The sequence below is a fragment of the Thermobia domestica genome, chromosome 8, assembly GCF_964235325.1.
Source record: "Thermobia domestica chromosome 8, izTheDome1.hap1.1, whole genome shotgun sequence".
Lineage (NCBI taxonomy): Eukaryota > Metazoa > Arthropoda > Insecta > Zygentoma > Lepismatidae > Thermobia > Thermobia domestica.
In genome coordinates, this window is record NC_137461.1 from 116,676,214 (window position 1) to 116,798,247 (window position 122,034).

The 122,034-nt window shown below is 35.7% G+C and overlaps 1 protein-coding gene across 4 annotated transcripts; it reads right to left on the bottom strand.

Annotated features, from left to right (window-relative positions):
- Positions 1-1,883: 1,883 nt before the first annotated feature.
- LIMK1 (LIM domain kinase 1) lies at positions 1,884-95,225 on the bottom strand. Of its 4 annotated transcripts, none has more exons than XM_081768909.1 (14): positions 95,121-95,225; positions 79,429-79,537; positions 66,881-66,995; positions 63,969-64,099; positions 63,407-63,598; positions 58,827-58,919; positions 51,919-52,051; positions 50,103-50,317; positions 43,997-44,228; positions 36,273-36,530; positions 24,545-24,769; positions 18,914-19,068; positions 10,278-10,384; positions 1,884-4,251 (listed from the first exon to the last, which is right to left on the bottom strand). In XM_081768909.1, the coding sequence occupies exons 1-14, from the start codon at positions 95,143-95,145 to the stop codon at positions 4,070-4,072; spliced, it is 2,172 nt and encodes a 723-aa protein (XP_081625035.1). In that variant the 5' UTR covers positions 95,146-95,225; the 3' UTR covers positions 1,884-4,069. The 4 variants fall into 4 exon arrangements, with proteins under 4 accessions (XP_081625035.1, XP_081625036.1, XP_081625037.1 ...); XM_081768910.1 differs by having other exon boundaries at positions 79,429-79,534; positions 95,121-95,169; XM_081768911.1 differs by lacking the exon at positions 95,121-95,225 and adding an exon at positions 94,075-94,989.
- Positions 95,226-122,034: the final 26,809 nt, after the last annotated feature.

Here is a 122,034-nt window from a genome sequence, read left to right on the forward strand (position 1 = left end):
GTTAATAATTTCCAATTTTTTTCTACTTTTGTTCGTTGATTTGCAACGGGTCGACCTATAATCGAATAAATGCGATGGTGTAAATATAAATTAAGTGGACACTTCTACAGGGTGTCTCAGAAGTAGTGACTGACTTGTTAGGTGCGGTAGTTAGGCTGTATGATTGATGATGATATTTCTTTGTTTCTTGTTTTGTTTGTGTGGTGGTGTAATGGTGTTTTTCCTTTTTTTTCAGTTGGCAACACTTCAAGATGGCGGCTCACTTGACGCTTGAGAAACGCGTCCAATGCGTTCGCCTATTTTCTGACACACAACGTTAAGGAACTCCAACGACGAATGAAGGAGCTGTACGGGACATTTGAAGGATAAGGTATATGCAAGGCCATAAACAGTGTTGCGGAACTGACGGCGCAAATCATCGAGGAATTCAACATCATTCCCGTTCAGATGTGCCGAGATGCGTGCAGAAAGTGTGTCTCCGGATGCAGGCATACATCGATGTTAATGGCCGCCAGATGGACCTCCAAATGGAGAATACGGATTAGAAACTTTAAAGCACTTGAATTTCACAACATTTCTCTGTACCTACAATTTTGTTTCATGCCATTCTTGTTTATAATAAAAATGTACTGATCACTCAAAAGATGAGTCACTACTTCTGGTACACCCTGTATTCTTTTTCTTCCTAATTTCATATCATAGTACATTGTTGTAAATACAAAGGAGTTTTCTTTAAATATGACCATAAAAAACATACACAAAATAAAAAGGTAAAACGAACGATACTTAGAAATATTAAATTACATAAGCTGTTTACTTTATTACCATGCATTAATTATAGCATTCAGTATATCACAAACGTGAAATCTATACTGGTATTATTATTCATTTACCTTTTTTGTTTCTGAAACATTTCTTCCAGTTTTTTAAACGAAAGAATAATATCGATTTCACATTAAGAAATCGAAATCCTACGTGAGGATCTGAAGTTATAACTTTCGTTTTCGATTTTGCTCGTCTATACTTATTACCTGCGGCATACAAACATGGAATAAAAAGTTTAAGTGTTAACCCAAAACATTCTCTTCAGCTTGCTAATACTGTGCAATCGCTACTTGGACCAAATACATGACAAAATGTTAATGGTTACTGTTATTTACGCAACATTTTAAAACGTAATTCGAACAAATAATACAACCCTTTCGAAATAAAGTCTACGCTATAGGCAAATCCGAAACACTCTCACATCACAGTGACCTATGCTGTGTAATCACAATGCATTTTAAGAACAGAGTTCTGTCAGGTATGTTTTACCCTTTCAGACAGGGTCGAGAAAGTGACGCACACAGGTATGCCACTTTCTTAACTCTGTGTTGTGTGAATACTAATTAAAATATCAGAATGATTTTCCTATGCCAAATATGGTTGGACCATAGTTTATCCTGAGGGTACCTTTTTTCCTGATTGTCGAACTTCCCACTCAAATTTGAGACCAAAGTCAAAAATTCAAGAATTTTCGAAATTAGATTTAAAAAAAAAAGTTTTTTCAGTATAACTTCCTTCGTTTTAGAGAGATTTACTTAGAACTTGTCAGAACCTCATATGGATATCCATTTTTTAGACGAATTTGAACTAACAATCAGTGTTGCCAACTAGGGAAATTACAATTTTCCTGTTTTTCGGTCAAAAATTCGAAATTTACGTTTATAAATCCGTACCTATACGTACGAACACAAGTCAACTTACATCAGTCCTTACCGAACAAAAGCAAGTACAGATCGTTACAATAGGGTAATAGGGGGAGCACAAAAAATTTAAATTTAGATCCTAAACTTTTTTTTTTTTTTTTTTTTTTTACTTTTCTATTTATCATAATCTACTCGTTTTTACAAGCTTCGTTTCTTAGATATCGACATGATACTTGTAGGGTATATTAGTGGTGTACCAAAGTTTATTTTAATATAGTTTGCGTCTGTATGGTAGTAGTGTTTCCAGCCAAAGAAAATTTTAATTTCCTATTTTAGGGAAAAAATTCGGAAAATATCCCATTTTCCCCCTTTATAATTTCCCTTTTATTTGTTACATTCAAACAACGTACCACCACCCTTCCTCTGTGGCCTATACAACGCACCACAGAAAGCTTCACTTAGATAATTAGGCGAAGTACAGTTGAGGTTTACAGTAGATTTTGTTTTCTAAGTGGAAAAAGATAACTGAGATTTTTTTTTAGGTAGAATACGAAATTTTTTTAATGACATGCTTTGGTTATTAGATGTCGTCATGATACTTCTAGGATACATCAGTGAGGTACCCAAGTTTATTTTAAGATAGTTTGTGTCTGTCTGGTAGCAGTGTTTCCAGCCACAGAAAATTTTAATTCCTGATTTTACGTAATAAAAAAAATCGGAAAATATCCCACTTTTCCCTCTATGAGCTACATTGGAACAAACGCACCAGTATCTGAAAGCCTCGTCATTGATCAACACAACGCTTTATAGAAAGTTTCATTACGATAATTAGGGAAGCTGCAGCACCTGCATAACTGTTGATTTTTGCTTCTGAAGTGGAAAAAGTATCTAAATTTCATGTGTACGAGATATTTTTTTTCTTTCAGTCTGTATGACAGCCAAAGACTTTACATATTCACTGGGCGCTGTCGACACACCAAAGAATTTTTTGAGGTGACTTGGATCCATGTAGCAACAGTGGTGTTAGCTCCAAAAAATCTTAAAATTTGGTAAGGGAATTTTTTTTGTGAATTTTCATCCTACATTTCCTTCCGGTTGGCAACACTGCAATCAAACGTAAGCCATAAAATTGTCATATCTTTCTTCTAAAGAACAAAGTCTTAACCATATCAATCGAGTAGTCTTTCAGTTATAATTTATTAACTGAAAATCTACGGAAACGACAAAAATGACCCTGTCTCGAGAGGGTTAAGGAAATGCATTACACGTAATAGTAGTTTAGTTTGCATATATTATTCGAAGTTTAACTTCGCTTTTCAGAATGTGAACGTACTCCTTCTAAAACTCAATTATATGAAATAAATCAGTGTTACACACTTGTACAAATCAAAATAAAACAAACATAATTATAAAACGCAAAATATTTTCTTGGACTCAACATATATATACGATGCAATTTAATTATGCAGGAAATACATATATAAAACATTTATTTACATAAGAAAAAACTAAATATTCACACTTCAACAAAACACAAAGTTTAAACTATTACCTACTCAATTAACTCATCACATATATACTTATACGTACTTGAACACATTCAGAGAGACAACAAAACGGACTAGGAATGTGGCAATGTCATATTATGCTTATATTCAACCAAAAATAAACATATTTCTTATTCGTTTTCTTTAAATTTAAAGCCAAAAATACTTTAAACAACAACAATTAATTCTCATCTAAGAAAAACGACTGCAGTTTGAATCAATAGCGCATATATTGAATTAGCGGATTTTTATACAAAACACTTTTTTTTTTTTCAGCTTATCAAGGTGCTCACGATATTAAGAAAAAGAAAAAATCCATACAGCACTTTTATTTACAGGTACACCACATGTGACAATGCAACTTTATTTAATATTTTTATTCTCAATATCTCGAAAGAATTCGACTTTTGTACATTAACATAGTTTACATGTCAACAATTGAGCTCTACTGCATAGAGCTATTACAAATACACATTATCTGTTCTAATCTTAATGTTTAAGCACCATTATAGTAAAGACTTTTACAGATCAATTTGTACAGCGATAATACAGTTTATTTAAGTAGGACCACCTTCTGTTCTATAATTAAAACTATGTTACTAAGTGTTTTATTTTTTAAGAAAATCGCAGTCTTATCATTTATTAATAATACTATATATTTATATAGTTAAAATTCTTAGTCTAGATATATACACAAACGCACACATACCTGCAAAATTCAAACACGCACGCATCCAATCTATTTCATTCACGCATCCCGATCACTTCTCATTCAGGAGATTTGCTATACCCTATATTATAGACAATACCTACATTAGAAAGCAAGAGAAACGATCACAGCGCGGTACTTTCAACTGTCAACGACGAGTGCACAGGAGATTCTACACTCGACTTCGCTGGATTACCGTCTCCTGCATCCTGAGACCCTTCTTTGATCGGATGCAATGGTGGTGGCTGGCGAACGTCAGGAGTTAAAGCTTCGGGAGTTGTTGATTCAGAGGAACTTGGACTTCGACCTACAACATTCAACGATTCGCTGATTACATTATATGATTTACACTCGTACATAACCAACATTATTTCTCGTCCAAATAATCACTGACTGAAAAAGAATTTGATCCCTGGGCTAAATAAATAAATCTAACAACTTAATGTTTCAACAATTCTTGTATTGGGGGAAATAAATTCAGCAATTGTTTGGACTTTTCTGGTCCTAGACAATGTTTTACTCATCTCTCGCTGCATAATGTATTCAATGATTTAGAATTATTTTCTGTTTTCGCTATTCTATAGACACACTGCCTTCTAATTCATATTCTATAAGTAATAAGTGAAAGAGACATGTAGTAACAAATATTTGTAAAGTATTTTGCGTAAATACATTTTACTTTCTTACCTATGTATATAAGAACACTCTGTGTACCTCTTCTAATGCAAATGAATAGCACACAATGATTGTCTTTGACGGTTGTCGAACAACACGAGTATCAGTATTTGCGATTCTAGGAAGATGTCAGTATACGTTTGTTGTGCAACTGATTGGGGGTACAGCGTAAATGGGGTTGCGAAATGCTTAGTGTTCGTTTCGTAGAACTGCCGCTCGTGTGGATCGTGACTTGCCAGCGGTCCATCGAAGGTCAAATGCTATAGCAGCCAAGCTCCCGTAACGCATATAGGACAGATAATTTTTCGGACAGTTCAAACTGACAGGACGGATAATGCCAGGACAACACCATGTCACCCCACGAACACCAAACAATAAACTGTTGAAGAAAGGCCTACAAACCAGCGTTCTTTCAGTACGATTGCCCCTGACGCCTGCTTAACGCCGCGAACTTCTTAGGTAGTATTAATGGACTATAGTGGTACGGTAAATGAAAAGTTGTAGTAGTATTCACCAATGAACAACTTCTGTCTCAAATAGTGTTGTGAAGGTGTGGAAAAAAACCGAAAGTTTGAGAAAAATTAAAATTTTCGAATATCTTACTATATTATGCTTTTAAAATGGAAACTATTTTACAGTTACTAGTGCAAGAGTTAAAATAATTGAGTACTTATGTTTCTTGTATTAGAATAGGGAAATTTTGTGACAACAAATATATGTGCACCACTCATCAAACACTTTAAAGTTAGCACCGTGATAGAATGGAGATATGACTACAAAATTAAAATATAAGCCTAGTTAGCTTAATTAATATAGACGCACTAAAATTATCTTAAACAATCTTATGAAGTTTCCGGGAATTCGGGGATGACAGGGAAGTGTTAAAATTACGGGACCAGAATCATTTTAGTTAATATGTCAAATCAAACATATATTTTTTAGAGATATCTTCCTTGCGCTACGTAAAAATTCCAGAAATTTTGAACCCATTAGAAAAATAATTTGTTCAGAAATATTGGCGAAAACCGGAAAATATAATTTAAAAATTATTTCTTCGCCTGATGCTAGAATCTTTCTATTTCAACTGTGCCCTTGCTGACGCTGCTGTCGATATGTGTTTTCCCATATCTCCCTCGAAAGAGGAGAGACAAGTTACTCTGGCCGAGATTCTTCAATAGTTGGATGCGGATAGTTTTTTTTTTTTTGACCAAAGGGAAGGTTCCCTCCGTAAGGGGTCGGCGTGGCTGAAGCCGAAGAATTTTTTTTTTTGAGGGCGTACTTGAAATAGAAAGGCTCCAATCTTACTTACAGTAACATATCTGCAGCATATATTCAATCTATTTCGCTAACAGGAAAAATACTTAAAGCAACATGTTTTCATTTTACTTTTTAATTTTCTGATTTCTGGTAAAATCCCTCTTCATTATTTGTATATTTTTCGGCAAGAATGACTACTGTGTCACACATTCGTAACATTCTCTATCTTGTTCTTTGTTTTTTACTGGGCACTGCAGGACCCAATCTTGCAGCAAGACAATGCTCGTTATCATACAACCAACACAATCCAGCGTGTTTTGCTTGAAATACGTCTTCTATCCTGGCTTGCTAGGGTTTTGGGCTTAAGCACAGGATATAATGGGACTGTAACTCGGTGACGGATCCAGAAGGAAGGTGCAGCGGGCGCGCCCCCCTTGTATTATAACTCTTTTTGTATTATTTGAATAAGCCGAGTCGACAACAGCATTTCTTCTGTCAATATATTTGGTACTACACACTATTTAATATCCCCAAATGTTGCAACGGGTAATATTTTGCGCCTCTCCGCCCCTTCTATCCTTTGGAACAAGAATAAGTGGTACTAAGTTCTCGAGGTCGAAAGTCTAACTTGTGCAAAATATTGTTGAAAGATGTTTATCTGTAATGATGCACCCCATCATTCCCGGCAACAAACTAAATGAACCTTCCCAGACTGACTGGGCTACTTACATTTAAATAAGCGGAACGTCGCACTACCGAAGGACCGAACTGTATAGTGAATTGTATATCATTCACAAAATTGCTGATAAATGACTAGCTTGTTTTGTTGGCATGGTAACGATAGAAATATTACAGTTAAAGATTGAAACACGTTCAAAGTTAGTAATAATGAAAGTACCAGAAATTTCTTTGTATAACAATCCACATAATAATAGGATACTCAGCGGTAAACCTACATTTTTGTCACTCCGAATTTCGTATCACAGACATGAATGACGATCACGAGAAGTAGCTCATTTCATAGTTTCTTCTTAAAAATAAAAATCTTACATAAGCTGTAGAACAAAGTAATAACACAGTGAGTTGTGAAAACAAACAAGCAATTTTCTTCAGTTACTTTCTTTCAAATTGGGTGGCGCCGCTCCTGTTTCAGCAGAGACACATAGGTGAACACCCTCACATTAAACTACTGATGATGTACATTGTTATAGCGGGCGATCCTCGCTCTCACTAATTTCAACCTCTAAACTATGGAAGTCTCTAATCTCCGACAAAACACACACAACGTTCTATAAAGATATGAATATGTACTCAGTATAAAAATCTGAGTATGTGTAAATATTCAGGAATATATGCTACATAAAATTAGGGAGAACGCACTGTCTCATTATTGGCCCATTTCAACTGAAAACATTCTCAAAGAAAGAAAAAAAAGACGATTTTTTTTTTAAAGTTAGAATTTTCATTTAAATTTTTGGGGGATTGGGGTAGAGTTCTGATATTTGAATGACTGACTGGAAGAGTGGAGATTATGTGAAAACCACAAAAAACACAACACATTGTGTTAAAATCAAGGAATATTTACGAAAGTTACCATCGAATATATAATGTTTTTAAACCTTGGGGGAAGGGAGAGAGACAGAGAGAGGATGTTATACTTTCTTGTTCTCGACTGATTTTAAATCAAAGTAATGGGAATGATTATGAAGCCTCAAAAAGTATACGTCATATTCCATGAAAATATTTTTACGAAGGATATCACGAATCATACTTTTTTTTTTTTTTAAATCTGCGTAGGGGGAGGATATAATCCATATCATATTAAGAGGCCAAATTCACTGCCCATTCTTGACCAGAATTCAGACTTTCATCTTTGCAGACTTTAACCCTAAGATGTTGAGATATTCTCAATCCATAAAGAAATAGGGTTATTTCTGCAAGTGGAAGGAAGGTACACCAATTTCCATAAAAATAGGGTAAGTTTTACGAGTCTTATCGTGAAACAGAAGGATGAAAACAAATGTCCATCGAGTTTGAATAATAGAAACTTTGCTACACTCAAAGGCCCAACAAATGAATTTATTATTATGTAGAAATATTAAATTTTGGGGATGCTGGAACTTGAAAGTTGATATCCCAAGTTGAGCATAAAGAGAAATATGACACGCCCAGACACCATGTATGTAAAGAAGGGAATATCTAAAATATCCCTAATTTATTTCCAGATTTACATTCTCCACTCAAGAAAGTTCTATGTCCGCCCCTGCGGTAACTGACAAAACGGCCAGCTATGCCACACCAATGGGAAAGCACATCCCAGACAACATCTCCACGGCCGACTAATTGCCCATCAGTTAGCTATATGATGTTGGGATGGCTATACGTGCTATTAAGGTAAGTACTGAATGCTTTCTGAACATCTTGTTTAACATGTTTGGGATGTTTTATGGACTCTTATGTTAGGAATACTACCATCTCACTCATCATCTCGCGTACCAATTTTGCGTCAGAATCGTGATGCTGTTTTTAAATGCGTTCCCACCAGTGTAATTTACGACTAAATTCCTTTTACGTTAATATTCATATTCGATGGCACTACAGCGTGTAACTATCAAAAGTGGCTTTTAATTAGGTTAACATCTAAGTGTGATCAATAAATATGATTTCCTTCAAATAATAACTATTCTGCTCACACGACAACGAAACCAAATCTTGAGTGTGATACTCAATTCAAGTTCTGAAATGAAATGAAATTTTGAGTTTTACGTCCCACGGTTATGCCGGTTACGCTAAAGGAGACGGTAATAATGAGTAATGAATGAAATGGTGGAATGAAGAAAGTGGGAGGAAACGGGAGAACCCCGAGGAAACACACGCACACGGTGTTTGTCCACCACAAAGTTCACTTGGCGGGAGCAGGGTTTGAACCCGAGACCCCTAGCACCAGAGGTGAACGCTCTACCACTGAGCCACCGCGGCCCCCCTCAATTCAAGTTCTGTAATACATGACCGGATAATTTTGATAAAGGCCGTCTCATTTATGAGAACCGATCCATAATTAATGATACGGTGATATCGATAATGATACGATATTTAGAAACAAAACTTCATATACGAGTTAGAAACAGAAAATTCATGAGTGTTTAAAGTAACCTCCTGTAGCTAAATGCCATTTTGAAGGCGAAATTTTAATACGCGAAAAGATTTTTTTTCAAATCCGTTCGTTTTCTGAAGTATAAAAATTCTTTTTAAAGTTAAAAAAGTAACCAGCACATTGCGAAAACAGATGAACACGATAAATGTTCAAGAACTTCTGGCGCTCCGTTTGAAAGATCAAATCCACCACCGCTGTAAGGAAAAACACTGTCATAATGTAGTTAAGAATTCTTTCCAATGCCTTGAAAACTTTCAGACAATGCTGTGCGTAACATAATGCCACGACAGACTTCTATCCCTCAAGAACTTCTATGGAACAGCGTACACAGTTTGATTACATTTCTCTTTGTACTGGTTGCAGTTGGATTATCTTCAAACATTTATTTCCTTGATTTGTTGGCATATCATGAAACGCGTATAATTTTAGACATGATATGATAATAGTTACCATCACGTAATTAAACGAGTTTGATCGATTCATTGTCCTTTCTATCACCAAAAATACACAAGATGGAGCATACTGCTCGAAGTGGGATTTAAATCATTACTTGCAATTTTACATCAGGTTTTGTGGCTTCAACGTAATAGAATCAGTCACCCTACGTGTTACTCACTCGGACATAGAGACGCCACTTAAAGAGAAGAGTTAAATTATTTATCTGACGCTTAGTATTTTCTCTCCCACTAGTTTCTGTATAACCCATATTTTTCTTTTCTTTTTCTTTCTTTTTTTTAAAATACATGTTTTATGAAGGATTCTATGCATTATCACGAATGCAATGCCAAACATAGCCCTGGTGCATCGATTGTGGTATTCTCATTTTGCTAACACAGGTCTAGTTTTCTATTATTACTAACCAAGTAGCGCTTTCTGGATGTTGTTCGTTGTGTAACAAATTACGTCTGCAGTCAAGTTCTCTAAACTAACAGAAAGTAGTCAGCTACGGTTGCACACATTTTCCTTCAGATAAACTGACTGTAAAATCATAAAAATCATTGCAATAGTTCTCCGATTTTAGCAAAGTTTACGAATCACTGGAATACTTTTCAAAATAAGTCTAAATAAGGAGTATCTCTCACTTGATATATCTACCAGAAGTAATTTTCCCTTAAACTACCGGAATTAGTATACAAGGATTAAAAACTGTAAGTACTGCCTCTTTCAACTATCATTCAAACTGCTGAAAGAATAGTTGCGTAGAAACTATGAGCTTGTAGAATTTATATTTAAAAAATCACACTCACCTGAATAATTGTAAATGTCATATTCGAGATCATATGGCAAGGGAGCTCCCACTCCGAGATGTAATGACAATCCTTCCAACCATACTTCCATCACTTCAAAAGGAGGCCTTATGAAAAATAAAATAAAATAAAATAAATGAGAGACAAAAATCAGATATAGACTTAACAGACTTGCCGATTATTAAAAGCAATGTACAATTTAAATTCCAAAATTCCTTGGCTTTGAAAATATTGTCTTAGAAGCCCATCAACTGCTTATTCCCTCTTCAAAGATGTGTGTCCTATTCTAGACATTTTTTTCTGTGTACGTGGTCCCGGGTTCGTTTCTTATTTGTTGACAATATACTTGCCTCAAATACAAACCCGAATATTGGTCTGGATTCCACTTTAAGCACTGGGTCTCATCTCATTCGGCTTTTTGGGCTGCGGAAAATTCCAACAACCCTGTCGCCGATAGGCGTCGTCCCTCATACGTGACGGGCTTGCATGGCCATAAATGCCTAAAGCCCTTTTTTTTTTTTTTTTTTTGCAATGTGAGTCATGTTCATAAGAATCAACTACCCAGTCGGAAACAGTCATAAAAGAAAGACCCTTATATATCTGCGAACTTGGAATGTGAGGCCGTGTGTTCTACAAAAAACTGGATAGGTGAGTACTAAAATTTCGACATACGTGATGATATATATATCTTTGCAACTGATTATAAGTTGTATAAGTTGAACGAAACTAATTATCTAAGACATCCAAGTTTGTGTTTTAATGTTATATAACTGAAAGAGTTTCATTTAACTTCTATAACATTCTCAATAATTGAAAGAGTTTCATTTAACTTCTATACCATTCTCAGACGAGTTTTTTAAAATGTTCATTAACAGTGAAACTGCCAACACAGATTACTAATGTGTATGTATATCTTTTATTAGCATATTTTTTTAATATGTTTCTGGGTGATGGTAGTAGAAGAGAATATTATTAGCTTCAATTATCCGTAGAAATGAAATCTTTCAGTTTAACGTCCAACGATTATGCCCTTTGGGCTAAGGGAGACGATGACTAAAGCAAAAAAATTATGCTGGAAGAATTGATGGAATGAGAATGTTGGAGGAAGCGGGAGTACCTGAGAAAACCTACGGGCACAACGATGCCCACCACAAACTGGGCCAGGAATCAAACCAGGGACCCCACGCACCAAAGGTAAGCGCTCTATCACTGAGTCACCACGGCCCCCTGCAGCAGTTAAGTAAACCGCTAATGGGAACGGTATATCATGGCCCTTTTCCACGTAAAGTTGACGTATGACAGGATTGCGAAACATTGTCAAGACTAGGGATGACCAAAATTTTCCGGAATCCGGATTCCGGAATTTTTTTATCCGGAATCGGAAAATTTACTTTCCGGAATTCGGAAAAAATCCGGAATTCAGAAAAATTCCGGATTTCGGAAAAATTCCGGAATTCAGAAAAAATCCGGAATTCGGAAAAATTCCGGATTTCGGAAAAATTTTGGAATTCAGATAAATTCCGACATTCGGAAAAATCCGGAATTTAGAAAAAATTCGGAATTTTTCCGTTTTTACTTTCCGGATTCCGGAAAGTAAAAATTCTGGAATTGGCCATCCCTAGCTAGTAGCTGTTAAAAGAGAAACACAATAATGAATATATATACTGTATTAGTTTCTTGTAGTTGGATATGTCTTTATCACTTACGTAGACAATTGCTACTGCAGTTATTTACTGCTTTATGAGGAAGGTCATATTTTCACACACAAAAAAGTCGCCGGTATGTCTCAAACATTATCGCGTTCCCACCTGCAGCTGCTCCAAAGCACTGCAAACTACTTTTTAACCAGGCGAAAGGCAGTGAAGAAAAAGAAATCTCAACAAATATTCTAATAACATTCGCTTATTGTCAACATACCTACAGTGAGCGCAGAAAGTGTTCGTACACCGTGCATACTTTATATTGAAAACAGCTAGCATGAGAACGGGAGGTAGAAAATATATATATATAACCAGAATTAAGACTACACATTCATACATTTTATTTCTATATATTTGGTCTAGGAATTAATTCGTGCGGTTGGTACGCACACATTGAAGCTGTAGTACAAACACAAAATACATAAATACCTTAAGAAAAATATTGTCCATCGCTAGCCACCACTTTCGCCCATCTGTCAGGCAATGTACGGATTCCGTGGCGAAAGAAGTCCTCATTCTTGGAAGCGATCCAGTCAGAGACCCATGTTTCGATATTTTCTGAAGAAGTAAACCGCTGTCCAATCAAATCGTTGTTCATGCAATCGAACAAGTAGTAGTCCGAAGGAGCAACGTCTGGTGAATACGGCGGGTGGGGTAAAACTTCCCATCCGACATTTTCTAAATAGGTTTTGACCGGTTTTGCGACATGTGGGCGAGCGTTATCATGTTGAACGATAAGTTTATCATGTCTGTTCTCCCATTCTGGTCGTGTTCTGGCCAAAGCTTGCTTCAAACGCATTAATTGTCGTCGATAACGTTCTCCATTCATAGTTTCACCCGGTTGCAGCAGCTCATAGTACACCACACCTTTCATATCCCACCATATGCACAGCATAACCTTTGCACAGTGAATATCTCGTTTTGGTTGTGATGGACCTGGTTCACCTGGTTTCACCCAGGCCTTTTTTCGTTTAGGGTTCTCGTAATGGATCCACTTCTCATCACCCGTAATAATTCGATGCAGAAACCCCTTTCTGCTCTGTCGTTGAAGCAGCAATTCGCAAATGGTTTTTCGTCTTTCAACGGCTCTGTCTTTCAATTCATGTGGAACCCAATGTGACATCTTTTGAATCATTCCCATGGCTTTCAAGCGTTTGGAGACTGTTGTTTGATCAACGCCTAATGCTGCTGCAAGTTGTTCCTGCGTTTGACACGAATCCTGCTCGAGCAATGCTGTCAATTCTTCGTCTTGAAATTTTTTTGGCTGTCCAGCTCGCTCTTGGTCTGCCAAGCCGAAATCACCACTTCTAAACCGTGCAAACCACTTCTGACACGTTCGCTCAGCTAGAGCATGGTCACCATACACTTCCACCAAAATACGATGACTTTGACTTTCAGTCGCACTTTTCTGCATGTTAAAGTAATGCAGCAGGACACCCCGCAAAAACACTTTATCAGGCACAAATTGCGCCATGTTCACTTAACTACAAACTGGTGTTGTTGACGCTTTAATCCACTGCCCTATACTACGAACGATACGCGATGACAGGGGTTTGCAACACATGTGTTGATACACGGAACTGTGGGACGCTCCGTTCGTTGCGCCATCTCTTGTCCACCCGCACGAATTAATTCCTAGACCAAATAGAAGAGAAAGGCCAAACAAACACAATCACTGTTTTGTTCAGAAGAAAAGAGAGAATTCCTTTTTTGTAAACGCAAAAAGTCACCGTACACTTATGATTGAATTAATGCTTATAAAGTATATTACGTTATTTACTATTTTGTGGGATTACCCTGTGCGTTAATGATTGTCTGTAGTCTTTGTGGCATTGATTTCACCAGTAGTAATTCGTAGTTCTGTAGCTTCGGGACTGATTATGTCCCATTCTTCTTGAATAGCTTTTCTCAGGCCTTCTTTAGTAGAGAAGCTGTGCCTTCTGATTCTTGTCTCCAGAACAGACCATAGATGTTCTATGGGGTTCATGTCTGGGGATTGGGGAGGTGTGCGAAGCTGTTTCAAGGTATTATAGAGTAGCCACAATCGAGTATTTTCCGCTGTATGTTTGGAGTTGTTGCCTTGCTGAACAATAAATTGTTTTCTGCGCACTAGTATGGAGATTTTCCTTTAATATGTTAATATACACTTTGTGGATCATCACTCCATCAATAAAGTGGAGACGACCCACTCTTGAGGCACTCATACAACCCCAGACGAGCACGGACCCTCCTCCGTGTCTTACTTTAGGGACGAGATTTTGAGGATTCATCTCTGTATTCACCTTGCGTCATACCATACGCCTCCCATTGGATTCGATAAGATTAAATTTACTTTCGTCCGAAAATATGACCCTATTCCAGAACGAAGCCTGATCCCTTATCTTTATACTCTTTTTCAAACTTTAGTCTCTTTATACGATTTGTCTTGTTCACCCAGAACATTTTCCTGGCTATCCAACCATGATACCCTGCAAATATTCCGCGCTGTACCGGCTGATACTTTAACACCGCGTGTTTCCAGATCCGTTGCCAATTGCACAGCACTACTTTTCGGAACCTTTTTTTCTTTCCCTAATAATGTAACGTTTATCTTGTTCACTCAACACTCTTGGTCTTCCAGGTTTTTTTTTTTTTTTTTTTTTTTTTTCGCACAGTGATAGAAACATACATCGCAATTATTGTTTGTACTGTTGAACGAGGCCTGTCTGCAAGGTTTGCTATCTTTCTCAAAGATTTACCTTTCTTATGCAATTTAATAATTACTTTTCTTGTCTCCTCATTTGTTTCTGTTCGGTTGCTTCCCATTTTGACAGCCCATCGTTCAGTTTTTTCACTCCTATTCACAACTAAACTCATTCTGTTATTCGTCATGCTATACAGAGGTGTATACTCAGGTGAATACTAGTGAACCCCAGTTGTGGTATCTTTGTTTCGTATTCGTACGTCAGGTGTACGATCAGTTTTTGCGTCTACTCTATACACTTTCTACGGAATTTATTTACTTTCTGACCATTAAACTTGTCTTTGTGGTTCTTTATTAATATATTCATAAAGCTTAGTTTTCATTATTCATATTGTGTGTGTTATTACACTTCTTAAATTTTCTGTTTCTTTTTCGCAGGCATTCTCGTTTCAATAGCATAGGTGTACGAACACTTTCTGCGCTCACTGTATGTACAGTAAATACAAATTTATAATTTTTGACTTTACGAAGTATACAATGTAATTGTTCAATAATTAACATAAGCAGGCACTCATTAATTTATATTAATATAATAATTAATAAAACTAATAAGCGGGTGATTGATGACTCAGTGGTAGAATTTTCATCTATGGTATTCTAACCCAGGACATGTGGGTTTTCGATAGCTAATTCGAAAATTTTTCCGGTGGTAGGCCTACTCTTGGTTCCCTTTCTTATATTTGCTCCATCATCACTCATTAACGAATTTAGTTTATCAAAACTCTATAGCCATATATTCATTCTGTCCGTCAGTGAAACAAACAGTCTCAAGAATTATCTGATGGATTACCATCAATTTTGGCCACGATGTACAGAGTCAATAGTTAAGAATCGAGTTCCCTGATGAATGTAATATTCAAACCGGAAGCGGTACAAATCAACCATTTCCGGTTTTAACGTTAATCATTATATAGTAAATACGGTAATAGATAGCGAGAAGCGGTTTCCAGTAATCGACATATATAATATTCATGTAGATAGAATGTTACCCAATTTGTGCATCTGCTGAAAATAATGAGCTTAGGTATTTAGAGAGCGTTTTCCGCTTTAGAAAATGTGTGCTTGGTAAAGAATGTAGAGAATTAGCTGAGTCAGGCACGTAGCTAGAATATGGTAATAGGAAGGGGGGGTCTGTCACGAAATACTGTGGTTATTTACCAGGGGCTCAATCATTCTAAACTATTTTATTTGCAACATATATTGGTTCGTTTAGCCAAGATTTCTAATGGAGGGATGATATGAAATACTGTGGTTACACACCAGAGGCTCGATCAATCTAAATATTTTACTGACAACATACCCATATTGATTGGTTAGGACAATAAAATGAGGATATATTAGTAAGTATTTTAATAAGAAGCTATGAAGAAATCTCAAGTAAAAAAATATAAAAAAGTATTGAAAAAGATATAGTCTTCCGAGGTCATTCGAACGGTGTCGAGAATTTTGCGTCTGGGAAATTTGCACCCCACCTCAAGAACAGGGAAAATTGCGCCTGCGATGTACCTCCACCAGGAAGTTTAAGCCCTGCGAAATAAAAGAACCTATTGGAGCTTACGCATTTGCTCGGAGGGGCTGACATTACAGCATAAACAATCCTCCCCCCACAACCATGCCATTTGTGATTTATTTTCATTGTGGCTATATAAGGGGAGAATAAACTTCAATATAAGCCAAAAGAACACAACGGATCAACGTAATCACTGCTTCTTCCAGAGATGATTTTGGGGGAACACTGGCCTCCCCAGAGCTCTCAGAGTGCCCCCTCGGAGGAGACCAAAATAATACGTCTATAATATAATAATAAATAGAATAGTACCAGCAGTGACCCCCTCCGGAATACTAAGTGTGCCCCCCGGAACATTTTTTCTGAAAGAACGACTGAACGCAATTGTGTGTTTGAAGTGTAATTCCAGCAAGTAAACACACTGTACATAGTTTTCTTGATAATATTACTGAACTGATTTTACATTCACTTTACATTTTCTTTTCTATATTTTGTGTCCTAAAAAGCCAAACAACTCGCAAGGATTGTGAACAGAGATATCTGGGTAGAGCCAAACAGCCTTTTGTAGATTAAATTATACTCTTTGATTATATTAATAAATAATTATATATCAGTCATTTATACTTTTATTGTAAATTTTGTCGTATAATGAAAAATTGTATTTGTATGGATTGCCCTTTAGTGAACTAAAATTGTATTTTTTTCATTTGTTCGGAATATTATAACGGATGGAGTAACTCACGGAGACGATGAGAGGCAAGCCTAGTTCAAGTGTGAGTGGAAGTTACTTTACACAATACAAAAATAAGTTGAATTGTAGGGCGCTAACATCCCAGTGCAAATATGTAGCCGGCGCATTTTCCCCTCTTTTTGCGGTAGGGCGCAAACATCCCAGTGCAAATAAATTGCGAGCGCATTTTTTCCTATTTTTGTGGTAGGGCGCAAATTTCCCGGGCGCAAAATTCTCGCATTCAAGGAAAATATAATGTCCGTGAAGTTGACAAGCCACTTATGTCAGACTCCAATTTCGACTTTAAACGTCGCTAGTGCTATGTTAGTGTTCGATAGTGAAGCAAATCGTTAGTACTCCACAGATAACGTGTGCTTTTTAAATAATGGATATGTCTTCTAACTGCATGCCAACACGCCCACTTCTAAGAATCATCTCAAAAATGAGGTTAACCGTTAGAGCAAGTAAGTGCTCATTAGTGCCATTAACATTAGCGTTAATGCCTCCATCGTACGGCCCTTTGAGTAATAGTAACACAACGCTCTTTGCTAGAGTATCAATGCGTCCCTATATTCTCGCGAACATTCTGACATGCCCAAGTTAGTTACTTTTTTTTTTTTTTTTTTGCAACTATTGTTTATCTGTTATTGTTTATTGTTTATTGCTAGTCTGCAGAGTAGTCCTTACATTAATATGCCATTGTCCTTGATAATCATTGCGTATTTACAAGCAGTTTGTTATTACTGTCAGAAGATATCAAAAAACAACAGATAAAATCTACTACTTAACGGTTCATATTTTTCTTTTACAGTACATAAACGATTAATAATAATAATAATAATAATAATAATAATAATAATAATAATAATAATAATAATAATAATAAGACTATTCCAGCATAAAAGTTATCAATTGCATCACACTGGCAACAAGCGACGCATATTTTAACTTCATAAAAATTCGTTTCTCACGATTTTCTGGAAAACTACGTATATCTTCATTCTGTCAAGTTGTTTATCTCAGTGTGATATATGTATTACCTCTGGACAATATCACAGTAAAACAAAAATTAAATATTAGGAGTGCATCGTACTTTTGGACTACATCTCATTAACCATGGGAAGATTGAGTAGTGTATACTTTAGGATGTAAGTTTCAGCTTAACTTGCATCATACATTCTTAGGATTACAAAAAGGAAATTTGTTCGTTTGCATTTGAACAAAATTCTTAGGATTACAAAAAGAAAAAATAATTTTTCCGAATTCCGGAATTTTTCTGAATTCCGGATTTTTTCCGAAATCCGGATTTTTTTCCGAAATCCGGAATTTTTTCCGAAATCCGGAATTTTTCCGAAATCCGGAATTTTTCTGAATTCCGGAATTTTTCCGAAATCCGGAATTTTTCCGAATTCCGGAATTTTCCGACTTTACTTTCCGGATTCCGGAAAGTAAAAATTCCGGAATTGGCCATCCCTAGCCAAGACAATACTTTGACCATGCTAGAGCTTGGAATTTGAAACGAAAAATAGCATTACGTTGTCATTTGATCTTTCATTGGGACCATTGCAATGTGATTTAACACAAATATTTATTGAGATAAATATTAATGTCTCACAAAATTTACGTCTTTATTTGCGTTCTAACAGAAAGAAAGAAAAGCTGACTCAGAATTACCAAACTAGTTGAGATTAGTGTAAATTAGTTATAATTCTCAGAATAATTTACTTAGTATTAAATATTTCATTTCTATTTGCATGGAGTAATTTAACGATATAGTAACGATTTCCCTCGTTTAAATTTCTTTAGATTTGTGTAGTTGTCCGACATTAAAATTTCGAGCTGTGCAAGGATTCAGGTTTCCTCTGTCCGTTCTAACGTCTATCATCGTACACAAATCAGGCAATGGAAAGGAAAGTGTAATAAAAAAGAAAGGAAGAAAATACTTGTTGTACATACCTCTTATCTGGATTTAAGTCACAGCACAGAAAGGCGATTTTATAAAACGGTTCAGGACAATTGGCACAAAATTTTTCTTTAAAAATGTGCTGATTGAGCCCAAAGTCAGACGATCTGGGGAGATAGTCAGGATCTGCATGAACCCTTCCAATGATCTGAAAACAAAATATTAGAGATAACAGAACACGCAACTGACGCATCCTGTTGAATTAAGACAATGAACTGTGGGGTATATCAAACCACCTGTGAATGTGGTATTTATATATTGATATGACAATCTATCGTCCATTTACCTATACACGTATATAGATGTAAAGATTTCACATATCACTACATATGAATATCGTATTGTCAGAATGAAAAATCCACGGTTGAATTTAGACAAAAGCAATTTAGAAAACAACGCTTACGCTGACAAAAAATATAAAGCTGAATGCTGCAAAAATGGCGTTAAACCGGGTCTGTGACGAATGTGACTAGGCGGAAACAAAAACGTTCTCCGAACACCGAACATTCAGCAGCAGCTAATACGAAGCCCGTGTGTACTTAAGTCTCTGAAACTGAAATCATACCGATTAATATGTCCAGGAACTGAAGGTGCCGGCCACAGGTAAACGGGTTGCGTACTATAATTGGTTACTAACGATTTATTGCGGACAGATGTTTGGACCCTCTGCTGTACTTTACTGTATGTCCGATCAAGCGTGGTTCCATTTATCGGTTTACGTGAATGCCCAATATACGACACTGATCTCTTGAGAATCTACACATTCTGCACGAAATCCTTCTCAATGACAAAAACATTGGTGTTTAGTGCGAGGTTTCTGGGACACTTGTAGTCGGTCATGTATTCTTCGAAACAACAGTGAATAGTAAAATTTATCGCGCCTTCTTGCAACAGGTTCATGATGAACTGACACCACAAGGAAGGCTATACTCCTACTTCCAACAAGGTGGAGCAACATATCACACTTTGAATTCCCGGCATTGGACTGTTCATGCACTGTTTACCAACGAGCACATAATAAACACGAGATTGTGCCCCCCTTGTTCCTCCGGATTTGTCCTCCTGTAATTTTTAACTCTGGGGATGCTTAACGCAGAAAGTGTGTACAAATAATCCACATGCTCTGTGGCCTGCAGCAAAACACTACCCACACCATCTGCAGCATTATCCGTGAAACAGCTACACGCGATATTAGCCAAATCGCGAGACGACGTGCGCAGAATTGTCTCGATGTTAACGAGGGTCACTTACAGCATTTCTTAACACGCAGGAAATGTTTAGATTTTCCTACTCTTTTGGCCGGTATTATCATGTCAGGCTATTTTTATGTGGGTCACCTTGAGGAGAGAGAGAAAAATGGCTAATTCACTAAACAGAATCTTCTGCTTACTAAAAACTTACTAAAACGAATTACGCAGAAAAATTCTAATACGAATCGTTCATTTCTACAATATTTAGGAACAAAACTCATGAGCAGTCTTAATGCCAAAACTACTATTTTACATTACAGAAATGATTTTATTTCGAAAGCTTTTCCTTCACTTTTGCTTAAATTACGAATTAGTCAATACTTTGAATGTATATAGTTAGTGATCTACTCGGTTAGACTTTATTTTCAAAGAACACAAAATCGTGACTCGAACAATTGAGTCATTTTCTTAGCAAATGCTACTGGCAACCATCACTCATTAGTATAATAATAGTACAATATTTATATGCCTATTATGCTACATATTTATATACAATCGGCTCAAAAGACGAATAAACGTATTCCGGTTACGATTATTCATATTTTATGGGTACGTTAACTAATTAGAAAAGATTTTTCATTCCAAAAGAAAACCACTATCTCGAAGTTGAAGAAATGCTTATTTAAATATATTAAATTCATTATGAAGTTATCTGCATGGACAACTATCTTCTGTACCGTGATTATATGACACATAATCTTACAGTTTAACTGGGATTTGAAACACATATGTACTCACTGAAGATGAAATCCGGAACCACGCGTACTGTTGCCCGTGTTCTAGCCATTAAGTTATAGAGAGCCTTGACACAGCAAAATTGTATCAGACGGATACATTTTTGAGCCGATTGCACAATGATTAGGAGAAGCAATAAACCTGTTTTACTGAAAATCACACAGCTCTGCTTACATGACGCAATCCGATACGAGAAATATTTATTCAAATTTTCCAGTTTTGTCTTTCTCCAAAAATATTTGACAGAAAATGAGCTGCAAATTAGAGAACATGAACGTATATATAAGATGAAAAGGGCATTTTTTAACACATAACAATGATTAATATATGTTCCTTTCGAATCTTGTCCTTAAATTATCTATTTTAATCTTCAGATGTTAAATAATATTTGCATGACACGTTATTTTCAGTGGTTACATTCCATATTATTTTCCTCACACATTTTATTTCGTTTCATGAAAAATATCTTAGTCGTGTGAAAGTCATATAGGATATATCGGATAAAATCATACTGATATATAAAAAGACTACTTCCTCAATTCTGAAACCATTTAGCCAGTTTAGGAAGAAACCATAAGCATGCAAGGAGTTTCAATATATGTAATTCGTTGATTATTGAAAAGAAAAAAGAAAGAAAAAAAACTCATTTCAATCACAAATAATTTCTCAGACTATATTAAACAACTGGTACTTCGATGTTTTTCTTGTGGACCTTCACTTTCCTGTACTTTTCATGGACTGTACCATAAGTCTATATGATCTGAGTAAGTGAGCATTAACTTCAACAATGTTAGAATGCAATGGCTCATCGAATGAACGGACTGGGTAGTGTAGTGGTTAACCAATCGACACAGAAAATTGGAGTTTAAGTGTTCAATTCGCCGTCCAGTCGTGTATTTTATCACTGTATATCAAGTATATTCTAGTGATTAGTTACATTAAACTAGTCACTATTCAGGATCATTAAGTAGTTTCCTTGAATATAAACGTGAGTACAGAATTTTGTATCTGGATAAACTTGTGCTACAGCCTCCCCGCTGCACATAGGGCCAAAGTATCGAGTTACGACACCAAAAATAAAAAAGTTGATTTTATTGGATATCCTGCTCAGAAATCCTCATGAGACGACTACGCCTATATGCCTATATGCGAAATATGATTAAATTTTATTGTCTTATTGCCGAGAACGATTATTAGCTGCAACTGCAATATTTGTGTTTGTGCTTCGTCATATTCTGATTTCACATTGTGAACCGTTTCCTTTTTTTTTTTTTTTATCTTAGAGGCAATTGGTCGGCACTACCTTGTCGATGATGCAGTCATGTTCTTCCAAAATATTGTTGTCTTCTTACAATTAGATTGACACACGTACAATGGCACAATGGTACATAAAAGTATGTTGGAATCAACGTATTAGGAATTATTTGCGAAAGTTTGTTTATATATCCTGTGGCCACCGCCATCTAGGCCCCATTTATAATAAATATCGATAGTATCACAGTCCTCCGAAATGTTCTGCAGTATCACATCACTCTGTACTTGTACTAAACGCAGTGTAGTATGATTGAGCTCATCTTGCAGTGGGACCACAGCCTCGTTTTTAGTTACCGTAATATTTGCAGGATAACACTTCTTTGTCTCTGCTAGCACATGATATGAGGGATAAATATCAGTTCCTCTTTCTTTTGCTCCAAGTCTAATCCTTTTATAATCTTCCTTTGCCAAGCTAAGATCCACTAGAAGGCCTAAAGCTTCGTCAGGGCTGCACGGTCATGTAGTAGCAGATGATGTATCATGGATCGCTTTCATATTTTTCAATCTCTTAGTCGGAGACTGGATCGCTAATTTCACAATTTCGGCTGCAGTACTCTTGCCAGATTTCACCAAACTTGATTCTACATACAAACACAGCTTTTCGGAACTGGTATTCTTTACAATTTCCTTTATTTTATTTATTTATTTATTTATTTATTTTTTACTTTGTTGCGAACTCTCTTCGAACAGTTTTCTTGATCTTCCTCTTTTCATTTGCTCCGAAAGCCGTGATGTTGTTGAGGGACGCTGTGATGGTTGTAACACCGGAAGTGTTACGTCTTGATCAAGTCACTCCATATGCTTATTTCCCACTCGTACATGTAATTACATGCCCGCCAAAACCTTTGACACAAATACTTTCACTACAGTTTTCAGTTTATTTCCACGTTGTTCAGCAAGTTCACTGATACCACACTTGTTTAATGTATACTGTAATAATTGTTTATTACATTTTAATGAAGAACTATTGTAAAAATGCTCTTTAAATAACACTATAAAGAGTTTTCTTCTCTTAGTTTTCATGTTCTTCACAGATCGTTGCCACAACTGTGTGTAAACAATACGCTCCAATCAGGAAAGGGGGAAAAGGGGGAACGTGTGTATTCCTGTTCTATGTTTGATATAAGATATATTGTCGAATTGTCCAAGAATAGTCGCGGTACTCTTTGGAACTTTTTTTATAACTCTATGTATAGTAAATATTTCTTCCTTGTTTCGACACCGCATTAGTCCATCATACTACCTGCACTGTATTTACACTAAGCTCACTTGTTAGGTTCACAGTCATTTCAGATGTACACTATATATATATCTAACTCTTCAATATTCGTATTGAAATCTTGTTACTGTCACTTGGGGAAATTTTAGCACGAGCTGTTTCTCCGTCAGCAACTCAGGCACAACTAACTGCGGCTGGCCGTTCGAAATAAACTCCAACTTTGCGCACATACGCTGGCTACTGTGTTGCGTTCACAAAACAAATTCTTACGGTACATCATGGACTGATATATAGGGACTATTTTGAAGGAATTTCTGATTAGTTTCATCACAATATTTTTTTCTATTTTTGGCGCCGTAATTTCGTTTTTCGGCCTTATGTGCGCTGGTCCTAGCGGCCATGTCTTTGATTCAAGTGATCCCGGTTTCGATTTCCGATGGAAGAGCATAGAAATTTCAATGTATTACAGTGGCTCGGATTCCACCCTGAACTGCAGGCCCACGTGCCATGTAACACTGGTGGTAAAAAGGGACTAAACTTCAAGAAACACATTGATATTAAGAGGGGAAAGTTCATGATGCAAAATGCGATATTGAAATTTTAGGGAAAAGTCAAGGGAGAATGTTGAAATACATGAACTAGTGCATAAAAAGTAAGTAATTTATACTACAGCAAAACTTAAAAGATCGTACCTGTGGGGAGGGGGAAAACAGAGGATAGATTCACAGTGTAAGTTTAAAAGTAAGCAATGTTTTCTCGGAACACGTCAAACTAAAATAGAGTAATGCTTTAGAAACAATAGAGGGATGGGCACCTCTGTTTACAAGATATATGCAAAATGTATTGGGGGTATACAAGTGTTATAATGCAACAGGGTTTTATTCATCTGCTTTGCACGTTAGCACTTTTCATTCACCTTCTTTAACTTAAAACCAATATTCATCCATTTAATACTGTTCCACAGAAAACAATACTTTCATGCTAATGAAATTAACAAACTGAAATAGAAATACTTGTAAATACTTCACAATTTTAACAGATAATATATGTCAGAAAATATGAGCAATTACCAGATCAAATATTCAATATTCACATCGATATCTTACCTCGCACAGAACAATGCCAAATGAAAATATGTCCACTTTCTCGTCATATTTCTTTCCTTTCATCATTTCTGGAGCCATCCAATATGGATTGCCAACAACAGTATACCTCTTCTTCCTCTCACATTTCTTTGTACCTCGTTTTCCGTACCGTCTTCGATCAGCACTGATGTTATTTTGAGATATGATCCGTGCCAAACCGAAGTCTGCTACCACAACTGTTCTATCCTGAATAACATTTTAAATAGTGTAAACATTAAAAAAAGGAGTGGCTTGCAATTTATTTTATGTATATCAGATTCTAGTTTATTATACTTAGACAATAAACGAAACAACTTGCGTTTTAATGAAATAATACTGAAAACATAATCGCTAAACTGGAAAGAACTCGACCACCCAACTTCCACCTGCCGGGCGGATGATTAATCATTAAGCTATCATTACCAATATCAGTTTTATATGTATTGATACTTTGTTCTTCGAGCAGACTAATCAGTTGTCTACCTGAAATCCAGTTCGGTAAATATTTTGATAGGAAACGTAATAATGTGCATTACATTGGATGAGCCAAGAAATTTACATACAAATGGTGATCCACATTTTTTTTACCTAACAAGTGAGATCCTACTAACACAGCAAGAGAAAAAAAAAATAGTTTTACGTCCCACGGTTATGCCGGCTAGGCTAAAGGAGACAGTGATAATGAGCAATGAATAAAATGGTGGAATGAATAAAGTGGGAGGAAACAGGAGAATGCCGAGAAAACCCACGAACATGATGTTTGTTTTCCACAAAGTTTACTTAGCGCGAGCTGGAATCGAACCAGGGACCCCAAGCATTAAAGGTGAACGCTCTACCACTGAGTCACCACTGCCCTACTGCAAGAGCAGGCTAACATCCTTTGGTAAGGAGCTGTACCACTCCGCGACACCATGCAGACATTGAATGCTACGCACAAAACACAGTAATCCACGATATCGTGACTCACATGGTAGAAGATGCGTGTAAGTGTGCAAGAATGACCAGAATTGTGCTCCTAGCATTCTATTCTCTGGCAAAGCAAACTTCTCCGTTAACACCACAGTTAATAGACGACACATAAGTAATGTCAATCCACACGGGACAGCAAAATGATCGGTGCACGAAATGTTACGGTGTAGTACGAGATCTGGGATGACAGCTTTGGCGATCCTTTCTTCATTGATGGCGATCCTTTTTTCAAAGAAAATTTAAGTACGCATGTGCTGAAGAACCATATCTTCCCATCAATCCTGAACGAGAATGGGATCTTTTCTGCTTCTTTTAGAGTGTCTCCTCACCACGGCATACAGGCAGACAAACTGTTTCCTGGATTGGCTGACGTGGCTACCAGTCATTAAATGTGATTTGAAGGAAATAAATACAGATGCTTAGTACCACATATTCGGAGATGCGTTGTCACGAGTTCGCTGTGAATACGGAAATACCACGCATAACGTTGCCTGGCATTGTAGGAGTCACTTAGCAAACATATCTTGTAATCTGACATTTTGTATTGAAACTTTTGCCTCATCCTGCAAATAGTGTTTTATTTGTTTGTTGTTGTATAGACTGTACATGTAACACATTCGACCAAAACGGGTATAAACTGAAAAGCGAGATATAAGGTTTAAAGGGAGAAAAGTTGACGATTTTCAAAATAATGACCAAGCTGATATAAATACAAAGTGACTGACAATACGTAACATGTATTTTTAGTAAGTAAAGAGGCAAAGTTCCGAATATAAACTAAAACGCAATGTAAACTCCTTGTTGTTGTTTCTTTTTCACCAAAAATGAGCTTATCTAGATTCTATCAATCATCTTATGTAGAACATCATTCCATAATATTCAATGAAATAAAAAAGGAAATACAAGCTACGACTGCTTTACTAAATTTATACTTACCATCATTTTACCTAAGTAGGTTTATTTATGATTTGAAGCGTAAAAAAGTCCCTTCAGACAATCATGGAACAGCAGTTGTATCTGTATGATTTTTTATTTAGGAAAATGTATAATTACTATGTAATGATTGTGATGCCTTACAATACAGTTTATATATAAAGTGAAAAGTGAAGTGCGAGTCTGGATGTAGAATTTAGAGATAGATTGTGGAAATAAGTTGTATTCGTTGGTTATAATAGGATAGTTGTGGAAATACTACAGTTCTAGACGATAATCGTAGAAGCAGAAATCAAGAGGTGTAAGGAAACAAGCTCCGGTAGAATAATAGGTTCATCATGGTATTCCATCGTTCCTACGATCTTTCAATGAAAACTCTTCAGGTAACGTTATTTGGAGGATTTTTTGGGAAATTATTTTTAAATTCCAAAGATTAATTCGCAAACGAATACGAAAATATTGCAGCACATACGCACAAACACATTAGTGGGGACTCTACGAGAAGTCTAACCAATGGAATTAAAATTTTATCACTCAAATTAAGAAAGCAAATACATAAGAGAGAGCAAATATTATTACCTGTGTGGTGCGTCTTGAGGTATTTTTCAATATTTCACAACACCTCACTGTTCGTTTATTCATGTAATTGTAATATCACTTCTTGAACAGTTTCTTAATTCATTTCTTTTCTCTTGGTTCGCGAAAAGGATAACTTCAGGACTTACGGTTGAAATTTAATAGATCTGTTTGCTTTTTTCTTTTCCCACCTCTTATAACTATTAACTACGTAATTTATGATGAATATCAGGTGTCTGTCATCTTCCTACTTTGAGACAATAATTTTCCATTAACACTGTACTAGATGGATGTTCTGTGAAGTCTATTGACTCGAATGTTGTGGAAACAACTAACGATCATGCTGCTAGTAGAAAGTGCCCACATTTGGATATATTTCTAATTAAGCTTTTCATACTAATTTGAGAATGCTGAATCCAATGGAACTATTTTCAAATAAGTCCATGAAGCCATGACAAAAAAAAAAAAAAAAAAAAAAAAAAAAATCACTTTATTACAGGGCTCATAGTGGTCTGGTCTCTTGTAAATAGTTGAAAAGTGACCAAAAGCACACGAAAAAGTGGCCAAAAAGTGACCAAAAGCACACGAAAAAGTGACCAAAATCTCATCATGCCCCTTTTTTCCTTTGTCAATTTCTCCATCACCTCTCTCTTTGTTTGACGTTTTGTTTAATCTTTTCTTCTTCTTTTTGAGCTTCCTCCTTTCTTAGGTTTTCTAAGTATGCTTTGTAGTTACGGTGAGCAGACTTAGCAGATGTAAGAAGCTTCTGAGTAAGTGGAACCAGTTCTGGCCTATTTCCGAATTTCTTCATACCAGACATTATATTTAAGTTAGCATTGAGAGTTTTCAAAGCCATGAAATATTCAAATTCATCACCTACTCTTAAGAACATACAAGATGCATATCACAAGACGAACATGATTAACCACACAAACACACACACACAACGTTGAGCGGAGCGTTAACTATTACGAGAGAAAACTAAAAGACTATTATGATAGAAGAAAGAATAGACACAGAAAAGTTCTCAACCCCACCTTGAGAGCTTAAGCATCCACCAACCATCCACTGTGCTTTAGAAAGAATAAAAGTTGAAGTGAGAATAACGCTGACTTCTTCACATGTGGCAGCAAGTACTGAAGCTTTCAGAAGAGTAATGGGTAACAAGTTTCTGCCTCTTTCCATTTATTTTTATATTTTTCTTAAAAAAATTGCCAATGCAAAACATAAATCACGCGAAAAAGTCACTTTACCTCCCAAAAAAGTAACTTTGACAAATTTTAAAAAAAAAGTAACTTTTAGTGACAAACTTGAAAAAAAAAAGTAACTTTCAGTTAAAAAAAAAAAAAAAAAAAAAAAAAAAGTGGCTCGTTATGAGCCCTGATATTGTGATCCTGAGAAGAAGTCACAATGGGCACAACCACCAGTCACTAACCGTTTGGCTACAGGGCCACTTTCTTGAAAACAGGGCCGCTCTTCTAAGGTTCCGCACTTTTCAATATTAATTGTGTTTTCCTACTACAACTTCTAAGTTTCTGATAATATACGTGCAAGTTTATAACCTACTTTCTTTTATGTTATTTTGTAATGCTCGTACTACTTTCTAGCAAGTTCGTACCATATTTTATATGTTGTTAGAAACAGTTATCATGGAAATAAAATTAATAAAGTAGAAATGAGATTAAATCTTAATACTCCACGGTTACGCCCTTTAGGTTAAAGGAGATTAAGTATTAATGGAACTCAATGCTCATGAATGACCTGGTCAAATGAAAGTGTAGGAGGAAAGAGCCATGACAAAACCTACAGAGATGATACTGTCTACTACAAACTAACATAACCTGGGATCAAAATAGGAACCTACGCAAGATATTACATACAGCAGTAAAACCTTAAAGAATATTATACACTACTAAAGCAGGTACAGAAATGAAATTAAATCTGAGTTTAACGTCCTATGTTTATGCCTGTTAGGCTAAGGAAGATGATAACTATAGCAAGTGAATGATGATAGAATTGGTGGAATGAGAATGTAGTAGGAAACAGGAATACCCCGAGAAAACCCACGAGCACAATGTTGTCTACCACAAACTTATTTAGCCAGAAATCGAACCAGGGATCCTACGCACTGGATAAGCACTCTACCACTGAGCCATCGTGCCCTCTTTTTTTTTTTTTTTTTTCGCTAGAATGTCTCATTAATAAGAAGGGGACGAAAGGAAAAATTAACGGACAAGAAGCAGCTATGGAGCGTCCAGTTTGGTGTATTATTGGAATGTAATCACGTGAGTGACAGTAAGTGGTAATGATCCCGTGGGAAATCCCGAATATGTAATTACCTCGAGTGGCTACGAAAGCAGCTGTTTGGCTGATCGTACAAATGATGAATGTCCATCTGGATAGTGTGACCTACGCTCCCTGTAGATCAGCTAAGTGCAACAAACCGTCCGAGCTCACTGAACCCTTTCATCCAGTCCGTTATTGAAAATGAAACTTCTTACGTAATCTCTATAACTGAACTGAAAATGTTACCAACCCTCGATCGCGCAGTGAGAAACTTATCTGTCTCGACTTGGTATTGCTAAGAAAATACAACAGAAGCCAACGTTCCTTTCACCCCTCTCAATCGGCTTTGTGCTTCAAACCTCGTCATAAGTAAAACTCAAGAACCGAATTCAGAGATCAAGGGGCCTTTTGCTTGCGGTTGGTTATTTTACTTATGTTTGTAAGCGTCTCTGCTTATTGTTGATTGTTACTCCCTTTTGTGATATCATGTAAAGTAGCGTGTAGTGTGGTATCATGTCGCTTTATTAGGCCCTCCTTAATAATGTTACTGTCACATAATAGCAAGTAAATTGCACACCGAAAGTCGCGTGCTTCAACAAAAATAGGTCCGATGGTTACTTTTTCGTTAATGAGAAAGGTAAGCCACTTTGTCTTATTGTCAGAAAAGTTTAACAGTAACGGAGGAGTAAGAAATTTAAGACATTAAACTTCAAAACACACTAATTTTGATGGCTTATGAGAACAGTTTCGCAAAGACAAAATTAAAAAACCGAAGAAAAACTTGTGTGACCACTAAATACTTCCTATAAACCAAAACGGTTATGTAAATGAAATTGTCAAGACTAGTTTCATTGTAAATATATCATTATTATTATTATTATTATTATTATTATTATTATTATTAAAAAAAAAAAAAAAACACTATAGGTTTTATTCTGACGGTGACTTTGTGAACGAGTGTCTAGTGATGGTTACAGATGCGATCCAGTTCCTTTAAACTAATCATTTTGTCACGCTCGACAATTGGTAAGCACATGGGAGACAATACTGTATCACACATGAAGGAAATTACCAATGAATTCAAAGCATTCTCAATAGTTTGGATGAAAGCTGTGACGTGTGGATAAAGACTTTAATTGTAGAGAAGAATACCCACCTTGAAATCTATGAAAGGTTACTACGAATATCTTCCAGAAAGTGAAACATGTCTTTGACAATTTCCGGCTGAAATGGAAAAACTGTCTGGAACATAGACTAATGGTGCTCCGATGGTTGAACTAAATCTAGTGGATGTAAAGAGAATAACGAAAGAATTATTCGGCAGAAAAACTGATATCAATAACTTGTCTTTTCTCTTGCAACAAGATAACCTTTGTGCCAAACACTAAAACTTGCCCACGCCATGAATATAGTGGTGTCTTGTGTCAACTATAAAGTCAAACGGTCTCAATCGCCGCCAATTTAAAGCATTTGTAGACGAACAGGCATTCCATTAAATCCTCTCGAACATTCTATTAGCAAGAATGATCCCATGCGTAGATGAAATTATTAGAGATTATCAGTGCGGATTTAGACGAAATTGATCATCTATCAACCAAATACCACTCAACAAATACTCGAAAAGAAGTGGGAATGCAATACCCCAGTGCATCAATTACTTATTGATTTTAGAAAGGCTTACAACTCGGTTTGGAAAGAAACATTGTACAACATTCTTACAGAATCTGGAATACGGAAAAGATAATTAGATTAATTACGGTATGTTTAAATGAATCCCAAAGTAAAGTCCGGGTAGGAAAACTTCAAGCTTTCACGTCGAGAATGGCCTGAAACAAGTAAATGCGTTGTAGTCATTATTATTCAACTTTGCCCTGGAATATGCTATAAGGAAAATTAAATATAGCAACCATGGCCTAGAGTTGAATGGTATTAACTAGGTTATGGCGTATGCTGATGATGTAAATTTAGCAGGGCATGATAGGAGAGCAATAGAAGAAATGCAGAGGTCTTATTAAACGCTTGCAGGGACATAAGTTTAGAAGTAAATGCAGGGAAAACTAAATACATTGAAGTTCGTCGGAATCGTAATACGGCAATTATGGATCAGTTAAAATATCAAATAATACTTTTGATAAATGGATACTTTCAAATATTTAGGATCAATATTAACAGATGAAAACCATATTCACGAAGAAATTAAATGTCGACTAAAAGCATGGAATTCGTATTACTAGTTTGTTCAAAATCTCTTGTCATCGCGAGTTCTGTCGACAAATTTCAAGCTTAAAATATATAAAACGATAATCATGCCTGTTGTTCTGTATGGTTGCGAAACATGATTGCTTACTCTGAGGGAAGAACGTAGACTGAAAGTATTTGGGAACAAGGTTCTGAGGCGAATATTCGGGAAGAATGGGAATAGGGAATGGCGGAAACTTCATAACGAGGAGCTATATTATACCGTTTACCAAACACTGTTAGGGTCATCAAATCTAGGAGGCTTAGGTGGGCAGATCATGCAGCCAAGATGGAAGAAAGTAAGAACGCTTTCAAAGTCTTAACTAGAAGTCCAATCGGAAAACTATCATTAGGAAGATCTAGGCGCAGATGGGAAGACAATATTAAGATGGATCTAGCAGAAATAGGAAAACAAAGTAGAAACTGGATCCATTTGGCTAAGGATAGAAGTTAGTGTAGAGCTTTAGTGAACGCGGTATTGAACCTTTGCGTTCCATAGGTCATACAGTTAGTTAGTAGACGAACAGGAAACGGAGGAAGAAGATCTCATCTAAAATATAAAGTTCGGTGATTAAGCAACGGCAAGATGCTGTATTATTTTCGTAATTTGACAAATGAGATGCCACTTTTCATGGGCATGAAAGAAATATCTGTGGCACAGTTAGGGAATAAAAAATGACTGTGACCTTAGTGTTCCTCGTGGATATTACTTGTCACTTAAATTATCTTAATTCACACTTAAACGATCTCAATTCAAAGCTGCAAACACAAGGTCAGTTGGCTCATGAATTTCACAGACATGTAAAATCCTTTCAAAGGAAACTCAATCTGTGGGAAAATCATATAAGAAATATAAATACTTGTCACTTTCCAACCGTGTTGCAGCGGATTAAATTATTCTGTAACTTGGCTTTTTACGAAGAATCATTGACAGATTTGCTTTGAGAATTTAATGACAGATTTAGTCACTTCAGTAAAGAGGAATTAATTTCAGTATTTTTTCATCGACACTCAGCATTGATGTGAACAGTGCTCCTGACAATTTGCAAATGGAACTTAATGAATTTCAGGAGGACGTAGCTATGCAGGAAATATTTAAGGGCACCTGCCTACAAAATTTTTATGCGAAATATTTTCCATGCAAAAAGTACGAGGCGCATAAAATAAAGCCGCTATCTTTTTAAAAGCAAGAAAACGATAGAAGAAATTTATTGTGAATGATATACAAGTACCCATCTTGGCTATTTTTCGACGTAGTCACTATGAACCTCCAGACATTTCAGGTAGCAATGAAATGAAAATGAAATCTTTAAGTTTAACGTCCCACATTTCAGGTAGCGTGGCACAAGTTTCCGTATACCCTCTGTATAAAAATCTGCCGCCTGAGAGTGCAGCCAGTCCAGAACTTATGTCTTGAGCATATCACTGTCGTTGAAACTTCGATGGAAGCTAAATTTTTCAGGTGATGAAAAAGAAAGAGACATCTGGGGACAAGGTCGGGGCTGTAAAGGGCATAACAGTTCCCATCGAAATCTTTGAATTGTCCCGATAGTACGAGAAGTTGGTGTAAGCGGGCGTTGTCATGGATCAGAAGAATTCCAGAACGTAGCATTCTTCTCCGCCAATTTTGGATGGCACGTCGCTGATTATTCAGTTATTAGCAATACATATCCGCTTGTAATTATTCATCCTGGTTCCAAATAATCCATAAGAATAACATCATCCTTTTGGTCGCAAAACGCAGTTACCATGATTTTGTGCACTGATTTTTTTTTTTTTTTTTTTTTTTTTATTATTAAGGAGAACCACAGTGTTGCCATTGCATTGCCTGTTGCTTCGAATCCCTAGTGGGGTACGATATTCGGGTTTCATCCCCTGTCACTATTTGAGAAAATAAGTCATCTCAATCCTCACCCGGCAGGACTAAAAATTACGTGCTGCTGTCAATCTTTGCTCTTTATGAGCGTCTATCAGTATTTTTGGCATAGGCCACCTCACACACAGTTTGAGTTAACCCAGCTCATTAGTCACAATTCCACGCACTGTATTCGCCTATACTTCTGGAAACTCTAGCAAGTTCAGTTATTGTGAATTGGCGACTGGATCGCATTTTCTTGTTAACGTGTTTCACCAAATCGTCCGTCTATCTACCAGGCGTGTTATCTTGAATATTTGAACACATTTTCCGAAACTATCTGCACATTGCCTGACCTTTCCTTCACCCATTACTGTCAGTTTGTAAATAGTCAACGATTCCCGACAGATTTCAGTTCATTCTGTTCTTTGGCGTTCAAAAATCGTACTGACAGTTCTCCCTTCACATTTGATGGGATTTTGTATTACGGCAGCCATTTCACCTTATTGCTACTAGCACGTACGCAACTCTACTCGGATGATTTTATCTCTGTTGCAAACAAACAATATTTCGGCATGCTCCTGAACATGCTCAACTTGACTAGTGTTGCGAACCTCACTTTCTTTCCTTTTTTTCTTTCTTTCTTTTTATGCGCCTCGTACCCTAACTTGCCTACTTTCAAGATGAGGATGATAGCATTATTTGACAGCACGTGTCTACGAGAACAGCTCTTTCCTCGCATAAAACGGATTAAATCCGAAAAAGAAGGCAGTATAACTGATGTACATCTTGAAACCAGTTCGAATACTCAGTATACCGTCGACCATTGAGAGACTGGTTCAGAACATGAAGGGCATGTTTCCCCACAAGAATGGTAAGGAAATAGATTTGTCTGCTTTTCTTTGGTTAGTAAATATTTTCGTTACCGTTATACGTTTTTGTTTTCATATAACGTTATAGTACGACGAACTAGCTTTCCCATTGAATATAGCTATTCAATAATTGTGAAAACGTTAAACATTGTCTCGTACTGCCCTTGGAGATAAGTCTCATGTGGTTGACCACTCCTTGTTCCCACTTGAATATACCTGCTGTATATCTTAGCGTAGCCAGACAAAATGTGCTGCCGGAGCATAGTTGGCGGTCAAGTGTCATTCTACATGTTCTTCGTAAGGCTTAAGATCCGGAGACACAGCAGGTCAGGCAGAAGGTATGTATCGAATAGTACATGCTGGGTTACCTTGGAGATATGGAGACATGTGTCACTTGCTGGAAGATGGGTTTTTGTAATACGTCCTTATCGGAAGACAGACAATTATGTGCATCTGAATGAAGATCACAGACGAGCGGGATCCTACCTAAGTGCTCTTTACACCAAAATGGGTTCTGTATGATCACTGGAGCACACACTGGGTTTTCCCACTCACCAGTAGGTGTACAGACAAACACAGGCGGTCAAGTTCCGAGACAAAAATGATTAATCGTTGAATACCTCTGTCTTCTATTCACCTCACCTGTACGGCTTTTCAATATTACCGAAGTTGTTCTCGGCGATAAGCAAGTGTCATTATGCGCTCACACGGGAACAGGGGAAGATCATTCTATATAGATGTTCTTCAATGTGTTGCGGGGCTATAAAAACCCTCATCGTAACATCACACGTCGTGACTACGCGAATGACAATTCTGAACAGTGAGTATTTGGTCTCCTACAGAGCTAACTGCACAATAGGTTCGCTCACGTCGTTTCGGCGTTGAAGACACAGTACTGTGATTCAAACGCAACTACATTCGTCGTGTTGTTCGACAACCTTTAAACTACAATCAGCTTGCCCCTACGGTAAGCTGGGACCTTTACACTAAAAATCAGCACATTGCTTAGACATATTCTGTGCTCCGAATTTCGTTCGAATCAGACGATATTTTAAAGTGCAACTTCATTCTCATCCGAAGATAGGCGGGCCGCAGAAGGTAACGCCTTCTCTGGGGCCATGAGCATTCATTTATTGGTAGTTTCATTGGGAGATGGATATCACGATTTATTTATTTATTGATATATTTATCTGGTTAGGCATACAGAAGAAGGTAACCAGAGCACGATATATAATGTATTTGATGAAATGAAGTGCAGGTAACAAAACACTAGGATATATATGATGTTAGTTGCGAAGATGGTGTTAATCTTCTGCTCTGGGGCTACTCATAGCGGGTTTAGACACTTGGAACCCTGTTAATTCTAAAACAAAGGAGTGCATGCATGAAATTATGTGCAATGGATGAATGGATGGTGACGACGACAGAGGTTACAGTGAGCTATGGTCAGACAATAAATAGAAATACATTAAAGAGCATTTCGTTACTAAAGAAGTTTGTTTAGATTGTTTTGTTATTCTTTTGTATGGGCTCAACTTCGTAAAATAATTATGGTGATTTTTTAATTTTTATTTGATAGTATAAGTACTTTGGAATGACGTATTTGACGAATCTTGTACAAGAAGTTAAAGTGTGCCCCAGCCTACTAAACATATTGATAAAACAGGCTAGAAAATCGCAGATAACTTAACAATCATAAATTCAAAATGGAGCAATCCAAAGAGAATTTCTGCTATACTTCTTTTCTAAAATGGCAGAAACTCTACTCCTTTACACTACAGCATATATGAACAAAAGTAAAAGTAAGATCTTTTAACTTGTCAACAAACTTCGTTTTATATCTCATTCTACTTTTGTTTGTTGCAATTGTTGTCTTAGTCTACTCTGCCTGTTAAGTCACTTCTGAAAATGTATCTATACACTTCAAACTTTGTTTCACTAATTCTTAACTACACCACTTACAGAAAATATATACACTTACCTCCCTAACCAAACAATTATGAGAATTCAGATCTCTGTGAATGATGTTCATAGAATGCAAATACGCCATTCCGGAAGCGATATCCTTCGCGAAATTAACCCTATGCGCATATGGTAAAGGTTCAGTCAGGTCATGGATGAGATCCTTGAGAGTGCCCCCTGAGATATATTCTGTGACCAGGTGAAGTTTTTTATCTTTATACAGTACTCCAATAAAGCGTAAAACATTATTGTGATGTAAGCTTCTTAGCACAGCCACCTGAAAATAAATACAGAACGAACTGTTATTTTAGTACTGTTGCGATTACCTCATCAGTTAATAGTACGCTTTCCACAAAATTAGTTTTTACTAATTATTTTCAGATCTTTCATAATTTTAACCGTTTGCTGCTCTTCGTCGAGTGGAACTTTACATTTAATTTTGATAATTCCAGTCTCATGTAGAGTCACGATGACGTGTCTTTATTGCAACAACATATAAGAACTGGACCCTATACAAAACTGAAAAAATGAAATTAAATCTTTAAGTTTAACGTCCCACGGTTATGCCGGTTAGGCTAAAGGAGACGGTGATTATGAAAGATGAGTGAAATGGTGGAATGAAGAAAGTGGGAGGAAACGGGAGAACCCCGAGAAAACCCACGGTGTTTGTCCACCATAAAGTCCACACCTATACAAAACTGAACATCAAACGCTGTACTTTAGCAAATTCAGATCTGTTCACATAAATTCGGAAAAACTGAAAAGGACCGCAAAGGATTTTAAGCAGTTATTTAAACCAACTTACAACAGCTTACCAACAAGCTATACAGTTTACCAACAAGACAGTGTCAAGAAACTTTGTTTTATATCTAATTCTACATTTCATTTTTAGAAGAAATCTTTCAAAATATTTTCTCTATCAAAAGAATCTAATTTATGAAGCTTACAAAAGTAAGTAAATATAAGAAATACTGGACTCACCTTTGTATCGCTGTTTTCCTTGTCTATGTATTAAGTAACATCTGTATTTATGTATTATGGATCGTTATTTATGAACTACTGTTTTCTTCAACTTGTTATTCGACAGACACAAATAAGACTAAGAATTGATCAACAGTGATGTTATTGAGTATTTTTTATGATATTGTGGGGTCTAAATTTTCTTTATAAAAACATATAACCTAAAGAATTTGACTTAACAGGTTTTCAGCGAAACACAATGAATCGATCACCAATAAGATCACCGTAAGTATTGAAATGTTGATATTTTCAATGCATAGACAAGAAAACATAGCGGTATAAAGGTGAATCTAGTATTTCTTCTATATATACCTTATAACTTCGATTAGTAATTGTAAGTAAATATAACTTTACGTAAATGAATTGTTAAAGAGACAAGTGAAAGACTTATTTCGTTCACTGCGACTGTACGAGTTTTCCTGTATGGTTCCTTGGTCACCAGTTACGTTACTCACAAGAAGATCGAGTCACTTCATAAACACACTTTGTACTTTTGGTATAAGAGTTCTAAAACTGAAAAATACTTCTTGATAAACTAGGTGTTTATGTAGAAAAAATCGGCGTTCACTTTATAAAAGAATTGCAGATTTAACGATTCTTCTATATACAGGGCTGCCAGGGATTTTTCAAATCAATTTTCCCTGACAATTCCAGGTTTTCCAGGCAAGATTTATTATTTTCCAGACATAATTCCTTCCTCGAAGGAATGGAAAACTCTCCACAATATTCATCTACTGCACTCAATTCACTTTTTTTTTTTCTTTTTGTAAATACACAATTTACATCTTTGATATCTCTCTTTCATTATAATAAAATTAAAGTATTATACTTATGACTGCAGTCTACATAAATAATTTCTGATATGGAACTTCACACTAAACAAATTACTACTGCATGTTTCTTTAGTTTCCTGTTCCATGTTCCAAGTTTTGCATTCAATGGAAGTCTCTAATGAAAGTTCTGCTTCCTTTTTTTCTAAAATGGTAATCTTATCCGTTATGCGCTTATTTTCCTTTTCCTTTAATTCGTTTGCAATAGTTTTCGTCCTTTTCCTTTGCATGGCTTCTTCATAACGTGCATATGATCCACGTACATACTGAAGTTTTTTTTTTTTTTTTTCTATATAAATACCAAGGGGATCTCCAGCATATTGTACAGTATCATGAACAACGCTTAAACACATAAAAGATTCTTCATGCATATATTCCACCTGTAGGTCATTGTTAACAGAAATCCTTCTCAACGGAAGTATTTCAATGACAAGGACAAGTAACATTATAATTATGTCCCACAAATTAACGAATTCACAATTATCAAATAGACTGCAATAAAAGACATTTAGCCTATCTGTGTTTACATTAAATGATTCGAATTCCTTCTTCTTTTTTATTGCTGAAACACATAATTTGGAAAATTGATGTTTTACTTTCTCAGCTTTGGCAGCTACGACTATATTTTTGCTATGGAGTTACTCAAGAACATATTACAGATTCCCTTCGCTTACATTTTGGTTAGTACAAATTTTACTTAGAATCAGACATGACAAGTTTCGCACTATTTTGTGTTTAAATGGGCATTTTTCAATATATACTTGTTTTAAATTAATGTCATCAGTACACGAAATACCCTGACATTTCCAGGTTTTCCAGGATTTCCCTGACACAAATCAATTTCTCTGACATTTCCAGGTTTTTCAGGTTTGTCAGGTCACTGGCAAGCCTGATATACATTAGAAGTAACGTGTTTTTACGTAAGTTTAAATAAGTAGCAGTGTCACGTGTACACCAGGTGAAGGAATTTATTTTTTATGGAGTGATATTTTCTCAATTATTATTGAAACCGGAAGTGATAGTATATTTATACCATTTTCGGTTTCAATAGACGGAGTGGAGATGGAATATGCTTTCGGGACGCGTAAATGATTAAAGAAAGCCGCTTCATATTACCTATTAGTTTTTATTCTATGGCGATCAATGTTAAAACCAGAAGTGGTTGATTTCTACTAGTTACGATTTTAATCGAGCGTTAGAAGGAAAAATAGTCCTATTCTTAGAACACTAAATCAACTAAAAAAAAAAAAAAAGCTTCTTGTTAGCTATATGGTATCGTTTTCGTTCTCTGTAGATCAATATTGAAACCAAAGTTGTACTGCATTTCAACCACTTCCGGTTTTAGTACAGCATCAAGGATGGATACGTGATGTATTCTACAGACTTTTAATTGACTGCAGAAAACAGCACCTCTCTATTACCATTTTTGCTCTAAGCGATCAACGTTAAAACCGGAAATGGTTAATTTCTACCACTTCCAGTTTCAGTAGCAGGACCAGAAACAAGTTCGATTCCTAACTTATGACTTTCTACGTTCTGGTCAAAGTTGATAATAACTGCTCAAGTAGTTCTCGAGCTTTTTTTCCGGACAATCGGACGTAAATATATAAAGGAGTTTTGGTAAACCGAACTCCTTAAAGAACTATTATATTCAGGGCATCAAACCCCTATACGTTACAGTGCAAAAATAGTTTATGTACGTGCTGTAAGTATTTAACACATTGATGCGCCCAACGTAATATTTTTTAAAAATACGTTACTTCGTATTAATACACCAATTTATGTCAAGTGAAAAATTTCAACTGATGTTGAAGCACACACCATGTGAAGATCTTGTCGTATATGATTTAAGCTTCTGTGGTCCTTGAAAATTGCTACTCGCTAAATGAATTCTAAATAATGAAAATTATTTAAGCTTACTACAAGGCTAGTACAATTTTTATCTTGGCAATTGTATTTCATACATTCTATTAGTAAATACTTAAAACATTCTTATGTTGTAATCGTATTTCTTTTGTTCGTTCCAGGTCAAGCTGTAAACTGAAGACAATTTGGGAATCATCAAATCCTGATCAAATATTTAAATTTTGTATTTTTATTCCTGAAATGTGTACGGATATACAAGTAGCTACGGAAATAAAAAATATGTAAAATTGTTGCATGTAGCTTGATTTTGGAAATAATCAATTAAAATTCATTGAGATTTTTTTATGATGTTCTCCCATCATTGTCTATACAAACTTTAAGTTTCAAGTTGGATTCTTTGATTTGATATAATAAAACGACTCAAAAACATTTCTTTCAATAAAGGCTGAAGATTTGAGCAAAACATTTACTCCTTTAATCTTGTAGTTAGTTGAGTTGGTGTGTTTTGATAAACTTGAAACTGCTGTAGCTTCATTCTTGTCGTGAAGTTAAATTTAACAAAGGTTATTGCGTCACAAAGACTTTTGGTGTTCACCGTTACATAAAATGCAGACTAATTCTTTTAGGCACACATAAAATACAGATTAATTTTTTTAGGCGCAATTCTTTTATATCTATGCTTATTAAAACGTTTATAATACAATCACTTGGTCTCAAATCGCTACACATTTTTTTTAACGGTCCTTGCTGTTCACATCTACTAACAAGGAACGGACATGAACGTGTCATCCGGACATCCGAATCAAACCTACTCCATTCGATAAACATAAGAAAGGTATGTTCATGCACAAAAAAATTAGGTGCCGTGGACAACGGAGTAAGTCCTTGAGGTTCATTAAACCTGTTAGTATAAAGAAAATCGTAGACTCGTAGTGAAACAGCTATTGCATCAACACTGTTCATTGTTTATAGTTCATTCTCTTCAGCATGAAACAAGCTTTCCAGAGGTGCTGGGGCCCATAACATAGCTTGAAAAGAAAAAAACTGGAAGAATGTCGAGAAAATTCCCTTCCATCAACTTTGGCCCCCTCTGTAGTGACTCCAGGTAAAAACACACAATCCAAATGTATGTCGAAAAATACTATAGGGGATAAGAAATGTGTGTACCAAGTTTTGTTTTCATAGACGGAATAGGTATGTGGAGAAAGGTTGTAAACCAATACACCCTCTACATACAAAACCGAACCTATGACCTGACTTATAAGGAGAAAATAATATAAAAAATATAAATCCTGATATCATGATTTGTACCACGTTCTCTGTAGAATGAAGCAAGCGTTTTAAACAGCAACTGTGCTACAGCTGTATTGGGATAAACTCACATTATCCACCAACACCCCCATTTATGACCTTTTGTTCTCTCTTCCGTTCTTACTGTGTCAAACTATATCTTTTCCCTTGTTTTACGGATATACCTCCTATCCGTATACTTCATAGTATTTTTTCAAGGCATAATTTGTGTTCTAGTGTGCGGCTTACCAGGGAGGATGAGGGGAAATTCCCCTCTAAAGAGTTGAATGGCTTGCGTAAGTTTTGAACTTCTTTATGTTAAATTTCTTGGATGCGCATTTTATTCCCCTTTAAAGTGTCCTTTACTAAGCACACTGACTCCTACCGGTTCCGGTGTCGCTTAAGACGCACAACTTCACAATGGAGCTATTTTGGAAGACATTTTTGCAACTTATCCCCAATTCCCCTCTCCACATATCACGGAACAATATGCCTGGTAACTGTTGAAGCGCTTGCTTCATTTTACACAGAATGTGGTACAATTCTTGACATCAGGATAAATAGTACTGTGTTTATCTTTTATATATATATATTACATTCTCTCTATAGGTCAGATCAAAGGTTCGGTTTTATATGTACAGAGCGTATTGGTATACAACCTTTCCCAACATACCTATTCCGTTTATCAAAACAGAACTTGGTACACACGTTTCTTATCCTCTATAGTACTTTTCGACATACATTTGGATTGTGTGCTTTCACCCGGTACCCCTCCAGAGGTCAAAATTGAAAGGAGAAATTTTTGGAGGGAAATTTCCCGAATTCTCCCAATTCTCCCTGTTCAGGTACGTTATGGGACCTCTGGAAAGCTTGTTTCATGATGAAGAGAATAAATTATAAACCATGACTTTCCAATGAACAGTGTTGATGCAATAGCTATTTCACTGTTAGTCTACGATTTTCTTTACTAACAGGATTAATGGGCCTCAGTGACTTACTCCGTTGTCCATGGCGCCTAATTTTTTGTGCATGAACATATCTATCTTATGTTTACCGAATGGACTAGGTTTGATTCGGATGTTCGGATGACACGTTCATGTCCGTTCCTTGTAAGTAAACTACTACACTTGAAATTCTTACAACTGAATCTGTATTTGATTTATTAAACAATGTCGCAAAACAAATACTAAAGAGAAATAAAGCACACTCGTTAAATTCTACGAAGTTTATACACTCCTCAGGAATAGCTTTTTTTTCTTTTTCTTTTGTTGTTGTTGTTGTTGCTGGTGGTGGTGGTGATGAAGACATAAAATAAGAAAAGTGCAATTGATACACAAGAGAAATACAACAAATAAAACCAGGGCCACACTTCAGAAACAAGGGAAAAAACATGCAGTTTTTATATTAATATTTTTTTCTCTTTGCAAGTGCTGTCTGTCTTTTTTACGGAGTGACTTTTTGAAATAATAATAATAATAATATTGGAAAAAAGAAAATACGGCATAATCTAAATATTTTTAGGTATCACGTCAAAAATTACTAAGCTTCGTCTCGCCCTCGGGAATTTATTAGTAATTTCACTAATTTGTAATTATAATCCTAGAACATGATTAAAATGTTTCAATTTTTCGATTCTCTTTTGAAGCCTTGGTTATGTACAATAAAACAATAAAAATTGAAGAAAAGTATAAACTAAAATAAACTAAGAGGGATATCTCTCTATCATAGGTGTTTTGGTATTTAATTAATATTCTAGTAAGTATCTGTACTAACTCGAAGAGAAAAAATATGTTGCCTGGCAACGAAAATAATCGCAATATAATACTTTTATTTACTTCTGATGCAATACAACTCTTCATTCCACTGATTCCGTTTTAATATCTTACTCCGATTTTACCGTAATTCTTCGACTTAATCTTTTAAGAAATACACAATTCGACTTAATAGCGAAAACCACTTTAATGATTTTTTTTTTTTTTTAAATATGTGGCATCTATACTCATGTTAAATGAAATTTTCTTTAACTAAATATAAGGAATGGGAACGTAAGTTGTCCAAGTAGTGAATCATACAATTGTGACAATCTTAGAACAAAGCTATTAGTCACAGTGAGCTGGGCTCAAGATTTGTAGAATTCCTACAGACTCAATACCAACCACGTACATTAATTCCAGCATCTTTATGAAAATTAAATGAAATTAAATATTTCAGTTTTAAATCCCACAGTTTATGCCGTATAGGCTAAAGGAGACGATGATGAGAAATGAATAAATGAAGGAAGTGAGAGGAAACGGTAGAAAAAAAACACGCACATAACGTTTGTCCCACCATACAACCCACTTGGAGCGCTAGCATAGGCCGAGAGAGACGGTTGATTAAGGCAAGTTAATGATGATGCAATACTCGGTGGAATGATAATGTGGGAGGAAACGGGAATACTCCGTGAAAACACACGGACACGATATTGTCTTCCACAAACTTACTTGTCCGGGGATTGAACCAGAAACCCCACGCACCAGAAGTAAGCGCTCTACCGCTGAGCCGCCATGGCCCCGCAAACACTCAAGAAACTATACTTACTAATTTCAACTGAATTCTTAGCTTTTGGTGCAGCAATTAGTAAACATCACAATGAAATTGTTTGTGCTTAGAGAGAGGGAGATTATACAATTTTAAATAATTTCCTGCTGAACGTGACAAAATTTTTCACAATAAATGATAGATGTATTAGACTTACCTCTTTCAAAAAGTTCTTTTGAGCTTCTTCGTCCACACGATACAACTCTTTCAAAACCATCACCTCACTTGTATCACGATGCGTCACTTTATACACTTGACCGAAAAACCCTTTTCCCAAAAGTTCACCCTTCACGAGATCTGAAGCTCGGAATATCCGCTGGTTCTTTGGCTCAACACGGAAAGACCTTGTACGGGATAAATCACACACATCCTTGTTACTTAGAGGGGACCTAAAACAAAAATTCCATTATATAATGTTATTACATAAATATATGTCAATGTGCAGATGTTATAAGCACAAGCACATGTCATTTCTTATTAAAATATCTAGTAAGTCTTTTGATTATATTTCCATATGGTGCTCAACCCTCAAACTTTGGAACAAATACATTTTTCTGTTTTCTCTCGCTGTTGACTAGAATAATGGCGGATGAAATGAAATGAAATCTTCGAGTTTTACGTCCCATGGTTATGCCGGTGAGGCTAAAGGAGACGGTGATGATGAGTGATGAATGAAATGGTGGAATGAAGAAAGTGGGAGGAAACGGGAGAACCCCGAGGAAACAAACGCACACGGTGTTTGTCCACCACAAAGTTCACTTGGCGGGGGCTGGGATCGAACCCGGACTCCCAAGCACCAGAGGTGAACGCTCTACCACTGAGCCACCGCGGCCCCAATAATGGCGGATGTTAATAAAATCATGAAGTGATACTGCACCATCGTTCTCTTCAACATAGTACCATTTTGGTTTCGTTTTAATCCTCTACTTTTTTGATATATTGGGTAGACATGAGATATATTAGCAGGTTATTGGATTCATGATTAGAAACTAACTATATATATATATATTGTATTACAGTAAAATATGTTAACGTGGCTACCTGTCTTTCTTGATTTCTTTCCAATGGAACCTACATTTTCCCATAAGACATACATCACTCAATATTCTATAAGTTGACTACCATTGTATCTTGGAACTTGCATTGAAGCAATGTTATTCCTATGCTGTAATGTTAAATTCACCTCTGTACGTTGAACACCTACGTAATCTTTATTTCTTAGAAACCCGTTCAGAACATATTTTGCTGTTGTGTTTCGCGAGGTCAGTAAACTGAAGGGGGAGGATTAAAAAATGTCAATTGAAAGTAACTTCTTCAAAAATACTGCAAGTGGCTCCTTTATTGCTTTTATGACTATGTCGGCAAATATAGCAATCAATTAGTGCCGTTAGGGTTTCTAATTTATATTCTTTACTGCAAGACCACTTACTTTAGGGTTTTTTTTTTTTTTTTTTTTTCATCTTTTAATCTTTCTTTCCTTTGGGGAACCTGCAGCAAATTTACAGCAGATGACGGTAAGATACATGGTGCAAAGTGTTACAAAGAAAGATATATGAGAGAATAGAACAAGTCTTTTTGTTTGTTGCTTGCTGGTTTACAGTTATTTTTCAGATGCACAATCGGACGATTTTGGTGTTTCACTGCTAAGAGTGGAAAGCAAGGGTGCTGCGGGTGCTGAGAGGTGGATGATTTTGATTATTTCCTGACCGTGGAGTGTGAATGATGAACTAAGATAGATACTTATTTCACAGGATATTTTCATATTCCAGAAATAAATTTAACCGTTATTTATAAAATACGAACTAATATTTAGCTACTAATTAGTAGCTCCAATCTACGATAGTTTTTGTTTCAATAATTATTTATTTTCTGTAAGTTGGCCACTAAGCAATTGAAACAATGGTGGCCAAAATAGGCAGGTTTCACTGCTATCTTCTATTAAACGAAAGAGAAGTATTTGTTTCTGTAGCGGTTTTATCTATAAACCACTCAAACAGTGACAGGTTTATTTATGTATGTATGTTGTATTATTATTATATTATATTCTTGTTTATAATATGCACTCCTTGTTTATTTGTTGAAGTTTAGCAACCTTTTTCAACACCGGCACTATCGCCGTAAGATGGAATCCGAACCACTATAATGCGTTCAATGCTCTCCCACCGGAAAAATATACACTCCTGGTTTTAGGGATTATTATTGGTAGTACAGTATTATTATTCCGTCCGTTTTGACGGAAAACAAAAGTGTAAATTGTGTTTGAAGCTCGAATTAAAAGTATAATCAGTAATATTAAGTGTGTAATATATTTTAACCAGCAACATAATTTCAATTTTGCTAGGCGCGTGGGAGCAAGACACTCCGATATAAGCGGAGTTTTACGTTTTTCATTGATATCGTTACCCTATTGATCAAAATGTGTATCAACCTCAAACTCAGCAGAGGGAATAACTGCCCCTCATAGAGCCTCAAATGCCGCCCCTGATTTCAAGATTTTGCAATTACTGATTTCTATATACAACTTTCACAATGTCAACTAAAGTAAACTTCTTTCTAAATCTATCCATATCAACGGAAGTCTGTAAGCTGTATGATAAAAACACGTAACACGTAAAAATATACTTTTCAATTTAACGAAAATACCAGGAGTTCGAAACACGTCAGATGACAACCGTCAGGCGATGACTGCATCCCGGGCTGTTGGTAGCACTGTGTTGAAGCAAACTCAGTACTACGTGAGGAGTACTCGAACGATAATGTGCAGTGAACTGAAGACATTGATAGTATAAAATGGACACCTGTCTGATTTCCAAAGATGGGCATACGCTCAGTTATGTGATGCGATCGTGACAGAAGTGGCAAATGTGTTGGGTGTGTTACGAGGAACATTGCCCAAGATGATTACAACCTACAAAACTCACGGCGAAACCACATCGGTGAAGAGTGCTCGGAAGAAAACCCTCAATGACAGGTCCTGCCGAGCATTAAAGCGGATTACCACTCAGAATCGTCGTGCGACTACGGTGTAAGTAACGGAAAAACTCAAGCATCACCTCTCACAGCCTGTATCGAAATAATCCGTCACGAGTTACATGACATGGGCATATGGGATCAGGTTGCACTGAAGAAACAGCTAAGAGACCAGAACACTTTAACACGATGCCAATGGTACAGTAAACAAGAAACACGGACCTGTGATGACTGGAAACTGATAGGGTAGAATGAGTACTTCGTATTCCTATTGGAACTAAGATAAATGAGATCATTTATCTTACTTCAAATCATGGGCCGTGTTTATGTGTAGCGGACGCCCAAAGTGTATGATCCATAGTATTTCCGTCCAGCCAAGAAAAGTGCTGGCGAACTTATAATATTGTGGGCCGCAATATCTTGATTTCAGTGGGTCCCGTGCTGATGCTTACTGATCGCGTCACTGCCAGTGATTATGTTGCCATTTTAGGGAAACATGTACACTCTACGGTGCAGACGTTTTCGGGCAATAATGCCACATTCCGGGATGATAATGGGCTCATTCTCACAGCTAGAGCTTTTGCGGTATAGTCTGAGGAACTTCGGATGAAGTTGGACACCACTCCTGGCCCGCTGACTCCCCAGACGTCAATATAATTGAACACATGTGGTTCGTTTCGAAAACACGAATCCGACGCAGAATCTCGCCTCCATTTTCTGTTACGGAACTGAGTGATGCAACACACGTGAAATGGGATAATATTTCACTTACTACCACTTACGACCTCTATGACTCCAATTCACTTGCATCCGAGCTGTTCTGAGGGTGAAAGGTAGTCCAATGCCATATTGATCCGGCATGTTGTTCTTTTCTCAGATGTTTCTATTAAATTTGTGAGTATCTGTATATATATTGATGGGAAGAATGATGAAAGTTACAAAATATTCACAGAGTACATTCTATTATATTTTCATTTCTGACTTTCCACTGTCATATTTTTTTTTCAATTCAGTCAAATAGAAATATGGCAAATATAGACAGATAAATAAATAGTCACACACAGAGAGAAATATAGTAAACATTGTTATGAATGCTTTCAGTGAATGCTTTTGTATATACATGAAGGAAAACAATTCGGTGTGTAAGAGATACAGAGAAAGGTGTGTGTCAAGGGAGAGGAAAAGTAACAAATCTATAAAACTTAAAAAACAACTTCATTGCATTTTCTCTGTGGTCAATCATTGCACAATCCATAAATTAAAACATATTTACAAAATTGCACTAACCAAGTTTTTTTTTTTTTTTTTTCTGAGAGTTATTTGCGTTTAATGTCATGCTTTTATACTTAAATCATTCCTTTTAAATAAATGAAGTACCATTAAAGGGATGTTACTAACATGTTTGCTCATTTACCTAACTCTTACTTCCACTGATGCTGTCAAAATCACATTATTCACTTTACTCACAGTAGATATCACATATCGAATTCGTGTTATTATTCAGATCAAAATACTTTGTTGTCGCGAATTCTGTCGAGAAATTTGAAGATTATATAAAATGATAATCATGCCTGTTGTCCTATATGGCTGCGAAACATGGTTGCTTACTTTTGTGAGAGCTCTTGTGAACGCGGCATTAAATTTCCGGGTTCCGAAGGCCAGAGAGAGAGAGAGAGAAAGAGAGAGATACAATATACCTTTCTAATATGATAACATGTTCTATAAAGTTACAACTGATAGAAAATTGTGCTGTATTTATTACTTACTTTATCGGAGAAGTTATTGTGATGAACAAGCAGAAAATAATTTATTATCAATATCTTTAAAAAATCATGACGGTATCAAGCCAAACAAATTAATGTTTAATATGAAATATACTTTCAATGGTAATTTACGAATAAAAATTTGTTGGCTTGGTATAGACTTCAAAATGTTTTAAAGATAATAAAAATGAATTATTTTCCTGCTTTTCAGAATTTTTTAAAGTTAGTTTATTTATATATATTTATTTATTTTAAGTTTTTCTTCTACTTTTTAGTGTTTTTTTTAAGTATGTTATTTTTCTTTTAAGTTTGTTTAATATTTCCACTTTTTTATTATCCCAGTAGTTATCCCAAAGTTATATACGCAGAATATTTATTAAGGTAAGTGTCTAAACCAAAGATAGGACAACGTGTGTTCGAAGTTGGAGACCCAGCGGGAGCCCGTCATTCGCACTCCACATTAAGTGTTGGTCCATGTCTCATACAGACTCGGGGCTGAAAGAAACGCTAAATTCCAATATAACCAGAGGTAGGGCCCTAACTTCCTATAAAGTAGGCCAGCCTACGAAACATACACACTTTTTTAAGGTATCTATTGAAAAGATATGAACGATTTTACATTATTTTTAAATGGCAGGAAACTACATTGCAGCAACGTATGAAGAACAACATCATAAGGATTTTATGATACAATTTCACTTCCACGAAATGGTGGAATGTAGAAAGTGGGAGGAAACGGGAGAATTCCGAGAAAAGTCATGCACACAGTGTTAGTTCAGATATCAGATATTGTAACAAACAAAGAAGTGGGCGCTCGTAACCCAACTGAACATGTTCAAACGCTCGACGAAGATGATTATTAATTAGATTCCCTGTTTTCCCGTAAATGAAAAATATAAACTAGCTACTAAACAAAAGGAGGAGTAAAGCACATTTTTTTAAAGCTCTCACTAACTTGTAAATAGAAGATTCTACCCTGAAGAAGACTGCAAAAATCTAGGTACATACTATATTATTCGCATACGTCTTTATCGTTTACACAAGTAAAGGGCGAAAGACAAACACGCTGAATTCTAGTCTCGGTTGAATGAACAGGTGAAGTGCTACACACTAAATTTTACAGAAATGCAATTTTAACTTCTTATGACTACTCTCCATGGAACTATGATTAAAATGTCAACTTCTGTCATTTTACTCACAAATCAACTGTACAATTTATTTAACCTCTCCCATATTGCCTACACTTATTCTGCGAGTCTTTGAAAGAAGGGCAAAACGATGTTTAACCAACATTTTCTCATTGGCTTCATTCTTGTTTGTCACTTGTGTTTCACATCTTTTTTCACACACACTGAAATAATAAATGAATAAGCAAACCTCAAGCCTGCAAATAATATATATAACATACACATTCATTTTAATTGACAAATGATTTGAAGTTAATTTCATTTTAATAAACAACAGATGTCAGACAACTTCAATAATTTCCTTCCGTATAAAAATACGAAAGGTAAACTATGGAAACCTTACCCTTCGAGGAGACGTGAAGTCGAAGAGGAACGTTCCTTGCTGCCTTTTCCCCTTCTAAGTTGCCGACTTCTCGACCCACTGACATATCCTTCGTCTCTTCGTTTAAACAGCCTCTCTCGATCCTGAGTCTTTGGAGTGCTAATTAAAGGCACTGAAGGATACGGGAAACTCGGCCTTCTTCTCGACAGAGCATCAGGGTCATGCTCAATAGTTAACTACGGAAAAAGAGAGATGAAACAATTTAATAAATATGTTAATTTGATTTTCTTCTTCACACATGGTTATATATAATACTGTTTCCTACATTTAATATATGTTGTCTTAGTTTGAATACATTTCAAGCTCGATTTCCATTCGCTTGCTTCGAATATTATCGAACATACGAAATTACTAATTTTCACTGCTAGTCCCATGTAATTATATTAAAGATACATCCAACCGATAAGGAAACATATTCAATGAAAAAGCTACAAATAGTTACATTGTTTCTTTCCGTTATTTCAGCATTTTAAGAAATAGAAAAAAAATCTATCCTTAATCAGTGAAACAAATCTGTGCAAATAATACGCCGTTTCAGATTCTGACACCTGCACGAGTTTAGACGAGTGTGAAAACTCATGAGAGACATCATGTACATAGAAAGTTTTAAGATTTTTCATTTTGTCTCAATTTGATCAAGTAAGACTTCGATGTTCTTATGAAGAGTATCAAAGAAAACTTTAAAATTCTTCATTGGGTCTTAATTTAATCAAATAAAACTCCGCTATTCTTGTGAAGACTATAATAGAAGACTCTAAAATTCCTCATTGAGTCTGAATTTGATCAAAGAAAAATCCGGTATTCTTGTGAAGACTATGGCAGAAGACTAAAATTCTTCATTGAGTCTCAATTTGGTCAACTAAGATTCCGACATTCTTGTGAAGAGTTCCATAGAAAGTTTCATTGAGTCCCAATTCGATCAAACAAGACTCCGTTATCCTTAAAGATTAAAGATTACTTTAAATCATATTTCTTCTGGAGCCTAGTTCACTGTTCCAGTTTTTATTTGATTCTCACTGACTCGCTATACGGTACAATATCATTTGTCAAGAGCGTACATCTTGGAGCTGATATTTATTATTATTATTATTATTATTATTATTATTATTATTATTATTATTATTATTATTATTATTATTATTATAGCAAAATGGAATAAGCCTATATATTCGTTATTGAGATTTCTTCAAGTCTCAAGGCTCCACGACTATGCTCCTAGGTTAAATGACATGATCATAATGACAATAAATTAGAATGAATACAAGTTTCACATATATACAGGTTTCAATCAATAGTTTATGTGTACCAGCAAAGTTATTAAACAGATCTAACAGTACACTACTCGGGTACTACTGCATCTGTACAGATTTTTTTTTTTTTTTTTTTTTTTACTTTCTTTTTTCTTAAACACTACAGTGTGTAATAAATGTTCAATAATCACCCACAAGTAATCTAAGAGACCGTTTAAGAATATAGTGAGAATGTGCGTGTATTAATGATGCCTCTTTTTAAAAATCCTATTTGTTCTATTTTCTTTGTGCTGACAGCTCATCGATCTATTGCAATGGCGCTACCGTTAATTATGTGATCTCAACCTTATCACTTTACGTAAGAGGTCTAGCATTAAGTTCCTTCGATGTTATTCCTTTGGCGAATTGCTAATTTTACTCGTAAGTTTGTTGCATACGCATTATATTATTAAACTACCTTTCCTCACTACCTTTTTTCTCGTTGGATTAGCACGATAGAATACAAAGTAAAAAGAATCATTGCTTACCTGCAATACGCTATCTGAATATCGTATGAGATTTTCAATATGTTCAATTGATTGATCTTTCACAGGGGTTCCGTTCACTTCTAAAATTCTATCACCAATATGGAGGGACATAAGATCACTACTCATGTCCAGCCTAAAATTAACAAGAAATATTTTTAAAGAACTCTTTTAACATGTTATGGCAGTTAAAACATCTGCATACAGTATATCACAAATTACGAAATTATATACACTTAAATCATACTCTCTTCAGCAAAAGCAAACCAGAACAAATTCTCTTTTATAAATGCACTGGACATCCTGCGAAAAAGTACCATATGTGCATTTGACAAGAAATAACACTCACATTCCTCTAATAGCAAAACCATACCACTAATGCACTTCTGTATGTTTCAAATCCATGCAATTTGTGCAACTTAAGTACTTTAATACCCCAGACTGGATTCCATTTACCCATATCGGGACGAAATGTAGTATAAAAGATTTCGTGAAATCTGAGTGAACTTTTTCTTTCGTTTATATATATATATATATATATATATATATATATATATATATATATGTGTGTGTGTGTGTGTGTGTGTGTATTCTAGAATGTATTGTCATCAAATTTACTTCATGCAATAATCCCCTGATTTCAATAACAACATATTAATAAATCATCAATTATTGACGCGACGCAAGATAAATCAATGTGAAAAACATGCCTAATACACTAAGCTTCTTAGGAAGTATAAAAACACTATTTTTCCGTATTATTCTTGTATATGTTTTTACGAGTTAATTACTTTAATATTTATAACTCATCAATTTAAAATATGCCCTATATCAATTTAAACGACCTCTTTCTTTAAAAGCATATTTCTTAACTTTCTGGGATTAACTCATGTAGCTAAATACGAATAAAAATGTTATAACCAACAGTAAACGAAAGACTAAGTTTAAATATTATATATCCATTAATATACGACCAATATATAGATATATAATAGTCGTTATATAAGACGACTAGTGATGCACGAGTAGAAGTAGCATAAGGAAGTAGTTTGTTGTCAGTTTAACAGTTCAAGTTCTTATTTAGAAATATGGAAAACTAGCGAATTTTAACATAATATGGATAATAACAATCTGCTTTTTAAACAGAATGATCTATCTATGCAATTGACTGATTCATCTTGTGTGCACAATGTTTTGCTCAAACTTACCGTCAATTGAATATCATTTTCAAAAGAGTTAAATCAAAATTATTTGCAAACCGGACTAGTTTCGAAGTTATATTCGTGGAAATATTGCAGAGTAACATTTTTTTTAACACTTTGTATCCAAAATACAACAATAATTTGTCCATTAAAACACCTGGACCTTATGTCGAAAGTTAGCAGTTTTCAACACGAAAAGAAGTGGTTCATAAAGAAAGTTAAATTGGAAAAAATTAAGTGTTAACGCTTGAAACTAAGGGAATAAATGTTACTTAATGCATTACTATTGTATACAACAATTAGTGCATTAAGGTGGTTTTCATCTTTTTTTGATATCATGCGGAAAAAAAAAACTTTAATGTTTTAAAGGCCTGACTTCACTCACAAGCGGCCGAAAAATTATCATTACGAACTTATTCTTCTACAAAGGCCGGCATCAGAAAATCTGCCACTCCTACTAAAAAATCTTAACACTATCGTCTAAAAGTTAGGCTTAAACGTCACTGACTTTTCTAATAGTTTATTTGTCGCATTATATTCGTATTTCGTATAATTTACGCCGATTTTGGTACACCGTTAGAAGAACTGGTACTGCCTTCTATAGCCTTGATCAGAGTAATTTTCTAGTTTAATAAAACTTCTCCTTTTACTTTTGAATAACTTCTGAATGAACAAGCAAATGGAATATGATTTTCAATGCTTTCTGAATCACCTTCACTTTACTTTATAGACAGTTCTATTGTACTTTGTTTATAGTTAATAGAGTTATTTCCTAAATTATGTTACATTTCAAAGTAAACATGCCAAAAACGACGCAAAAATACTTTTTACGATTATTTACAAATGCCTATCAATAATATCCCCTGCTCTCTTATTACTGCATTATCTTACTTCTGTTTTCAACTTATAAATGAGTAATTATACTCTGCTTTCAAAATATGCAATGCAGGTCGCTTCAACAATAACTTAAAGAAAACATATAGTTCAGCTGCTGATATCCCCATTAAACCACAAACAAACAATAACTTGCATACAGTTTAATTATGATGAGACATTTCTCATCTATCTCTCGTCCTTTCATTTAATTTATGTACTGAAATCAACCTATCATAATTATGATCTCACTTTCCATTTTCCCATTTGATTATTCTTTTAGCCTTGTTCTCACACACCATAAAATCGATAATTTTCTTTCCATAGATTGGCCAACTATATTTGCGCATTTAATATCTTCGTTCAGAAGTGTTTATCCAACTGGACCAAGATACATACTCTTTCTCGGTAATGATAATTCTGAAAACCAATAATTAATTTCAACATATTTCAGTAAGCTTCGTTTATGCCTCTGAATTACTTCTGTCAGAAATTATGTAAATACAATGTGTAACTGCACTTACCACCCTCCTAGTTTTGTGCTTCAATTAGAGAGATAATATCGAACAATCTTGGATCTATCTTAACGCCAAAGATAAACAATGGAAAGTATGTGATTAAAAAAAAGAAATATTTCAGTTAACACCCCATGATTATGCCTTTTAGTTTAAGGGAAACGATGATTAAGGCAAGTGAATATGATGGGATAATTGGTGGAATGAGAAAGTGGGAGGAAACGGGAGTACCCTGAAAAAACCCGTGGACACGATATTGTCTACCACAAACTTAGTTGGCCGGGGATAAGTACGTAATTAATTTAGAAATTTATTATGTGCATCTGTTTGTCTTCTAAAATATGTACGCTTCCTTGTAGGTATCAAAAACAATTACTCTTGAAAAGCTACGAATCATGTTGAAGCGTAAACAAGTAAATATTCAATACGCTTTTACATCACTCATACACACTTAACTTTAGATTTTTGGAATTAGTGAACATTCAAGGATAACCCTTACAAAAATGCCGTTCTTTTTATTCTTTTTAACTTGAGGACATTCTTGGCATTCCCAAGAATGGATCAAATATCCTCGCTGCATGAAGCATAAAATTAGGGAAGCGGTAGAAGTAGCTACACACTTCGATTTTCAACAAATCTTCGCGTGGCAAAATAGACATTATTTTACCCTTTTGAAGTTTATGATCACTTTATTAGTATCTGAAAATTCAAACACACAAAATAAAACACATATATCAAACAACTTATGATTACCTGAGCTACTCATAGAGACTAACTGCCTACATGAAATCCATTCTACTTATTAATACATATCATTCTACACAATAATCAATTAATATACTTTTCTTAACTTTACAGATACAGCAACAGTACTAACTCTTCACTAATTTAGAGAAAATATATATATTCCTATTTACAGATGAAAAAAAGAAATAAAAAATATTATAGTACTGAAGTATAAGATGCGTATTTCATTAATGCTGCAATTACACACACATATACACACGGACATTTCATACCGGCTGAAATACCTAAATTTCAATTAGAATATAATTTTCCGATGAACTTAGCTAAAAGCAAAAGATAATCATTACAAATTTTGTTACCAAAATGATGTTGGCCACGCTCAAGTTCTTAAACCAGTGAAACAGAAATTTTTATTTCATCTCTATTTCGAAGGTTATTCGTAGGTTATCATGTTGATTAAAATCCGAACGACAACCGTACTAAATTATTCTCCGTTTCTGTAATGTTTCTGCTCCGTTATTAAACACAGTGTAAGCATAACATCTTTCACTATCACTGAACTTCACACACTACTCTGCTACATCATATGGTCGACTCCGGTTTAAATCATAAAATCTAATACATAAAATTGAAAGTGACAATGTTTTTGACTTCATAACTCTACCCGACTGATCTCGATCAAATTTTCAACATACATGAGGTTTGGATCTAGTTCTTTTCCCCCCTTCACATTTCACTTTGACGGTAGAACTTAGGAAAGAGGAGAGGGATATATATATATATATAAATAAATAACTGGTTCATACTAGCTTTGATATTTTAATTAACTTACACTAGGGTGGATTGATTTAAATCAGTCTGATTTAAATAACTTGATTTTTTAAAATAAAAATCGTTGATTTAAATCAAATTCCGAAATAATTTAGTGAAAATAAGTAAAGTCCCGTTTCTGTTCTGTTATTTCGATTATGGAAGATGATAATCATAATACAATGAGACTCAAATGTACAGTACGTACAGCATAGTATGAAAACAAGTGTCATGCAGAGGATGATTAGGGAAAATCCCGCTTTGAACGGGTAACAGGCCAATCCTGTTTTCTTCTCTTCGTAACAAAGGGTTTATATTGTAAATCGTTAACTATTCCAACGGGAGAATCACCATCGACATTTAAGACGATTTTTTTTGTGTGTGCGTATCGGTTTGTTTGTTCCCAGATAATAGGACGTATTTAGAGGGGTCCTATACCTTCTCCAATTTTTATTTATTTTTTGTTAATTTTATAACTTTAGGCGAAATGTATGTATTTCGTGCCGCAAGCTAGTTACAATTTCCTTAAAAATATGCCCCTGCCAAATATCAGTAACTTATGTGGGAACGTTGCTGTACTTTTTCTTTAACGCTTACCTTTTAAATTATATCACCTATTTTTAGGTGATAGGATAAAATCTTCAATGTACGATTAAAAAAATACCAATAAATCTTTTTACTTCGTTTTTCTCAGGACTGAAGGCATTGTAGAGCACGTTACATATGCTTTCACGCCTCTCTGCGTCGAGACATAGAATGTGATGACGTCATAAATTTAAAAAATATATTTTTTGTTGTGCCTATTTTTATTATTTTTTGGCGGGCCTACATTTTGCATTCAGAAGACTGAAATTCTGCACACTCGTTCAGTGCACCCTTAGTATTTTTCAGATGATTTCAGATCTCTGCGTGAAAACAGGGGGGTTCAGAGGGGTAAAAATGTAAAAGGATATTTTTAACAAAAAATAGCTTTCTTCGCGATTTTCCAGCCTAAGATGGAGACATATGAATGGTATCATCTGTAAGGCTGTTCTACTCTAAAAAGAATGATGTACGAACCATGATCTTAGGATAAGTAGGGATGTCTCAGGAAACTGTTACTTGAGACCCTCTTTTATACGGGAATCTGGGGTATTTAGGGATATTACTTTTCGCGGGCTTACTTTTGCATCTAGAAGTTTGAAATTTTGGACACTCATTCACTGCATCCCTTAGTATTTTTCAAATTTGTTCCAGATCTTTGCCTTTAAACAGAGGCGGTACAGGGGGGTAACAATTTAAAAAAAAGAAAGGTATTTCTTAACAGAAAATACCTTTTTTCGTGATTTTCCAGCCCCAGATAGCCTACACGATGCAGACATTTGAATGGTATTGTTTGAAACTATTTTTTTCTGAAGAGAATAATGTACAAATCATGATTCTAGGATAAATGGGGATGTCTGAGGAAATTTTTATATTACATCCGGGTCATCTGGGGAATTGTGGGGATGTTCTTAGCTCATTGTTAAATATTTTTCCAGCCCTTACTATTCTAGAAGCTTGAAATTTTGTACACACATTTAGTACACCCTTAGTATTTCCCAGTTGATTTTGAGATCTGTGCGTTAACACAGGAGAGTCCAGAGTGGATAAAAATTTGAAAGAAAAAAAAATCAGAAAAAATACCGACTTCTCTCAAAATTTTTCGCTTCAGAGACATGATAGGGAAAATGTGAATGTTACCGTTTTAAAGGCTGTTCTATTCTGAAGAGAATGAGGTATGAACCATGAACCTAGGATAAATAGGGATGATGCTTGACAGAAAGTCTTATAATTTACCAAAAAAAAAAAAAAAAAAAAAGCCATAATTTAAAATTGTAAAGAAACATTGTTTGGGATTGATATAGGTTAAAGATAGGAGATTAATTCAAAATTCAACCCCAATATTTTCACTTAAATGGCATAATTGGCATTTAATTCTAATTCGTAATGCTTTCTCTTTAGTTCGCGACTTGTATTATACGAGGAGAAAGATTTGATTTAAATCAAAAGAATCGATTTAAATAAAAAAAATCATCAAAAATGATTTTTTTAAATCATATTTTTTTTTTCACCCTGACTTACACTAAAAGTACAAATCGCTGAGCAAAGCATCTTATATATAGATATTCGTATCTAACATTCGTAGAGATATGAAGATGACCTTAATTATATATTTTTTATTCCTGATTCTTTCAAAATTATCAAGTTGCTTTTCAAAATCCATACGAAATCCATTAAAACTTTTAATTCTTGATTCTGCATCATACATTACAGTAATTGCTTTACCATTATTAACACACTTCCCTGTCTTATAAACTCCTTCATTACACAAGAAATAAGCATCTTACACATTATAGAAAACAGAAAACAGATATAAAACTAATTCGTGGTTATACACACTTTTGTTCAGAACTTAAAAAAACAAAATCCTTACAAAAGAATAACTACAACTAAAAAAATAAAACAATTTACAAAATCATAATCACATCGTACAGGTACACTGCCCTCATGCAAACATCGCTATGGAAGTTTCCCATACATAACTGTCAAGGCTATCTCTACTCTACCGTATCCAAGCGGAAATATGTATTCTCTCTAAATGAAAACAAATACAAAAGAAAACTGCCAAGCTAGGAAATATCATATTGAAAGCATCTCACAGCATAAGCAGTGGGGAAAAAAATATAAACAGAAAAAGTCTGAAGCAAGCAGAAACACAATCACAAGGTCATTCCTAAATTACCTATAACGCTTCAGGTGGCAGCACAACCTAAATGCTGCTTCTAGAAGTGAAACTGCAAATTTGCCCACTTTTCCATGAACATTACTGAGGAACCTGCAAGAACAATCGATCAGTTGCTTTCCTGTCTATCAGACAAGAAAGAACTGGCTCTGACTCTATTTATTATTTTCTTTCTAAAACGTAAATGTGGGCAATTAAAACTGAACATATTTCATAAGACTAATGCATATAAGAAAAATTCTGTGATACGATTAATGCTAAATTTCACACTTATGGAAAGCTTTTCGATTTATTTCATGTCTGTCCCGTATGCAGTCGACTGTGTCAATGTTCTAATGAGGTTCTATGGAGTGCGGCAGGAAGATCCCTCCTACTTGGGAAGTTACCAAATTATAACCAAAGAAGATACAGCAATTGCTTTTATTTTTTTAATTATTTCTAGTAAGTACACAAAATACTATTTTAAATCGACTTTTGATGTACTTCATTATTGATGCTAAGCGTGAAGCTGGTACGAAATCCATACTGTCGGGGACCCATTTTTTTTTAACACCCCCTCTCAATAAAAATGTACAATGTTCTCCCGACCACGTCATGGTGTAGCTGATTGACAATACGATCTCCGCCATGGTACATGTTCCTCCCAAATCGTAGAGTACTTTGGTGCGGCAGAACAGCGAACTCTAGGTACGTAGAAGTTTAGGAGACCTAGAGATACACACGCACGATAATAATACGAAAAAATGTCTCAGAACATTTGTAAGAATGCAAAAACAGTTTGTCTGCTATTTAAGTTTTCGGAAGGAATATTTTCCGTGACTAAGACTTCAGGGTAGAGTTAAAAGCTTAAGTGTACAATGAGTTTTTTTTCTTCGAAAATTAAAATTTGAAGTAGAAGGACTGGTGTCTTCTCATTTCTAGTCAACTACTGTATAATTTCCAAGTAAACCTTTTTTTTTTCTTTCTTTCTTTCTTTTTCTATCTGATACGGAGAAATTTGAATACATTTTAGGTTTTAAAAAGTATCATCATTCTATAATGTTTTGATTTAGACATCAGGAAAAAAAAAGTGATATAACACTGTCTAATTCTCACAACAAATTCCTTCTATATCTTCGAAAATTAAAATTTGATCTCTCTTTTGAAAGAAAATATTTGTATGTGTATGTATTTCTTACTTTTAGTTTCATGTATGTTGTTATTTTTGAACTTCGGAATTAGCTATACACTTGTACAAATGGACAAAATATTTCACTGTTGAACTTTATAATGGAAATCCTTTTTCTCTGAAACGTGTAAGGCTGGAAAAATAATTTCTTAAGTGTAAGGCTGGAAAAACAGCGCGGAATCTTACTTTTACGTTCTTTAATTCTGGAGGATGACTAATAAAGATGATAAGAAGTAGAAAACGAAATTATTTTGAAACAATCGGTGCAGTCATATGTTCATCGTGGAAAAGACATACATCTTACAGCTCTTAAAACACTATACTTCAGCAACAGAAAAAAATTTTTATTAGCAGCAGCTTGGCAGTAATTAGCTTAAATGTTAGTTGTATTAGCTCTTTTCTTGTTTAGATTACTAGCGCATGGGAAAAGTGATATTCTGAACACATACTCTACACCTAGACCTACAATTTAAAATACACTACATAAATAACATACATACACTACACACGTACTTAGCGAGTAGGAAACTGTAGTCATCTCTAAGTACATCATTACTGATCTATAGTTTTCTTTAGAAACAAAGAAAATACGTTATTTGATACATTGTCGTCTAAGATTCAACACCGCGTATCTCCAATTTTAGCGAATTAGTTTTTGATACCATTAGAATCAGTATAGGGTGGCGCAAATCTGGTTAAGTAGTACACTTGTACCACGACAAATGGCTCTGTTATTCCCTCAAAGTAATATCGCGTATAATTAGGCTGAAACTAGTTTTTGAAGTGTTCTTTTTATCTCTACTGTAAAATTAGTGAAATGTTACTTAGGCGGTATTGAATCTCAGGCGACGATATTTTTAACATTTTTGGCAATTATTTAGTATTATCTACTGCAAAGTTTATTTGTTTATATAATATTAGCTTGGCACGCATACGTTCTTTCTATTGAAAATGAAGTTGTCTGGAACGCCACAGCTACACCACACAAACAAATAACTCACACGAAATAACAGTAAGTGGATTTTCGAGGGTCACATTCGTTTCTAGAGAGAAATAACATGTAAATACGATCATGCTAACATAAACTATTCTTTATCCAATTTGACATGATGGTTAGCACGATTTTATAGGGAAAGATCATACATAAATTTATGGCCAGCCTTAATCCCAAACCATTTTCAACACAATTCCACATTTGTCCAATCTATCCAAGGGAAAGAATATGTATATAAACCTAAATTATGCTGAAAGCGCTTTTCTGAAAAGAAAAAACAGAAGGAAAACGTCTCTATGGCCACAACTGTTAAATTAGATTGCAAACTGCTACAATATTCGCCATATACTCGGGATTTGGCCCCCTGACTGTTTCAACTTCAGAGACCTGAAGAACTGGCTCGCTGAAAAATTTGCATCTGATAAGGAGATTTTTTGACACAAAACGCCTGTTTTGCGTCATTTGACAAATTTTATATTCTGAACGGCATTAAAAAGTGAAGCTGGAGAAAGAATATCGAGTTAAAGAAGACTATGTCGAAAAATAAATTGATAACCAGTACAAAACACAATGCTTTTACTTCAAAATCAGGACTTACCAAATGACCCTCGTGCGGTACGTATCTTCAAAATTGAAACAAAACCTTTAGTTTCCCTATCCGCCACATTACTTTCTGTGAGATCCCGAACATCTCACAATCCTATATATGGCCTCCTGCGAGTTCTATTTAAATTACTAAATGGAAAAGCCCCATAATGCATAAATTTTCTACGAATCTAGAATAAAGTTGAACAACGTGTACTTACAAAAATTCCACAAAACAAACGTACGAGAAGAATAATTGAAACAACGCTGGAGACAATGCATTCAAGCGAATGAATTTGATATATCTACACTCAATAGCTCTGGAATATTGATTTTATATTATCATTGTGTTAACAAATATTATTAATATTTATCAATATTAAGTTAGTTAGCACCACAGAAGAAACTGACCGCTGAACTGAACTGACGGGACTCACAACCCCAACCTTCTGCTGTTGGAAGGAAAATCTACCAACTGATCTACTCCAAGGCACGATCAGTTTTGGTGCCTTATTTGTTGGGACTTGAATTCTGTCAGTTCAGCTGTCAGATTTCTCTGTATTATCCTTAGTATATTAACCGTACTAGGTGCAAATATAATTTAAAGAATTCAGTTATCTAAAATACTGTTATACACATTGTATATCAGCCAGTGCAACCTTACTTTTTTTTTTTTTAAGCGTACAAGGACACTTATGAATGCAAAAACTGTTGCATTTCACTTAACATGTTGAAGTCTTCCTTCTCGTTAAGTTAAGGGTGATGGCCACACTGATTTTTAGCTTACTAAAAGGATTTTTTTTTAAAAAAAAAAAAATATGAATGGGAATGTAGTATTACTAAATTTATTGGTTCTTTTTCATTATTTTCATACCCCATGCCACGTGAAAGTAAATTTATATACACTTTAACACATATCCAGTAAAAGCACTAATAGAACACTCAGCTTTCAAGTTACTTAAGGCTTTAGTTACGGAAAATGAAATTCGTTTATATTTGCTATAATTAATACATATGTTTTGTTTTCAAGTTCCTGAACATAGTCCCAATGAACACAAAGCTCTTAATACTAATAACTGTTTCGCTTCAGTCTGCCAACAAAGTACGATTTATGCTTTATACCCTCCCAAGGGCATGTACTACCCTATTTGTACAAATCAGCCTCTTTCAATGTTTTACATAAACTATCACTCCAAACGTAGCAATTTCTGAACTTTGTGTCCATTGAACTTTTTCAGTACGACCTACAAATATTCCATACATGTTTTAGCTTTAGCATATTTCACCTAAACCCTTTTCCGTAATTACCAAAAGCCGAACAAATAATGAGCTTCTGAATGACCGTTGCTTAAAAAATTTCCCAGTTTGTCAGTTTACTGGATAATGTAACTTTTGACTAGAATATACCTACGAATGTCATTTTTAGAAATCAAGGGACAATAACTACAACACTGAAAAATAAATGAATTGTTTAAAATTCAGCCCATATTAATGAAAAATTTAAATCTTCCCCTATAAATCACACCTAAAACAACTTCAAATAAGCACGTCTCAAATCTGTAAAAATTACTACTAAATGTGCTAGAAATTACCATTAAGAGTAACTTCTTGAAGATCTAAACCCTACTGGTGTGTACAATGAGTGAGTGGAAATGAAAATATCATTATATAGGAGTTAAATTCTACCGCGGAAAAATCTGAACATTGATATCTTTAGATCATTTGATGGCAGGAGTTTATCAGTACCACTTTGCATTTGTCTGAAATGCTTAAAGAACATCTTGCATACCTCAGGATAACAAAATACTGGAAATGTGGATTACTTATACTTACTCAGAGATTCTTAAACCTCGACACCCGTACGAATCTGTGATTGGCATTCCTCTTGAGTTCTCCATACTCAGTTTGATGCCACGCTGACCATCGGGGGTTGGAGGAAGTTCTACAAGGCGTATCGAGTGGGGTTTCCGAACAAATGGGGACGTCTTATTCAGAGGTTGCATCTGCCGCTTATAACATACCCCACTGTGGAATACAAAATGAATTAATATAAAAACAACAGATTGCCAGCTATCTTTTGTAATAATAGCAAATGTCTTACTCAAAACTTGGGTAAACATTTTATCCTAAAACCATGATAACTGGACTGGACTGGACCATCGTACAAAGAAAATCTAGAAAATATCAATCGTAAAACTGAAAACAAAGTTATTATAATTATTTATCTACATACTCAAAGCTACCACTATTTCATGCATATATTATATCCAACGAAAGAAATAGAAAGTTAAAAAAAAAGTTTAGTTCTTTTATACAGCAACATAGTACTAAAACTAGAATTGAAAGCACCACATATTGTTTCAAGAACTGAAAAATTATTAAATGAAATACTTACCAATAGAGCTTTGATCGTTCAACCAAAGCATATGCTTCGCCATCACCAATGAATCCACCACAAGAGCTGCAGCAGAAACATTCAGGATGGAACTTGTGATCACCAGCCACCATTACGGGACCAGTAATTATCTGAGAGGCAAAAAATGAAAGAAAGAACAATGTTTATCCAGTTTGTTTTCGGTGTAAATATGAATATGTTTAAAAAGACGATTGTGAATTTATAAAATAATATACACTGACCAGCCAAAACATTATGACCGCCTGGTACTTCCAAATAAAGTCATTGGGCTGACGTAAATCACATGATACAACAGAACTGATCACAAGACGATGACAGGGATCTTACTTAATCAATTAGTGTGGTATTTGGGCGTAGAATGGGGAAGGTTAGCGATATATCAGAATTTGATAGGGCCCACATTGTTATGACCAGACGGCTGGAAACGAACATCTCAGAATCAACGCGACCTATTAGGTGTTCGCGAGCGAATGTGGTTATTTAACAAACGTGGGAAAGAACGGCGAAACCAGCACCAAATCACAAGCTATGATGCGGCCACACCTCATTAAAAGACTGTCGAGGTTGATATAACAGGAATAGATACAGTACGAGTGTGTCTAAGCACATAATTTACTGCATACTGTTAGATTTGGACCTCCACAGCCGACGTCTCACATGTGTTCCAATGTTAACCACACGGCATCATCGATTACTGGAATGCACACTTGTCCATCGTCATTGGACTGGCAAGCGAGCAATGACACAATATTGCATGGTCCGATGAATCACGATACTGCTTTCATCACATCGAAAACCGGATCGGAATCGATCGTTTTCCAGGGGGGAACAACTGTTCCAGCCGTCCACAGTAGGACGACGACAGGACGATGGTGGCTCTATTATGATTTGGGTAACCTTCACATGTTCATCCGAGTAGTGCGTGTAGAGAGCATCATGACTGTTTAACCAGCTATATACAGAACACTACTGATCATGTACACTCATTAATGTAGACCAGGTTTTCAGCTGGCAATGGCATCTTTCAGAAAGACAACAATCTTCTGCTGCAGTGTTCCGAGGACGACAGTAGCTGTAAATGTCAACTGCTGCAATAACCTCAAACCCGCACTATATTTACCAACTGAACACCTTTGGGATGTCATTGAATATCACATCCGAGTCATCGTGGTATGTATAAGAATTATGAGTTGTGTGTGCAGATGTGGTGCGCCACACCTTCAGCCATCTGCCAAAGCCTCACTATTTACATGCCAAACCGCACTGCCTCTGTTCTGTGAGCAAATGTGAACATACCAGATATTAAGTAGGTGGTTATACTGTTTTGGCTGCTCAGTATATACGGGTTTTAAAACGGGATAAAACAAAAAGTCGGCAAAGCTAAACAAACAATTCAAAATCACAATAAGCAAACAATGCTCCTCTCTAGTTTATATAAACAGCAAGTACGGTACAGTGGAAAAGCTACACGTACCATAAATCACTGGCAATGTAATTTTTATCTCTAACTGGTTGCTCTTGCCAATTATTATGCAATCTATAACCTTGTATCTTAGTTTTGTATGTTTATTTGAAATATTATAAAATAAGAACATTCCTTGGTGAAACTATAATTCTTGTAAAAACATATTTTGTGGAATGTAATGTGTCTAACTAACTAACTAACTCTATGGCCTATGGAACCTGGAGGTTCAGTGCCGCGTTCACAAAAGCTCTCCACTGACTTCTATCCTTAGCTAATTGGATCCAGTTTTTACTTTGTATTCCTATCTCTGCGAGATCCATCTTAATATTATCCTCCCATCTGCGCTTAGGTCTTCCTAATGGTCGTTTTCCTATGGGTCTACCAGTAAGACTTTGAAAGCGTTTCTACTTTCTTCCATTCTAGCTACATGACCTGCCCACCTAAGCCTCCTAGACTTGGCGACCCTAACAATGTTGGGTAAACCGTATAAACTATGTAGTTCCTCGTTATGAAGCTTCCGCCATTCCCCATTCTCGTTCCTCTTGGGTCCGAATATTCTTCTCAGGATCCTGTTCTCAAATACTTTCAGTCTATGTTCTTCCCTGAGAGTAAGCGACCATGTTTCGCAACCATACAGAACAACAGGCATGATTATCGTTTTATATATTTTAAGCTTCAAATTCCTCGACAGAATTCGCGACGACAAGAGATTTTGAACCGAATAGTAACACGAATTCCCTGCTTTTAGTCGACATTTAATTTCTTCGTGAATATGATTTTCGTCTGTTAATATTGATCCTAAATATTTGAAAGTATCCACTTTATCAAAAGTATTATTTAATATTTTAACGCCTCCACAATTTGCCGTATTACGGTCCCGACGCACTTCCATGTATTTAGTTTTCTCTGCATTTACTTCTAAACCCATGTCCCTGCAAGCGTTTAATAAGATCTCTGCATTTATTTCTAATGTTCTCCTATCATCCCCTATTAAATTACATCATCAGCATATGCCATAACCTGGTGAATGCCGTTCAACTCTAGGCCCTGGTTGCTATCTTTGATTTTCCTTATGGCGTATTACAGCACAAAGTTAAATAATAATGGCGACAACGCATCTCCTTGTTTCAGGCCATTTTCGACGTGGAAGCTCGTGGACAAAAATTTTCCTACCCGGACTTTACTTTGGGATTCACTTAAACATATCTTAATTAATCTAATTAGCTTTCTCGGTATTCCAAGCTCTGTAAGAACGTTGTATAATGTTTCTCTCCTAACCGAGTCGTAAGCCTTTCTGAAATCAATAAATAGTTGATGTACCGGGGTATTGTATTCCCACTTCTTTTCGAGTATTTGGCGAATGGTAAATATTTGGTCGCCACTAAAATAAATAAACAGTAATATAAATTTCACAGAAAGCCCATACCTGTCCACAATCTTGACAGGCCTCTCCATATTTGGCCCAGTAATCATCCTTACAAAACAACATTCCATCCTTCTCAAAATACCAACTTGACAAAGGAATGTCACACGCCGAACATCTGTAAATAAATAAATAAATAAATTAATTAATTAAAAGTTACTCAACAGAAAACTATTTTTTTTTAATCTAGTAAAATATATAATACTTGGTTATCCTCTTATTCTCTTTACTTTAAATGAATACTTATTTAAAAAGATTAATGGACGCGTAATTCAATAACAATGGAGGTTTTATCTAATAACTGCCGATGTTTTATAAATAACCGTATAATTTCGACGGATAATCTCCGTCTCCTGAACATTCTTGAGCTAACATTCCGATGCCGAAAATCATTTATCAACTTGTATGGAAAAAAGTCGCGTGGAGTCCCCTAGAAAAAGCATTATTATTATTATTATTATGATGATTATTATTATCATTATTTATTCTGCCCTTTGGCAGGTCCTGGAACTAATTACTTTATTTTATTTTATTCGACTTTTTTTAAGGTTTGGGCCTGGAAATGTTTGTTCCACGTTTCTTGATCTTCAGCTTCCTCTTTTTAACTCCAAATATTTTCTTCTATTTTTCAAATCATCGATCAGTTGTGTTATTCTTTTTCCTAATCCTCGCTTTCCTTCTATGGCGGTATAAAGAAGACATTTTTTCGCAAGATGTGTCCAATCCAATTAGCCTTCCGATGAAAAATGCTGGCTAGTAGCGTCCTCTTCTCTTCTATAAGTTTCAAAACATCCTCATTTGTTACTCTCTCTGTCCATTTTGTCTTCATCTTCCTCCAACACCACATTTCGAAGCTCTCTAAATATTTCTTCTCTAACTTCCTTAATGTCCAAGTCTCTGAACCATAAAGTTCAATGCTTCATATATAGTACCTGACCAACTTCTTCCTTAGTCCAATATTAAGCCTGCTAGTTAAGAGTGATCTTTTCTTGTTAATTGCTTCTTTGGCTATAGCAATTCTTGATCTCTCTCTTTGGCGCAGTAAGTGTTTCTCGTCAAAATACTTCTCAGATACTTGAAATGATCGATCTTTTTAAGCTCACTTTGCTCTATAGTGCAGTAAAATAGTGTCAAAATATTTCATAACTGGCTACAAGCGGGAAATTTTTCAGGATAAAAGTACACTTGTAGGAAGTCTGAAAAACATCGGGCCACAAGCTGGTTGTGACGTTACATGGACGCAGTGACGTCAGAAACATGGCCGACCATCTGAAAATTTAAATTGTCGTAACTCATAAACCATTGATCCTACGGACTTGATACATGCACCATTGGAACCGGAATCACAAGCTCTACAAATCATTATATTAGAGTCATATTCGTAAATTAATATCTTCATTAAGAAATTTGAATATTTTCATTTTTTGCATTCATTTTACTTCCAATTTTGCATTTTAATACATAACGGGCTCTCATTGATGGAAACACTAATTACGTTTGTTATAGCTTATAAAACAGTCTTTCTATCAAAGCCAAATAGGTTATTGTGACTTTATTACTCCCTGATATATTCAATTTCTAGAAAATATTTTATGTAAAAATACTGTAAAAGCCATGAATGTGCAGAAATTTCAAATGTGCATAATGCAGACACTATTGATCCGACATACTTGATCCATGCACCCTTGGATTCAGAATCAAAAGCACTACAAATCATTATACCCGAGTGATATTCGTAAAATTATATCTTCATAGAGAAATTTTAATATGTTCATTTTTTCATCCATTTTAGTTCACATTTTTTCATTTTAACTCACAACGGACTCACAAATGAAATTATTTCAGAAATCTTCAATTACGAATACTTCAATAAACTTCCAGAAGAACAAGAAAAATAGAAACAAATGTTGATAATAAGTTTTCACGTGTACATAAGGTATAACAGAATTTATTACAGTTTTCATATATATATATACCCTCCATTCCAAAAGAAACCGAACGTTTTATAAAAACAAAAAAGCAATGTACATTTTGGAACAAATCATTTTTATTAATCAATGTATTCCCCTTCTGCATCGATACACATATTTGCACGCTCCAACAAGTTGTCAAACGACTTCTCCATGTCCTTTATTGGAATGGTCTTTAGGACGGCGGTTGTCGCCTTCTCAATGGCATCAATCGATGCGTGCCACTTTCCTTTCATCGCCAAATGCAGTTTCGGGAACAGATAGAAATCGCACGGAGCGAGACCTGGTGAATAGGGCGGATGATGCAACCGAATAATGTGATTTTTGACCAAGTCGCGAACGATGTGATGGTGCATTATCGTCCAAAAGAGTCCAACTGCCGATTTCGCGATATTCGGGCCGAATACGACGAATTCTTGCCAGCAAACGCTTCATGACGCCCAAGTAAAACTCTCCAGTGACTGTCTGGCCGGGCTGAACAAATTCTTTGTGGATAATTCCTTTTGAATCGTAAAAACAAATCAGCATCACCTTAACTTTTGACTTCACCAAGCGACTTTTTTGGGTGTTCCTTCATCCGGCGCTCTCCATTCAGCACTTTGCCGCTTTGTTTCGGGCTCATATTCAAAACACCACGTCTCGTCACCAGTTACAATCGATTTCAAGAAGTTTCGATCCTGCCGAGCACTTTTAACGATGTCTTTGCAATGCGCAATTCGATCAACTTTTTGGTCTTCGGTGAGTTTGTGTGGTACAAACCGCGAATTAACCTTCTTAAGGCCCAAAACTTCGGTCAAAATGCGGTTGTTTGAGGAATGCCTAATTCCATTTCAATAACTTTCACCGACGATTTTTTGTTATGTTTGATGAATTAACGCACTTTTTCGATGTTTTCTTCCGATAATCCGGTTCTGGGACGGCCTGATCTTTCGTCATCATCCAGCGTCTCTCTACCCGATTTGGATCCCCTGAACCACTCGTAAACTTGCGTACGGGATAGACACTCATCACCATATGCATTTTGTAGCATTTGGTGCGTTTCACTAAAAGTCTTACCCAGTTTAACACAAAACTCAATTGCAGCTCGTTGTTTGAAACTCATTTTCCGACCGATGTACACAACACACTGACAGTTGAAACGCAATAACTTTGTTGCCGTGCATCCAAATGTCATGACATTTATACCAGTTGTCAATGAGGGACTACGCCATCTACCGGTAAAATATTACAACAGATGGCACTAGTGGTACTATTTGTTTTCAAAAGTTCGGTTTCTTTTGGAATGGAGGGTGTGTGTGTGTGGACAGAGAGAAAGAGAGACTATTCTTTATCACATCACTTCAATGAACTGGTCACTACATCAGAGAGGGTCGAATCTCTCCTGAAGGCCTCTCATGCTAAAAGAACTAGACATGCTCATTAAGCATCAGCAGCTGCTCCTATATCCTTCAGCGGGAAGCGTATAGTTGTTACTGTGAAGCCTCTAGTGATCAAGATATTACATTTGATGAATGACGTAATAAGAGAATAGGCGAATCGTCACAGTTCGTGTTCTAGAATACAACACTAGAACTTGAAATCTTGCTGCTTCAGTTTGTGAAGAGTGTACGACTGGAAAATTTCAGCCTATTCCTTGACACACTTCTTCAGGTTTCTCCGTGGTTCTTTGTCTGTGACTATGTTCACAATGCCAGCTGGATTACAGTATTCATACAGAATCTTCTTGAATTGCCAACTAGACATCCCCAAGTGTACTCCGAGTTTCAGAAAGTTCATTTCTGCAGTAGAAGAAGTGAGATGACTTTTTCACATATTGCAGATGATCATCTACATGAGCAAAATAATAAAATCGTGAAAACCGACGTGGTGCTGTAAATATGTTGGATAAACCGTCTTCCCTTCTGAAATGGATGGTGGCTGGCCCAGCAACCGCAAGTATTATTTTTGACTACAGACAGGAGGGTGGTTTAATTGATAAGACGGGTGTGGATACAGAGCACAGAGAACACACACACGTGTTAGATTTGCGGTACCGAAAACACTTGCCGCATGTACTAGAGCAATTTCGCGAACAAGGAAACGTGCTTGAAGAAGATAGTCTTGTGAAAGCTATTACTAAAGTAATTATGCTAACTGAAGAAGATGTGTCTGCTCGTCATTCAGCAGCAGTGGGTAAACAGCAGTATGATATATGTAAGGGAAAGACTTACGGAACTCAACAAATCCATACATGATGTCATAAAGCGAAACAATCTGTAGTTCTTCAAGTTGAAACGAAATTCTATTTTTTCCAAGCAAAAGGAAAAAAATATCTTTTCTATGCCATGACTTGAAAATTCTTTGCAAGCTCTACGTTGCCTATCAGCAGCGTGATGGTGACACCGGCGCCATCTTCACACACGAGAATAATGCCTATTCATATCTGAGTTTGGACGTTTAAAAAAACCATCCAACGTAACAGACATCACTGTATGTATGAAGTAGAAAGCATCTCACTAATGACCTACCCAAAGCAACTGCAGTAATGCTTGATGCAGCAGCTGTACTACAGATGTTGCCACCACGGTCATCAAAAACATCTGCTGATTACTCTTCTGGAGTATTTGTCTCGTATGTTCAGCAACGATTAAGACATGTCCCAAGGCTAGATCTCGTGTTTGACAGGCATTTCACAAGCAGCCTGAAAGTGTCTGCTCGTGAGGTACGTGGTTCGGGTCAAAAGATTTTAATGCACCCAATCACTACGTGCCAAAACAATTCAACAGTTTCGTATCAGTAGATGAAAACAAAGAACAGTTATTTCATTCACTGGCTGACTGTGTAGTGCAGATACAACCTCATAAAAAAAATCCATTATATAAATACGATGATGTAAAAACTTCCTCAAAAGTTCTGCATACAAGCAGAATATCACAAACCACCCATGAGGAAGCAGAAAACAGACTTTTACTTCACGTGAAAGATGCTGCTGCTGCTGTTTGTCATACTCATATTATGATAGTGACGACGGTAGATTCTGATATGGTAATGTTAGCAGTGTTTGCATATGACTCCATACCAAATTTGGAATTGTGGACTGCGTTTGGAGTTGGAAAGAAAAATAGCTACATTCCAGTTCATGCTATAGCCCACTGCATATCCGTAAAGGTTTACCATTCTTAACAGGATGTGATACTGTTTCTGGATTTGCAGGCATTGGTAAAACGACAGCATAGAATACATGGGAGCAATTTCCGGAACTAACTGATGTATTCTACAGGCTATCTGAAGATGATAGTTCCAATGAAGATCATGATTTTCAGCTCATTCAGCGATTCACGGTTCTAATGTATGATAAAACTAGTACCTATGACAAAGTTAACAATTTGTGATGAGTGTTGTTTACGAAAACAAAATTCCACCAATCGAAGCTGTTCTGATTCAGCACACAAAAAGAGCAGCTTCCCAGACAAATATGTGGAGATAGTGGAATGTCTGCAACCCTAAATTAAAAGACCTTGTTCAGTGTGGCTGGCAAAAGGCGATTACTGGATATCAACCCTATGGTCTACTGTTTCTGAGGCATCACACTCCTGTCACATGGTGCGGTTGTAAGAAACAGTATTCATCAAATTGCAAGTGTATAAAGCATTCTCTTCCTTGTGTACATGCTATTCTCAGTGCTCTAAGACTAGCTGATGCTCTTTTTATCGCATTGTATAAAGTATCGTAATAGGCGATCTGCTGACGATTGTCCCTGACTAGTGTACTTGCCAAACACAGTAAAAATCACTATTTTTTTTTTAAAAAAAGTATATATATATATATATATATATGTAAATAAATAAGAAAATTGTTAGGATAATGTAATAAAACTGTAATTTCAGATCCACATAATGTTCCACGTTTATCTTAAATGTTAAAGTAATCACTGTTTTGTATAAGCATGCTCAAATCAAGATATGCAAATGTTGCACTGAAAATGTTGTTTTGCTAAAGAACTGGTCTAAATATATGTTCTCTTTTATTTTCTGTTTATATTTTTCTTGTTCTGGAAGTTTATTGAAGTATTCGTAATTGAAGATTTCTGAGATATTCTCATTTGTATTTTTACGTCAAATATTTTCTAAAAATTGAATGTGTCAGGAAGTAATAAAGTCACAATAACCTATTTGGCTTTGATAGAAAGACTGTTTTATAAGCTATAACAAACGTAATTAGTGTTCCCATCAATGAGAGCCCGTTATGTATTGAAATGCAAAAACGTAAACTAAAATGAATGCAAAAAATGAAAATATTCAAATTTCTCCATGAAGATATTAATTTACGAATATGACTCTAATATAATGATTTGTAGAGCTTGTGATTCCGGTTCCAGTGGTGCATGAATCAAGTCCGTAGGATCAATGGTTTATGAGTTATGACAATTTAAAATTTTAGATGGTCGGCCATGTTCGTGACGTCACTCTGGTCATGCGACGTCACTACCAGCTTGTGTTCCGGTGTTTTTCAGACTTCCTGCAAGTGTACTTTTATCCTAAAATATTTCCCGCTTGTAGCCATTCATGAAATATTTTCACATTATTTGGTTCATATCTACTGCACTACTACTCCAACCCATAACTGCGCGTTTCTAACGGGATATTCTCGTGACTTTCGATTTTTCGATTCTGATTTCCACTCCATATTGTTCACAGTGTTAACTATTTTGTCAATCATCTCCTGTAGTCCTTTTTCTGTTCTATCTATAATAACCGTATTCCTGCATATCTGATCTTGTTAATGATCTGCCCTAAAATCTTGAAATCCCATAGAAGCTCAAAAGAAAATTAAAAGGGACGGTAAGATTGAGAATACGGGCTTCACCAAGGAACATTAACGGTTCACTGTTTTTTTTTTTTTCTTTTTTTTTTTTTCCTTCACCTTTCTGTGAAGAGACTGCACGTGAAGAGAAGAAAACTGAGATTTTAAGAACATGAAATAACACAAAGGAACAATATTCCAAACAAAACACATTACCAGTATAAAAAAACCAAGTTTTAATTCCTCAAAAATAGTAGGCAAACTAACAAACCACATGATCCCGGAAAAATTTAACAACTTTTCAACAAAGGCTACAAATTTAGTAATTTCCACTGAGAAAGCATCGTACTCATAGAAGATTCTGAAAATCGCGAAAAAAATTACACATAGCTGTCACTTTATTTTAGGCTACAAATTTCAAAAAATGAAACGAAAACAAACCAATGCTAATGAAACGGATAACTGAATTTAAAAAATGACTTTATAAACATAACTGCTAGTGTATTAAGTGCGATAAGGGAAGTAAGTTTACTGTTACAAACGAGGATTAATATAGAAATATAATAATAATAATAATAATAATAATAATAGTTTCTCTCTAAAATTAATATAGGTTCCTTCAGCAAGCAAAAATCATTTAAATGAAGTTAATAAAAAAAAGTCAATATAGTATTGGAAGAATACTGGGTCATTGATACCTCCGCATCCCCAACCCCAAAATGTTACAAAGAAATGCTCCGGCTCTGTTCCACATTTCTGGATTACCAAAAATTCGTAAATCAAACGTAACATTATGCATTAACAATTTCAAACAGGAATTTTCCCACATACAAAATTGTTAAATGGGTAGCGAGATTTATTCTGGCAACATTTCAGATTTCAAATATTTTATTAAAAACTGATTAGAAATTCTTCCAAACATACATTCGATGGTAAACGCAAGCAAATTAAGAACAGCTTCAATGGATGAAACAGAAATGTAGAACTCGTTATCAATAGAGTTAGTCATATCATGTACTCAACATAAACTTAGAGGGCAATGTAGAACGAAGTCCTAAACACAAGCAGCAATTGGGAGTACAAGGTAAAATTCTGAGTTAACCAAAACCTAACCTTCTCTATCTCAATATACTATTGTTCCAAACTTTTTATTTAGTTTTTATACTAATTTTAGTTGCTTTCGCAAGATACAAATATTGGTGCTTTTCTCAACTCTGCATACAATCCGTAATGTACAACAGATAAAAAAAAGTTGCTGCTTCATACTGATAACGCTCATTATCATGGTTCAGATTCCGCCCCAAAATTGCAAAGTTTTGAAATTTAGCCACACACCTATACACCTCCGAGAGATTTTCATTTGTTTTGATTCCTAACGTAATTCCCAAACAGATTGTAATTTACAATGTGATCGATGCGGAAAGCATTGTTCGCAAGTTTTTGGTCTCAGAAACCACTCTTCATTAATGTTGGTAAGGGACTATTCACCAAAATGGATTATACTACCCTAATATTTACCGTGCCATACTAAACTCTGCAACGGAAATTCGAACGAATTTCTGAATGATTCTTGTATGTTAGGCAATAATACATTAGAGTTGTATTGATTTATATAATATGATACGCTGTACTAAATTGTATTCTACACGTATCTTACATAAATTCTTTCCAGGCTGTAAATTATGACTACTTGATTTGTTGAAGTAATACCTCAAATCTGCCAAGACAGTAAGTACTAAATCACTACGTACATAATACAAAGGGTGTTCAAAAAGTTTTGCACAGTGATCTCTAAATTTTTTATTTGTTGCAGGAGGAGAACGAAATTTTTGGAACATTTAGCTATAAGTTGGTATATAAAAGTATTTTCTTTTATTTACAGGTGAGCCATAATAGACCGTGAAGTAGATGTCAGGTTGCGACAACGGTCGGTGATGGAGTTCCTCTTCAAGACCGGCGATGACTGCCACATCGATTCACAGGAAGTTGCTCCCTGTTTATGGGGAGGACACATTGGATCGCAGCAGTATCCAGCGGTGGTTGCAGAGGTTTAAAGAAGGTGATTTCTCTCTACTGGACAATCCACGATGCGGTAGACCATCGACAGTAGTGAGTGATGTGAATAAGGAGACCATTAATCAAATTATCCAAAATGACAGATGTGTGACGACACGACAGCTTGCTGAAATGACTGATTTGTCATTGGGTAGTGTGGTATCAGTGGTACAGTCACTAGGGTATAGAAAAATCTGTGCAAGTTGGGTGCCTAGATTATTGACAAGAGAAATGAAAAAGATGAGGAAGGATGTGTGCGAGGATCTCATGACGACCTTCACTGAAGAGCGGAAACAGTGTTTTGACGGCGTCATTACCCAGGATGAAACATGGTTGTTTTTGTCCGAACCTGAGAGCAAAACACGTCTGAAGGCCCACCTACGCGGTAAAACATTTGATAGTGAGAAAGAACTTATTTCCTGTGTCAAGCGATGGTGTAAAAGTCAATCCCCTAAATTTTACCAAAGTGCATTTACAACATGGAAAGAACGTTGGACCAGATGCGTCACAGCTGATGGAGGCTACATTGAGTAGGCTCAGTGTATAGCTAAATGTTCCAAGTATGTTCACAAAAAATTTCATTCTCCTCCTGCAATAAATAATAATAATAATAATAATAAAGAGCACTGTGCAAAACTTTTTGAACACCCTTTGTAAATTGGGTTTCTGCCAACGAAATATCATATTGTTAAAACATAAAGGAGTAAATAAGTTTTAGAACACAAATCCAAAATTTCTGCCACAAATTCTGAGGCAGGGTGTATATCCGATTTTCAAGGTCGTCAACCTGCCTGTGCAGGAGGGTGGAGTGGGCCATTGTGAGTTGAGATGTGATAGAGAAAGTGTGTTCGTGAAAATGTAGCTACGGAGTGAATCGATTACGAAAATCGTGTGGCAGTAATAGCTCTTCATAAAGTGAGTCAATCAGCCCCGTGATATTCACATTTAAAAAGTTCAATATTAGGAAATATTTCGTGTATCGGGCCATCAAACGATTCACAGAGATTGGGACAGTTGACGATTGCCCAAAGCAAGGCCGCCTACACAGCGTAAGAACCAAAAAGTTAGTGCAAACAATGGTGGCCCGTATTCGGAGAAATCCTGTAAGAAAGAAGTCCGTTGTTTCTCGAGAGCTGAAAATTTCCAAACTATCAATGTTTCGTGTGTTAAGAAGTGACTTGAGGTTGAAAGCTTACCGGCAAAGTACAGGTCACTTCGTCAATGCACGTCTAAAAGAGCAGAGGGTGATGAAAGTAAAACGCCTATTGCAGCGTTACGCAAACAGTGAGCACAGATGAATTCTTTCCACAAATGAAAAGATATTCAATATTGAGGAAATTTTCAATCGACAAAATGACCAACTGTATGCTTCAACTTCCGAGGAAGCTCGGAAGAAAAGCCCGAAGATCCAGAAGGGTCATCATTCGGCCTCAGTCACGATTTAGTAGAGGGTGGCATATGATAGCTCCACCAAGCTGTATTTTCTGAAAAAGGGATGAAAACGACAGCCAGAGTGTACGAAAATGCTGTTTTGAACCCTGTTGTGAAGCCTTTGAGTGACACTTTGTTTAGGAACAAACATTGGACCATCCAACAGGATTCCACATCAGCCCACAAGGCACACTCTACCCAGGAGTGTCTCACAAGAAATATCCCGACTTCATTGCTCCTGATGATTGGCCTGCTATCAACCCTGACCTTAATCCGTTGGACTACAGATTGTGGTCAGTGCTTGAGGGTATGATTTGTAAGAGGTATGCCAATTTTGACGATCTGAAACGTTCCCTGGTGAAGGCAGTGGTGGATTTTCCTGCACAGACAGTACGTAATGCTGTAGATTAGTGGCCGCAGAGACTTAAGGACTGTGTGAGGGCCAAAGGCGACCAATTTGAAAAGTAATTGGTATTCGTTATGCTATGTTTTCGTTAGACTTGTAACTAACTTATACAATAAGTATATTAAAGTATCTTTAACGTTTTTATAATAATTCACTTTCAATGTTGTGTCAGTACTTATGATACGACTAGGTATTCAGTAAATAATAGCATCTTCACTACTATTTGGTCTAGGAATTAATTCGTGCGGGTGGACAAGAGATGGCGCAACGAACGGAGCGTCCCACAGTTCCGTGTATCCACACATGTGTTGCAAACCCCTGTCATCGCGTATCGTTCGTAGTATAGGGCAGTGGATTAAAGCGTCAACAACACCAGTTTGTAGTTAAGTGAACATGGCGCAATTTGTGCCTGATAAAGTGTTTTTGCGGGGTGTCCTGCTGCATTACTTTAACATGCAGAAAAGTGCGACTGAAAGTCATCGTATTTTGGTGGAAGTGTATGGTGACCATGCTCTAGCTGAGCGAACGTGTCAGAAGTGGTTTGCACGGTTTAGAAGTGGTGATTTCGGCTTGGCAGACCAAGAGCGAGCTGGACAGCCAAAAAAATTTCAAACGAAGAATTGACAGCATTGCTCGAGCAGGATTCGTGTCAAACGCAGGAACAACTTGCAGCAGCATTAGGCGTTGATCAAACAAGTCTCCAAACGCTTGAAAGCCATGGGAATGATTCAAAAGATGTCACATTGGGTTCCACATGAATTGAAAGACAGAGACGTTGAAAGACGAAAAACCATTTGCGAATTGCTGCTTCAACGACAGAGCAGAAAGGGGTTTCTGCATCGAATTATTACGGGTGATGAGAAGTGGATCCATTACGAGAATCCTAAACGAAAAAAGGCCTGGGTGAAACCAGGTGAACCAGGTCCATCACAACCAAAACGAGATATTCACTGTGCAAAGGTTATGCTGTGCATATGGTGGGATATGAAAGGTGTGGTGTACTATGAGCTGCTGCAACCGGGTGAAACTATGAATGGAGAACGTTATCGACGACAATTAATGCGTTTGAAGCAAGCTCTGGCCAGAACACGACCAGAATGGGAGAACAGACATGATAAACTTATTGTTCAACATGATAACGCTCGCCCACATGTCGCAAAACCGGTCAAAACCTATTTAGAAAATGTCGGATGGGAAGTTTTACCCCACCCGCCGTATTCACCAGACGTTGCTCCTTCGGACTACTACTTGTTCGATTGCATGAACAACGATTTGATTGGACAGCGGTTTACTTCTTCAGAAGATATCGAAACATGGGTCTCTGACTGGATCGCTTCCAAGGATGAGGACTTCTTTCGCCACGGAATCCGTACATTGCCTGACAGATGGGCGAAAGTGGTGGCTAGCGATGGACAATATTTTTCTTAAGGTATTTATGTATTTTGTGTTTGTACTACAGCTTCAATGTGTGCGTACCAACCGCACGAATTAATTCCTAGACCAAATACTATCTTCATTTATTTAAACTAACCTTTAAACAAAATGACTAACAACGATTAGAAGAAAATCATTTCGATTATAACAATAGCTAATACATAAGCTACTAATATTACCTAATTATTAATTTTTTACTACTGTTAACAGCTATAAATTAAACTGAAGATTTACTATATCTTTAAGTTAAATGCTACGAAGTTACTAAGTTTCCCTGCACCTCTATGTCTAAAGTCCGCGTCTTATACGCATGTGTTTGTAGATACAACTTCGTTGAAGTACAAGTTTCCCACAAATATCACGAAAGCAAGAACTTTAATTGCACTTTCGACAGATCTTAAAAAAAGACGTAGAAGGTGACTAAACAGTTGCAAGGCACATGCAAGGAAATTTAAACGTACAAATATACATACCTAAAACATTCCACATGCCACAATTGGTTAAGTGCTTGGAAGAACTCTTCGTCAATTAAATTCAAGCAGCCAGCACACACAGCAGTGTCTGACGTCTCACCAGAGTCTTCTATAAAAAATGTTTAAAAAATAATAAAAAATCCTTCATATATCAGAAAATTTAATACAAATGGTTATACAGATGTATAAGGTCATTTTTGCCCTTTTACAGTTGATTACACAAATCGACTTTTCTCTGAAACACAGATTCCTCAACTTATGAAAGTATGAGGTGATTTTCGTCAGCTTCCTACAACTTCATGAGAAAATGATTTCAAACGGACGAACATACTCGTAAGTCAATTTACTAAAGATATAAAGATATATATTAAGGGTATCGACTGAAAATGAGATGTCTGTAACAATTTTTTAGAAATATATATTATTACTTGTAAGTAGTAAGAAATTTAGATTGGGTGCATTACAGTGCAAAGGTCCTTATGCACCCGTCAATATGCAGGGGCGCTACGCTGCAAGGGTTTTAAAAAAAGGTGTCCACGTTAGGATAAAAGTGAAATATATGTCGAAATTGTCACTTGAACTGGTAACAAGAACATATTTAATGGCAACAGACAGGGTACAAACACAAAGTGTGAAACAGGATTCAAAAAAATCACTTTTTTATTTAAATCGACTTATTTTTAAAAAATTACATCTTTCTCCTCATGTAATACAAGTCGCGAACTGAAGAAAAACATTAGGCTAATTTTAGACGGAACCATTTATCGTAGCAGATGTGCTGCCAAAAATCTTGTATAATATTCTATGGCATCGAAAGTACATGGTGCTTTTACACGGTAGCATTTTGATAAGCATCTTGCCGTGACGTAGCAAACAAATCACTGGAGAAGAATGCAATTATGGCTCCGAAACTAAAGCGTGTAGTGGCTAAAGCTATAGTGGTTGTAACAACAGTTCTTGCAGGTTATATTAAAAAAGTACGTGGACAAAGAATTGGTTGTTGCGAGGGGTGATAATATTTCAGTTCTTTCTATGGTAGAGAAAGAACTGAAGCCTGAGGATCCTATTGGATTCAAGGACTTCCTGCGTATGGATAATGGAGCCTTCGAAAAGTTCTCTATACAAACAAGGATGCTCTTCACATTTTTCAATCAGAATAATAATAGCATCCCTACTCCAACTCATTTTTCTTTAATACAATTCAATTTCCCACACAAAACAAGAGCATGGATATTTGGCACCAAATCTTTCGCTTCCTTTTAACACACCACGGCGCTGTAATCGGACCTGAAATTGCTACGAAATAGAGCAGGTTCTATCGACAAGAAATGCCATACGATATGTCATGGCATGTGAAGCGCTATATCATTTGCTACTTCACACGGTAGGATATCGATGACACGATTTTTGCTACGAGAAATGCTTCTGTTTAAAACTAGCCTTAGGGATTAGTATTAAATGTTAATTATGCCATTTAACTGAAAGTATGAGCTTGAATTTTACATTAATCCGCAATCGTTAACCTATTTCAATCCCAAATGTTTCTTCAGCATTAAGGAACAAATACAAGAACGATTATCAACACGGCAGTTTGCTTTTTCACAAAAGTTATTAATATTTAGCAGGGATATATATATTATATCTAAATCAGGCGGGTCAGAACTAGCTTGCGGCACGAAATACATATAAAATATGTAAAATTTTGCCTAAAGTTGAGTAAAACGTACAAAATTTTTAAGTTTCGGAGAGGGGATCAGATTCCCCTAAATACGCCCATTTTATTTGGGAACAAATAAACAGAGGCGCACACGGAACAATTTTCGTTTTAAATGTCGATTTTCCCGTTGGAATAGTTAACAATTTACAAAACCTATGTTACGAAAAGAAGAAAGCAGGATTTCCTCTAATCATCCTTTGTATGAAACACTCGTTTTCATTATGCTGTACATACATTTGCGTCTCATTGTATTATGATTATTATCTTCCATAATCGAAGTAACAGAAAAGAAACGGGATTTCACTTATTTTCACTTCAAATTAATTTATTTCGGAATTTGATTTAAATCGACGATTTTTCTCTAAAAAATCAGGTGATTTAAATCAATCCACCCTGGTGAGAAATTAGTTAAATGTAAACACTAAAACAATCACAATGTGATTAGAACACGGAGGTGACATAAAATCCTCGAAGAGACCGCTCGGTAGTCATCTCCGAGCAGTGTTGGTAAGTTTGCCGGTAAGGCAAAGAGCTCAAAGCTGTGCATGAAGACAATCTACAAGCAGATGTTGAATACTTTGTCAAGCTCCACAGAATGCACACAATGATCGTTCGTCGCTACGAAGTAATAACCCATGTGTTAATTGCGAATGTCCGATGCGAAGTCGAGTTAGAATTTGTTCGTCCTGTCGAAATCTTAAGCTGTACTTAAGTTCAGGTTTGAGTACATGTATTTTATTATTGACAGCGTAGTCCCATTCAGCTGCCAGCGCTGATAGAATAGTGAACGATGGCTCGTGCTGGGTATGGGAAGACGAAACTCCTTTCCTTCATGCGCTTCACGCTCTGCCTCTTCATTACCAGCTATGTTAATATGGCTCGGAACCCAGCAGAGTTGTACATCACGTCTGTGTTCTAATAATCGATGACTAAAGAGAAGAATTTATTGGACGAAGGGATATTGTCTCTGCACACCACAGAAGCTACTCACAACACTGAGTGTCACAACATATTAAGATCCTGTGTATATAGCGTACGGATTCATAGCGGAAATTTTGTAAAAATGCAACTAGCTCAGCAGTGATCCGAACAACATATTATATATATATATATATATATATATATATATATTCCGCAGAATCAGCGTATTCGCAACCATTGACACTGGTATAAAAGTAAGTGGGAACTCTTGTTAAAATTCGAGAGGACTGTTGCTTGGTATTTTGTATTATGCCACACGGAAAGAACAGCTGGACGAAGTATCTTCCATGACGGTGTGGGCAAGAAACCCAACTTACGTGAAGGGGGAAGTTCGACACAAAGGTCGTCCAAGAGTTCCAGAACAAATTTCAAAAGGCCTGATAGCGCTGTCCCGCTTCCAATTCAAAGATGAGATACATAGATTTCAGATGAATAAAATAGTAGCACATCGGTCGATGATGGCGTTAAGTTAAAAATGGCTCACTTGCCTCAACGTGTAGGCTCGGAATAGGTCTGGAATGGAATGAAACGGACGGATGATGGACAGTGTTCAGTTGGCAGAACGTAGTTGTCTGGCAGATCCATAAATAATGCATCCACAATATATCTTCCAGTGGATTAGGTTACGATAGATAATCGTAGAACAACGCGATCAGCACCCCAAGAAATACAGGAATACACTTTTAGAAGAATGAGTGGTCGTAAACAGTGATATTCGAGATCTCATAGGTAAACTGCCCAAGACAGCTGGTGATCAAACTGAAGCCACAAATCAGATGCTGTCAACAAGACACGTGTATGTGGCCTAGATAAGGATCTAGATGATGTGCGCAGTACGTAAACGACAAATGTCAATACAGTAAGCCTTGTCGATGGAGAAAGTAAATAAAGTGATCGCTTACCAATGAAGCGTCTGTTCAGAGTTGTATTGTCTAGTGGCAACCAATCAGAGGACTCGCAATAGTTACGTTGTTCAAGAGTGTTGGTATCTGCATCAGAGCAACAGTCACAGTGAAGACTTTTTTTTTTGACGCCGTTGGCGAGTGTGTTTCTAATCGCACCGGAAAGTACCTATCTCCACGACACTACTGTAGAAAGGTTATAAGGCCTTGTACTCCAATCAGAAGTAGCTAACGTAAAATTCCATTACGTGAAGTGGTGCCAGTGGCGCCAATGGACTTAGATGTTGGCGGTAAGAAAAGTATCTTGATTGCACTCGCAAGATGACTAGTAGTAAAACTGAAGTTCCGGAAACCATATTGGAAACTGGGAAGCTAAAAATTTGTTTCCATATAACACACTAAGAGTACACTTGAAGGATAAGGGGGAAAAAAGAAGGAATGTCACAAAACTGTATTTTCGAGAAAACGCTTTTTAATATTGAAAACCGCATACAAAATGAACAAGGTTGTATTACACAAACGATTACTTAATCAAGTTAAAAGGCTATTGTACATTCGTTATTGTACGCAGTGAAATAGTACCAAGAGTCACCAACAAATACGCTAAAGCACTAGTTGAAGCACACACATGGACTTTCCTTGTTTTTCCCCCCCTTACCCTTCATTTATAGTCTTCTCCAAAAGTTTGCACAAGCAACTGTTTAAGGCTATTAACCAATAATTGGAGCTGAACGTGATGATTTCCTAGGTTCCAGGATAGAGAACAGATAGATTTCACCAGAGGCAGCACGAAAGAATTCTTCAATCCAGATAAGATTGCATAGGTCTATAAGATGTTTGCCAGTAGTAAGAAGATTGTGAATGTATTAAGCAATAATGTGTTACGCATAGCGTAATGTTTTAAGTCTGGTCCAGGTATAGTGGTTTGGTGCCAGCGAGAGCAGTAGTGAGTTCAGCGGCAGCAAAAAGCAAGTTGTAATCCTCATTATTTGGTGACATTACATTTAAGGGCCTACATTCTGATTTTGCTCTAACTGTAGGAAGCAAGGTGAAGCCGAAGCCGAATTAGAAACTGCAGCAAAATGCTGACCAAACTCATTGGCAATCCGTCGCTAGTCAGTGAGGAATTTGTCCTGCACATATGGGACAGAAACATCAACGGAAGTTCAAAACCCGTAAAGGCAACAAATTTTGGACCAAACAGCACTCACGCAACTACCTGCACTTAAAGCAGGGTTGGCAAAAACCATGGTTTTTATTTAAAAAACCCAAATAAACCGGTTTTTCTGGTTTAAACGAGGTTTTTTTGGTTTAAACCAGGTTTTTATGGTTTAAATAATTTGCTCTATATATTCATATCATATATGGACAGAAATAAGTTTGTTTCGCCTTGATGTTATTATGCGACAACAGAGTTATGCTGGAAGGGGTCACATAAGCTTAAAGCGGAATAAAAACCGCTTCTCGAGTTACATCCGAGAGAAATTGTCCTCCATTTGAACTCGGAACCAGGACTAATTGGCCACAAATGCGATACGTCTGCCGACTCACTCACGAAGGAATCCTGATTAAAAAACGTTGTACTGATCTTTACATGCTTCTTAATATAACTGTCAAGAGTCATTTCAGAAGGACAAAAAGATAAACAGTTGCACAAGTGAAACCATTACACAGAATTACATATGAACAATTTCAAAGTAGTACGGAGTACAGAAGAACTAATTTAGTTCAAATTAGTTAATAACGACTTTTATTGGTCCAAATTAAAGAAATACACCGACTTAATCTGCTTATCAATAAGAAAAGTGAATAAAGATACGAATTATTTGAGTCCACTTTGGCTCAGACTCATTTATACATAAATAGATACCAAAGATACTTATTTCACTAAAGGCCTCTCGTGAGGTCTGTATGACCCCCCCACACACACACACACACAAAAAAAAAGTACGGCATTTTCTATGTATTTTATCAATAGTAAACATTGAAACGAAACAATATTTAGAATTTTTCTTCGACTGCAATTACATAACAATAACTACAAAAAATCACAAAATAAACATTTATAAACTTATAAAAAAAAAAAAAGTTGCTTTTGTAGTATTATCTTTTTGAGTAATGAATGGGGAATTTAGGTCTGGATATAATACGAATAATATACGGGAGTGAAACGTGATAACCCACAAATGTGTGTTCATCAAGATTTTACAAACACTTACACTTTTACGAACATTTTTTGTTTTTTGGTTTAAACCAGTTGGTTTTTTTTGAAAAAACCAGTTGGTTTAAACCAGCCAACCCTGACTTAAAGTGAAAGCATACTCATGCCAGCTCCAACGTTTCCATTGTTTAATTAAGTCGCGTGCTCTGCTAGGAAGGTAACAAGAAACAATCAAATTATTAGCCATATGAGCAAGATTAAGTCTACGAAGTGCTCGCTGTATTTTTTACCATCTACCGAGAAACATTACGTTTGCGAAAAGCATCTCGAACAAGGGAATCGAGACATTAGCAGCAGCCACAACACTAGCTTGAAAGGCCTCAAGATAATCATCAACAGAAAGCTGCGGTCTGGTATAAAGTCTGCTGGGGAAAAAACTGCCCCTAGTCCGCATGGTGGAGATTATAACGAGGCAAATGACAAAATTGTAAAGCAGATATTCTTGTGAAAACAATAGAAAAGTGATTACTGCCTGATAAATAGTAGTAGGCACGCCACTGAAGATTAATAAGAAGTCGTGAGCCGCAGACAGAAAGACCCAGGTATGAATATGTTTCGGTGGTAGTGGTAAAATGTGAGACTTCCATCCTTTAATAGATACGGTGTGAAGTGACAAAAAAAGCTGCAAATTCTCAACCTCAGGCTCGGTACGAGCGAAGCGCTATAGATTATAAGAGTTAATCTTCCACCAGAAAAACTGAATATGGGAGTTGGCGATACAACAGCCAAAATAAAAGCCTCAGGGCGTGTGATACAAATGTTGCAGAAAGCGATTCGCTGTCCAACGAAAACTTAAATAGCTAGAACCTGTAAACTGCTGATCGCCGCAGTGGAAGTAGAATGATAATTATCCCGCATCCCAAACTGCTACTCCGCCAGCTGTACGATCATCGTCGTTCTTGTCGTGGCGGTCATCATTGTAGCTTGAAACAACACAGAGCGAATACCAGTAAAATGAGTTTCTTGCATTCAGAAAATTGACCGTCAAAAGATGTGTAAAATCTTCAAAATAGGTGGAACAGCCATTCATTTTCACCACAGAAGAGCCAGTATGAGACAATTAAAAATAACTGCAGGTTTAATATCTCTCCCCTTCTTTTCTTACCTTTAAAAAAGTATCAAGAATATCGTAGGACTCACCGAAGAATGTTGCTGTTTATTCTTATTCAAAATACCCGAAGATTACTGACGTACATGTTTCTAGCTCACAGTAGAGTGGTGGGAGTAATGGGATGAGAGTTAACTGACTACCCTACGGCCCAATGATTCTTTAATAACAGACGTTTCATTTCGTTTCGAGGTAGAAGGTAGTTAACTACTTAAGAACTCTTCTCTCATGGGTCGACAAGTAGAATCTTCGGAAATTGCTTCAGAAGTAGTGGTAGTTTGGGCAGCAACAGAGACTGGCGGTTTGCTGGTGCAACAATATCACATGTCTACGTGCAAACACCAAACAGTCTGCGTTCCGTTGGAACGAATAGATTTTACAGGAGATGAAACAGTGGATCCAGAATTATGCGCCGCTTTGATTTGGCGTCTGGCCTCAGCGGAATCTCTTCAGTAATCATGAGTTCAAGAGAACACCTTTTCGTCCTTGAATATCGAAGTCTCTTCTCAAGACTGGGTACGCTGCTTTATTACTGGCATACTTAGGTGGGACCATACACTGTGCTGCATCAGAAAAAATGCCATAGACAGCAGAGGCATTGCAGGATGTAGATGAATGGCCAAAATGCTAGTATTGAGAACAGAGCAGAGGAAAGGGGAGTATTATCTCATCTTTAAGCACTAGTATGTTACAGTAAGATAAACAGGTAAATCTCAGTGCGAAACGAAATCTGTGGGTTGTAGTTGAGTTGAGTTGATTTTGAGTTCAGCGGCGAGGCTATATGAGACGTGGACCTACTGATTAAGGTGGAATCCGAACCACATGAACTCCCGCCGGGAACTGAACCCGGGCCTCCCACGCCAAAGGCGCGTATGCTAACCCGTTAGCCACGGATCTGTGGGTTGTAGATCGCCAGCCTTGCGTGTGTGGATTTGCTTAACGTTCACAATATGCTAATCAAGTAAATCATCATTGATCTCAGCTTCTGACAAGCCTTGAAAAATAATCACGCCTTTGCTAATATTGAATTGATTATGTGCTTCAACTTCAACGACTGTGACGAAGAGTGTCATTCTTAAGTTTACGAATATACCCGCAGAAAGGTTCTAATGACAATATGCTGCAGATGTCCAAGTATAATAAGGGGAGAAAGTTTATCCAAACTGACAGGAGTCTCTTTCCTAACGTCTTTGGTTAATAAATATCGCGGGACATATCCCACCATTTTTTCCTGTCTTTCTCTAGATAATTATTTTTATCTCGGTCATGTAACGTGTTTTGATGATGTGCCTTGTTGTTAAAGAAACCAAAATCTCCTCCACTTCCCCGTCATCGTTCTGAAAGATCAATGAGGCAGGCAAGTACTACCTACCACCACAACCCTTATCAGGAAGCTGAGCGATGACTCCAAGTCCAATGGGTGAGAACCTAGAATGTAATTCATATCTTGACTGATTCTTAAGGAGACCATCAGCTAATGGTAGAAGTAAGGACTCTTTGGCAGTCCAACACGCCGCACTCCTAGCTCTTTCTTTCAGGGCAACACTCCACCCGGTACTACTAGGTGCCAACAAGCTTCACTCCGCCGTCGAAGATCCTAGGACAACCAAAATCAGAGCCAGGAACTATAGCCAGATCAAAAGATTTCAAAAAGGGAAATTCGATCCTTAAACCAAATCGTACTTCACAAATTCTTAAGTCACAATATAGGATCAAGTTGGTGGTGAGACTTATTAAAATAGTCGCCAGTGGTGAGAGTAAGGTCACAACAGAATACCAGGCTGGTTTCATCAGACAGATCATACTGTAAAATATCATTCCCTTCACGCAGATTACTGATCTAGCCAACCACCAGCAGCAGAAATTTTATAGGAAGGAACCCCCTCCCCCTAACCTAGGGGATCAGAGGCAATTGCACTTCCGAAGAACTGAGCGACAGGGTCGCCATATACATATTATTTATTCAACGATTCCTCTCAAGACATGAATTACAATGCACTTAGCTCAACCTTTTCAAGATTTTCAACTCAAAAAGATTCCAATCTATGTGCCCAAATTTGGGCCAACCTGACCCACCTGAAAAGAACGCACCTGGTCTTTTATGTTTGATATTAGTGTAACTAAGCTGTATCCTATTGTAAGCGTCTTTGGACAGCTACTGGGCGAAAGAGACAATTTTTCATATTATTAAGGTATATTACAAGAGTTAACAAATACTATGACTATTCTACGACCAATGTTAACTTCCGAATACAATACATGAATAAATAAATAAATAAAACTGAAAACCAATTTCTCATTTTCGTTTGAGATAATATAGATAAATTATAACTGAAATAGCGTACGTAATTTTATACTTAAATAACAACAATAATATATATTACTGGTTAATAATTTAATACAAGACGTAATAATTTAATTTCGAGAACATAGTGACTTAAATATAGAAATTATCGATTTGGACTTTCTCGGCACACATGATTAAACCTAGAAATGTTTCTTTATATATATATATTGGCACAGTGAACAAAGGGGAATACGCGATGGAGGGGCGCGAAATTTGAGCTTAGCAACATAAAAAAAAAAAAAAACTGACAAATTTGGAGCTTTCTTGTCATAAGATTTGCCCTTCAATCGTGGAAAATTTACATATATTTATTTTCGCGCAGAGAACGAGTAATGAAGGGATATATATGTATATGTGTACGGTAAAATCTAAATATGATATATATCATTTCGGTGCGAGAAACTGAAAGAGGCAACAGAGAAGGAAATTCAAAATTTAACAGTAATATACAAAAACTATCCGATCGAATATGAGCATTCTCGGGACAAGAATAGACCTTCGACGGGGAAAGATCATTGGCACATATATTTAATTTTTGCGCGGGAGTCAAAAAGAAACGCACACACACAAAACTTAAAATTAAAATTCAGTATCACATAAAACAGTTTGACCGATTTGGGAAAGGATTACACCTTCGGCGTCGGAAAATATATTTCATTAGTAGAAACCGAGTGTTAAGACAAAATGCCTATTTCTTCACATTAAAGATATGATTAAATGACCACACTGAAGTTTATTTTAAGGGGCCGCGGTGTCTCAGTGGTAGAGTGTTCACCTCTGGTGCACGGGGTCATGGGTTCAAACCCTGCTCCCACCAAGTGAACTCGGTGGACAAACAACGTGTGCGTGGGTTTCTTCGGGGTTCTCCCGTTTCCTCCCGCTTTTTTCATTCCACCATTTCAATCATTTCTCATAATCAGTCTCTCCTTTAGCACAGCCGGCATAACCGTGGGACGTACAACACAAAAATTTAATTTCATTTTAGAGGTCTTTGCTTTAATTTAATTTTTTTTGTTTGTTTGTTTGTCATTTTATTGTTTAAATACCAAAAACTGCCTATTCTTTATATTTTCTTCAAATCAGGACTTTATAGCATGTTGGTTATTTAGATGTCTTATTTCGAGAAAAATGTTTCTATCAGTTCCAAGAAATTAAAAAATAAGAGAAACTAGCTTATGTTCAGGTCAAAATAGAAAGGAACATCGTCGCAAGGAATGGCTGGATGTGATTCGCATTGTCCTTTCCCCATATCTTCTTGGTGCGTCACAGCTTTGCGCTCCACAGACCGCCAAGAAAATAGCCTAAGTTCAAGATTTCATTTACGTTTCGTGGGAAAAGAGGCGTATGCATGTACTCTGAACCCAAGAAGTAAACTTTTTTTTTTAAAAGATGCAAATGGAAGCCACACCTTTGAAAGCCAAATTAAACATATACAGGAGTTGAGTTCCAATATATTTATTGGCACTATATTATAAACTAGTGAAAAATCGGTGAATTGCGCAATCCGTTACACAATATTTTGAGTCTTCTAAACATAAACTGCTTCAAACGATAAGCAAAAATCACGTGAACTAAAATCTTATTAATCATTTCGGATGTTCTGTTTCATCGCCAGTCTCAATTGTCTGCAGATTTGAGTAAAGCATTTATCGAATCTAGTATTCCTCTGTAGAAATTAGAAAATACCTCCTCAAAGATCAGTGGTTCTCAATCTTTTCGAGCCTAGCATTTCCTTAGGTGAATGTGATTGTCCTGAGCGCCCTCTGTCATCTTAATCCAATCCACTCACGCACACAGCGGTCTAAGAACTAGAAAAAAGCTTCAGTTCTTAAAATCCGCCTTGAAAAAATATTATATATATAAAACGAAAGGAAATTTTCTTTCTACAAATTGTCTTATATTAGTCATTTGTTTATACCGGTACTTTGAGATGCTTCCGTCCAATAATAAGAAAAAATGTACTGTAAGTCGTCATGAGATCTCAAATACCCCTTATATAGTCTAAATTTTCCCTTTTTGTCTTAGCATCCCCTTCGGAAACGAGAACGCCCACGTTGAGAACCACTGCTTTAAATGATGCCTCACTATATTCTATGTCTACAATGTTATTATCTTGATGAATTCCCAAATAATTTTATGGAGATTGATGATACGTCTGGAAACTGGTATACCATAAAAGCAATTATTCATGCCAAAACACACACCAACCTGTGCTAGGTGGTCACTGTCAGGTAGGTGTACCTACTACGGTACAGAGCAGGGAGATGCTGTGGTTCCGTCCGTTGTGAGTACGTGCGAAGTGACACAAGGGTGGTTGTGCCAGTCTTCGACCACCCCCTAGTTGCCGACCACTTTTCATTTTAAAACCATATATTAGGCTTATTTTCCGATAAAAAAAAAGCATGTTTTTTCGTTATAATTGAGTTGCAGCTTATTCTGAACCAATCACAAAGATACTGTCAAAATATATTGCGCATACATTCGGTAATAGCCAATCAAATGTATGCCTACGGAAGACGCACTGACTTTTCGACAACTTTAATCTGTTGCAAATGGGAACGACAGCGCCCTGTTTTTCGTGCTTTTCCCTAGTTTTATCTCACCAGGTACGAAATGCACATATTATTCTGTTACATGGAACTGTAGAGCACATTTTAGTAATTAAATTTTAGTAATAACTGTAAGGTATGAAGAATAAATCATTAAAATGTCGTGGTCGGACAATGACTTATGAAATATTCTTTGTTAACTAGTGTTCGACCACAGGGTGGTCGAGCACTGAAAAATTGTAGAAATATCAATAACGACTAACATTCGATTCATCTGCATGAAATGAGTACCTAGTTACCAATTCTGAAGTTATAATGGAATACGAAAACATTTACTAGTGTTCGACCACTACTTTTCGTAATACATTTGTACTGGTCGAAGATTAGCTGTTTCTTTCTCAGTGTCCAACCATGCTTAGTATTTGTATTTTCACGCAGAATTTTTTGATTCAAACACTAATTCAGTGATCAATTTAAATTTGTATAAACATCTGCTGAGTCTTACCGTTAATGCATGAATATTCACCAATGGTCGTGGCTCAGTGATAATGGTGAAGAGGCAATCCACTGAGGGCTCGAATCCCTCTCAAGAGCAAGGGTATTTTTAATTGTCCTCGATATTTCTGTGTTTGTGTCCCTGTCAGGACTGGATTACCTCCAATTGGCTCGAGGAGCTCGGCTGAGACGAACTTTGAAAAAAATAGTAAAGCGTTGGCTTAGCATTCGGAAGGTCCTCGGTTCGATCCCAGCGGTCGACCATCTTGACTGAGTTCTTTCGGGTTTTTCCTCAGTCACACCAGGCAAATGCTGGGATGGTATCTTCAAAATAGGGCCTGGCCGTCTAACTTCCAACATCCTCTCCCCCACCCTGTCCCGGTCGAAACCGTAAATCCCTAAAGGACATAAAATAAATTCAAATTCAAGTAACTGAATATTCATGTAGTTTCCCAACATTTTCATGGAAAATTAACGGCACTGTTAGGGTATGACATTTAATTTGAATAATAAATTTATTATATTTGGTCTAATTCGTTTAATACTGAACTACACTATTCTCGTTTCGTCGTGGAACGCATTCAAATATTGTTAGCGGAATAGCTAGTATCAGCTTACGACTGGAATACATCTGTTTTCCTTGCATGTCCTTAAGAATTTTTGTTTCTTTCAGAGATAATGAATGAGTAGACCTAAGCTCAAACTGCCAGCTTATTCAAACGAGGATCTACAAAAAGCTCTGGAGGCTTGTCGAAAAAAAAGGCGCTCCATAGGAAAGGCATTAGTAATCTATGGAATTCCTCGGGTAACGCTGATGGATAAATTTCATGGTCACAGTCCCAAAAAGCGAAAAATAGATCCAGAACCATACCTAACACAGAAAGAAGAAGAGGGATTAGCAAACTGGCTCCTTAATGTGAGCAAAAGGGCTTTCTACAGAAGAAATACGATCTTCTGACAGTGTTAAAAATTGTCGATTCAGAAAAACGCAAAACGCCGTTCAAAGACAATCGAGTTGGTGAAACCTGGTACTACACTTACTTGAGGAGACACCCACAAATCGTGTCCCTGAACTTTGGACAAGGCACGATACGCTGTAACCGAGAAAAACATTCGCTTGTGGTTTTAGGACCTTGAGAAATACTTGAAACAAACGGGACAATCTGATATTCTAAATGATCCTGAGCGAATATTTAATGCTGATGAATCCAGTTTTAAACTGTGTCACAAATCAGGAAAGGCGTTGGGGTCCAAAGCGTGGAAAAATATATACGAGGTGAAGGGCAACGAGAAAGAAACATTAACACTGTTTTGCACTTTTTCCGCAGCAGGAGAAATTGTATCCCCGATGGTCGTATATCTGTATGTAAGAGATCTTCCAAAGGACGTCATCAGTGCAGTTCAGAGATTTTCATAGGCAGGTCAGGTCAGATAGCGGCTGGATGAGAAGTGAAACACTACGAATGGATAGCAAACGGCTTCCTAAAATTGGTGAATGATCCGTCTATTAAGGAACCAGTCCTTCTGCTAATCGACGGTTACAAGACTCACTTGGCAGTGCAAGTAAACGAATTTTGTTCCAGCCATGCTATAGTACTCTCTTGCCTTCCACCAAACAACACACATATTCTTCAACCCTGCGACGAATCAGTGTTCAAATCGTTTCCGAGAGTTCTACATGGAAACTGAGTAAAATGTTACACGTGTTATTTCTGCACCACTAATTAAAAGAGTGATACACAAGGTAGCAACACAATTAGTAATTAAAAACGAATTTAGAAGATGGGGTTTATACACCTTCAACCCAGAGAAGACAGAGCATGTTTGGTGCTGCATTCCACTGAACCTTAAATAAATTTGGTGGTCCCTTTCTTGACAAAACTATCACAAAATTACTTAATCTCGGCGACTATTGTGTGAAATTGCGAAGTGATACCTGAAAAACTAATGATGTAACATCTACAAATGCTATTAGTTTGGTAAAGCATGCTTTAGCCTTCATACTGTAATTAAAAGCACATTAACCGAGTAGTGGTCGATGACTAAACAGTAGGAGGTCGAACACTAAAAGAAATCAGTTACTGGTGTTTCTCCGGCTAATATTACATAAATGGTATAAGTTATCTCAGTTTTGGATAAAGTATAGATAAAATATAGTTTAAGGAACATATGTGAGCTACTTGCATCCTCCTAAGTTGTTCCATTGAGTGAAAAACGATTAAGGACCATAAGAAAATGAGTTAGGTGGTCGAGGACTGGCACATTTACCCTACATAAACGAATTTTTTTTCTCGAAACTACAATCATAATTCATATCAGAACTTACCGTGCATTTATTGGTTTCCTCTTGTGTCGCTTTGCGCAATACCTTATTCTCAGTCGGCCACGTTAAAAACTAAATGTTCAGAAGGTGGTGAGAGAATTACATAGAGCTTTGACAGTGTATTGTGCAACATTGTTGTGATTTTCGCGGTGCCTGAATAACCTTCGAGACAGAAACAAATTGTCAGGTGTCAACAATTAGAATTATCAACTTGTATAGCATTTGTGCTGGTTTCACACTAGTAACCCTAGTCATGTAAACATAAAATAGAGCTCTCCCACACTGTACAGAAATATAGCGTCGGAGGAAATTTGCAATTTATAAATTCCTCTCTCATATGCAGTCATTCATTTTACGTAACATTAAGCTTATCATTCTTATGGGGACAGCTCGTAAAATTACACTTTGATTTTTGACAACAAATCTAGGTTGTCAGGTCTTAAATTTGTATGCACAAACATTGAATTCTGTTATTTACAGTGCGTATCAACATATGGAACTTCATCCTTAATGATTTATATGACCTACCAAAGACTAAAATTAATCGAACTATTAGTTATCCTGAACGCAGAACTAATTTTACTGCATCTCATGACTGTGTCACTTTGCATTAGTCAAGATATTACTATCACTAACAACAAATAAGTTGCTCAACGTAAGTTATGCTTTAAAAAAAAACTACAGCCCGTAATCAACCTCTCGATACACATTCCATTTTCTATGGTCAGAAAATCTCCTCGTTTTAAGAAATATCGACTTCTAATCACATATGAATATTAAGTACATGGTAAAGGAAGCCAACGAAACATTACTGATGACGACTTCAGCGAAATATAAATATTTTTTTCTTGTTTGTTCCAAGATCAATGACAGCGTCGATCTTGTCAGGTGTGAAGACGCCCACAACAATACAATGATTTCGTCCAATTTGGAACACACTCACGCGATTATTAGTTAACAGAACACAACTTTACTACCTATATGGAAAAATATGATATGAAATGAGCACAATTAAGTGAGTTATATGTGATTTAAATACTCATACAAACCATTTGTTGCAGCTTCCTCCATCATTACATACTGCGGACTGAAGTTAATAAGAATGGGGAACGTGAACGGAAGTGACGTATTATGAAAATTTCAACACTCAATCCTTTGTGCCTCATTCTGTAATGATTTAGGGTCACCGCAACGCAAATCTAGCGTTTAAGTTCGTGATCTCTAAAATAATGTCCTTAAAAGAATATTCCAGATTCATTCCATTGCGCGGGTATTTATCATCTAGAGACCTGCACGGGCCAAATTTTTCGGCCCGAGCCCAATCCAGCCCGAATGTACCTAGGCCCGGCCCAGCCCTGGCCCGAAAAGTTTTGGAGATTTTCGGCCCGAGCCCGGCCCGGCCCGATAAGTTTTTAAAAATTCTTAGCCCAAGCCCGGCCCGGGCCCAAAAGATTTTAAAAGTCTCATTTTGTAACATTTTTCACGGGCACACTTCTTCAACGTTTGCCTTTATTCTAATTATTGTTTAACGAAAGTCAATAATTACTAAAGAATTGCAATTAATCGGCCCTAGCCCGGCCCGACTTGAAGAGAAATCAGTGTCGGCCCGCCCAAGCCCGGCTTCGGCCTAAAGAAATAACCAAGTCGGACCGGGCCTCGGGCTGAGCCCAGCCCATGCAGGTCTCTATTATCATCTCCTTTTATGAAGCACGTGTGAATATGAATACTGCACATTTATCGTATCCTGTTATCAGGGCCGGTGCTAGCAGTTTTGCCACCTTGGGCGGTACTTTACATGCCGCCCCTGTAATCCGCAAACCTTATTTTCACAGAAGATGTTCAAATGTCACGAAAATGTAAGATACCCCATTTAAAAACATGTATGAAATTTAAAGTAAACAAAAAATTGAACTACCTTTCTCGAATGATCACATAATATTTAAACGACTCCATACATGACAATATTCAGTATGCTCGATTTCGCTGTATATCTGTGATATACAGCAGCGCATACAGAAAATAAAATAAATATGCTTTAGTCACGATTAAGAATTTTAATTTTTAAGCTTATTTTATGTCGAGGTGTTTCCAATAGAGTATGGAGCATGTGATTAGTCTAAGCCTTATAATGTACTAAAACACAATAGAGATACATAAATTTAACATACCTTAATTGAAAAAAAAACTTTTCTTGCTTTGATATGAGAAAAATCCTTTATCACATTCACGTAGTCCAATGTTTCAGCCAATTCGTTTTATATTGGTATCATCGCTAGACCACTCAAGCGTGTTTCAGTTTTTAATGAGCTTAAGTTTCGGAAAACTTTTTTCTCCATTTGCCACTGTTTCCGGTAATGTTAACAAACAGCGTTGCCAATGTGTGTGTAATTACACAAAATGTGTGCAATTTTGTCATTTATGTGCATTTTGTGTTGCAATACAAACATTGGAAGCAAAGTCGTGTTCTTTAATTAATTTTAAAGTCTCTATTGGTGAACTTTTAAGCTTAATTATAGCGGATAACGCTTTCAGTTCGTTTTTCAAATCACTGGGGTTAATATCTTTCGATTCTTCAAGTGTTAAAATGATGGCAAGTTTAGTACACTTTTTAGACAAAAGTTCAGGTGCATAGACTCTATCTTTAAGATTAGACCCTACTTATATCGTAAAGAAAATCGAAATACTCGCTGTGATATTTAAGTTGCTCAAACCTTTCTCTTAAAGCTAACATAATCACGTCTAGAACTTTGTAATAAAAATCGATCTTGTATCTTGTTAGTGGATCTTCAATAGCTTCATCCTCTGCCTTGTACTAAAACTGTCTCTTCTTCTTCTTCTTTTGACTTTGAGCTTGCACTGTATTACCTATCCGTGGATCATCCATGTCTAATGCTGATGCCAACTCCATCACATCAACTAAGATTGAAATTTTGCATCATTTCTTCTCCTCTCAAAGTAGTCAGATATATTTTCAAGAAACCCGACTGCATCCAACACATGAGAATCAATGCTTTGGAGACTTTTGCTTACTGTGTTTATGTGGAGTAAAAAGTCATACCAGATAACGAGTGAGCAAAGGAAAATAAAGTCATGAAGCTGGTTTGCTATACACAGAGCATCGTGGGCGAGCATTCTTTCTGTTCTATTGCCGTTACTTATTTGAAGTAAGTCATCAACCCCACCCCCCACCCCCCATTTATTATCTAAGTAGAGTCAGAGCATCAATTGGGCTCTCCCACCTTGTGATGCTTAATGATTTTAAAGTGAGACTGCCAATATATTCCTTTAGTACGGCCCAACGTTAAAGTGACTCAGGAAAATGTCATAAACTTTTTTTAACTATACAAAAAAAAAAAGAAAGAAAGAAAAAAAAGAAAAATGAAACGACGTACTGAGATGCTGTGACTGCATCGTCATCGACAAGGTTTAGTGCTGCAAGGAACATAGAAGGCTCGGGAATTTATTTATAAAATTCTCTTCTGAATACCTGAATGTTTGCCCTTAATATTAGAACCATTGTCATATCCTTGCTCCTCATGTCTTCGATAAGAATGTTCATTTCCTTTAGCTATTTAGTTATTACTTCTGTCAGTCCTAGATCAGTAGTGTCTGTTACCGGTACGAAACCAAGAAAGTGTTCGCAAATTTTTACAAGGCATTCTCCATTACTGTATGTAATTTACATTATTCTACACAAAACGAACGATTACTGTCATTTGCTATGTACCAGAAATATCTGGCGTACAGTATAGTATTATACTATATTTTGCAGCTTTCAACAAAGACAGTACTTTTTATTTGTTCACTTAGAATTTGAATAATTTCATTTTGGACATCTTTTCCTAAGTAATGGTGGTATTTATTTTGTCCTCCTATGGTTCTTTTAACGTGGTAATGTACTTACCTTTTACATACCTGGAATGGAGAGTTAGAACATTGCTGAATAGAAAAAAATATAAAAGACACCTTGATAATCTTATCTACAATCCACCCTAACTGAAAATCTCATCTACGCTGCTGCAAGGGAAATATTAAACGGCATACCTAAGGCTAGTAGTTTGATAATTGAAAATAAGGGGGAATGCTCTGAATTTCCTGAGTGAATATTTTCCTGAATGTGAATGAAGTAAGGTGAACAGAATTTAGGTGGGCCTATTTGAAGCATTATATTTTGATAGTATTATTTTATTTTTCAAATTTTGCCGCCCATTAGACTTGACGCCCTGGACGGTGGCACGGCTCGACCCCCCCTCGCGCTGGCCCTGCCTGTTGTATAAGTTCGCACACCCAAGATGTCATGTTGGTTGTATACAGTCAAGGCTTTCTGGAACATGTTAAATCCGTAAATTTTCCACCAGAAGAAACGTGCATAACTTTTGAACCTCTGAGCCGAAAATGAAAGAAACTGTTTCGTTCGTGATTAAATGTGACAGCCTGTGTTCAAAATTTGGTGACTGTTGGTGAATTCTTTACCCTTTTCTCTACGAAACGCTAGCTACAAACACACACACACACACACACACACACACTGATATAATATTATTTTATCATTACTAAAGAGATCTTTCCTCTTTTTGTACAGATACGAAAGAAAGTGTTCTTTCTCCAAAGTGACACGAAAGAAAAAGATATGCCTAACCCTGTTCAGAAGGTTTCATACGCATGTGCTTAATTCTTGTTTGCTATGGGACCAGGGATGTAATGGAGTATATACGCGTAATTTTTGGAAACTATCGTAGAGCCACCTGACATTTAGGAAGTACGCGGGTATACGTTGCATTCGATCCATGGTATAGTCACTTCATTGGAACAACCAACAACTGCTTTTCATGTACCGTATTTCAAAACAAAAAATCTCACTAAACAGTTGGTCGTCAGGTTGTTGATGCGAATGATGTCTAAATTCTTTTAAAATATTTGCGTTTTCGGGCGGTGTGAGAATCGAATTTTCCGAGAATACCTTTATAATGGAAAACAGCACTCTGAACCTGCAGTGTTTTTTTCCTCAAGATTTCACATGTGCTATCCCACCTTCTGAAAGCTGACCTCTGGTATTATGATAAAATAAAACCAAGCTTTTTCCAAATATTTTTAAAGATCAGTGAGAGATAGAGTTGAGTGGTGAGGAGGAAGAAGAGTGAGGAGTAGGTCCTATATTCATGTGGTGACATTGAACTTGTTCTGTTTTGACATGGCAATGACATACTTTTCACTCCCTCTTTGATCCAAATTCAAAGTTTACCAATTGGATACACTTTGAGTGAAGCAATACGGGATGGAGCCAGTTCCTTTCTAATCGCGGAAGGAGATTCCGAAAAAATGTGCCCTTTACTTTAGTTCAAGGGTTAAGAGGAAATTAAATGAATATATTTGTGCCAAAAAATCGCTGACCTCCACAAAAATAACAAAACACGTAACCTATCGTCGGTATAGTTGGAACCATTCACCATCGTTCCCAATACCATCAACTACAACAGCGAACTTCGGATTAGTACTGTTCATTTGTAGCCGCAATTAACGTCAAAGAAAGCGACGATTGATTTCGATAAATACTCAGCAGCTGGTATTAGTAGTAATTTTTCCACAACCTACTGGACAAAAAAAAAAAAAAAAAAAAAAAAGGATGGGGTAAAAATAGACACTTTTCTTTGTTTTTTCGTTTTCGTTCAGATAAAAAAAAAACTATTTGAAGAAAATTTGAACGAAGAAAAATCCAAAGAACATGTTAATTTGCCAGCTACTACTTCAGAGAAAGACGTAAGTTTATTTCATACTATAAAGGTTATTATGGCATCTCCGGCTTGATGACGAAGATATCAGAGGGATAACGTCCTTCGTTAAAGGCATTGGAAATGAGGCTACTTGAGGCCTGTAAGTTAGGTACCATTCCGATATTTGTCTGCTGTGAATGAAGAAAAAATTTCTCTTAGGATCGCTGATCTGCAAAGGCTTTTTCACATCTTCTTGACTGATTTATTATTATTATTGGAATTTACATCTGTTTGAACGGCCCCATGCTTAAATTTCGCTGGAAACTGCTGTTCGAGTAATTCTATTTTTAAATAATCGATAACCAGCCATTCTCACTGGTCTTTCCAAGCTTTTTTTTTTTATAGATTAAGTGAATGCTGGGATAGTACATCAGTTTATAAGTCCAGGCAGCGTCCTTTTCAAATCATTTTGTCTGACAAGTGTTCTCAAGATTTAATAATTTAATAAACAGTCATGAAACACCTTTCATTATCTGAGAAAATGTCTGATCACGGAAATTGTAATGTACTTAGAGGAGCTAGACTTGTGGGTTTTTTTATTTGCTTCCTCGGTTTTAACAATAATAATAATAAAAAAAGACTAACTTAAAAATTCAAGTTTGAATTTATAAGGTGGAAAAACTTCCATTTTTTAGTTTACAACTTTTATTTCTTTTAGGTACTTTTCCTTTTATTCCAGGGTGCGTATTTGTTTTGTTTTATTTTATTTAACAATCATCACATACCGCTCAGATGCCATTTTATACTGGATATCTAACAACAATAACAATGGAAATGATTTGGGAAGGCAAAAATGAATTCTTTAAGTTGTACGTCCCACGGTTCTGCAGGCTAGGCTAAAGGATGCGGTGATGACGAGAAATGAATGAAAATGTTGAAAAGAAGAAAGTGGAAGGAAACGAGAGAATCCCTAGAAAACCCACGCACAAGGTGTTTGACCACAACAAAGTTCATTTGGCGCGAGCTGGAATCGAACCAAGGACTTCACGCACCACAGGTGAACGTTCTACCATTGAGCCACCGCTGCCCCACAATTTGGGAAGGTATCGGTCAGCCTATTTAGTAGGTACTATCTCGGCATTTGCCTGGTAGAACTGAGGAAAACCTTAGTTAGGTTGGTTGGCAGTGGGAATCGAACCCACGACCTCCCGAATGCGAAGCCAAAACTCGGTACTTCGCTCGGTAAGATTGTTGTTTGTGTTTTTTTCTTTTTGAATCGCTGCTGACGGGAAACCTCGAATTGAAATAAATTATTGAACTACAGTTTTAGATGGGAATACCGATACTACACGACTCTAACTTGGCACCAGGGCTTATTTCAGCCATAAATTGGCCTCAAATTAGAAGTACAACCGCTTCTACAGCTTGACCTACTTAAAATAGAAAGCCAAATAGGGTCTTAAATTATTCTCTAATACTGAAGGTAATCTTTTTCTTAGCCTCTGGTTGATAGGTTAAGTGGATCGGTTATGTTCTCCAAAATGCAGATTTTCATCAATGTTTTTCTTCTTGTTACCTCTTACACATATCTAGGTTGTTATGCAACCGATACGCGCAGGTAGCCAATGAGAGTTGCCTATAAACAAGGATATTTCATAACTTCTAAGATATAACTATCTGATAGTATTAAATGAAGAAACACTGATTGGTAGGGCAACTGTAACTTAAAAGAACATAACAGAATATTTCACTCATGGTTGGTACCTTATTTCTAGTCTTGACATTTACTTATGTGTATGCAAGTTTGATATCTTTATGAGGAAAATAAAGCATAATGTTCCAAAATAAAGCACAAGCATTCCTTCATTTGAGAACTGTGTTTTCAATTTCTTTCTACAAAAGAAAATTTTATTAAAATGACTTGTTAAAAAGAATGCTTTAAAGATAGAAACCACCAGTAGACACGAAAACAAGCGAAAAAGTTTATTACACCGAAGTTGAAAGCTGCGTCCTTTCAGAGTTATGAGCGCGGGAAAGTGCAGAATATTGAACTCTGATCATTAACAGCGCAAAGACTGCTAGTGTTAGAAGAAACAGTATGATGAATTTCAGAGGAAACACACTTGTGTTGTTAGGAAATACCAAGTTCAAGAGAATGGGGAATATAGATGCATAATTTCACAAATTAAGTTAAGATCTCATGGATGATTGAGGATTGAATGGGGCAAGGTTTAATTAAATCTTGTATAATTTCCCGAATATCTTGAATGTGACATTTTTGCAAATAGAAGTATGGTTTCGTCTGAAATTCACCATACTGTTTCTTCTAACACCATATTAAAAACGGTGTTGATCAAGTCAGGTTTTTTTTTTTTTTTTTTTTTTTTTTTTTTTTTTTTTTTTTTTTTTTTTTTTTTTATGCGTACACAAAAGTGAGATTGGAATCAACTCTAATGAGCTTCCGCTCGCCCCATCTCAGAGTGTTCCACTCAAAGCGCTGAAATGAGCCTGCTTATGGCACGATGCAAGCTATGAAACAATCTGAACGACAAAGTTATGAATGCTAAAATAATTAATGAGAGCAGAAGAATTAAATTTGGATTATCAGTGCTTCACGCCTGGATGCAGTTCTTCGAATACCTCTTACATCTTTCTTAAAAAATGGGCCGTATAAATAAAAGTGAGCAAGTGCTTAAAACTCACAAAATTCGGAGCAAATGGCCAGTTTCGTATAAATAAAAATAATTCTACTCAAGCTACTCGTGAGCAAATGCTCATTTTTTGGAGCAAGTGCTTAAGATTTTTGAGGTTCCTCGGTACCTTGCTCAGCCTACTCAACAAAAGTTGTTAAAAGCGAAATGACCGAGTTTATGGTGATTCCCGAAAGTAGACGTAAAGAGTATAAATTGCGAAGGGAATCTGATGTTCTTAACTATAAAGAATTGTACAGATTTGAGAAGGAAAATGTTAAATGGCTTGCGCAATACTTCCTTCCCGAATCAACTGAAAGACGAGATGGTGCTCTGGCGAATTATGAAAACAGGATTATTATTATTATTTTTTTTTAAGATATCAGTACTGAAGCATTTCTCAAATCTGTTTCCTTATTGCTACTGTTAATCTGTACTGGATTATGTAAACGGTCGCCTCTTTCTTGGAATCTTTCAGTATTTTTCACATCTGGACTTCGTTTCTAGATATGTATATTCTTGTATAACGTTGAATATAAATGCTAATTAGTATTTATTACTTCACTATTTGATTCAAAGGTGAATAAAAAAACTCAAATATATTATAATGTTGTTTTTTAATATTCATTATTACTAGATTGACAGAAAGTGAACCTGAGCCATGACAGCAAAACAGCTTGAAAATGTTTTCCAATATCAATTATATCAATAGACAGAATATATTTTTCCCCATATATACAGACTACGAACACCTAAATTCTACATACATATAAAAAATATATTCATTTATTTCCATATTCATACTGTAGAGACATGAACATAACAATATTAATTATTATGACATTTATTCGATATGCCTCCACGTTTATAAGGAACATTTCATGTGTTGCTTGATACACAACTAGGCAAACAAGAGAACGTATCTGAAGTGGGGAAATTTGTACATTCTGTATGTTGATTGTGTGAACAAGGTCTTCACTTCCAACAGGGATTTATTTGTAGCCAGGGACGCCTGGGAATTTCCCCCCTTCTAAGTTTGACTTCCCTGTCTCTAGATTTAATTCAGTCTTCCCAGCCTGGGAAGATATTTTCCCCCTTTCTTAGGCTATACAATCTGTTTTAAAGTACAATAATTCATTTTTTCAGTATGTTTATTGTCGCGAGCTGTGTCGGTCTTGTTTACAGAATTGTCTTGTCTTGTCTTCTTCACTATTAATAGTGCTGTTTTTTTTTTTTTTTTTTTTGCATCGGGTTTTTTTCACCCAAGTATGCTTCTAATGTTAGTTAATGATTATTTCGTATGTAGATGTATTTCGATGTCTATTTTGTTGATTCAATTTTTGAAGCTATATGAAGTATCCATTTTTTTTTAAAACTAAATAGGCCAATGATATTTATATTTAATTTATATATATATATATATATATATATATATATATATATATATATATATATATATATATATATATATATATATATATATATATTATGAATATTTGAATCTTCCTGGGTCATATAGCTTCTTGAATGTTGATGAAAACTTTGTACTAAGCAGTATATGTAAGTAGCGTGTTAAGTTAATCATTATATATATATATATATATATATTCTACTCTCTATTAGTATTGGTCTTCTGTGTGCGTTGAAGAATTTTCGATCATTTTTTTCAAAAGTTAATTCCAGTAGCTATCAAAAATTGAATAATGAGTCTTATCGAATTCCAATTGTTAGTGGCCAATATATATTTGTATAATAAAGGGGTGTATCCATAAGTTTTTATTAATTGTTTTAGTAATTCCATCCTTAAGTCGTGATATGCATCGCATTGGAATAAAATATGGTTGATTGTGCCGACTCCTTTGTCGCACCAACAATGATAGGTTTCCTTTTTTTTAATTTGATATAATTTGTAGGGCGTTAAAGCCGTTCCAAATAGTATCCGATAGTATGTTATGACCTCTCTCCTGTTCCAAGTTTTGAGAATTTTTTCTTTTTCTCTTTTGTTAGTGTGAATATTCCAGTATAATTTGCCTGGCAGATTTGGTTGATGATTTTTCCAATCATTTAGGTCTATTTGTAAAATTTTTAATAGTTCCGAGTAAAAATTTTTTGGATTCAATTTTATTAAAGTTTTGTTTCCTTCTTTACACGCACTCTTTGCAGCTCCGTCGATAATGTCGCTATTTTTAATGTTGACATGAGCCCTCATAAAGCCCAGTATGAGTGAGTAATTTAGTTTCTTCATGGTAGCATAGAGATATTTAATGTTAAGTATTAACCAAGAAACTTTGTTGCTCCAATGCGTGGATGATAAGGCAGTGATTACACTTAAAGAATCTGTACATATTAATGCTTTTTTTATTGCCCGTTTTTTAATGTATAAGAAAGCTTGTCTTATTGCAAATGCTTCGCCCTCAAAAATAGACAAGTTTTTTGGTAGTTGGTACTTGATAGTGGTGTTTGTTTCGGCTATGTAGATAGCTGCCACAACATTGATGTTGGGGTGTTTTGATGAATCTGTATATATTAGAGAATGATCTTGAGCAAATTTTTCTATGTTATATTGCCAAATGTTTTGAAATAATTGATTTTTCAGACCTATGTTTTTTAAATTAATATATGAAGGAATTATTGCCTCCATTTGTACCATATTAACTGAATATTTCCAAGCATAACAAGCAATGGATGGTAATTTATGTATATATTGATAGTATTTATTTAATTTGATGAAAGCTTCCACAATCCATGGTTTATTTTTCGAATATGGAGTTTTCTTTTCTTCTAGTAGGTTTGATATTTTTTGTAGTTTGGTGATTAAAGTTGAATTAGCTTTACTAAAACTATTTAAGGTAAACTTGTTGGATAACTTTGAGATTTCCAGTTGAATTGGTAGACATTTGGCTTCTTTTAGTAACGCTATTTTCGGACAAAATTCAGGTTGCGAGAAAATAATTTTGGCAATTTTGTATAAAGTTTGTTCTATCTTGTTATAATATTTGTTGCTTATATTGTAAAATATGCTACCATATAAAAGTTTTGCTTGGCTTACTTGATTTAATATTTTAATTAAAGTAAGTGGGTTTATACCCCACTTTTTTGCAGCTAGACACCTTAAAAGTTGTGCATGATTTTCTGTACTCCTTAATAAATTTTGCATTTGTTCATTCCAATTGAGTCTCTTATCTAAACAAATGCCTAGGTATTTAATATGTGGTTCCGGTTGTAGTTTAATATTATTATACGTTAGCTGATGTTTAGGAATGTGCTTTTTACGTGAGAAAATTATGTATTTTGTTTTGTTCCAGTTCAATTCAAAACCATTGTTGTGCATCCAGGAAACCAGTAAATTTAAATTGTATTCTGCAATTTTAATTCCTTTATCTATGTTAGAAGCAATATTACTGAGTAGAATATCATCAGCGAATGATGTTATTGAGCTGTCCTTCCATGTCATATTTATTAAGTCAAGAATATATATATTAAATAATACTGGGTTAAGTTTACTTCCTTGTAATAATCCTGAAGATGTTTCTCGAGCCTGTGTGTATGTATTTTTAATCTTTATGAATACCTTTCGATTAATTAATGTATTGTGTACAATTCTTATAATTTTTTCTGGAATTTTTAGGTTAGCCATTTTTCTAATTAAGATGTCCAAGATTACATTATCATATGCCCCTTTTATGTCGAATGAAGTTACTAGCATTACATTCCTTGTAATGAAAGTTTTATATATGTCCAAAGTTAATAATCCTAAAGCATCGTATGTTGATTGTTTTTTCCTGAATCCAGTAATGTTATATGGAAAAATATGATGGTATTCTAAAAACCAATTCAGTCGATTTAGTATTAGATTCTCAAAGATTTTGTATGCGCATGGTAACAATGCTATTGGCCTGAAGTTTTCAGCTGGATTTACTGGGTTTTTTGATTTCGGAATTGGAATTATAAGTACCTTCTTCCATTCCTTCGGAATGCTGCCAGTTCCAGATCTGATTATAATAACTTAGTAATAACTGAAGTCCTTTTAATGGTAAGTTTTTGTAGTGCTTATATCTAATACCGTCAATTCCAGGAGTTGAGTTCCGATTTATACTATTTAAAACTATTTGTAATTCTTTCATACTAAAGTCTGAATTCAATTCTGTACAGTTATTGCTGAATAGGAAGTCTTTCACTAAGATCCGATCATTATTCACTGAACAAGGAGTTAATTTTTGATGGAATATTTCTATCCAAGTTGAATCTTGTAAGTGTAATTGGGTTTCCTGATTATACGGATAGTTTTTGAATTTTTTCCAAAATGCCCAAATCTTGTAAGAAGAAGTACGTAACGTTAGAAAATCGCAGAAGGTTTGCCAGCTTGATCGTTTAGTTTGGTTGACTATTTTTTTTAATTCTGCTTTTTTCTTTTGATATTCAAAAAATAATGTTGGGTTTTGATTGTTAATAAAGGCTTTAAATGCTGCTTGACAGACGTTAGCACTTTGTTGACAAGTTTTATTCCACCATATGGGTTTTCTGTTAGTATTTGAATTATTTTTGAATGTTTTATTACTTTCTTTTTTCCTCTGATTGTTTATTTGTGTCGATGTAGATTTTATAATTTTGAATATATCTGATGTTTTAGTTGATAAAGTGATTTTGTCATCGATAATTTTCTGGTATTCCTTCTGATTGAAATTATAATGAACTTGTTGAAGTTTAGAACCTGAATTGTTAATTATTTGTTGTGAAGGCTTGTCCAAATCTTTAAAATAATGAGTTTTAAAAATTATAGGAAGATGGTCACTGGTGCACGGGTGATAATAGGTGGACCATTCCGTCTCTATGTAATGGGTGTATTTTGTCAATGTTAAGTCAGGAGCACTGTAAGAATTTATACTTATACGAGTGGGAGAGCCATCATTCAAATATATAAAGTTCGAATACATCATTGCTTTCATTAATGCTTTTCCAGATTTATAATTTCTATTTGAGCCCCAAATTTTAGCATTAGCATTATAGTCCCCTATGATGTAGTCTAATTTGTGATTTGGGTTTAGTAATGAATTCCAAATACTTAGTTCCGGGTGTATTTTTGGAGGAATGTATATATTTAACATTTTAATATTATATATTATTATTCCTATTGTTTGAATATGAGGATGGTAGTTACTGAAGTCTAAAGAGAATGTTTGGTAATTGATATCCTTTTTAATACAAACTGCTATTCCTCCATATGAGTCAAATCTAAGTTGATTAACACAATTATAACCTTTTAGATTTAGCGGAATTTTGGAGTTTCACCAGGTTTCCTGAAGGAAAATGATATCAGGTGAAAAAATATTTATAAGTATTTGAAGATAGTATCCCTTTCCGTAAACACTTTGTATATTCCATTGTAAAATTGTTAACCTATTATATTCTGTCTTATCCATTTTTTAAATTCTAAACATGATTGAATGTTAGTGAGAATGGTTTCTATTGGCTTTGTCGTAATGGAAGGATTGTGGATTTCTCCTTTAAGTCGTGAAATGTGAAATCATTTGTATTTGTTTTTATTTTTTGTATGTTTTGGTTCGCCAGGCTTTTTCTTTTAATATTCAATTCTTCTTGGGTGCAGGGATTGGCGATTCCTTTCTGGATTTTTTTGAGAGGTTGGGTTTTTTGAAAAACTTGTAGGAAATGAGTTTGGACGTGATAAGGTTTTCCGGAGAGACGACTCTGGATAATTGTTAATTGAATATATCTCTGAGTTTGATTTTATTGATTTGAAGTCTGTTTGACTACGTCTTCTTTTCTCAGGCGGGATATCAAGAATCTCTTGTTGAGGTGTGACTAGGGGTGGCATGTCTTCAAATGAGACCACTGATGCATACGATTTGTTGGGCGAGTTAAAATCATATTTTCCTTGAAGAGGAAGTGAATAGAGTGAATTCTTACTAGGGGTTTGTATGATGTTAGGTAACTGATGGTTTTTCTTTCCTAATAACTTATTGGCTTCGTTAAAGGAAAGTCTTTCCTTTGCCATCAGTTCCATAATTTTCCTCTGTCGGATTCTTTCTGGACATTGAGAATAGTTCGCCGCATGTTCTTCTCCACAGTTAATACATTGTAACGGATTGGTACATGACTCTTGTGTGTGGGTACCTCCACATTTAACACAAAGTGATTTTTTGAGCCTGCAACTAGCTCTTCTATGTCCGAATTTATTGCAACCATCTACACATTGACGTATAGTACGGATGTATGTATAGACCGTTCTTTTCATATAGTAAAGTTTTACATCTAATGGGAGAGATTGTGCATCAAAGGTTAGAATTACCGTAGATGTAGGCTGTAAGTCACCTTTGTCAGATTTCCTATATATTCTGCGAGCAGACGTAACTGTGACATCACATTTTATGTCATTTAACAAATCGCTGATTTCTATTTCTGGGTCAACCCCTTTTATGACTCCGGTTGAATATATTACATAATATGGTATAAATGCTTCCCATTTTTGTTGATTTAGTATTTCGTGTTCTAAGAAGTTGTTAGCTTCTTCCCCTGAGCGAAATTGGATCTTTAACAAGTTCTTACCTATGCTATCTATATTCTTAATACCTGGAATTTCAGCAAAATATAATTTTCTGCTAATACTCATAATGTGTTTACGGCCAATATCTTCTTTTTTGGATTTTAAAAACACATGATAAGGTGCAAGATGATGAGTCTTATATTTAACCTTTTCTATTTGGTACGTGTTGTTATTAATGTAGAAAGAACCTTTGTTATTAACTTTCTGTGGTTGAGATTCTGTACTTGGATTAACCGAGCATTCCCCTACATTAATGTTGTGTAGATTATGTTCCGATACCGGAACTCTATTGTCGGTATCCATAGTTTCTAGATTTTGACTCTCAGCCATTTTGATTATTGACTGAACTTCCTATTTTACAATATTAAGTTTTCCTATTATTTATATGCATCGTCTCTTTCCGTAATACAGAATTGAAATGAACACTTTACCAAAAACCAACACAATATGAATGAAAAGGCACACTATTATTAACTAAAAAATAACACAAGAACGATCTCACCAATTCTGTAGGAAAGTTCCAGAAACGATGAATGCTGTTTAGGATATGATAGAAGTTTGTACTATGTATTAGTATAACTTATGATAATTATGCAATCACAGTTGTTGTACTGTTAATTGTTTTAGATTGCACTTTTGTTATCACTTCTTTCTATAAAATATTTCGTAACTTGTCTTCACTTTAATGTAAGATCACTCTGAAGTTGTTCTACAAACACACATTACCAACTTTGCACCAAGTTTCAAGCACGTGCGAAAAACTACAGAATTGCTTCCCGAAGAAAAATTCTTTCAACTGCCATCACTACTTATCATTCTTAATCTGAGTAGCACAGTAATAAAAACACAACGTTTTCAGTAATCAGTGAGCAGTCATAGCAGTTGTGAATTGGTATCTTTTTCGTTGACAAGCACGTTAAAAAGAACAAAAGGAAATGGATATTAGACTATATTTTAACAAAAGAAAAGCTCCTGACGATGAGGCAAGTAATTCCAGCACACAAAGTAAGAGGCTTTGAACATAGTGCAACGTCCGAAATCACATTAGAGATATCTCATCAGAAAAATGAAAATGATTCGGGACCTAGTGTTAATAATGGTAAGGTTATTTCTAGCCCCAGTGGCTTGTTCTCTTCAATATGTGATCAAAAACAATTTGTAAGCTGGAAAATTAAACGACGTGGCTAGGTGTTAAACAAAATACTAATGACATTCGCGTTGTGTGTATTATATGTTCTTCCGTTCGTGAACTCAGTATTGATACAGTGCGTGAGTTTTCTCGGGGTTCTTCTGTTTCCTTCCACTATCTTCATTCCACCATTTCGTTCATTTTTCATCATCACCGTCTCCTTTAGCCGAACCGGCATAAACGTGGGACGTAAAAGTTGAAGATTTAATTTTATTTCGGTATTCATACAGAAAGGAGAATAAATGTACAAAGTGTATGGTGCAACGATATTATTGCAAAAGCACAAAGAAACGTTTTTATAAAATTTTTAACCACGAAAAGTCTATTGCACACAAAAATGTTCATATGTCAATATGTGAACAAAGGGATAGGGAAGAAATATAGGTTTCAATGGCAAATGCAGAAGACAGGTGGAAAATTGTGAATGAAATTCGTGTTAAAAACACAGCTACCATATTTAGGACTGCCTACGTTATTGTCCTAAATCGTCTATCGTTTACGATGCTCCCACATCTTATTAAATTACGAGAAATAAATTTAATGGACTTCGGACAAGTTCTTTACTGCTATGTTACATGTGCAAATATTATTGACTTTTAGCTACAGAAATGAAGGCAAACTGGCCGAATACCTTGCGCGTTTCGTTGAACCCTTCGAGCTAATGGTGGATGAATCCTCCACTGTGTCTCATAAACCAGTTCTCATTGTGTATATCCGTACTGTAGTTAATCACGTATGTATCAATATAATTTTAGGATTATTTGAGTTACAGGCAATAACAGGCAGAGAAGTTTGTGATTCCGTGATTATGTGAACGTATGAATCTTTCCAAAACGATATTACGGGAAAGTCTTATTGCAGTTTGTCTGAGAGCGCCAGTAACATGCAAGGCGGAATAAATGATGCTGCCTCTTTACTGCAGCGAGAATTAGAGACCAATTTACTCGTGTTTTACTACATGAGTCAGAAGATGGAACTGGTTGTTCATAACGCTGTTAATACGGTTTCAGATATGGTTCATTTTCAAAACTTTGTAGGACGATTACACGGGGTTTAATCAATATCCCCGTAGAACACGAGAAATCGAATTAATATCAGGAGAACTACGTATTCGCTTCTATAATATACTAAAGTTTTTGATGTACGGTGGTTAGGCTGTTCATACCGTTCAGTAGAAGCATTGTGGAAGTCCTACCCTGCGCTAGTGGAACACTTTCGAGGAGCTTCTACAAATTTGCAGAGAAGTTTTGAACAGCGTGCAATATTTTTGGCCCTGCAAAATTTTACTAAGTGGAATTTTGTTTATGAAATGTCCATGATCCGAGATGTGCTGGAACTTCTAGATGTCCTTAGCCTGTTTCTACAAGAAAGGTCAGCATCCCTTGTACTGTACAGGCAATAAGCAAAATTGAAACAATTGTACAGTGTACTGGAAGCGTTGCAAGAAAAGGATGGCATGTTCATGGAAGAATTACAACGTCAGTTTGAAGAAACTGGTCAGTTTTGTAGAGTCTCACTTGCAAAACCCTTAGACAGTTCTCTTGAGAAGTACCAGCAAAACAGATTGCAATTCTGTCAGGGTCTAGCAGATAACATGGTCTTGCTTTCCTAACGAAACGTTCAGTAGGGTCGAGGTTTTGCTACAATCCCAGTGGTCAGAAGAATTGTCTGCAAGAATGTTATACGGCGACAAAGAAGTAATGGAAATTAAAATAAAATAAAATTTTCCTCTGATAATACAGCCAAAATTCTGCAGCATTCCGAGAGAACCTCGTAATATTGGACCAAATCTACAAAATCTTAGCATGAAATAATTGAAATAATTGTTCTTCTAGTTTCTTCTGCATACTGTGGGAGAGGCTTTTCCAGCTTAAACTTACAGCACACTGACGCTAGAAACCCTTTATCTGTAAAAAAAAAAAAAAACCCTCGAATCTACCAGACATTACGAGACTTCTTTCAATGTAGAAAAGTAGGTCACCAGCTGGATAAAAAGTGGACATCATGCTGCTACCGACAAATCAACTGGGAAAAAGACGGTGTCCGATTTAAACCAATCTCCTTTTGCTTCACTATTCTAAAGTGAGGTACGGTGTGACAGTACTATTAATTCTACTGGTACTAAAACTTATTTATGGTATGAAGAATGACATTTTCCCTTCTATTTAATAAAATTAGATTCAAGTGTATGTGCACTTATCACTGTTATGCAAAAAGTAAACTCTTAACTTTTGTAGTATTTATTGTTCGGGCAATGAATTTCGTCTTCAAATGCCTAATAAGAATAGAATAATGAATTACTTGTCATAACAAAACAGTTTTACGTAGGAGTGTGGCACTTGTTATGACAAGTTATGCAGGTTGCAATGTAAGTATAGGGCTTTTGCTGGATGCTGCACACTTGTCCTCAGCAGTAAGACGAAAAGTATCAAGGCAAGTAACGAATGTGATCTCATCTACCTAACCAAATTTTATCTAACGTCCCTACCAATATTTATCATATTTTTTAAATGAAAAAATTATGAACTTGGAAACTGGCTATGAAACTAGTACCATAATTTCAAAGTATATAGGTTTAAAAATAACGTTGTCCCAACCTGACTTTATAGTTGTTCTGTTATACGGAACACAATCTTTCATAAATATTCCCCCTTCTACAAAATCCACAAATAAATCACTGATTTCCAATATTAACATTTAATTGTTACAAAACAGTGAATACTTGTGAACTAGTTACTTCTAAATTTTTCTGTCATGAACTTAGCAAACTCCAGTAAACACAAAACACCATTTACTTTGTATTGCGGCTTTAGTATGGTTAAGTTTGCCCTTGTTTTAAATTTAAGCTACCATATATATTGTTCTTTCATATGCAAATAAATATATTTTCTGTTGAATTGAGAAAATCACTTATAAGCAGTAAGCAGTTCAATTAATTATAAATGAGTAAACGTAAAAATGTAAAACAGCAAAATTTAAAACAACAAAAACTAAAATTGTGTTGTAACATTTGGGACAATACAGTAGGCTACGTAGGAGATCCTGGTTTTCAGGTGGGCGTTGCAGAAGATACTGGCGTTACTCAGCCTATCGTGTCAAATGTCTTCTGGGAAGTTGCACAGGCAATTAAGCAGGAAGCAAAATTATGGATACACTTTCCTACAACAATTGTTGCTCTTCAGTAAGCTAACAATGAATGGTCCCAACGGTATACATTCCCGGATGCTATTGGTGCAGTAGATTGCACACATGTAGTAACAAAGAAGCCGAAAGTCCATGGGGGTGAATATGTAAATCGAAAATGGGTTGCAAGTATTAATGTGCAGGCCACCTGTGATGCAAGAGAAAGATTTACTAGCGTAGATGCCATTTGGCCTGGCTCTGTGCACGACTCTCGCATATGGAAGAACTCGGATATTTGTAGAGTAATGACTAATAATATTACTAACGCACTATTATTAGGTGATTCTGGACATGGAATTGCCCATTGGTTAATGATCCTCTATCACAATCAGAACAGACAGCGTTCAACAAATGCATTGGAAAGGAGCGAGTAATAATAAAACGTTGTTTTGGTCAGCTCAAACAGCGATTTCCTATTCTGGAAAGTAAGATCAGAATAAACGAGGACAGAGTACCTTAAAAAACCTTTTATACATTTCTAAATATTTTGAAATTTGTTTCTCAGAAACGGTTTTATTTGTAAATATTTTTGAATATTTGATATTAAAAAGTCTTCTTCCCTCTATTGTAGAAAGCAGACAAGACAGTAAGTTCATTGAGCACTTGCTACTTGTCACGAGTATTTGCTCAACGAGTAAAGTTTTATTTATATCAAAACAAAAGAAACGACCGAAAACGGCAAACAGAAAAGGTCGTATACCACGCTGACAACCCCAGATGATATATATTTTAACAATCCGTAAAAAGAAAAAAAAAATGAGAGAATATGGTTGGGAGGCTTTGTTGTATCCACTGTATAGCCCAGATTGGCACCTTTAGAGCTTCATTTATTTCGGTCTCTGAAGAACTTCCTGAATGGTGTTAAGTTAGTTTGAAAAAGCATGTGAAAACGACGCATCATATTTTTTTTTTTCAGCAGAAACCACAGAAGTTCTGTAGCTACAAGATTACGTTTAAAAAAAAAATCATCAAACAAAATTGTGCATATGAAGGGTAAGGGGAAAAAACAAGGAATGTCACAAAACTGCATTTTCGAGAAAACAGCGTTTTAATATTGAAAACCGCGAACAAAGAATAGGGTTATAAAATCTTTTGCCACTTTTTACATGAACATTTCTACATCTACGGATGCATGGCATAGACAGTCAAATAGTGCCAAGAGTCACCAACAGATAGGACAAAGCACCCGAAAAAGCACATACATGGACATTCCTTGTTTTTTACCCGTACCCTTCATATGTGATTTCATAATGTTATTTTCAAATCACTATAAATATATTCTCTATTTTGACATCTAAAGACTCAATACTATTTAGAAACCAGATATTAATAAGAGTCAATGATTAGCCTACCTTCTGCAACGATATCGGACATCATAAGTTTTTAAGAATCGATTTGCAAATCGAAACTAACAAGGGACATCACCCAAATGTCCGGCTCCAATTTCAATGAAATTTTTGTTGCTGATAGAGAACACGTATTCATTACTTGTGATGACAGAAATTTTTGCCATGGTGCATGTTTTCTATTTTTTAATAATTTTCAAAGGTTGTGATGTGGTTAATAGAGATTACTGCAGAAGTCCCTTACTACCCTTTGTAAACGGAGTGTTAATGAAAGAACAACCATGTAGATACGTATAGGGCCTAGGTAGAAGTCGTATGGTACTATGACCTTGACGGCAGCCATCTTGAAATCCGCCATTTTGAATTAAGGTCAAGTTTTTTAAATGGGAATAGGGTAATATGAAACATAATTTCGGGCTAGAATTTAATCAGGAAGACAATAGTGAAGTTGTTTTAAGATGAGCCCATTTCGTGAAAAGTTACAGGCATATTAATTGTTTATACTTACTATGTGCGTAAGTACCTTACCTACGCTTCTAACCCGCGTATTAATGATAATAAGTGGATAAATGTTTCGGTAATACATATTATGCCTAGAGGAAAATGATACGATAAGGGTATCATTGACGGCAGCCATCTTGAAATCCGCCATTTTGAATTAAAGTAAAGTTTTGAAAACTGAAAACCATGTGACACCAAATTTTAATAGTAAATTTTCCCCAAAAGCCAATGGTATGCTTATTTTTGTTCTATAGTTAACCAGTATGAATTTATGACTCTTCTAATGTACACGAAACGTCCATTATTCGATCTTTCAAATTGGCAACACTCCTCATTTTCATCGCATGTTTTAAGATTCCAACTGGCACTTTGCAATTGTTTCCATGGCTCATGTTTTCTAAATTCATTACATTTTTTAAGAGTTGCGATTTGTCAGTTCATGAATAGTGTTGGGATAAGCATCCAGCAATCTTTCTGAATTTTGAAGACTTACCATGTAATTAATAATTTCTCAGGCAGTGTAATTATTTATTTTAACTCAGAGTACATGAGAAACCTATGGACCTAAGTGATGTAAAGAAATACAAATGAAATTATAAGAAATTGGTGTAACACGAACTCAAAATTATCATGAAATGTAGCCTACATGATGCGCAAACGACAAACAGTATTTTTTTTTTTTTTTTTTTTAATAAATACAACTTTACAACTTTAAAGGAACAGCAGCAATGATAGAAAATATCAGACATAATATGACTGTTCCCAAAACACTGTTTGTACCATGAACAAAATATGAAAACAGGTAACTTGTTTATAAAGAGGTATAACTTAATCGAGCTCCCGATCAATACTGATTATAAATCTTACAAACATGAACCATCGACAACAATCGCTAGAAAACGAATGACTCTTTTGTCTGACTAGCTTAAATATTGCCATAGAAAATAAATAAATAAATAAACAATAAACAAATAAATATAAAACAAAACAAAAGACCATTGATTTACACAACAATCATATTTCGTTTTCTTTTTTGAAGTGAATTTTCATTTGATTTCTCGTCTCATGTACTGTCCATTACAAGCTACGTCTTCGGTATTACCTGAATGCAAAGTTGGAGTTGTTTCGTCGTGCGATGATTCATGTCAGTAAACGAGTTTTTGAAGGGCAGGTATAGGAAATAAATAATTACATTGCCTATGAAATTAATAATTACATGGTAAGTCTTCAAAATCCAGAAAGATTGCTGGATGTTTATCCCAACACTATTCATGAACTGACAAATCGCAACTCTTAAAAAATGTAATAAATTTAGAAAACATGAGCCATGGAAACAATTGCAAAGTGCCAGTTGGAATCTTAAAACATGCGATGAAAATGAGGAGTGTTGCCAATTTGAAAGATCGAATAATTGACGTTTCGTGTACATTAGAAGAGTCATAAATTCATACTGATTAACTGTAGAAAAAAATAAGCATACCATTGGCTTTTGGGGAAAATTTACTATTAAAATTTGGTGTCACATGCTATGGTTTTCAGTTTTTTCAAAACTTCACTTTAATCCAAAATGGCAGATTTCAAGATGGCTGCCGTCAAGGTCATACGTACCATACGACTTTTACCTAGGCCCTATACGTATCTACATGGTTGTTCTTTCATTAACACTCCGTTTACAAAGGGTAGTAAGGGACTTCTGCAGTAATCTCTATTAACCACATCACAGCCTTTAAAAATTATTAAAAAATAGAAAACATGCACCATGGCAAAAATTTCTGTCATCACAAGTAATGAATACATGTCTTCTATCAGCAATAAAAATTTCATTGAAATCGGAGCCGGACAATTGGGTGATGTCCCTTGTAAGCTATAGTCCAAGATCTACGTCTCATATAGACTCGCTGCTGAAAGAGACGCTAAACTCCAAATCAACCAAGAAACCGGAAGTGCAAATTGTTCTGTTTCTTCGTGAAGTTTAATTGAAGCTAAAAGTTATTATTTATATATATAGGGAACCGTATGAATCGTACGGGATTCAATAAGACCCGATCCGAGACGTGCTGTACAGTGCGTGAACATTTGTATGTCAATTATGCTTACATTAATTGTATTGTGGGTGGAAGGTTGTTCGGTTTATATCCAACCGCTTTGGCAATGGTGTTGTCGCCTGTGTAGTTACGACAGAAACGTGAAACTCGTGTCGTTATCAGTGTTCTGTCTCAGCTTGCAGGTGCCGACTTCTATGAAGGTGGTATTCAAAAACTTGTTGGATAATATGATAAATATCTTAATGTTGGTGGAAACTGTGTAGAAAAGTAGATTAAGGTACAGGCTTTCATATATCAAGAATATTATTATTATTATTATTATTATTATTACAAAACTCTACTTACTTAAAAAAAAAACAAGCCTTGTATTCTTATGTCGTGAAATTTATTGAGTTTACAGAAGATGATTGCACCAAAATACATTTAGTCGAATGTATTTTGAAGATAAGAAGACCCTAGGGTTTCGATAGTCTACTCTCTCGAACTCTGCAATTGGTGAGTGTTCAGGCATTATATAGCAATCAAAAATGGTCTCCAACAAGCAACAATATTGTTAGTATTATGAAACTCTGGATATCTTCAACCTGAATCTATTAGTGAGGGATACAAAATCAATAAAGTGTATGTAGAGTTCCATGCAAGGTTCTTTTAGTCTGTGATATATCATCTCTACGGCCAAAACCTATCTCTTATGGTTGCTAGCGTAAATATCATAATGTATTAACAAAAGAATCCTTCAGTGGATCAGTAAGTTTTAAGTTGAAACTTCAGGAGATCTACTGAAAAATTAGAAGGGCTGGGTATTTGGAAACACAGACACATATGCTTGTTTACAAAACGACTTTGATCAACTGCTGCTGTTTAACTGTCGCCAGAGGTACTTATGTACTTCAGTTTGTTACACAATCATAACAAATATTTAGTCTTCTCTCTACACCTAGACCTTCTTAGAATCTACACGTGAAAATAATAAAAAACATTTTCAAAGATTTAGAATCGTCTATGCTTCATGACTGTCATGTTTCAATGGTCCATGCTTTCCATTGGTGCATTCATGATTTTATTGCGTAGGGATAAAATTTGAATTTGAATGAAAGCATGGTTCGTTGTTTACACATATCTAAGAAGATAAATGTTCTTAGATAAACCGAAACCAATTTTCTAAAACGCCATGATCATTATAAACATAGCTTCTTAGGACAATTTCTTCTTCTGTACTTTGATGTTTGAAATTAGACTCTAACATTTCTACTTCATTTAATAGTTACTTCATTATGGTGTCCTCTTCACTGGTCCAGTGGCTAGTATACTCTTCCTGAGATCCCGCTTTGACTTCCGGTGCAACAACATTTGAACATCTTTCGGAATCAATTGAGCGTCCAAGGAAAAACTATCAATTCCACCGGCTCACGACTCTCCCAAAAATACTTCCTAACTCAACATGCATACATTTATACACTTTCTCAATATAACTATACCTGTTTAGCAGGAGTATCAAGTTCATCTTACACTTCATCTATACTCTTTCTCTTATAAAAACAACCTAGTTCTATCATTTCTTTTTCTGAAAATAGCCTATAGGTGGAAGTATTTTAGAATTACTTATCATCTTTTCGGGTGCATAATAATACCCGTTCAATACTACATAGATGTAGTGGCTCGTAGTATTGGCCCCCCAAAAAGCTTGGACCGCTCCCAACAAAAGTTTCTGGGTACTCGCCTAATTCTACCTTTATTCTTGTATGTCAACGGAAATTGAGGTAAATCTACGTTTACTGGTTGTTGCAACACTGTTACAGTAGTGTAAAACGGGATTAGATAGAGAGAAGTGGTTTTCTAATATGAATCCATTACCGTAAAATAACTACCTTCAACTTTATTGCAACCGGAAATGATAACAAGTGCACTACTACTTTTGGTTTCAATATGAATGACTGTAAAGCAAAAACGGCAAAAGATAATAAGTAGTGCCTATCTGATATGAATTTAGCCTCCCAGGAATAAGTTTTATCTCCAGTTTTATTCCTCGATTGAAACCGGAAGTGGTGGAAATTTATGATTCCCGGTTTTAACGCTTGTTACCATACTGAAAAACGGTAATACATAGCGAGAAGTAGGTTTCAGATATGAATTCAATACACGAGATTATTTTCAATCTCCGACCTTACTTCTCTATTGAAACCGGAAATGGTATAAATCTACTTTTACTTCCGGGTTTAATATTGATTTGCATAGAGCTGTAACGGTAATAGGAGGCGACCAAAGGTTTTATATGGATTCAGTATCTGAACAATAGATTTCATCTTAGCTTTTATTTTCTACTGAAACATTAAGTGGCAAGAACGGTTTCAATATTGATTCCTGATTCCTATCTTGTAATTATTCTAAGATGCAGCAAGAATTATTTTTTTGATGTGAATTCAGAATCAGATGAACATATGTTCCAACTTTCACATTATCCCTCTACTGTATTGCAATCGGAAGTTATAAATCTATTTCAATTCGCATAGTTTGGAAATCTACCGTGGTTTCATAATCGTGAAATGATATCATTTGTTGTTTATTTATTTATTTATTTATATATTTATTTATCATGGTTGCAGCTTTCAGTTGGATATTGAGTTCAGTCAACACAAATTTGTGATAGGACATATCACATTCAGACCACGGAGATCTTTCACCAGTGGCGGATCTAGAAGGTAAAAACTAGGGGGGGGGGGCAGAATCTAGACTATGGCAGGTATATCATGAGTTTATTATAAGCTTTCAAAAATATATAAACAATAGCTTAAGGTTAGTGTAAAGGAACAAGTTTTGCCGATAGATATCACTACAGTCTTCGTATCTCTCCCATGTATTTTTTACCTTTCACGAAAATTTACAATTTATTTTATAAATTTCAACCCAGAGGCTTCAAATTTTTAGAGAAGGAACTTCATAACCTATTAAAGAGAACAATCCATGACGATTTTTTTTTATTTAGAATTTTCTTCATTGTTGAAACATTTCCATTGTTAAAGGTTTGAATATCCATTTCAACAATCAAGCAATTTCAACAATCAAGCAATTTCAACAATGAAGAAAATTCTAAATAATAAATCGGCACGGATTATTGCCTTCGATAGATTATGAAGTACCTTCTCTAAAAATATGAAGTTTGTATGTTGAAATCTATAAGAGAAATCGTGAATTTTCGTGAAAGATAAAAAATACATGGGAGAGATACGAACTCAGTAGTGCCATCTATTCAAAAACTTGTCCCTTTAAACCAACCTTAAATTACTTTTGTCACTGAAAAAACTGGGGGACCTGCTGGTCCTGTAACGAACCTTGTGCCGAGGATTGCTTGACACCCACCTTAATTCTATTTAATACAAATAAGCAGTGATTAAGTTTAGCCAAACTATCATTTGACACGGTTCTGATATCTGGCATAATAAAAAAAAAGAATCCCCCAAGTAATGCAGGCTTCAATCTCCCAAACGAAAATGCAAGGTTATCAAGATTACAAATATTAAATATTATTTTAAATAAAAGAAAATATTCAATTGGCTTTTTATTACAAATAATCAAATATTAACGAAATAAATACAAATTAACAACAACAAATTTTAATTCTGTGAATGAGCTTCTAACTATGACAAGTGAAAAAGTAATTTAATTGCAACTGAATAATAGGTGAAAGTTACTTGAAAAATAGTTAAATATACTTTGATAAAATGAATAATTCCAAACAAGAACAATTCTAACGCTATTAACAATTTCAAAAGTTAATAAAATTTACTCGGAATAGAAAGTGTCGAAACTTAGTCAAAAGCGACCGCGACTCGATCCAATAATTTTAATAAAAATATATATATAACGCGAAAACTATTAAACTCTCAAAGCAAGAAACAAGAAAAATTTAATTCGACGTCGAAATCAATCTCTCAAATAGAAATATCAAAAGATTAATGGGACGCTAAATGCAACATTCCTTTAGATATCAAATTACGAATTATTTTCATACCAAGTTAAAAATCTAATAATTAATAGTCTAATAGCTACTTCTACTGTTAGCAGGAAAAAGTATTAGTCAAATTGTTAGTTAATTAATCAAACCAAGGTTATCTGGGGTTTAGGTTCTAGAAACTACAGCTAGGTTTGTACTTACCAATTTTCAAACTGCTCTAATCGGTCACTGGGATCGTCTGTCCTCAATCACCTCTACTCGATTCTACTGTTCCCAATTATGCAGTTAATAGAAGAAAACTTGGTAGGAAATCTGAAGATTTTAGAAAACGCCAAACCGAATTTAATAATAACTTCGTATTATTCCGACCCGTTAATTCAAACGAAGAAAAATTCAACTTCAAACTTTCTATTCCTCCGTCCTCCGTTAACATTCGACCAAATACAACAGTCAGGTACTTCCAGAAGGACAATCCAGATGGACATTCCAGATGGACATTCAGCGCAGCAACTAACCTGGCTCACGGCTTTCGCTCACGAGCGAGGCAGCTGTCTACGCACAAACGACCAGACATTACGTCACGAGATTTAACCTTGAGTTTGTTGCAAACAAACTCGCTTCTACAACCTTCGCTCTTATTCTTATTACCTACAATTTTACTCTTTTTCTTTTTTTTTTTTAAAAAAACGTAAATACAATAGATTCTCTTAATCGAGGAAATACAAAAATAGGAGTAACTTATACAATCAGATATAATACATTTTTCTTTCTTTCTTTCATATTC

Bases quoted from the DNA above. Each gene is read 5' to 3' on its own strand.
- LIMK1 (XM_081768909.1), bottom strand. From the start codon at position 95,145: ATGATGGAGGAAGCTGCAACAAATG. The intron at 52,052-58,826 runs GTAATTTAGGAA...TGTTAATTTTAG, and splicing joins TGCCACCTGAAGCGTTATAG to GCTGGACATGAGTAGTGATC. The intron at 36,531-43,996 runs GTAAGTCTAATA...ATTTATTTTCAG, and splicing joins AAAAGAACTTTTTGAAAGAG to GTGGCTGTGCTAAGAAGCTT.